The sequence below is a fragment of the Sarcophilus harrisii genome, chromosome 2, assembly GCF_902635505.1.
Source record: "Sarcophilus harrisii chromosome 2, mSarHar1.11, whole genome shotgun sequence".
NCBI classification, from domain to species: Eukaryota; Metazoa; Chordata; class Mammalia; order Dasyuromorphia; family Dasyuridae; genus Sarcophilus; species Sarcophilus harrisii.
The window spans coordinates 8,076,998-8,221,176 of record NC_045427.1 but is presented as its reverse complement, the minus strand read 5'-3'; the positions used below and the strand labels follow the sequence as shown (position 1 = coordinate 8,221,176).

At 44.0% G+C, this 144,179-nt stretch overlaps 1 protein-coding gene and 1 long non-coding RNA gene across 2 annotated transcripts; both read left to right on the top strand.

Moving 5' to 3' along the window:
* The first annotated feature begins 82,286 nt into the window (after positions 1-82,286).
* LOC116421223 lies at positions 82,287-92,552 on the top strand. Its single transcript, XR_004231518.1, has 3 exons — positions 82,287-82,375; positions 86,954-87,105; positions 91,858-92,552. It is a non-coding gene; the product is annotated as an uncharacterized LOC116421223 (long non-coding RNA).
* A 2,826-nt stretch (positions 92,553-95,378) lies between these two features.
* On the top strand, positions 95,379-134,183 carry TRIB2 (tribbles pseudokinase 2). The gene is made up of 3 exons (XM_031949618.1): positions 95,379-95,963; positions 104,503-104,795; positions 131,507-134,183. The coding sequence occupies exons 1-3, from the start codon at positions 95,694-95,696 to the stop codon at positions 131,973-131,975; spliced, it is 1,032 nt and encodes a 343-aa protein (XP_031805478.1). The 5' UTR covers positions 95,379-95,693; the 3' UTR covers positions 131,976-134,183.
* The last annotated feature ends 9,996 nt before the right edge of the window (positions 134,184-144,179 follow it).

The following is a 144,179-nucleotide window of genomic DNA, read 5'->3' as shown; positions in this document are numbered from 1 at the left end:
TCAGAACACAGGAGTCACAACTGATAGGAGATAGATGTCTCTCTCTCTCTCTCACTCTCTCTCTCTCTCTCTCTCTCTCTCTCTCTCTCTCCCTCCCTCCCTCCCTCCCCTGAGCACACTAACTTTGGAGCAGAGAGCTGGGTTCAAATCCTAGCACTGTCACAAGTTGCCAAAGAACAGACATTTGCTAAGCCCCTACACCAGAGGCAACAGCACAGTGAGCCCCACTCCCAAGTACCTGCCATCTAACAGGAGAGGCGGACCCTCACTTTCCCATCCTCCAGGTGGGAGCCTCCTGTTTGGCCTTCCTGGGGCCAGCCCCGCTCCTTCCAAACAGCTGCCAAACTGATATCCCTACCGGTGCCTCTGTTCCCCCTTTGCTCAGGAAGCTTCACGGGCTCTCCATTGCACCTGACACACAAACTGCTTTGTTTACCACTTAATATTCTGCACAAAATGGCTCCAATCTATCTTGCCAGACATTTCTGAGCCCATCCCTTCATAGAATTTGCATCTGCACCACTTAGTGTTGACTTTATCTATAATACTTCATCTCCTGCCCTTTTCTGTGCACAGGCAGGGACACAACTGCCAGGTACTTGTCTCTCATCTCTGCCTGTTTGCCTCAGTTTCCTCCTTTGTAAAATGAGTTGGAGAAGAAAATGGCAAAGCACTCTTTGTCTTTGCCAAGAAAACTCCAAATGGGATCCTGAAGAATTGGACTAAAAAATGAGTCAACAACAGCAACAACCAATTAAATTGAAAACTTGCTCTCCTCCAAGACGATATTAGGAAAGAAGAATAACTAAGATTTACGTAGCATTTTTAAGGCTTGCAAAGTGCACATGGATATTTTGTTATTTGATCCTCTGAGATGAAGGTGCTCCAAAATGCCAAGTTCAAGTGATTTATTCAGGGTCATACAGCTAGGAAGGATCTGCGACTGAATTTGATCTCAGGTCTTTTGGATGCCAGATCCAGCACCCATCCCCTGCACCACCAGCTATTTTCTCCTTAGACCAAATGGAAACGATCCCAAGGATTTCAAGAGACATTTCCTTGATGTCAGAATCCCACTTGTGGTGTGGGTCATATAGCCGTCCTCCCTCCCAGAAACCCCAAACTGAAAATGGTCTCAGCCTCCTTCCTTCTGAATATTGGCAGGAATGCTCTGAAGGAATCATTATTACTCAGACTGAGCACATTTGACATAATTATACCTTATAAATACCTCCATTATAATGACATCCTTTCATGGATTGTTACTAATTGTTGTACTTGACATGACAAATTTAATATGTTGCTTGATGTAATTACCCTAAATACTTCCAAGATGCTCACTCAATTTGGGAATAACAATTAGTATCATTAAGGAAAAAGAAGAAGAAGAAAAGGAGGAGGAAGAAGAGGATGATGAGGTGGAGGAGGAAGAGGAGAAGGAGAAGAAGAAGAAGAAAAGGAGGAAGAGGAAGAGGAGGAGGAAGAGAAAGAGAAGAAGAAGAAAAGGAGGAGAAAGAAGAGGAAGATGAGGTTGAGGAGGAGGAAGAGGAGAAGAACAAAAACAAGAAAAAGAACAAGAAGAAAGTAAGCAAGGAAGAGGAAGAAGAGGAAGAGGAGGAGGAGGAGGAAGGGGAGAAGTTTCATTTACATTTCTTCCTTGTTGGCCTCATAATCTGAAATCTTTTAGAGGCTTTATAGTGAAATGAATTTCCTGTCTTGGCAGCAAGTGACATGGTAGAAAGAGCATCACAAGTTGAGTCTGGGGACTTAGATCTCATTTGCATCTTCCATTTTTCTTATTGAGGTAAATAATGTAACTTCTCTGACCTCCCTTGTTCTCACTGGGATAGTAATACCAGTCCTCCCTAACCTAACCACTTTGGTCTTGAGGAGCAAATGAGAGAAGACTTTAGAAAGCTCTTGGTTAGGGCATCAGTGACTGCACACCTCTGTACCAATGGTTTCTAGCTGTGTGACCCTGAAGTCACACTTTCTCTGCCTTTAGTTTCTTAGTGTGAAAATGTGAATGGCGGTTCTTGCACTCTAATGCTCACGTGGGTCTGATGAAGAAAAGGCTTTATGAGTCTCAAATGTCTACACTATCTCAAGATCTGTGATTTTAGCAATAAGAACATTCATTATACCCACATCCTCTGGCACCTGATCTTGGATGATCAAAGAAGAAATTAAGAGCAGCTAAAGTGTGGAACAGCCAAAGTGCCTGGTACATAGGAGGTGCCAAATACATGCCTATTCTTTTCAATTTTCTTTAGGGCTACCCATATATCATGCAGGAGAATATGCAATTCTGGGTGAAAGGTGCTTAGACACTGCTTGTGGTGACCACTTGTTCCATCTACTACTTAGAAGCCACTCCAACTCCTTGAGACTGAGGGGTGGTGGAAAATGACTCACTGAGTGGAACAGTTAGTGAGAACCCAGGCTCTCCTCCATGCTATGGGGAAGCACCAAAGAATACATCTGGGGAGGTAAACCTTTATAAAGTAATCAGTTATTTAAAAAAAACCTTCAAAATAGAAATTAGAAAAGATTTATCTTTACTTTGCAAGTAGGGAACCTGAAGCCCAGGAAAGTGATTTGCTAATGGTTACAATGGTGGAAATTTTAAGAGAGAACAATTCAAATACAAATGTCTAGTGACTCCCCGTAGTCTTCTTCCTAATGTACCAAGACACCTCTCTCTGGAGCTGTTTCCTCATCTATAAACAAGAGGGTTGAACCAATGATCTCTAAGATCTCTGACTGAAGTTTTAAATCAGGGAGCTAGATGCATAAGCTTTGTATCTATAATTGTTTTTAGAAAAAGTAATAATAATAATACATTTATTTTACCAGTTTTGATTTTTTTAAAAAACGTTGATGTCTTAAAATCACCTCTCTGTGGTATATAAAGTGAGAAGACCTGGAAAGTCCTTGCTTCCCCCACTTTCTCTTCCCTGACACTCAGGTGCCATTGCAGTGAAGCTCTTCTCCAACCCACTCTTCAGCTCCTGAAATGTCACATCAAGAAAAAGAAAAAAGGAAAAAGGTTGGGGTGGGGAGAGGAGATTGACTCAGCATTCACATCTTGACAGGGGAGAGGGGGTTCCTGTTTGTAAAATACAGAGATAAAGTTACTTTCTCTCCGAGGAAGATGCTTAGCAGACACTTAATCAGGGAAGAATGACTGTCAAAAGCTTTCATTTTTCAAAGTTAGAGATGGAGACGATGGGAGAATATTGTTATGGAGATGAGGAGGATGGCAGCTCCAGCAGCATTTTCCTGGGTGTTAATGGCTGCCCAGCTGAGGAATCGCACTGGGACATCAGAACATATCAGTTGGAAGGCTGCTACAAGAACCTCTGGTCCTGCTGGTGCCTGTGTAGGCATTCTTTGCACAGCACTTCATATGATCACATGCATCCAGAAGCAGACTCAGCACACGCCCATGGTTTGCATGGTGGTTTTTTCCTTACTTCCTCCCTTCCCTCCCTCTTTCCTTCCTTCCTCCCTTCCTTCCTTCCTTTCCTTCCTTCTTTCCTTCCTTCCTTCCTTTTCTTCCTTCCTTCCTTTCTTTCCTTCCTTCCTTTCCTTCCTTCCTTTTCTTCCCTCTTTCCTTCCTTCCTCCTTCCCTCCCTCCCTCCCTCCCTCTTTCCTTCCTTCCTCCCTTCCTTCCTTCCTTTCCTTCCTTCTTTCCTTCCTTCCTTCCTTTTCTTCCTTCCTTCCTTTCTTTCCTTCCTTCCTTTCCTTCCTTCCTTTTCTTCCCTCTTTCCTTCCTTCCTCCTTCCTCCCTCCCTCCCTCCCTCCCTCTTTTCTCCTTCCTCCCTCCCTTCCTTTCCTTCCTTCTTTCCTTCCTTCCTTCCTTTTCTTCCTTCCTTCCTTTCTTTCCTTCCTTCCTTTCCTTCCTTCCTTTTCTTCCCTCCCTTCCTTCCTTCCTTCCTTCATTCATTCATTCCATTTCTTCCCTCTTTCCTTCCTCCCTCCCTCCTTCCCTCCCTCCCTTCCTTCCTTCCTTTCCTTCCTTCCTTTTCTTCCCTCTTTCCTTCCTTCCTCCTTCCCTCCCTCCCTCTTTCCTTCCTTCCTCCCTTCCTTCCTTCCTTTCCTTCCTTCTTTCCTTCCTTCCTTCCTTTTCTTCCTTCCTTCCTTTCTTTCCTTCCTTCCTTTCCTTCCTTCCTTTTCTTCCCTCTTTCCTTCCTTCCTCCTTCCCTCCCTCCCTCTTTTCTCCTTCCTCCCTCCCTTCCTTTCCTTCCTTCTTTCCTTCCTTCCTTCCTTTTCTTCCTTCCTTCCTTCCTTTCCTTCCTTCCTTTCCTTCCTTCCTTCCTTTCTTCCTTCCTTCCTTCCTTCCCTTCCTTCCTTTCCTTCCTTCCTTTTCTTCCCTCTTTCCTTCCTTCCTCCTTCCCTCCCTCCCTCTTTTCTGCCTTCCTCCCTCCCTTCCTTTCCTTCCTTCTTTCCTTCCTTCCTTCCTTTTCTTCCTTCCTTCCTTCCTTTCCTTCCTTCTTTCCTTCCTTCCTTCCTTTTCTTCCTCCCTCCCTTCCTTTCCTTCCTTCTTTCCTTCCTTCCTTCCTTTTCTTCCTTCCTTCCTTCCTTTCCTTCCTTCTTTCCTTCCTTCCTTCCTTTTCTTCCTTCCTTCCTTCCTTCCCTTCCTTCCTTTCCTTCCTTCCTTTTCTTCCCTCTTTCCTTCCTTCCTCCTTCCCTCCCTCCCTCCCTCCCTCTTTTCTGCCTTCCTCCCTCCCTTCCTTTCCTTCCTTCTTTCCTTCCTTCCTTCCTTTTTTTCCTTCCTTCCTTTCTTTCCTTCCTTCCTCCTTCCCTCCCTCCCTCCCTCTTTTCTCCCTTCCTCCCTCCCTTCCTTCCTTCCTTCCTCCTTCCTTTCCTTCCTTCTTCCTCCTCCTCCTTCCTTCGGGCTCCCGAATCCCCGGCTAACAGCACAGCTGCTTTATTGATAGTGTCTTCAAGAGCCTGCCTTCACATCTGGACTGTGATGAAAGCCTCGGAGGAGATCTTTAGAACAGGATGATACTTGAAAAAAACCCTTTCAGAGAAATGAAGACAAAAATAGTGTAATAAATGCTGAAGGGAAAGAGCCGGGTTAATAACCTGTCCTGATTAGGTTTCAAAGGTTCCCCATGGAATTTAAGGGGTGGGTTGAACCCCAGCTCGCCACCTACTAGCTGTAACATCATCCGTTCTCCTGATCTGGGCCTTGGTTTCCTGGACAGTAAAGGTGAGAATGGAATAGCCTGACTCCTCAGCTGTGGACGGCCTAGATCAGTGAACCTTTCCCGGCTATTGGGAGAATTGCATAAAATAATATTGGTAAAAACAACAGTTCTCACCATGGTGCTTGGCCCAGAGTAGGCACCAAATGCATACCTAATCTCTTCCATTTTCTTCAGGGCAACCTCTATATTACACAGGAAAAAATGCTGTCCGGGGTGAAGTGTTCTCAGACACTGCCTGTAGTGACCACTTGCCCCATCCACCCCAGCTCCTTGAGACAGAGGGGTGGTGGAAAGTGACTCACTGAACTCACTTCTCCATTTATTGATTGGATATTTATATAAGATGGATTTTTTTCCCTGAGGCAATTGGGGGTAAGTGACTTGCCCAGGGACACATAGCTAGGAAGTGTTAAGTGTCTGAAGCCAGATTTGAACTCAGGTCTTCCTGACTTCAGCTGCCCTTATAAGATGGATCTTTATAGAGAGAAAGTAGCTTGCCCATGACTGTGTAGCTCACAAACAATGGAGCTTGGATCTGAACCCAGATTTTCCCGACTGCATCCATTCAATGCCCTTTCCAATGGACCTGGCTGCCTCTTTGGGTAAACTTTTTATCATGTTCTTATCAGAGCTCACAAGCTGGTCTCACTAGCTAAGGAGATGAATAGGGAAACACAGGCCGAGCAAAGGGTTGAGTCCCCACTGGGTACTGTCCATTGCATCACCATTAAGATCATGATCTTCACGGCATCTGTCTCTTGTTCTTGTCCCACTGAGAGGAAGCTCCTACACCTCCCATGTGTCACGCAGGAGGCTCTGACACTGCTGAAGAGTTCCCAAGGTAATCACGCATCTGGTTACCATAGAAAACATGGAAAACTATGGGAACAAAGGTTTGGAGGTGGGAACAGGGGATCGGGAGTTAACAAAAATAGACATTTGGGCAGCACTTGACACTAAAATAATTATTAAAGATCAAATTTCTATAGTACTTTAAGGTTGGTAAAGTGCTTGATATTTTTCTTATTTGATACTCCAACAACTCTGTGGAGTAGGTGCTATTATTTTCCCTATTTTACAGGTGAGGAAACTGAGATTGAAGAAAGCTAATCAAGAAGTGTAGAGGCACACATCTAATAAGGTCTAAGGAAAGGTCCATATTCACATCTCCGAGTCTAACACTAGCCACCGTATCACTTTGCTGCCTCCTTCATCTCATTCAGCCTTTCCTGGAAGCCTGTACCATAGGTTCCTCAAGTCGCACATCATCTTATTTAATCTTCATTATTACCTATGATATAAATGCATTCCCATTCCACAAGTGAATAAACCGAGACTCAGAGAGGCGAGGTGTCTTGTCAGCATCATTTGGTTAATTGAGACATGATTCAAATCTATATTTTTCCTTTCCACTGACCCATAATGCTTCAGTTTAGTGAAACTGGATAAAATTTAATTGACAGATTGGGATGGGATGCAGTGGGATGGAACAGTATAGAACAGGATGAGAGAGTCTGGGATGAGACATGATGGAATGAGATAGAATTGGGGACAAGATGGAGTGGGATGGGATTAGATGAGTTAGAATGGAGCAGAGTAGGACTGGATGTGATGGCGTAGTAAATTACAGAATATAATTTAATAGGATGGGATTACCTTCAATGGGGAGAATAAAATGAGTTAGAGCACATATAGATGGAATGATGTGGAAGATGGAATAACGTAGGAAGGGATGGGATAGGATGATGTAAGAGGGAATAAGATAATATAGAATTTTATAAATTTATAATTTTATAGTTTAAGACAGGGCAGAAGACTATAGGGAAAGAGAAGAAAAACCTAGTAGGGTGTGATAAGACAGGACAAGATGAGACAAAACAAGGCAGGATGGGATAGGCCGGTATGATGGGATACGGGACTGGATGGGCTAAGACAAGGTAGGGTGGGATGGAACATGAATTGGAATGGACCGTGAAAGGCAACTTCAACTTAACCATATATTATGTGCGAGCAACTTGGAATTTCCCCCCATTCTACATTCCTATAGCTGCAAATTGTAAACAGCGCTCTTAAGTTTTATGTAAATATAAAACTAAATTAACTCCCCTCTTCAAACCTCAGAAGCCAACTTCCATCCTTCTGTGTATTTTTCTGACTTGAATTACAAACCAGAGTGTATAATGGAAACCAGGATGGTCCATTAGCTCAATGTACCAGTGATTATAGCCACAACCTCCAGCCCAGAGTGGTGGGAAATGCTGTCCTTTTTTAGACTTAAAGGATTTTTCCTTATTAGGAAATTAGAGTCTGTTCAAAAATGGCACAATGGAAACGTCTGTAAGGGGGGAACGGCAGCTGGAAGGAATCAGGAGGTACATTTGTTTAAGACCCACAACTGATAGCTTGACGATGAAGCTGCATAATATACATGTATATTCCTGAAAGTATGAACTACCCCTGGTCCTAAATAGTCACTTGCTACTCGTGGTCCTGCTGAGTTTGAAAGCGCTGCATCCACTCAAGTCAAGCTAAGGTGTTACCCATGGAGATTAGCAGATCATAAAACACACACTAAATATCCAGGTTGGCAGAAAGATTGGCAAATTTTCCTAGACACAACCTGGCCATATATGCCTTGAGTAATACCTGCATTTTATAAATGATTCCAATTCTGCTTTCTCTCCAGTTTCACGGCATAGAATAAGTTCTTCCCACAACAGTCCAAGACAGAAAATTACAGATAAAAGGACCATGACACTGCAAATCTAGAGAGGAGAAAGGGTACATAAGGTCATGTGGTTCAGCCACCCCATTTTTCAGATGAAGAAACTGAGGCCCAGGGAAGTTAAGTGAGTTAAATAAAGTTATACAAATTAAAGAAAGTGTTAAAAAAAGAAAATGATCTTAGTAGGGTCCGGGTCTAGAGTTGCCTCTGTAGTGCAAGTTTTATGATATCTATTTTATAAATGAAAAAAACTAATATGGAGAGAGGCTTGAACTCACTTTTTTCTCCTCAAATTACCATGATCACATATTATATCTTGCCAGCAGAATGGCAGATCTTTCAGAATATATCTATTAGACTGTTTTTGTCCTATATCTTGCACCGAACATCAGTGATTCACGCATAAAAAGCATTTAATAAGTGCTCGTTTGATTAGGTTGATTTTAATTGGATTGTCCAAGGTCACCCAGTTAGTAAATTGAAAATTATCATTCAAAGCCAGGTCTCCAGGTTCCATACCCAGAAAGCATTTCTCTGTTTCCTCCCCCAGTGACCATTGTTCCAGTATACCTTGAATGAGTGCATGAATAAATAGATTTTAAAAGCCCAGTAATTATTTAGCATATGAATGAAAACATTCAATAATTGTTGTAGGAGTGAGTCAATGAATGACCACATCTAATGTGTTTGTTATATGAATGAATAAATGTCAATAAAAATAGTCAATAAATATAGAATGGATGAATGAAGAAACGTTTGAATGAAAATATTCTAATTGTCACATATATGAATGAATGAAAGCATCTATTATTTGCTGTATGAATGAGTAAAAAAATAAATGAAAGCATTCAATAATTATATGAATTAGTAAATGAATGAATACCATCATTCTAATAATTGCCATATGAATGGAAAAAAGTCCAATAATCATTTGTTGTATGAATGAATGAATGAATAATCACTGGACAGGAACTCAAGAAAAAAGTTCTAGTCCCTTGAATTCGTCTCACTCCTTAGGTGGTATTAAGCCTCTCAATTTTCTTGAATCTTAGTTTCCTGACCTATAAAATGAAAAAGTTGAATTAGTGGTTTGTCTAAGGATCCTCTTAGATTAAAAATAATAACAATAATTCTGATTCTAAATTAGGGATTTAGGTTATAAAGTAACTATATGAGTTATTTCTCTATGAAATCCTTACACACCACATTTTTCTTTGTAATACAAGAAGGCAAAAGGGTTTTTGTTTTGTTTTTGTCTTGCAAATGATATACAAGAAGGAATATTGAAAAAATATCACATTACAATGAGGATGGCTGCTTGGAATGTGCCTAGAGACCAGAAACCTCCTCCTTCCTTTGTCTGTAAATTGAAACATGGAGAATCAGCGGGAATAATACAGGATGATGGAACAAGGACCCAAATGTCCTCATATCTAACCTAGGGTCTTACGATTTCCATTGATTTTTTTTCTTAATATTACCAACCAATCAGTGTTTGATCTTTGCACATTGCAAAAATCACAGAATTTCAGAGGCAGAAGGAAACTCAGGAGGCATCTAGTCAAACTAGATGTAAACACAAATCCTTTCTATAATGTTCTCTGAGTGGTCATTGCAGCTGTGGTGACATGGGAAAAAAGCCAGATTTGGAGTCATAAAGTCTTAATTTTGATCCAGTCCCACAATTTGGGCAAGACACTTTATGAGCCGTAGTTTTCTTTTCTCTAAAAAGGAGGCAAGAAGAAGTATGACATCATGATCAGAGAGTTAGTCTCAGACTATGGGAGGAGGGGGGGGAGGAGGGGGAAGATGAAATGGAGGAGGAGGAGGAGGAGGAGGAGGAGGAGGAGGAGAAAAGAACAAGAGCAAGAATAACAACAAGAAGAAAAGAAAAAAAGAAGAGAAAGAACAAAAAGAACAAAAGCAAGAAGAAAAACAGCAAGAAGAAGAAAAAGGAAAAAAGAAGGAAGAGGAGGAAGAAAAGAAGAAAAAGGAGGAAGAAAAGGAGGATGAGGAGAAAGAAGAGGAGGAGGAAGAGGAGGAAGAGGAAGAGGAGGAGGAGGAGAAGAAGAAAAGAAGAACAAAAGTAAGAACAAGAACAATAGCAAGAAGACGAAGAAAATAAAAGAAGGAAAGAACAAGAAGAACCAAAAGAGTGGCAAGAAGAAGAAGGGAAAGCAGAAAAAGAAAAGGAGAAGAAGAAGAAGAAGGAAGGTGAGAAGAAGAAAAAAGGAAAGAAAAAGGAGAAAAAAGAAAGGAAAAGAAGAAGAAAAAAAGGAAAGAAGAAGAAGGAAAAGGAAGAGAAGGAGGAAGAGGAGGAAGAGGAAAAGAAGGAGGAGGAGGAGGGAGAGGAGAAGGAGACCATTGCAACAATTCAAAGTAGAGTCTGGAAGTAGTGAGTTCCCTGTCAATGGAAGTCTTGAGTAGAGGCTGTGTGGCCATATATTGGACAGGTTGTAACTGGAGCTTCCCACTTAAGAAAATGACTTAAACAAGAGTTCTCTTCAGTTCTTGTAGCTGCAAGATTCTGTGACTCTGCAAAGGTCAGGCGAAGACGTGACACTAGGGAAGATTGTCCTTTCACCTACAAATGGAAGCTTAATTATCTCCATGAGCATTCCGGAAGAAAAAGAGAGCTCCCAGAGGGGGAGAGGTAGCACCCGCTCCCGGCTCCCATTTCTTTACCTCCTTCCCCATGATAGAGTGCTTTCTCAAAGCAACTCTGTGAAGCAGCTCACACCATATCATTACCTCTATTTTTTTTTTTTTTTTTTTTTGAGAACGGGAGACTCAAGAGACACTCTTAAACAAGGACTCCCCACTCGGATGTGTCAGAATAATCCCTGAAGCCTGGTTCTCTCAAACCCAATCTCAAGGCTGCTTTAGCAAGGACCATGAAAAATGGGTACACTCCAGAGTAGGCCCTGTCTGTCACATCTTCAGACACAAGATTCATTTAAATACTCGAATTACTTTTGTAGAAATCACAGATATTTCTCTGCAATCCTGAGATGGCTCTCGTATTTATAACGAGCATCAGAACCACAGATTTTTACCCAAAACATAAGGGAGGATTTCCTGAAGATTAAGGCTAACAAAAAATACAGCCACAAAAAGCTTAGGATATAGAATGTCACAACTGATAGAGAACTTGGAACACAGATTGCCAGAGATTAAAGAAGCTTGAGGACATAGAATGTTGGAGAAGGAAAGATTCTCTGTAAAAAATGGCTCTTTTCTCCATCAATGGTGTTTCCTCAGTCACAATGGGGCTGTTCTCCTGCACCCCACTTCCATTAGTCACTAGCTGCCAAATGACATTTTATGTTGAAATATTTGTTTCAGAAAATATAATCAAATCTATAAATTTACTCTCCTAACACATAGGAGACCTAATCCTAATCCCTTTTCCTCATCTCCCAGAACTTCAGTTCTCAAGAAGGGCATAGGGGTGAGGTGTAGAGTTTAGCTCAATTTCTCCAGTACACCCCAGTTTCAAATCCATATTTTCCTGGGGCTCCAGGCTTTTAGGACTCCTTGGGCAGGGCAACTGTCTACACTATCCTGTCTGCTGTCCTGACTCCAAAGTCATTGTGGCTCAAACTCCAGATCTTTGAGGATCTCCCCATAATCCTCTAGGAGGGCATCTGAAACTGAAGCGGGGCAAAGAGCACAAACAGAACAAACAGCCAGACCCATTTCTCTGTACCAAGACAAAAAAGAGAGCAGAAGAAAGGGAGTTTCCTCTCCCTGGTTCAGTACATGGGATATGTGCTGTGGATGAACTGTGATCTTCACCCTTTGGATGCAGAATATAAAAGTGCATGAAAAAAAAGTAGCAGGAAGAAAGACGTGTACCTGGAATAAACAAACAAATGAATGAATGAATGAAACAATAAATAAACAGATTTTATTGCATTTTTCGATTGTAACTTACTCTCTGGGACTCCATTTGGAAGTTTCTCAGCAAAGATCTTGGACTGGTTTGCCATTTCTTTCTCCAGCTCATTTTACAGATAAGGAAACTGAGGTAAACAAGGTTAAGTAACTTGTCACACTGGGTGAGATATCTGAGGTTTGATTTGAACTCAGGAAGATGAGGTTTCCTGACTCCAGTCCCAGCTCTCTGTGTACTGCACCACCCAGCTGCCAGAAAAAGAGTGGATAAATGACTGAAAAAAAAATCCACTTTTTATTTTTGTAAAATATATAAATGAGGCGATAGATAAACAAGTTAATTAACAGGTAGGTAGAAAGACAGACAGGCAGATAGATAGATGAATAAATACATGCATACATACATAAATAGAAATGTCTTCGCCTCATCAGTTTTAAAGACGCAGCCAGCCAATCAAAGGAGGCTACACTCACCCGAGTGGGAGGGGAAGCAGACCTTGAACATTCTCCAAAAGCCCCTTAAGGACACCTTTATATTAGACAAATTGGGCGTGGCCACACCAAACTGGGTTAAAATATAAAACACCTCAGGAACTTACCTTCTAAGGGTGGGAGGAGGGATAGTGGGTACACGGAGAAGTGAACCCAAAGTCATGCATTGCTTACAAAACACAGTGGAGATCTGCAGTCCAGAAAGATCACTCTAAAAGGCTTTGTTAGTTCTGAGACTGGGAAAATCCAAAGCTTAGAAGGGAAGGCTTGTCCAACTCCCACCCGGCCTTTTACAGTTGAGGGAAGATGTGAATGGAACATTGGAAGTGAGTCTTAGGTTGGAAGGCTCCATTTTGTCCTCTTCCCGTTGGGCAGCACTTTGCCAAAGTTGAAGATGCATGTGGAAGAAGGGGTCAGGAGAATCACAGGTGGAAGGAGCAGCTGCCACTCCATCCCCTCTAAATTGGCCTTTCCTCTCCTGGGTAGGTACTTGCACACACTAATTTATATACCTGCTGTCTATCTCACTGGGGTGTAAGCTCCTTGAGGACAGATCCCAGCTTTGTCTTCTTTTGGATCCTCAGAGTCCATCAGAGTGCTCTTGGCACATGGTTACCACTTAATAAATACCTGCTGCTTTGGTTGATTGATTGACAAACCATGGGACAAGTTTGGGAGACATCAAGGAATGGTCTGGAATAATAATAAAAAAAATAATAAATAACAATAAAAAATAAAAATAAATAATAGCATCTATATTATGCTTTAAGGTTTAACTGTATTACATATGGTAACTCATTTGAAACCTGGGACTTAAGAAAGGACATTTTCAACATTATTAAGTGCTTATTACCTATCATGAACTGTGTTATGTGCCTAGGGTTGGAATTGAATTGCTTAAGACCTTGAACTCTAGGGCTTGGAGTTTGGAAGTCATTTAATAGCTGATAGAGATTTTTAGACTAGCCACTGACCTCTCCAAACCTGTTTCCTGCTTGATGAAATACAAATATTACCAGCAGTGGCCAGCCAGAGTTGCCAAGAGAAATGTGCTTGATAAACAGTAACATGCTAGGGGATTGTGATCTATTCATCCCCCAAGTTTCTCAATCGGTGGCAGGGGCATCATTTGAATCCATCCCTTGGGGCTTCAGATTGGAGAGCTCAGTCCACTCGCCAGTGATCTTCAGCACCTCTGTCAACTCCAAGAAACAGCATTTGAGCTTTGCTAAGAGCCCAGACAGGCAGACAGGCTGCTTCTTCCCCTGTAAATCCCTTTGTTGGGAAATGAGAAATGAGCCTCTTTTCAGGCAGCTTCATTAGTCCGATGGAGCCTCCACCTTCCTGTAGCACAGTCTGCACTCCCAGGGCATTGCTGGTCCTGCCCATCATGGCTACCTGCTGACTGTGGTTACCCATAGCAACAGAGCCGGGCTTTGGGTGGGTAGGGATGTTTGGTCTGTGTTCATGTTTTCATGTATTTTTGTTTTTGTTTTAAGGGGTGTGTGTGTGTGTGTGTTGCTTGTAAGTGTAGTTTAAAGTGTATTTTTGAGGGGTGGGGCAGTAAACAGACTGTTTAAACTATGATCACAATTTATAGTTGTTTAGGCAAAGAAAAAAAAAAAAAAAGCAAATCCTTCCATATCATTGGCAAAAATAATTGTGGATGTTATTCCAGCAGCACCTAAAGGTTTGGTGCCAGAAGGGAATTGAGGGATTCTCTTATCCAACCACTGCAAGCAGGAAGGAGACCACTGCATTCTCAATAGAGAGCAGTCCATTTCAAATCAGAATCCACAAAGCCTCAGGGGACAGGATCCCTCCCTGAACCAAAGATTTCCTCCACAGCTCCAATCCTACCTCTTATCTAAATCCTCCAAGGATGAGCTACTAAGTAGCTGTTCAGGAATTCCATCCCACAGTTGGAAAATTTAGATTCCTGGGAAGGTTTTCCTTAAAGGAAGCAGAAATCGACCTCTGAATATTCCAAAAAGTTAACCTCTTTGTCTACCCTAGGGCCTGTACATGGCAGGTTCTTGATAAATGTTCTTGTTCTGCTGAATGCTCCCTGCTCTGGGCTCAGTGCCCTAAGGAACACCCACACAGAAGGGCTTGGGAGCACAGATTGGAGCAAGAAACGTTCTCTGTTGTCTGTGCCCGTAGAAGAATGGCTCACTAATGGCCTAATGAGTCTTGGCGTCCATGAGTCCAGGCCCTTTAGTTACAAATCTAGGAATCGGAATTACAGCAAGTGATTTTGCAGGAGCACCTGATTAGGTATCTGGAAACTAGGGCTCAGGATTCTACTTTTAGCTTTATCATTAATTAGCTCCATAATTAACTTAATTTCATGAGCTTTGGGTTGCTCTTCTTTCATACGAAGGGATGAGATTGAGGAAAAAGTCTTGGAAGGAGGGAAACCTGGATTCGAATCCTACCCTGATATTTGCTTTCAGTGTAAATCTAGAAAAATGACAATCTTTTTTAGCCTCGGTTTCCTCATCTGTAAATTAGCTAGATGGCTTCCTAGGTCCCTCCTGGATCTAAATATATCGTCCTATCATCTATAAGTGAGACTAAATGACTACTTGTTGGGTATATATTAACCTAAGTTTTACTTGCAGGAATGGGTTAGACAAGTTGGACATGGGGATGCCTTCTCAGGTGGGGATTTCAGGCTCCTGAAGCTTGAGATGCTGGAGATCAATTCATTTGAAGTAGGAACAAACAAAAACTTTTGGAATTTCACAGAATCAGAGACAACGTTCAAGGTGGAAGGGACCCCAGATGATGGGCCAATGATGGGACACCTCCAGTGACAGAGAACCTGTCCTCCCCTACTTCTCAAGGTAGGGTCTTCTACTGCGGTGGCTGCAAGGGGAAGGTCCTCTGAGGATATCTAGACCAAGCCCTTTCTTTTTCAAAGAAAGAGAGAGAAAAAGACAGATTCTGAGAGAGAAAGAGGGAGGGAAGGAGGAAGAGACATAGAGGAAGAGAAAAAAAAAAGAAAAAGAGCCAGAAAAGAGAAAGAGAAATAAAGAAGAAAAAGAAGAAGATGAAGCAGAAGAAACAGAAGAAGCAGAAAAAGAAAAAGAAGCAGAAGCAGAAGAAACAGAAGAAAGAGGAGGAGGAGGAGGAGGAAGTGAGAGGAGAAGCAAGAAAAGGCTAGGGAGGAGGTGGCAATTGTTTTCCCATTGCACTATGTCACCGAAGTGCTACAAGAATCCCTTCAGATGACCAATGGGAGACATTTCATAAAATGCCAGGTGCTCTGTGAATGTCATTATCATCTTGGCTTTCCTCGAGCTGACCTGGGATTTCATCCCAGAGAGGAAAGTCCTTCGCCTAAGACTTACTGAGCACTTGATCATTTTGAGCCTTACTGGGATTGGAAATAGTAAAACACCTATGGAGGGTCCCTTAGCAGCACAAGAGGTTGGGGGCCTTGACCCCTGGTCTTCCTGACTCTCTCCTTTTGGCCATTATTTTTCTCTGGCCTGTAATTCCTCCTTGGCAGTCCCTCCAGAGCCATCTTGCAGGCACAGCCTGGAGCTCCTTGAGGGGGAGTCCCGGAGTGATGAAAGATTCCCAAGCCTCAGTTATTACTCACTGTGGCTCCTGCTGCCGTCGGCTTCCTTTTCCATGAGCCCATCCACGGCATGGCAGACTCAACGGCTCACTGTTTTATTAGAACCGTTTCCAAATACCTCCATAAATCTTGACAGGGCTCCCTTCTGCAAGTCCGGCGGCGACGGCAGAGAGATGCAGCTGTTTAGTCATGAAATTCCATGTTTTTTAAATAAGGTGAGCCGTGTTGGGAGAGTCATGCATAATTCAAAGGCACAGACTGTACTGTTTCTGAAAACTTTTGAATAAAGAATTTGATTAATAGTCTGATCACATTGTGCCCATATTTAGACCCCTGCATGCATACGGATTCCCTGCAGTCTCTTGCTTTTCGGTTTTTGGGGGGCTCTTGAGGCTGGTGGGCTTCAAGAAACCACCAAGCACGAAAGGGTCTGCAGGGCCAGCTTTCTGGAGCAGCGGGCACACGGCTGGGTTCCCCCTCGCCCGGGCATCTCAAAGTTAAATATTTCCCATGAAGCCTGAATTTGTGCTGATAGTTGGGACTATTGTCTTCCTTTCCTCTTGAGATTAAGAATACATTCTGCTGCTATCTGTAACAACAACAATAACAAAATCGAATCTGACAGGGAAGGTGGAAAAAAATAGAGGCTTTGTGAGCACTGGAAAAGATTCTGAAAATACAGAACACGAGAGATCGGAGCTTAAAACAGAGAACAGAGAACGTCTGAAGAACCTGAGAACAGAGAACAGAGAACGTCAGGCTTCATAATTTAGCACTGTTGGATTGTTGGGCATGGGGTAACACTGAACTGTGTTATGAGCCTGTATTTATCCATTTTATATTCACAAGATATATAAGTGCCTATGTATATGGATGGATGGATGGATGGATGGATGGCTGCATGTACACACACACATTCTTGTTTTCTCTCCCATTTGAATTAAAATCTCTGTTCCAATATTTTCATTCTTTGTATATTCTCTCCAGGGCCTGGCAGAGAGTTTCACACAGAATAGGAGGCTAATAAATATTACTGCTTGTGTAGTTCAGTGGAAAGGGTCTTGAGTTAGGAGGCAGAGGACTCCTGAGTCCCAGTTCTGATACTTCCCAGATGAGAGAATTTGGGTAAATCATCATTTTGGGGGTCTTCATTTTTTATCAGCAAAATAATAGGATTAATAATAACTTCAACTATAATAATACTTCAACTATATGCCAGAAATACAATTTACAAATAAATAATAATATTTTTTGTTTTAATAATAAACATTCTGTCTCTCTCTTTCTCAGAGAACAATAATAATAATAATTGAGCAGGAAACATTCTCTGTTGTCTGGGCCCTATAGAAGAATGGATCACTAAGGGCCTAATGAGTCTTGGAGTCCATAATACACAATTTACAAATATCATCTCATTTGATCACTTGAAGTAGGAGCCATTATTATCCACATTTTACAGATTAAAAAAAAAAAAAACTGATACAGGCCGGTGTTTCATGAAGTCCACATAGCTAGAGCTACATTTGAATTCAAGTCTCCCTGGCTCCAGACTCAGAGCTTTATTTACTATGACATCCCAAGTTCTTCCCAATTCTGTGAATTTAGAAAATACTGCGTAGAAAGTTCCTTAGAAGTCAAAGGATCAGAGTTGGAAATGACTTTCAGTATGATCAGTCCACAAGAGGAAAACCTTAGTTCTAGCTCAGGCTCCGTGTCCTGTTAGTCTCTTAGCCCCAGCTTCATCTTGGTACTGTGTGGCCTATTAGAAATGCAACCTAATCCTTACATTTACTTGAAAAAAAAATTAAATGAAAGGGTTCGCATGTTTTCTGCCTGTGAAATGGCGCTAGAAATATAGCCCTTTCATGAAGACGGGTCCAAGTGACAATTACATAAGATGGAGTTATCCAATTTCAGGCAGGATAGTCTCGGAATTATAATATCCTTTATCTACCTAGAGTGCTGTGGAGGAGAGACAGAAACAGAGACAGAAAGACAGAGAGAACAGAGACAGAGAGATACATATACACAGAAAAACAGAGAGACAGATAAGCAAACAATCAGAGAGATAGCCAGATGGCCAGAGATAGAAAGAGAAAACAGAGACATTCAGGGAGAGACAATCAGGCAGTCAGATAGGTAGACAAATGGACAGAAAAACAAGCACAGAAATAAATACAGGCATACCTCAGAAAAATTGTAGGTTCAGTTTCAGAGCACCACAATAAAGCAAAGATTGCAATAAAATGAGTCACGTGATTTCGCCCCCAATGCATACAAAGTTACGCTTATGTTATACTGTAGTCTCCTAAGTGTACAATAGTAAATATGTATCTAGATTTAAAAATACCTTATTGCTAAAACAAAAACAAAGTTAACCATCCCCTGAGCTTCAGCAAGTTGTCTTGGTCTCTTGCTGAATGAGGGTCTTGCCTGGATGCTGAGACTGCTGACTGATGGAGGTGGTGCTTGCTAAAGGCTGGGGTGACTGTGGTAGTTTCTTAAAATAAGACAACGAATTTTGCCGCCTGGATTGACTCTTTCACTTGAACATTTGAAGGCCGTTGTAGGGTTATCCGTTGTTCTCATTTCTACACTGTAGTGTCTCAGAGAACAGGAAGGTCAGGGGAGAGGGAGAGGGACGGGGATTGGGGGCAGAGGGGGCCGTCGGAACACACGCAGCCGTTATCAATTAAGTTTGCCATCTTCTATGGGTGGGGCTGGTGGGGCCCCAAAGCAGTCATAATAACCACATCAAAGATCACTGACCACAGATCACCGGGACAGATAGAATGATGAAAAAGCTGGAAAGAGTGCGGGAATGACCAAAATGGGAACACAGGCTGTGGGAAAAGTGGTGCCAGTGGGCTGGCCCGACTCAGGCTCGCCACAAACCTTCGCTTTGCAAACACACACACGCACACACACGCACACGCACACAAAATTTGCTAAACATGATCAGATGAGGCGTGCCTGCAGACACAGACAGAGATAGAGACAGAGACAAGAAGCTGGAGAGAACTGTAGCAACAGAAAATGGTAGAGACAGACACATACAGAGAGACAGAGAGAGAGAGAGAGAGAGAGAGAGAGAGAGAGAGAGAGAATGGTAGAGAGAGAGGAAGGAAAGGAGAGAGGGAGAGAGGAAAGAAAGAGACAGAGACTGAGAGACAGAGAGATGCGCAGAGATTAAGAGACAAAAGGGAGAGATAAAGAAAAAGGAAGAAAGCATTTGGGGAAGCTGGAAACTCTCCTAGGAACACATAAAGGGGTCCGAAGCTGAGTCCTCCTCGCCACGTGGTGGTCCCTCCGGCATCCAGTCCTGCGGCTTTTCTTCCAGTTCTCTTGCTCTGCGCCAGTGAGACCAGCATCCTCCTGGGCGCGTCTGTAGAGGTCATGAGGAGCCCGAGGCTCTTGGGGCAGTGTGGCTCGGAGGCGGGCCGGGAGCTCAGGGCCCCCAGGACCCCGGCCGGGCCTCCCGGCCTCCCCCAGAGTCACGGCCTCGAAAGCACCCTGAGCTCACGTGGGCACGAGGAGAGGGCCTGGGCGCAGCTGGTGCCGTTATTGGCCCAGGCTCGGGGAGCCGAGGAGCCGGGTGGCCCGGTCGGGGACCAGCCTTCGAGGGGCTTGGAGCCTTCGGTCTGTCCTTCCTTCCCCCGCGGGAGGCCGGCGCTTGCCAAGTTCCCCACATCCCTCCTGGGGCGCAGCCAGAAGGGACCTTGGGAGCGGAATGCCGGAGGTGGGAGGGCTGCTTAGGAACGGGAATGTCCGCGCCCCGCGGCCTCGGCGGCCCCGCGGCCCCCTCCTTTTGAAGGGGAAGAAAGAGACGTGGAAAGGTCAGATGTGCCCCTCCCCCCGCCCCTCCCCCAAGCTCTCGCTCGGCCAGGAAATCCCTCCAATGTGCAGAATAAGGGGGCTCCTCGCAGCCTCTTCCCCGGCGGGGAGTCCTGGGAGCTGCTCCCGCTTAACGCTCTGGGACCCTCGGACCGGACGCCCCGTTTGAGAATAACTGGGATTTCATCATTTCTCATTTTAAAGCCCCCCCCCCAAAAAAAAAAAAAAAAAAAAACTGTGGGAAGATTCGAATGAGATCATGGAGGGCCGTTCGCCAAAGGTCGTTTCACTATTAGCTCTGGGGAGGCCGAGAAAGCCGGGCCCAGAGAGCCCCCGGAGGCCGCCGCCCGGGACCGGCCAAACCCATCCCGCATTGTGGGAGCCCGCGGGCCGCCGGCGCGGGGTCCGCGGCGCGAATTCCTCTCCCGGCCTCCTCCCCGCCCCCACCGAGGACCCAGAAAGAGAGGAATGCCGGGGGTGGCACGTGATGCAAGCGCAGATGGGCCCCGGGGGCTCGGGGGAGGGGACCGCGCGGCCCCGATGGGGAGGGCTGCCCTGGGTCCTGGGAGCAGCGGCTCCGGCCCAGAACGGGGGACTAACAACAACCAAGCCTCCCGTCAGAGGAGGACTGTCCCTGTCTCTGTCTCTGTCTCTGTCTCTCTGTGTCTGTCTGTCTGTCTGTCTCTCCCTGTCTCTCTGAGTTTGTCTCTGTCTCAGTCACTGTCTCTCTCTGTGCCTTTCTGTCTCTGTGTCTGTCTCTCTCTCTCTGTCTCTGTTTCTCTCCTCCCTCTCTCTCTCCCCCTCTCCCTTTCCTCTTCCTTCTCCCTCTTCCTCTCTTCTTTTTTCCCTCCCTCTCTCCCTGTCTCTGTCTCTGTCTCTGTGTTTCTCTGTGTGTGTGTCTATCTCTGTTTCTATGCATGTCTTTCTGTGTCTCTGTCTCTGTCACTGTCTCTGTGTGTGACTTTCTGTCTCTCTGTGTCTGTCTCTGTCGCTCACTGTCTCTGTCTCTATTTCTCTCCTCCCTCTCTCTCTCCCCCTCTCCCTTTCCTCTTCCTTCTCCCTCTTCCTCTCTTCTTTTCTCCCTGCTGTCTCTGTCTCCGTCTCTGTGTCTCTGTGTTTCTCTCTGTGTGTCTATCTCTGTTTTTGTGTGTGTCTTTCTGTGTCTCTCTCTCTTGCTGTTTCTCTCTCTCACTATCTGTGTGTATATGTCTCTGTCTCTGCTTCTCTTCTCTTATTCCGTCTCTCCCCCTTCCAATTACATGTAAAGATACTTTTCAGCATTCATTATTTGTAAAGCTTTGAACTCCATTCCCCTCCCCCATCCTTCCCTCCCACCTTCCTTCCCCAAGATAACAAGCAATCTGACACAGGTGATACATGTGCAATCATGTATTTCCACATTAGTCATGTTGTGAAAGGAGAAACAGAACAAAAGGGAAAAGCCACAAAAAGCAAAAAAACAAACAAACAAAGAGAAGTGAACATCATTTGTTTGGGTCTTCATTCATTCTCCATAGTTTTCTCTCTCTCTGGGTGTGGATGCCATTTTCCATCACTAATCTTTTGGAACTCTCTGGGATCCCTGCATTGCTGAAAAGAGCAAAGTCTGTCACAGTTGAGCATCATGTGGTGCTGCTGGGATTGTGCACCTTTTCCTGGTTCTGCTCATTTTAATTTGCATCAGTTCATGGAAGTCTTTCCAGGTGTTTTTGAAAGCATTTCTTATCGCACAAGAATATTCCATTCCGTTCATCTACCCTATCTTGTTCAGCCATTCTCCAAGTGATGAGCATCCCCTTGATATCCAGTTCTTTGTTACCACAGCAAGAGCTGCTATAAAGGTTTTTTGAACATGTGGGTCTTTGCCTTTAGGATGCAGACCTCATATTGGAATTGCTGGATTGAGGGATTTGCACAGTTTAATTATCCTTTGGACATAAGAACTTTGATCTCTTGATACCTCCCTTCACACTCCTCATCCTTCAAGCCCATGTTGTTCTTTAGGAAAAAAAAGTGTAGTTTGAGGGATAGAATTTTGGTGCAGGAGTCAAAAGGATGGAGGAGGAGTTCGGACATTTAACCTCCTTGTCTCAGTTTCCTCATCTGCAGAATGAAGGAGGTAATGGATGGTCTTTAAAGTGTCACCAAACTCCAACTTATGGTCATGTATTATGTCCTTCCGGAGCCATCTTTCCTCTAGTTAGCCACCTTCAAGAAGTAGGGTGTTAAAAGATTCTGGAAACCCAACCCTATATTGGCTTCTTTTGGACCTAGAACTAAAAGATTCTCCTTCTACTGTCCCTACCCTTGCCTCCCCTCTGCAGCAGTGGCCACTGTCCATCACCTTCTCATGGGTCGGCCCTCTAGATTTTTGTAGTTCTTCTACTTCTCTGTGCCCTCTCACAGATCTTCCTTCATGCTTTTGGGTGTTCCCTAAGGCTTTGTCCTTGGCCTGTTTCTCTCCAACTATATATTACCTTGATTGATGATCTAATCCAGGGGTCCTCAAACTTTTTAAATAGGGGGTCAGTTCACTGTCCCTCAGACTGTTGGAGGGCCAGACTATAGTAAAAACAAAAACTTTGTTTTGTGGGCCTTTAAATAAACTTCATAGCCCTGGGTGAGGGGGACAAACATCCTCAGTTGCCACATCTGGCCCGTGGGCCATAGTTTGAGGACCCCTGAATCTGTTCCCTAGGATTCAGTTGCCTTCTCTATGAAGATATCCAGATCTCTTTACGCAACTCTAACCTCTCTCTTGAGCTATGGTCCCAGTGTCTTTTTGGTTACTCTGAACCATATGAACCACAGACATCTCATATGCAACATGTCCAAAATAGGATTCATTCTTAGTTTCTCCTATACTTTCCCCTCTTCCCAATTTTTTTTTATTTTTCCAAACACACCACCACTTTCCCATCATTCAGCCTGCAGCCTTCATGTTATCCTCAACTCACTCACCCTACATCTCCAATCTGTTACTGATACTTGTTATCTCCCCTTCCAGGACCTCTCCTCTTTTCTCCTGGAGAATTGCAATCATCTTCCATTGATTTCTTAACTCTGATTCATTGTCCACTATGCAGCCTAAGAAATTTTCCTAAAATGAAGGAGTGACCATGTTATCCAGCCACTGACTAAATGAACTCCCGTGTTTCTCTCATCTGTAGAATCAAATGTAGGATCCTTTGGTTGCCATTTAAATGTCTCCCAAAGTGGTCTCCTCTTCCTTTTGCAGTCTTTCATTTTCCTAGTACCTTACCTAAGTCACTGTCCAAAGATACTGATTTGTTCCTCATATGCAACACTCAGTCTTCTGTGCTTTTTTCCATTAACCTCTGCTTTTTAGTGTCATGGCTTTCATCAGTACTCAGGTTAAATCACACCTACTTTTTTTTTCCTGGTCTCTTCCCATTCTCATTGGTGGTAGTAGTAGTAGTAGTAGTAGTAGTAGTAGTAGTAGTAGTAGTAGTAATAGTAGTAGTAGTAGTAGTAGTAGTAGTAGTAGTAGTAGTAGTAGTGTTATAGGAGTAGTTATAATAGTAGTTATATGGTAGTAGTAGTATTAGCAGTAGCAGCTGCTATAACAGTAGTAGGAGTAGTAATAACAGTAGCAGGAGTAGCAGCAATAGTGTTGGTGGTACTAGTGGTGGTTGTAGTAATAGTAGTAATAGCAGTAGTGGTGCTGTTAATAGTGGTAATAGAAGTAATACCATTTATATAAGTTAAATATTTGCAAAACACATTATAAACATTTTCTCATTGCAGTTTCACAACAACTGAGGAAGGCGATATTAATATCCCTGTTTCACATTTTAAGAAGTTCAGGCAGACAGAGGGTAGATGACTTGCCCAACTGTCGGTGTAAGAGTCTGGATTGGTCTTCCCAATTCCAGACCCTCTGATAGATTGACTGTGTCACCTAGTTAACTCAGGGTTTAATGCCTTCTCATTGAGATGACCTTCTGTCTACACTGTTTATATCTTTCCTGTGCCTGGTTACTTTCACACAGTTTTTCCAATGAAATTTGGAACTCCTTAAGGATAGGCATGTTTTTGCCTTTGAATCACTTGCACTTAGCATAATGTCTGGCACATAGTAAATACCCCACGAATGCTTACTGACCAACTGATTGACTGATTAGCTCCTTGCCCTTTAGAAATAGCTCTTATTTGGGTTAGAAGATTTTTCCCTCTGGTAGATAAAAGAATTGTTGATTAGATGGAAGTCCCCAAGAGTTAGTGCTGTTCATAAGAGGAAAAGCTACCTTGGGCTCCTGTCACCCTGTCCCCACCATGGAGAGCTTTGATTATGTGTCAGATGTGATATAGAAGTCATTCTCATTCAGTTATGGGCTTATACGGGGGTCTCCGAGGTCCCTTACAACATCGAGATTTCTAATCCGAATCTGGGGGTCAATAGACCTATATGGAGACAAAGGTGATCATCCTCTGTGCCTTCCACTACTACAAAAACACAGACTTTGTCGGTGTATAAAGTTAAGACACAAGTGTGGGAGGACTATCAGACCAACCATCTGGAGTTAGCTTCTTTCAAAGGCAGTATTGGCAACATGGCTGAAAGTCATGTCTGGAAGACGGTATTAGGATGCACTGATGCTGGGGAGCTCGGAGGTGCACCATGTTGTTTAAGAGCAACTGACTATTTTGCATCATAAGGGCTCAATCTACCAACTGCAGATTGGAACACCTAGACAGTCGTGTGTTATAATGTCTCTTTGGACGTCGTGGTCTCCCAATTAGAGCTCGGTATTTTGTGGAAGCGTACAGACGCCAATCAGAAGTCAGTGTGTATCCTTTTCCTGTCTTTTAGCAATCCCTTCCGAGGGAACAGGGCATATGCTTCTTGCAACCCAATTAATACAGGACCATTTGCTTACTCCTCAATTTTCAAGACTGATAACTAAGTATTTGGAGGGTAAGGACTCCTTCACAAAAACCCTGAATATAAATGGGCATCCAAATGTAGGATGAAAAATTATTTCTGACACTAAACATCCTCCACACTTTAAAATGAATGACATATCATTACCGGCAAATAGAAGCTGGGGATGTTCATTAAATCTAGATAAGAATCTCCATGTTCAATCAGACAGTTATTAATTATATAAACTTAATTACTTATTTTTCCCACTTAATTCTCCGATGTTTATTCATGTTATCTGGTACTTGTCTTTTTCATCACAGAATTTTCTGCCTCTCAAACTCCCCAATGCCCGAAAAAGGTTTCCTATCCAGTGACCCAATTATCTTCAGATGCAAATTGTAACTGGGACACAAACACTGATTCTTGGATATTGAGTTCAGCCTTGCGTCTCCTGGGGCTGCAGAAGGGAACAAAGAGCGAAGGAATCCAGTACAGGTCTTCTCCAGATTGAACCTAAAATAGTTAAGATCTGTTGATTGAATCTGATTGAATTCGCTCCAGTAAGCATTGATCAAGCCTGTATATCGTATTCTGTACCAGGTCCTTGAGTTACAAAGTATGATTGAAGGTGGTAGTTGTGCATTCTATGGGGAAAGACGATGGGAACATGGAATAATAAATACAAAACTAACAATATAACAACAATAATAATAAGAGCTAAAATGGATGTAGCGTTTTCAGGTTACAATTTATATCTCCCTTTATATCTTCTCAACAGATGGATACAGAGTAGATGAAAAAAATAACCTGGGAGATTTGGGCTGAGCATTTGGGGGAGACCAGAAAGACTGCCTTCAGGAAGGACCACTTGAGTTGTGCCTGGAAAGAAGTCAGACCAAAAGGTAGAGGTGAGGAAAGAGAGCGCTTTGAGCATGAACATGGCAAGTAGAGAGCTGTACACGAGGAGAGCCCAGTGGGCAGAACTGCAAGGTTGTTAGGATGATGTGTAATAAGGCTGGGGGAAAAGGAGGTCATTTGGTAAAGAGCTTTAAGAGCCAAATACGGGAATGGACATTCGATCCTGCAGGTCTTATGGGAATTATGGCTGTTTATGGTGGGAGATGAGACTTGAACTTAGGTCGAGCCCTGAATGAGTCTGGGGACTCCAAGAGATGGGAATAAAACAAGTGAGTATTCAGTCAATGCAAAGACCTTGAGGTAGAAAAGGGAAGGTTATATGGGAATGGCAATAACCCACTTTTGACTATAATAGAAAGGGAGTCAGAGGGAATATCAGGCTATCAACCTGGAACTTTAAATGCCAAGTAGACAGGTCTGTGTTATCCTAGAAGGAAATGGAAATCACGGATGTTCCTTAACAAGGGCAGACTTGCACTTCGGAAAATCACTTTGGCAGCTGTGCAGAGGATAGATTGGAGAAGAGAGACTGAACCAGGGACACCAATTAAATATTCCACAGTGATATTTGTGGAAATATGTATAGAAGAATTGCACATGTTTAACATAGATTGGATTATTTGTGGTCTGGGGAGGGAGCAGGGGAAAGGCAGGGGGAAATTTACAATACAGGATTTTGTAAGGGTGAATGTTGAAAATCATCCATGTAGATATTTTGAAAATAAAAAGCTTTAATTAAAAAAAAAGAAATCTATTATAATAGTCCAAGTGAGTGGTCCTGAGGGCCTGAATCAGGGCCTAAGGTGGTGCCTTCCTGAATTAAGAGAAAGACGGATCTGGCATATGTTGTAGAAGTGCAATACCCAAGACTGGGCATGGAGACTCTGCCTGGGAAAAAGAGGAAATTCATGTACCTGAAGTGACATTCGAGAACCACCAAAATCACACATTGTATTTCTAATTTATCTCATGGTATTTTCCTCATGGCCTCCAGCCCAAGGAAAAGCCTCTTGACCCATGAGCTTGTCATATTTCTTATCCTGCTTCCTATGCTTGGACCCAAAGTGATTATCCTGAAGTATAGATTTGTCCTGTGTCCACCTTCCTAACACACACACACACACACACACACACACGCACACACGCACACACACATGCACACACCACTCAATAAACTCCAGGGACTTCCTTTTATCATTAGGATCCAGTATACAAAATCCTGTTTGATTTTGGAAGTGCTTCACAATCTGGCCTCCTCCTGCCTTTCCCAGACTTCTCCCATCTTGCTCCCCACTAAACTCTATGATCCAATGTCACTGGCCACCTTGCACTTCTTAAAACGGGACACATCTCCATGTCTGTGCCTTGGGGCTGGTTGCTCCTCACATCTCCATCTCTGTGCCTTTGTCCCTCACATCTCCATCTCTGTGCCTTGGGGCTGGTTGCTCCTCACATCTCCATCTCTGTGCCTTGGGGCTGGTTGCTCCTCACATCTCCATCTCTGTGCCTTTGTCCCTCAGATCTCCATTTCTGTATCTTGGAGCTGGCTGCCCCTCATCCTCAGAAGGTTCCCCTCTTGGTCTCTGCCCCACTAATTTCTGGCTTCCTTGTAGACTCACCTCAAAGGCCACTTTCTCCTGCTGATCTGTCCCAATAGGAAATATTCCAGTTGTGAGTGAATAGGGACCTTTTGGGTTTCCCCATCTAACCTCTCCTATGTATTTTGGGTAACCTATTCCCGTATCTGCTGTTTTCCCTGTCAATGTCAGAACTGTCTTTGCATTTTCTTTTGCTGCCCAATGGTTAGCTCTGGTCCTGTCACATAATGTTTACTAAATGCAAGTTGATCATTTGCTTAAGTGGCCCTTATGCAAGACTGTCTTGCAGAGTGTTTCATTAATTTTACCTCATGCTTAGGGCCTTGAGCCAGATAGAGAGCCCCCCAATCAGAGGGCTTTCAGCAAAAGCTAAATGACCATGGGAGGGTTTCGTTCTGCAGGTAGAGTTAAGTCATAGCATCCCAGATCCAGAACTAAACAGAACCCAGAGCCCATCTAATCTAAGCCCTTCTTTTTGTAGATGAGAAAACAGGCCCAGCATGTTTAGTTTCTCAGCCAAGGTCAAACAGGGAAGAGTTGGCAGAACGTGGATCCCCAAAATACAGGATAAGTTGTTTTCCTAAAATGTTCTTTCCTATAAAAAGAGGAGGCTGTTTTCAGGCTGATATGCTTGTCATGGGGCCAATCACCTCTCTTTGGCTGCCTTCTTCCCGAGAAATCAGGAGATTCCCAAGTTATCCCTCTGTTCAATAATCGTGATCATTCTTCTCCTTTGACATATCATGTGTTCATCTGTTCAAGCCAACTTGTGGAATATGGCATTTCCCCCTTTTTGGAGAATAACTATGATTCACTAGAACAATGGTACGACGCTATAGGATGGGGGAAAGAGGTCTGGATTTAGGATCACATTGGGGTCAAGTTCCATCCACACTTGCTAGCTTTTTAACGACAGGAGAATCCTCATCCCTCCCTCAGCCTTGGTTTTCTCATCTGTAAAAACAGGGTCATAAAACATTACCCTACCTACCTCTCCAGGATGTCTGGAAAAAGCACTTTGTATACACTTAAGACCTGGGTTTGGGGGGGAGGGGAAGGCAGAGAAGGAAAGAACTAAAAACAAAATCATGCTACACCCTGAACGTCCCAGGAAAGACTGATCTTGTCCTTCGCAGTGTTGGGAAATGCTAGATTTGGAGTCAAAATTTAATTCAACTCAACAATCCTTTATTAACCCGCAACTCTGCAATTCTACCTGCCCTCCAGGACTTTTTGTTCTGATTGGAAGATATTCTATGTATGCAGAGAAGTAAACACCAAGTATAGACCCAGTAATTTCATCGAATCGAGTGGGAAGAAATCTTAGAGACTAAGTCCAGCCTTCTTATTTTATATGTGACATCTGGGGATGTCGGTGCCATCACAGAAGAAGGGGGATTGACCTTCTTCCAGCCCACTGCCCTTTCTCCATTCCCTTGTTCTCTTCAGAGTTAAGCAGCCACCTTCTGTTACAAGAATTAACTTGTTTTATAGTCTAGGGGGCCATGTAATGACTCCCCCAGGTCCTGGTGCTCTACTCCTCATTAAATGGAAAATTAGCACTGCAATCACAGTTGCTCCAAGTGCCACAAATGACAACAGCAGTCACAAAAATGTTTAACATTTAGGAAGAAATTTGCCTCGTTTAATTTATGTCTGTGTTTATCTCTAACTAAACCTGGATCTTTTCATTGTTGAGGCTATATCCAAAATACCAGAATTGTTTGGATAAGGAAACAAGCAAAATATGGAACAGTGTCCCTTGGTGGATAAATACCAGGAAAGGTCAATTGAAGAAAAAAGCTAATTTTTGCCTAGAACATCACTCGGTTTCTGAAGAGATGTTAGCCTAGATCTTTGGTCAGCTCTGATGTGCCTATAGGGACGATAGCCCACAATCATTTCTGTCTTCACTTTTATAGCTTTTTCTTTTCTGCCTTTTTTTTTCTTTTTGCTTTTTTCTCTTATTGTCCCTATGACAATAATTCTTCCCTGATCAGCTTTTGTAGGTCCCACCTTTTCTTCCGAGTCTGTTTGTCAATCTATTTCTACTTGTCTTCCTCTGTCTCCTGTGTTCATCTCTATCTTTGCCCCTGGTCTCCATTTTTATCTCTCAATCTGTCTCTGTCTTTGTCTCTCTGTGTTGGTTTGTGTCTCTATGCATCTGTCTCTGTCTCTCTGACTTTGTCTCTCAGTCTCTCTGTATCTCTGTGTCTGTCTGACTCTCTCTTTTTCTCCCATAATATTCCATTTCCAGAAGAATATTTAAAACTTGGTGTACTAGAAGAACTCCATTCCCCAATCCCAAACTCTAGATCTTCCCAAGCTGTGAAGACTCTCTGGGTCCTTAGTCTCCCCCTTCTCAAGACAACCTTTCCAAGACTTGTCAGGATGATCAGCACTTGCTGATGACAAAACTGGGGACCAGATCACACAACTATTATGTATGTGAGTTGGAATTAGAACTCAGTTTTTCCCGAACCCCGATTCCAGCTGTCTGGCTACTGCATAGTGCTGACTTCCATCATCTGACTCACTTTGGAGCCAGTTTTTGTCAGATCCTAGCTTCTCTTGAAATTCCGCCAGGGTTATAAAGCACTCTGTGGTTCCACTAAGAGAAGACTGCTCATTTCATAGACCACTGGCATGGAGCTGCCTTGATTTCCCCCCACATGCACACGTCTTTCCCACAAAGCTAAGAAAACAAAGTGAGACATCTCTTCTTTCAACACTTTGGAGACCCATTCTTCAGACAACCAGTGCATTTAACGCTGCCGATGACTTCATGGGCACTCTTTCTGGAATGACAAAAAATTCTATTGGCCCAGAATTTTACTTCTAAATACTAGAGGAAGCAAATTTTTTTCTATTCTTCAGAAAATGAGTTCCTATTCACTGTTCTGTCATTTTTTTCAAACCAACGTTTTTCTGATATCTCCATGTCCAGTAGTCATGGAACCCATGTTTTAGCAGAATGGCAGAACTTCAGAAATCTCAACGAGGAGGCTATGTATTCATTTCATCCAACTCACACATGAAAAAAAAAAAACTTCTACAATATTCCCATGCACTGGTTATCTCACCCCCCTTTTCTTCAAATATCTCTCAGAAATATTATTTGACAAAAGACAATGGAAATATTCATAGTGGAGAAAAATATATCGGACTTGGCTTATAAAAGAAAATGTTGCAAATTAATAAATAAAGGAAAGAAAGAAAGAAAATTTCTAATCCTTGCCTCCACAAAAAGAGCCACCATAAATATTTTTGTACATGTTGTGCCTTGTACAGCTTATTACCCAACAATGACTTGCATGGAAGAATCAGTAGGGAATACGTCCTTGAGGATGTCTGTGTCTGGAAAGGCGAATGGTTTGGTCATGGGGCAAAAATGAGGGATAACAGATGGATAGTCTGAGCTTTGAATTGGTATCTAGGAAACATCAAGAAAACCAGCAAAAAGCTTCCAGGACATGAAATGAAGGCTTCATGGAGATGCTATGAAAAGACATAAGATGAGTGGGCAGGGATGGACCGTCAAAAGTCACAAGCATGGACCCATGAAGGTAAGGGAAATGTTCATTTGATTCTAATTGTACAATAGCTATAGTGAGAAGCAAGATGTTGCGATAGCTGAAGATCTGAGGAAATGTGAATTCTAAATCTGCTTGGGACATGTGATAACTGAGTGACCTTGAAGAAGTCGGTTTTCCTGTCCAGTCCTCAGTTTACACAGTGATAAAATCAGGAGGTTATGCTCAGTGACCTGCAGATCCTCTCTGTCTTGTTCTAAATCTATGGTTCCAGAATCTAAATATTGATTAAGTGGAAGATGATTATTATCATGACAATAACAACAGATGTCTGCTATCTTTTCCTTCATCTTACAGTCTTAGAGAATTATCTCTGAGCCAGCTATGTGGGATAGTGGATAAAGTGCTGAGCCTGGAGTCTTCCTGACTTTCTGAGTTCTAGTCTAACTTCAGATATTTGCTGGGCAAACTTGGGCAAGTCACTTGCCTCTATCTACCTCTCCTCATCTGTAAAATGGGAAGAGGTACAAGAACTACCTCCCAGAGCTGTTATGAGGATCAAATGATAAATAATTATAAAAGACTTAGCATAGATCCTGGCCCGTCCCATGTGCTAAATAATTGCTTGCTGCCTTGCCTTCCATCACATTTAGTTGCTTGCAATCAATCCTGAGAGAACCAGTGATTTGCACAGGACATAGAGAAAGTATATGATGTTATTGTGACTCATGCTTAGACCAATTTTCCAATTTTCAATTCACTTTATACCTCTCATCCATGCACTCATGTATGTGTATGAACATACACACAAACACATATAAATGCTGTGTGAATTTAAGAAAATCATTTAACTTTTCAATGCTCTAGGTAACTTTCTACAATGTTCAAAGCAGACGTAATACAATACAACCATAATAATCTAATATTTGATAAATGCAGAGGTCCAAGTTTTGGGGACAAAAACTCACTACTGACAAAAAACTTCCCGGAAAATTGGAAAGTAATTTGGCAGAAATTAGGAATAGACCAACATCTCACATTGTAGACCAATTTAATGTCAAAATAGGTCCATGATTTAGACATAAAAGGAGATATAATAAGGACATTAGGGTAATGTAAATCATTTTACCTGTCAGATCTATGGATAAGGAAATTATTTATGACAAAAAAGACATTATGAGATATAAATGGATCACTTTGATTACATTAAATTAAAAAGGTTTTACACAAATAAAATCAATGCATCCAAGATTAAAAGGAAAGCAACAAGCTGAGAAAAACGTTTAAAGCAAGTTTCTCTGCTAAAGGCCTCATTTCTCAAAAATATAGAGAACTGAGTAAAATTTATAAGGACATCAGTCTTTTTCCAATTGATAAATGCTCAAAGAATATAAACAGGTAGTTTTCAGAAGAAATCAAAGCTATCTTATATTCCTATGAGGGGAAAATGCTCTAAATTACAACTGATTAGATAAATACAAATAAAACGACTCTAATTTACAACTTAACATATCTCGGGTTAACTAATATGGCAGAAAAGGAAAATGATCACTATTGAGGGGATGGGGAAAAGGTGGAATACTAGTGCCCTCCCTCTTGGTGGAGTTATGGACTGATCCAACCATTCTGGAGAGCAATTTATAGCCCAGAAGGCTATACAACTGTGCCTACTGTGTGATCCAACAGAACCAGGATTAGACCTTTATCCCGGAAGGAAAGAAAAGAGAAAGAAAAAAGAAAAGACCCTATATGTACAAAAATATTTATAGCAGGTCTTTTTGTGAAACCAAAGAAATGGAAATTGAGGGGACATCCCTCAATTAATTGGGAAATGACTGAACACATTATGGTATTTGTGTTATAAGAAATGACAAAAGAGGATGGTTTCATAAAAACCTGGAAATGCTTATATGAACCAAGGCAAATTGAAGTGAGCAGAATTAGGAGAACATTGTACACAATAACAGCAATATTGTATGAAGAATTACTCTAAATGACTAAGCAATAATCCAAGACAATTCCAAAAGACTCATAATGAAAAATGCAATTTACTTCCAGAGAAGAATCCTGAATGAACATCAGAGTATACTCTTTATTTACTCTTTTTTCCTCATTAGGTGTATTTTCTTTTACAACATGGCTAATTTGAAAATATATTTTGCATGATTGCACATGTATAATCAATACCAAATTGTTTGCTGTCTCGAAGGTGGGGAAGAGAATTTAGAAGTCAATTTTTAAATTTTTGTCAAAAATTATTTTTAATGTTTAGTTGGGATATATACATATATATGTACATATAGGGTCTTTTCTTTTCTTTTTTCTTTCTCTTTTCTTTCCTTCCAGAGTAAAGGTCTAATCCTGGTTTTGCTGGATCAAACAGTAGAGTGGTGGGGGGGGGGGGAAGAAAAGGTGTCAATCTGCATTGACTTAGAGAGTTTCCTCACTCAGAAGTTCTCTGTATCCATGAAATCCCACTGTCTACTGATAGTGACAAATAACAGATACGTGACTCAAAGATAGATTATAGGTGAGCCGTGAACTTTAACAATAATGATCATTATACATCAGTTTCCTTTTAACTCAAATGTCTCCCTCAGAAAGAATTATATGGAACAAAGCAAGTGAAAAGTCTCAGATATTGGTATAGAAATACATATTATTGGCACAGGAAGGAGATATAGATATAAATATAGAACTAAGTTTGCTGTTGGCTTTGGTTTTGCCATTAGTCATTTCTGGATACCACCCTCATTCCCCAACGTAAATTGTGCATGAAAAACTGAAGAAAAAAAAGGAAGAGGTAAACAAAATTAATCAGTACAGGAGTGATGCATGCCAAAGCATGTAGCATTCTGCATCTACAATTCCACATCTTTCCAAGAACAGGAGAGATTTCTTTATCTCCTTTTCCTCATCTCCTGTCACAGCAAGAACACTGAGTTTTGTTTTCTTGCTCCTTTTATTCACGTTATTATCACCATTGTTTTGCTGGTCCTGCTTACTTCACTGGGCACCAGTCCCACATCTATCTGAATTCTTCATATGTATAATTTCTTATAGTGCAATAATACCATTTCATTATGTTTAGTTCAGTCATTACCCCTTGTTCAGCTATTCTTCCTTCAGTGAGCACCCACTTTCTTCCCAGCTCGTCACTAACAAAAATAAAGCTGCTGTGAGTATTTTGTCATCATCGGGACCTTTCTTTCCATCTTTGATTTTCTTCACGCAGATGACCAGAAGTCAGATCACTGGGTAAAGGGAGTGAATAAAGGGAACGAATGCTCTAGTGTCTTTGCTCAAGGGATTCCAGGATGTTCCTCAGAATGTTTGGACCCATTCACAAATATACCAACAGTGTCTGATACTGCCAAAGCAGGAATATCTGAAAGCACTCTCTTCTCTTTTCATTCTCTGGCTACCATTCAGCATAAACCAAGTTACTCCTGGGGTCTCTCCGAGGTTGGTTTCCCATTGGCTACTTACCTTTCACACACTTAGTTGTGACTTGCCGGAAATAGACAGAAGAGTGCTCCCTGGCTGAATCATTTACTATACATTAAACATGGCCCCAGGCCATCTAACTCCCAGGTGCCACAGAGGTAGCCGTGTGGTGCCCGCTGTGATCACGTAAAGGAAACTCTGACAGTTTACATTATGAAATTGTGCATTAACTGCTGAATGGCAGGCTCAGTGAGGGGAAGTGTGTCGATGCAATGGGCCAGAGACGTGGGTTTCTGCTGCTTCCATTGGATGCTGCACAGGGAGGGGCCGTTAAAACCTGTTAGGGAATGGAAATTAAGTTCTTTTATTTTTTTTTTTTTCTTCAAGGGATCACCTGACCTACTTCAGCACATTCACAGATAAAATGTTAACCAAGGAGATCCAAATTTTTGTTTCCTTTTGATTTAGTTGAACAAAGCAGCGGCTTAATACAATGTAATGGGATGCACATCTGGCCTGGATTTAAGACATCTGGATCTGAGATCTACCTGCTAGCTGGGTGACCTTAGGCAAGTAGTTTTCCTGCCCTGGGCCTCAATTTTCCTATCTGTTTAAAAGAAAAAAGTTGAATTAAATAGAGCATCTAGGATCCCTCATTGTTCAATGAGTCTATAAACTAAAAGTAGAAACACTGGGAAATCACTCAGTAGTTGAGGATCTCCAGAATCTAATCCCTGCCTTTGATAGAGATGCAGAGGATATGTCTTGTTTTGAGAAGCAGCAAGATGTAAATGATAGCTCATTTCAGACACTAACTATAGGACAGTGGTCGGGTCACTTAAGTCCCCTGTACCTCTTCCTTCTCTGAATTAGGAGGAAATGGGAGTCGATGCTTCATCTTTTTCCATAACTAGGACTGTGACACTATGACCCGTTTAATTTAGCTTTGGTCTCGGAGGTTTGACTTTCATACCCTGTTAAGGTGTGTGCTGTCTCGGTCACTTTCTCCCAATCCCTCCACCTTCCTAAGAAGAAAGATTTCTCTTTCTCGCCTTTGACTCCTCTGCCCATTTCCTGTGCCCATCTTTCTGCCTAATGGCTCCTCAGTCATGTTTTCATGGACCCGTGACCTCCTTAACGTGATTATTTCCTCCAACAGTCCAAATCACAACTCATCTGGGGCAGCTGAACTCAGCCAGCTCTGATTAACCCTTCTGTAAATCCTCCAGAGGGCATCCAGCCAATTTTCCTGGAACCATCCCTTTGGTCCCTTGATTTTGAGTGGATACCAATAGAACCAACGGCTAACTTTTGTTCTCCCTATGTGACTGGGTGATAATATATGCATTAGAGTGATGACATACATTAGGATGTAAACACCTTGTGAGTTAAGGTTATCCTATGTCCAATAAGTTTACATCAAATTAAAATACTTTAGTGGAATGTTTTATCTCTTATTTGCCAACATTATTATTAGTGCCCCAAGTTCTGTGTTCAAGAAGTCAGGCTGCAATTAAACCCATGTCAGTATAAGCTTTTGTTAATAACTGAAGAAACTAATTATCTAATAGCTTTTGTACACTACAGGATATTTTCTTGCATAATCTATATTTTTTGAATAAGAAGTAAGATAGGAAATATACCTTGACCACAAAGAAATAAAATCCAACTTTAGAAAAATACAGGAAAAGTTTCAATTTAAAAATATATTCCTTTGGTTAAAAGTCATCTCCTTCATAACAATTCATTTATGGTCCAGTTATCACAGCATGCTCCACTAATCCAATTTAATCTTCTAATAAATAATATGCCAAACTTGTAGAATAAAATGTTTGTCTGGTATTTTATGGGGGGAAGAGAGGAGGTGTCACTGGTTTTATAGAAATAAAATATTTTGATTTTTCTAAAATAAAAAAAAGAGTTAGGGTTATTTCAATTTTGTCTTTGTGTCCTCCACTGCTCATAAATGTATTTAGTTGATATTGCTTTAAATACGGTCTATACGAAGTGAACTACTCTACTCTTATATAAAGTCTATATAAAGTGAACTCCTGTATAATTCTATTTCTATATAAAGTCTATATTAAGTGAACTACTCTACTCTTATATAAGGTCTATATTAAGTGGACTCCTCTATAATTCTCTATTATATAAAGTCTATATTAAGTGAACTTCTATATAACTCTACTTCCATATAAGGTCTATACTAAGTGGACTCCTCTATAATTCTACTCCTATATAAAATCTATACGAAGTGAACTCTTCTACTTCTATAGAAGGTCTATATTAAGTGAACTCCTATATAACTCTACTCCTATATAAAGTCTATAATAAGTGAATTACTCTCCTCCTATATAAGGCCTTTTATTAAGTACACTCCTATAGAACTCTACTCCTATATAAGATCTATACTAAGTAACCTAGTCCGCTCCTACTTCCAGGAGCACTGTAAGTGACTTGTGATTTTGTCAGTGTGGGCACAGCTAACAGAGAGCAGCTCCCAGACCTTCCACGACTTCTCGTCCTACATGAGGTTGCTCAGGAAAACTTCTCAGGCAGATGCCATTGCACCTTTCCCAGACTGAACGTGCGTCGTATCCTCTCTGGGCATTTATCTGATACTTGGGTTAGGGATAGAAATGCTCAGGTCTTATTGGCATTCGATCTTTTGTCTAGAAACAACATTTCTCACACACACACACACACACACACACACACACACACACAAACACACAATTGCTCAGCTCTAACATAAATCATAAATCCCTACAAATTAAAAAACAAAAAACCTCCTAACAAGGCTTAGTATGCATGAGTTCTAAGGAGCATTACTTGGGGGAGTGGAACTAAGTAGAAACCTATAGACATTAAGACAGTTAGGTAGCTCGGCATACAGAGTTCAGAATCAGGAAGATCTGAGTTCAAATCCTCCCTCAGATACTAACTAGCTATGTGACTTAGCCTCAGTTTCTCCCTCTGTAACAAGCACATCTACTTCACAGGGATAGTGAAAGGCTCAAATGAGATCAACATATGTGAAGGACTTAAAGGGGAAGCTTAAAGGTCTATATAAATTCTAAAAAGTGCTAATTCTTATTAAGGTCAAAGGTAGTATTAGGAGATCTAGATTCAAATCCAGATGCTCTGGTTCAAACCCAGCCCTTGCTTCACTGCACTCTAATGTATTTCAACTGAGAAAGGAACAACTATTTGAGGGGGCAGAGCTGAGAGCTGATTTCTGACACAATAAAGGCATTTCCCAAGAAGACCCTGACCCTGAAATGCTTTCAGACCAGCCTCGCCACCCTTGGCTTTGAGCCTAGTCTGGGGGATCCTGTCTGTTCCTTCCTTAGCTTATCTCGCTGGCCCCTGAAGCAAGGGTGCAGCTGGTGGGAGATACCCCAGTACCTCCAGACCTTCTGGGACTCAGTGATGAAAGTTGGGCTTTATTTCTTCCTCTCTGTCACTTGGGGTTTATTTCTCCTTCTCCTTCTTTCCTGGCCTCGTACAGATGCTGTTTCACTTTTTCCATTGCTGACCACCTCAGGGAGTCTCAGACGCAGGACCTCAGTCCCAGAAGACTTTGTCAGGGCCACAGAGCCAACCTGCCACAGAGAAGTCAGCCAGAAATCAATATTTGCCTACTATGTACTGTGTTAGTCCTGGGGACACAGGGAAACCAATGAAGTAACTCCTACCCTCAGGGAGCTTCCCTTTATCATGGGAGATTTTTATATTTATATAAGTATAAGGATTTATAAGTATATTTATTTATAAGTAACTATCATGTATATACATGAATCCATAGTAGGTGTATTCCACATGTAGGAACACATATACATATATATCTATGTCAATATGTGTGTATAGAGACAGACAGACAGACAGAGAGACAGAGAAACAGAAAAAGACAGAGAGAGAGAGAGAGAGAGAGAGAGAGAGAGAGAGAGAGACAAAGACACAGAGAGACAGAGAGATAGACAGAGAGACAGAGAGAGAGAGACACAGAGAGAGAGGCTCAAAAAACTATTTTAAACGCATAGGAAATTCCCAAGTGAGTAAACCTCCCTGTACTAACATAGGTTAACATTTCCTCTGTAATCTATCATGGTTCCTTGTTCCCTCCCCCCTAAACATTGCTTTGCAAATCTTAAAGCAAGATATAAATCTTGGCTATTCTGTGTGTGTGTGTATGTGTACAAATCAATATGCATGAAATGTTTGGAAGAGAGAAACATGAACAATGAGGGGGGCAGGAAAGGCCTTGTGCAGAAATAGCTCCATCTGAACCTTGAGGAAAACCAGATTTTAAGACAGCCACAGGGTGGGGGGGGGGGATTAGTGGTTAGTATTGCCAGGGACTAGTCTGTACCAAGACAAAGATCTGGGAGACGTGGGGTTCTCTTTGAGGAATATCGAGACGGCCAATTTGACTAGAGCGTGAGTGCCCAATGGGACTAGAAGCTAGAAAGGTAAAATCCCCAGCTTGCCCCATGGGAGAGATGGTGATCCAGCCTCCCTGCTCTATTCCCCACTGAGAATTCAGAGGCCTGTTTTCGATGTACTATCTGGGAATCAAGACCCTGTCAGCCAACCCTAGGGGGTGGTTTCTTTCTCGTTGCTAAGGCCGCATAGAAACTTTGACTCAAATCACCATCCCTTTGCTATTGGACTGGCTTCCCACGGCTGATCTTTGAAGATTAGTGGTTAGTATTGCCATGGAAAGGATGATCTTTGGAACTAGATCACAGAGCTGAACTTGTAACCACACTAAATCTCAGATCTAAATCATTTCCCCAGCCCTCACACCCTTCTGACATGGATACCTCTATTAGAATAATACAATTTTTAGTGCTTCTGATAGCTCTTGATTCACTCACTCCATCATACACTACTTTAGAAAGCTCAGAGAGGCAGAGACACAGAGACAGAGACAGAGCTAGAGACAGAGAGACAGAGATAGAGACAGACAGAGAGAGGTACAGTGGTTCCCAGTTGCCCTGACAACAAAATTCCTTTTTCCCAGTTTAGTGATCTAAGTCTTCCTGCCTTTTCAAGCTCATTCTCCAGTGCCCCATTAATACACCATCCATTGCGGTGCCATTGGACAACTTGAAGTTTTTCATACACAACATTCCATCTCCGAGCCTTGTTCTGGCTACTCCCTACCTTTCAAATAATGGATTCGCTTCTGATCTCCTCTAGGAATTCTTGTTGCTTTTTAAGCTTAGCCTTAGCTGGATGAGATTCTGAAATTTCACCTTGTGTTATATTGAAATTGAAGGTAAATCGGGGACCAAGAAAGGATCATAGGTTGAGAATTGGAAGGGATTTTTTCTATGAGGAAAAAATAAATAAAAAACTTATTCACAAAATCTCAGGGTTAGAAAGAACCTTAGAGGCCATGGAGTCCAAGTTGTGCCCCACCCAAGATCCCCATGTAAACTACCCCTATTCCATTAGTGAACAGCTCTACTTAAGAACCTTTTCCTCACATCAAGATGAAACCAGTTGTTTTGCTTTGTTTGGTGTATGTCTCCTTATTGCTCCAAGTTCTGTCTTCTGGGGCCATTCAGAAGGAGATCAATCCCTCCTCAATAGGAGAGCTCTTCCTTTGCCATCCTGATTGCCTTTTTATGGATTCTCTTAGTTTTATCAAGATCCTTCCTAAACAAGGTGGTCATAGCTGAACATGATACCTGGGGCAGAGTTCAAGGACCATTCCTTCCTTATTCCCAGAATCTTTGTCTCTTTACACTAACCTAAATCTGAGCCAATTTTTGGTTGCTATTTCACAAATAATTTGAACTGATCTCCCAGCCTACAAAAGCTTCCAGAGCTTTTTCATGTGCGTTCCTAGTTGGTCATGATTCCTATATCAATCTATCAAGGATGCGTACAGGGAAATACAAGATAATATTAGATGAGAATAGAAGAGAGCCCCTGCTTGATTGGGGATGAACAATACTGGGTAAAAAGCTAGCCTTCATCTGAGTCTTTAAGGAAATTTGGGGATTTGTTATGATTTGTAATAGGGAGGAAAAACTGTCCAGGACAACCTGTGTTATGGCAGAGAAATGGAGATTCCTGTGTAATAAGCATCATGGAATATAGAATGACCAGACCAAAGAATGCATGGAGTGGAACATGTTTAAGAAGGCTCAGTTGTGAAGAGTTTTAAATGCCAAATAGTGGACTTTATGTCTGAACTTGTTTCTACTAAGAAGTCATGGGAGTTTTGTGAGTGGAGATACGGTGGTCATCCCTACACTTTAAAAAAATCACCCAATGTTGAAAAATTACCCATGCATATGTTTTGTAAATAAAAAACTTTAATAGAAAGAAAGAGAGAAGGAGAGAAAGCAAGAAAGAAGGAAAGAAAGAAAGAAGGAAAAGAAAGGAAGAAAGAAAGAAAAGAAAGGAAGGAAGAAAGAAAGGAAGGAAGAAAGAAAGAAAGAAAGAAAGAAAGAAAGAAAGGAAGGAAGCAAAGAAGGAAGGAAGGAAGAAAGGAAGGAAGGAAGAAAGAAAGAAAGAAAGAAAGAAAAAGAAAAAAGAAAGAAAGAAAGAAAGAAAGGAAGGAAGGAAGGAAGGAAGGAAGAGAAAGAAAGAAAGAAAGAAAGAAAGAAAGAAAGAAAGAAAGAAAGAAAGAAAGAAAGGAAGGAAGGAAGGAAGGAAGGAAGGAAGGAAGGAAGAAAAAAAGAAAGAAAGAAAGAAAGAAAGAAAGAAAGAAAGAAAGAAAGAAAGAAAGAAAGAAAGAGAAAGGAAGAAAAGAAAGAAAGAAAAGAAAAGAAAGAAAGAGTAGTTTAGCTGAGAAGAGGAGGTGACAGAGGGAATGACTGCTACTGGGAAAGATAGTATCTGGGACATGTTTTTAAGAATGAGGGATATTCTGTAGGCAACAGACAAAAAAAAAAAGTAGATTGGGAAGGAGATCAGAGAGAAAGAAGGACTGATAGTGGAGGTAATTGGATGCAAATGATAGAAGGCTTAGGGTTTGCTGGCCTTGGCAATAAGGAAAGTCTCCTGTTTATCAGAGCCTAAAAGGAAGAGATAGCATGTGAGAAGAATGTGAGAGGAAAGGGGGGTGGAAGAATTACTCATTATGAATGACCTCAATTTTATTCACTGAAGCATGAGGCAAAATCCTCAGCTGAGAGATGAGGTGGGAGAGGGAGGAGCTGGTGAGGGACCCTTGAGGAGTAGAGAGAATTTTTGAAATAGCTGTTGCAATGAGTAAGATGGAATATCTATTAAAATGGAATAAGAGTGTTGCTTTGCTGAGTCAGGACAGCTAATATTAGAAAACAGACAATTCTAGTGAAGCCCTTTGATACCATCTCATGATTTCCCCTCACTATATTGCATGTGAGAAGGAACAAGAGAGGCAGATAGTGGGGGCAATCTACGGATGATTGGAGTGGACCCCACCAGGAGATAGACCAAGGGATGGAGAGGATAGCATGGGGCTAACTAACTAAGGGGTTTGGAAAAGGGAGAAGAGTGTAGCTATGCAGGATGGGGAAATGATGAGGGGTGCAGGGATTGGAATTGCTTTGTGCAAAGTAAGACATTGGAAGCAGTGGGGAAATATTCATAGTAACATGGATTTCAGAATTTTTGGACACGGAAAGGGAACATTTAAGGGGGATGGCAAGATCAAGGGTACTATTATCCCTGTTTGTATGAAAAAGGGTGTGTGATCAAAGCTGAATAGATTGGGGAAGTAGAAAGTTAAGAGTTTTTGAGGGAGCTATTGTGATTGTTGAAGCCCCCTGGGACAGTGGTGAAAAAGTCAAGAGGGACAACTCAATGAAAAATAGAGAAGACCATTGTTCTATTGCATTTTTAGCTGTTTTAAACAATATATTCCAATTACACATTCATCTTGTTCCCTGGAAATACTCTGGAGTTTTGATATCCTGCTCTAGGTAGAGCTTGAGAAGAGGATGAACTAGGGATTGAAGTTATTGAAAAGTAAAGCAGATTGACCTGAGGGTCGGCATAAAGCAGCCACCAGGACCCAGACGGGCCTATCTCCATAACTTTGCTCAACTAGTCGAAGCACTTAAAATTTTCTTCGCATCTCCATCATTAACATTTTGCCTATTCCTCAGCAGCCACTCCAAAGCTACCGGAAACGCTTTCTTCCATTTGTAGGAATTAACACCATCATCCAGGAGTGCTGGCAGCAGAGCTCATGGTATCTCCTTAGTATCCCAACCTTGGACAGGAGGATCCCAATTCTAATTGATTCCCTAAGTGTTCAGGTTCAAAAGGAAAGGCTGTTTAATAATTCAGATTTCCCTCAAAGTGCATTTATTTTTCTGATGCACTTTTAGCTGAGTGTGTATTTGTAGAGCAGAAGTTGGCAATCCTACATTTTAATATTTGATTTTTGTACAATGAGTCTGGGAAACACATCATCCTCTGACTCTCTCCATTTTAAGTGCCCAGATGATTGGGGGATTGGGGAATAGAGGAGCAATGAGGCAATGGAGTGATTTTTTTTTTCATTTATTAAGGGAAAGGGATTGTAATTATTAAAAAAAAAAACACTGAAATAAGACCCGTTGCATATCATCTTATAGTTATTATCCCTGATGGAGTGTGACTTTATGGGTACAAGTTTGCATGTGTGTGTGTGTGTATGAAGAGAGCAGCAGAGACCAAAAGGCAGCTTGGGAATTTGAATGGAGAGGGAATAGTGGTAAAGGAAAGAGAAGATGGAAGTAGAAGCTGAGAGGAGGAGAGCACTGCCATTTCCTACAATTGCACCCTTATCTAAGTCACTTCCCCTCTCAAATCTAGTCTCAGTTTCCTCACCTGTAAAGAATGATAGACAAGCCATAATGGTGCCATGAGTCAACCTTTCTTGTAGCTCTGACAATGTATGGGACAGGATTAGGAACAGCAGAAGCGCTTGGTAGAACATGATGAATTCGATTCAAAGCCAAAGAGGCAAGGGTCCCTGGAACTAGGAAAACTCATAAAACTAAAACAGGAAACATAAGAGCTTGGATGGCCCTTTAAACCTGGAATGGCAGAGCTGAAAGGCAGAATGGAGTCTAGAACATAAGATGTTGGACTCAGGTCAGAACTCAGGGAACCTTTAAACAAAAAACTTAGAATAGCAGCACCACAGAGCATAGAATGCCAATCTAGAGAGGAACTGGAGACATGATTTAGTCCAAGCCCATTTTACATGAAGAAAGTCCTATCTAGTGTCAGGGAATCTCTTCTTTCCCCCATACCCTCAAGAAAAGGTTGAGATCCTTGAAAGAAAATCCTGTGCAAGTAAGTGTATGGACATATATATATGTATATGTATATATATATATATATATATATATATATATGTGTGTGTGTGTGTGTGTGTGTGTGTATGTTTATCTACAGCACCTAGCATGATCCCAAGAACATATCGGGTGCTGAGCAATTTTATCTAATGATCTTGAACAAAGCCAGTTAGCTCCAGAACACTGTCCATCTCCCAAGCCTCTTGACTCCAGGGTCCTGGTTTTTTAAACACTTGACTGAACTAATTTACTGAAATGATATGTAAGCAGTGAAGCTATGACTATCCATCCCCTAAATCTTTCTTTCTTTCTTTCTTTCTTTCTTTCTTTCTTTCTTTCTTTCTTTCTTTCTTCCTGCCTTCCCTCCTTCTTGTCTTTCTTTGTTTATTTGTTCTCTTCAGTCTTCCAAAAATACATTAATTCACAAATTCATTTATTCAAAAACTTATCCATTCACTGAACATATCTCATTCATTTGTTCATTCAATTGGTATTGTTAAGTATTTATCACTATACCTCTTCTTAGCAGTTTCTAGCTCTAGAATTCTTCAGAGGTTAAAAAGAGATTCCCTCAGAACAATCTGAAGAAAGGACAATGGAAACGATATTCTCTCCTCATTCAGGAAGCTGAGGTAGAGAAACAGAAGAAAATCATTCAAATCACAAAGCTGGAAGAACTTGAACCCAGATTCCTGACTTCAAATCCCATTCTTTTTGCTGCTGTCTCAAGTAACCATCAATTGCACAAAAGGCACTGTGCTGGTGCTATCAGAAAGAGAAAGCTGGACACTATATGGGCCATGGTTATTTCGGCTCTACAGTCTACAAAAGATCTCCACAAAAATGGAATGTGGAATGAAAAGTTCAATAAAGTCAATAAATATTTATTAGAAATCTACTGTGCTAAGAGCTAGCCCAAGAGAGAAATCCCAAATCCTCTCCCTATGGGAGAGGTCACACCCCCTGGGGGAAAGACTCCAGAGAGGGAAAGATGATTGTCCTGAGAGTCTCTGTAATATAGGTAAGAGGGACTCAAAGTGAGATGACATCAGAGAAAGCTGCATTTCAGTGGAGAGAGCAGGAAGACTTCAGAGTGTAAGCACCTTGAGAGTAAGGGCCATTTCATGTTTTCATCTAGATTTGTTTATTAAATCCTGGTTAAATAATTGGTTGATCTGGAGTGGAAAGAAGATGAGTAATAAGTGCTGTTTGCCAAATATCACTTTCTACTTAGAAAATGTGCTATCAATCTAGTAAATAAACTTCTAAGGCAGATATTACCATTTCACCTAGACCCAGAGCTGGTCCGGGGACTTGCCTGAGGTCACACCCTTTAGGAAGTAGCATTCAAACTAAGATTTTCTGACTCCAGCTCTATATCTTCCAATAAGGAGTTAATAGAGCCAGAATTCAGGAGAGTGGGGATGTGGAGAACATTTCCAGAATATGGACCGGTTTGGGGCAAGATGCTGAAGCAGTTCTTGGGCATTCTTTCTAACTGGGAATACACAAAGACCTTTTACATGGGACTCACTTTAGCACAGATTTAGAGGGACCTCAAAGGCCATCTTCAATAATCCAACTCCATTTTACAGATGAAGAAATGGAAGCATACAGGGTCAAGTCATTTAACCATAGTCACATAGTTCAGAGGTATCCAAGGCCAGATTTAGATTCAGAAAGATGGGTCTTCTTAGATCCATGAGTCTGGAAACATGAGAGCCTTCGAAGTACTCAAAATCATCTTCTTTGGGACAAAGCCAGAGTACTGCCTTCTTGGTCTGAGCCCTGCAAATCCCTGACTTGGATTGGGGCCTAAGCAACACAACCATGATTGGAGCTCCAGTAGACTGGATTCAGCTACCATCAGTCACTAGCTGGATAGATCAATAGCTTCACAACTTTAGCTTTGATCTGCTTATCTTCTGCAGGCTTCAGCTTGGGATGAAGTCTAGGTTAAGAGCTCTATAGCTGAGGATTATTTCACCACTCACCCTTCCCTCAGGTTTCTCAGCAAAAGACCACACTGCCCTGGATCTTTATGCCAAGTTCTAGGTTCCATCCTCCATCACTACTGATCTGTGATCCAACAGTGAGCAGAGAGTAACAAAGCTGCCATCTGGAACCTTTCCCTGGTCCCTGAACCCGGTCAACATCCTCTTTAATGGTAGGGGGCAAATAATCTTGCCCTAATGATGGCCCCAGGTGGATTCTCATTCAAGCTTCACAATGTAAACTTCCAAATAGCTGCTCCTGACTAGACCTGGTCCCAAGGAATGAAGATCTGTCTCCCTATGTTAACTTGAAATTATATTCCCCAACTATATTCCAGAATCCCTTTGGAATTTTCCAGTCAGTGTTCAGACTCATTTTCTAAATCTCTGTGGAGGAAATGTAGAGAAAGTCTTGGCTATATTTCTTGCTATTTCTATAGTTTATCTGATCTCCTTAATTATTATTTCTTACAAAATAATCTACAGGAAAGAATTATTAAGTTCTGAAAGACTAATACAGTGCTGGGTCTGTACAATATAGAAATGATTTTGAGGAAAAAGGAAGAGAGAAATAGAAAGAAAGAAAGGAAGGAAGGAAGGAAAGAAAGAGAAAGGAAGAAGGAAAGAAAGAAAGGAAGAAAGAAATAAGGAAAGAAAAGAAAGAATGAAAAGAAAAAAAAGAAAAGATGAAAGAAAGAAATAAAGAAGGAAGAAAAGAAGGAAAGAAAGAGGGGATGAACTAGATGAACCCAAGATTCTCCATAGCAGTCCCAAAGACTCAATATTTCCTTCATGAACCTCTGCAAAGGCAGAATGGCCTCCCTTGGACCAGTGGATCAGGAGCCCATTTAGCTGTGAGTATTAAGGACAGAATCATGCTTCTGACAGATGAGTCTCTAGCCTTGCAGAGGAACATGTAATGGGGCTACCACCTGTGCACATAGCCAAAACATCAAAAGAGAGGCCTCTTCCTGAAAGCAGAGAGAAAAGCTATTTCCTCCTAATTCCCTTCCTGCCCATCCCTCTCAGGAAGCTCTCAAGTCTTTGGCTTCCAGTTCCAAACTCATTTGTACAGCTTATGGGGAAGCCATCTGGATGTGCTGAAGGGGAAAGGTGAGCTTCAAAGGGGAGGCTGGCTGCAAAACAGTCCTTGAGGAGCACCCAGGATTCCTAATTGCTTCCGTGTGTGGCAATCCAAGCCCATCTAGGTTTCCTCGTCCTATGTGGCTCCTGCCTTGTCCTTCCATCCATGCTCCACGGCGCACATGCCCGACACATGAGAGGCTCCCTCTGTTTGCTTGTTTTTAATACCCCATAGACACCAGAGCATCCCTGAGATTACTCATCTTGCCTCTTGTCCTCCCCTGCCCATACATTTCCCTGTATCACATGCTGGGTGTTCCTGGCTGGTGATACGCTATATCCAGATGTCACGAGAGCATTTCGCTTTTGCCATCAGGTGCAATCATAATTCTGCTGAAGCCACAGTGTTCCATAATATGAAGCCCCCAAGTGTAAGCGCTCTCCCCCTTCATGATTACTGAGTCCTCATTGCTCCATGGCTCTGTCGTTTTTCTCAGAAACTTCCTGAAGACAAGGGACGACTGCATTTTTTTCCCCCTCTTTTTAAGCCCTAGGAAGAGAATGGAATCAGTGCACAATGCCGGGATTGTGTTTCTGAATTGCTCTGTGCTCTGGCCAAGTAGCTTTCTGAGATCATTGCGAGCCCTGTGTAGCTTCACAAGTGGAATGTCCCTGCTCATTTCCTCGGCCCATTTAGTTCTTGGACCAACTCACCATCCAGCCTGACAGAAATACAAACTAGCTTCCAGTCCGCTAGGACTGGCCACAATATGTCAAGCAGAATAGAAGTGGGAGGTTCTCCCTCAACATGAAAAGTCTCCTTTGCTTGCACTTCAAAGCCCTCTTGTAGCATGACTGACTCTAGAGTCTTTCTTTGCATTTTCCATTTTTTACCCTCCTGTTCCCAGGGGTCCAACCACATTGCAATGTTTACCATTTTTCCCCCTGGGGATTCCATCTCTCACCTATGTCACCTCACACAAGTTGGATTCCATGTCTGAAATGCTGCCACATCTCATCATTTACTCAGAGAATCAAAAGCACAGCTCAGAATGCTCTTCAGGACCCATTTCCATTCGGCGATCTCTACTCTCCCTCATCATCACCATTGCAGTCATTGGTTTTAATTTAATTTTTACAGAGGCTTATTATCAGTGGACTCATTGTATCTTCACATTGAAGGCAGGGAAAGTTTGCTTTTTTGTCTTGTATTCTCAGAGCACTCAAAAAGGGCTTGGTGAATTTGTCAGAACTGATCCATGACCTTGGCTTCACAGTCACTTCCTTTCTCTGTTCCTCAGTTTCCTTTTCTAAAAACCAAGGAAATCAGGGTAGGTGAAATAGAAGTTTCCTTCCAGCTCAGAGTCTAAACTTAATATGAAAATTGGAAGGCCCAAGCAGTGTCAGGAGTTAGGGTACAAGTGTATGCACACATGCATGGAGGTGTATGGGGGGTGTGCAAACCCTCACTCACACATACACTCTGGGTTCACTGTCCACTGGGGTGACCATCCTTTCCCTTCTGGAAGATTGACATTGCCCTTGGGAAAGGGAGTAGCCATGGAGCTAAAGAAGCAAGGAGAGTGAGCTAAGCTTCACAAAAGAGATAAGAATGGAAAACAAGTAGGGAAAGAAAGGTAGGACCAGCCGGCAGCCAGAGGAGCAAGGAGGTTGAGCCACATCCACCGAAATCTCACCAAGCTGGCGTAGAGCTTGAGAGCTGGAAACAGTCAATAAACTCCCAAGTTATATGTTGGTGGCTAAGGCACCAAGAAAATGGGAGATCCTTGGGGGCAGATTTCTGAATCTACAGTGTGCGATACCTAGGAGCCAGTCTTAGATTTAAGGGGATTTCCATTAGTCACTAATTCTTTTTCCATTAGAACATGGGCTTAAAGGCAGTGACTATGTTGGTGTGTGTTTACACACTCACTACTTAGAATGGCTACATGGCACTTAGTAAGACTCCAATAAATGTTGTAATCCAAACTTTATGTTGTTCTGGATCAGGGGAGGAAAAGGTTGAGCAGGAAGGCTTGGAACCGGCCTGGGTGGGGCCCAGTTTGCCAGATGGAGATGGTTTGTGATTGCTGAATGTGCTTGGGAGCACAATTTGGTTCAGATATAGTCTATGAAAGGCAAGAATTAAAGCTGGAAAGCTCAGTGGGAGTCAGCTTGTAGAAGGAGTAAATAACCTGGGTAAACACTGGGAATCACCCAGCACTTTCAAATGGTGCAAGATGAGCTTTGAGAAGATTCCCCACATAAATGTGGGGCTGCACTCTGGGAGAAGGGACACCCATCGGGAGGCTTCATAGGTCTGCGTGAGGGGCGATTTAGGCTTGCACTGAGGTGGTTCCCAGATGCTCATATGCTCAGCATTCCCCCCTCTCCAGGGTTCACTCTCCCAGACTGCTGTTGTGAAAATCAAAGGCCCTCATGTAATGGAGAGTGCCTTGGGAACTGTGCAAATGGGAGGTTTCTCTCTTCTTCCTTCAAAGGCACATGACCTTCTACAAACCTGCACTCCCTCAGCCTCCTGGCTTCCTTCAGGACTCAGTTCAAATCCCAACCCAGGGGAAGACCTTCCATTAGAGCTTGTACACATGTAGGTTTCTCCCATATTAGAATGGAGGAGGAGGGATTATGTTTTTACCTTTTCTTTTGCCCTCCAGTAAGTTTACATAGTTCCTGGCAAATGTGTTTAACAAATGTCTATTGACTGATTTCCTTCCACAAACACAGATTAAAATCATTCTTTATTTGAATAGAAAGATTCCATGTTCCTGAGCTCTGAAGGTATTTTATACAATCATACTCTTTTGTCACTCCACTCTTCCCTCCACTTTACAACCCACAACCCAGTTCTCCATTCTAGAATCTCCCTACCCCACCTTCCTTTCTCAGCCTATCAGTTACACCTTTCTTCTTTCTCTATTTTGATCCCCAAGTCTCTCATTGTCTCTTGAATCTTTTTCTTTATCCTCATCCTATCCAATTTTGCCCTGCAGAGGCTCAATCTTGGATTATCTCCCCCTGCCTTTGGCCTAACCATCCACCGACTTCATTTCTATTCACATGGGTTGAATAAACAGAAAATAAATCACAAAACTATGTTGACTGGATCCATGACAAATTTATGTTATATGACCTCAACTGGGCTCTTTCTGCAGCAAGGCAAAATCCTTTTCCACTTCCCTAATCAATTCCCTCTCCTAGCACAGCAATTTTACCAAAGCTTTTCATCTCTCCTTAAATTCTCATGAATCTCTTTTCCTTTCAGTTATGCTTTATATTTCACTGGGGGAAAATGAGGTCATTTGCTCAGAGTTCCCTCCTCTTCTCACATAACTCAGATACCTTCTCCCTCATTCTTGTCCCACATAATGAAATAGCTTTTCTTTTAGCTAAAGCAAGCCCCTCTATTTGCATAAACGATGCCATTCTATCCCATCTTCTCTAGCAGATTTCTCTATCATAACATTCTCATTTAATTTTCATTCTTCCCTTGCCTACTGATCGTTTCCCCATTACCTAAACATACTCACGTCTGCCCCTTGCGCCCTTAATCCACTGGTCTCTGCTGTTGGCTCTATATCTCCTGCCCTTCAGTATAAATTCCTCAGGAAGGCTATTTCCAACTGGTGGCTATACTTCCCATCATCTCTTGCTCTTCTCAACTCTACATCCTGGCTTCCAACCTCATCATTCTGCCCAAACCACTCTCCAAAATTACCAATGATGTCTGAATTGCCAAAACCATTGGCCTTTTCTCAATCTGCCTTCTTGACCTCTCTGAATTTTTGGACCCTGTTAAAGCTCTCTCTCCTTGTTTGTTTTCTTTGGTTTTCCTGACGCCCCTCTTCCCTAAGTTTTGTTTTACCTATCTTGACCTCTCCATTTCAATATTCTTTGCTAGCTCTTCATCTGAGTCATGTCTCCCAATAAAGAGTCCCCGAGAGCTCCATTCTGTATGTATTTGATTGTAGAAATTCTGGTTTTTTTGGCCAGAGTCTATCTGCCAAACATGATGATATGAATCTGACCCAAAGGCCCAGATTTCTTCATCTCTCTTTCCTTTCCTATATTCTCAACCCTTTCCAAGATAGCACCTATTCAGTTCTGTACATCCCACACAGTTCTCCCAATCATCTTCCCACTGATGCTGTCCCCTCCAGCATCCTGAAGAAGGAATTTGAGCCTTAAGGTATATTATAATTAGTATGTTATTTTCATTAAAAAGAACATAAAATTCAGAGAGAAAAAATATTTTATATGATTTTACCCAGAAAAAAGAAAATGCCACATTCAATGCATGATAGGAATTATAGTAATAAAAAATTAGGTTTTCATAAACATAAAAAGCACATATAAATAGAATCCCAAGAAGATGAGTATTCAAGATTAATAAATCATCATCCACCTTGCAGAGATATTTGGCAAGTATCTGTATATGGTAGGTAAAATATAGAGAAATACATGTATCTGATGAAATATTTTAATTAATAATTTATGTTATCACTCAATGCTCATATATTCCAATGGACACATGATCTATCAATGTAGGTATTCTTATATTTGAGGCAGATAGAGTGATACCAGCCCACCCTTAATGACTCTTGACTAGGAGGTCCACCCATTGCATATGGTTGCTTTCCTCAGTTTTCCTTGACATTACCATGATACCCAATATCTCTTTCTCTTATTCTTCCCTCCTGCCACAAAATTAATCATCTTTTTTTTTCCTACCCCTGCATTTCTTAAATAACATTCTTTGTTCTGCTTTTCCTTCATAATTTCTTGATTACAATGTGTTTCAGCCCCCAAACAATTTTCACTTGCCCTTTGGGTGATTTCAATTTCTATTCTTCATCAGAGACTGCAGTGCTCCATGACTTATAAACAAACAATAGCATTAATGCATATTAAAAGATATGCATGTGTTTCATAGACAAAGTCATGATAATTAAAAAGAACTTTGCAGTTTGTTGGGAGTCAATCAGACTGTTTTTTTTTTTTTTTTACTGTTGCCATTGTGTCTAAACCAGTGTCTAGATGTGGTGGCCACTCAGGAAATCATAGGGTCAAAGAATCCACTCTGTAAAGCATCTTGAAGGATGTACAATCAAACTCTATTATTCTATAGATAAGAAAGCTGGGAAATAATTATGTGAATTGTGTGCCTCGAGTTGCATCAATAATAAATAGAATAGGCAGGATATGAAGCCATACTCCTGAATTCAAACTTTTAGTACCTTGATTGCTTTCTTTGTTTAATGACTGGTTAATTATAGGGATGATATGATTGATTTCTCCTTTTATTGAACATTAGACTATTAAGTTCAACTTTTTAGGTTTTGTTTGTGTGTGTGTATATGTGTTTGTGTGTATGTGTGTGTGTGTATAATTGCTCTTAAAATTTTCATCTTCCTTTTTCTTTGATTTTTCATAACCATAGAATGATCCTGTGCTACTCTGAGTCTGCTAGGACTGTGAAGATCCTTTTTTTCTGCTTCTCATAAAATGTAGTCTTTGTTGTTGTATCCTTGAAATTTGACAACAACATTTCAAGGTAATTTAAATCGAGGATTTTTATCCTATTTGTGTTCTGTGGATTTCTAAACTGAATGCTAACATCTGTTTCCAATTCCTCTAGCCAGTTTTTCTGTATAATGGTTTGGTTCATGGTATTCAGATTTAATTTTTCATTTATTCATAAAAATTTGCATAAGTGATTAGAGAGTTGATTGGTAAGAGTTCAATGCTTTTGGTGCTCTTGGAGTTGCCTTTCCCAATGGGATATAAAAAGAATACACATGTAGGGTCCTGACTGATGAAAGTCAAACTATTGCGGTGAAAGCCATGCAATTGGGGTAAAAAACATTGTGAGGGGCAAAAACTATTACAAGCACACAGTTTCTAGCAAATAACTTTGTGTGTTCCTGGGAACTTGTTCAAACTGACCAGCATATGGCCTTATGGGGTCCCTGTTGGATTGAAAATCATAACAAAACTATTAGAACCACATGCAAGCTACAGCAAGACATAACAAGATGACAAGGACACCATGGCCAGAACATAATTTTATTGTGTACACTCCACTGTGTCTAGGCACTCACCCAAGGGTGCTGGTGTGACTCACTTGAGCTCTGGAACACAGGCCCAAAATTAGAACTGTTTGCTAAGCATAATGCAAATTCCTAATGACATATATAATGATTCTTTGCAACTTCTCCTCCTTTTGTTTGATTTCTATAATTACCTTGGGACTTTTGCGGGGATCTTTATAGGAATCTACTGAATATCTGGTTGCTGCCCCAGATTGCATGATAGGGATTTTAGATACAATGAATTGTCTGGCAGCTGTTCCCAGACAGCCACCATGTAAGTAATCCATTCTGATTATTAAACTACTCATATATAATCATAATAGAGCTCCCTACCTCTTTCCATTAGCTTGTTCCTCAGATGGAGATGAGGGAGGAGGCTCAGCATTTCCTTAGTTAGGGAATTCCAGGTCCTACAACATATATATGTATATGTGTGTATATATATATATATATATATATATGTGTGTGTATATACACACATATATGTATGTATGTATATACACATATATGTATGCATGTATATATACATATATGTATGTATGTATGTGTGTATATATATATATATTTTATATATGTAGGTATGTTCCAAACCTACTTCCTATACAATGCTATTTATGGGCATGAGTAATGGAGAGGCTCGTATTTATGGTGTCCAGGTCCTTCATTAGAAAACTCATTGGCAAGAGGAGACAATACAGAATCTCATGAAGATTTGACAAAACATGTGGCTCATCCCTTACCTTTGAGGATTGGGAAATTCCTAGGATAAAGAACTAGCATTTCTTTCCATCACAGTGGGTCACCATCCCAGAAGCTGCTGCCATCCTCAGGAGTTCTTTTTTTGCCTCTGTCCGAAGATGCTTCCTCTATCATTCTATACTCCAGTTATAAGTAATTATCACTTCCAATTACTGGTATGACTTCAACTGGCTCTGATGACCTGCCTGGGCACTTGACTCTCAGAAACTTAAGGATTTGAGAGAATCATGAAATAGGCCATTCATGAATTCATAAATTATCCTCACACAAAGGTCTAGATGTGAAAGTTGCCAGAGAGATTGAAGGTTCAGATACTAAATAAATCAATTAGCTTTGTCTGATAACGCAGTCACATGACCCAGTGTATAATAAGCTGGACTTGAAGTTAGAAGAGTCTGTGTTCAAATCCTGCCTTAGATAATTATCAGTTGTCTCCCCTGGGCAAGTCACATTTCCTCTCACTGCTTGCCTTTCCTCCTCGAATGTCAGATGGGGATAATAATAGCACCTATGTCACAAGCTCTTTGTGAAAATCAAATGAGCTAGCATAGCATATGGAAAGGATTTTGCCAGCCTCAATGATGCAACTCCAACTCTGATTCCATCCCAGACTCTAACTGATTTGATCATGATAGCTGTCATTATTAATAAGGTCAAATAACATTTTCCTCACATTTTAATATCTTCTCCTTCAGATACATTCAGAATGGATCCTTCAGCTCCTTCAACACTGAGCCACTTCTTACACAAGCTTCCCCAGTATACTTTTGATCTAGTCCAGCTGCTTTCCTATGGGTTTTCTTTGGTGCAATTTCTGCTTTTTCAATAAAGTTCTGCTGTTTGAGTCCAAATCTGATAGCTCTGTTGTCCTTGGCGGAGAAGAAAGTTTCTTATAAAGTCTTTCTACAATCTCCTTTCTGTTGTTTTTTCTTTTGCTTCTGGGATAAAAAAAAAATTAAATGTTCTTTATAGTCAGGTTCCCATTTACCTTTCCAGACCCATTATGCATCATTTGACACTTCTGCTTCTGCCTTACTGATTTACACATGACAGCCTATCTCCACTCCCTTGTCTACATAAGCTTTCCCCCATTCCTGAAATTCACTTCTTCCCTGGAGCCGGACACCTGTTTTCCTTATTGAAATTGCCTTGCTTTCGCTTTTTACATATTTTGTAATTATTTAATTTAATATATATTGCTTTCTCCAAAAGTATGCAAGTCTTTGAAGGATATTTTGTCTTTTCCTTCATTTTCATATCCCTTTCTTTCTCATCCTATTTACCTTTCTATGCCCAGTTCTAGCATAGCATCAGCAACAAAGGGAAGACTGCTTAATGAGTGCCTGTTAACTTATTGTGTGATTGTCCTTCGACTGTCTCCTTAAGTGACCTTGAGATACATGTAATTCATTTAAATAAATGAATTTAAAATATTTAATGAAAAAATAAAAAATAATTCATTTAAATTAATGGAACAAACATTAAGCTATCTTTCAACAATTTTTCACTTCCAAGATTTCACTCAATATTATGTGCTGACTTTGCTCATTCTCTTGACCATATGTCTCTGAAAGATTTTACAAATGACAGAATAACTAAAAACAATTTTACAATCAGCCCTCATAGCTCTCTGATGGATAAATATATATTTGCTAACTAAGGTGATTTTAGGCTCCTTATTATACCAATTAATTTATGGCCTTTAAAATTCTATATAATTGTTTTTTTTTTACCATCAGTAATTATTTTTATCATATCCATTCTTCAAACCATTTCACATTTTTCAGCATTAAAAATTTCTTTAAAGTTGAGTTAGAGTTGTTTCAATTGCATGCCACCCCCCTTCATGACTATGAATTCTCCTAGAGTTGTAGTAATTCTTAATTTTGCTCTAATAAGTCAGTGGTTAATGGTCTTATTGTACTCACTTGACCCAAGAGTGACTCCTGGACTAAAATTAGTTTCCTTCTGTTAAAATATAATCAATTTAGTTTCTTAAAATGTTATTCTGTGATTGTCAAATTTGGTATTTTTTTCTCTTCACAGAACATATATGTAAACAGGTAAAAAATGTAAACAGCTGTAAAGCTTCTGTACAAGCCTTTTCACCTTCTCATTCTACATTTACAAGTAGTATTTTTCCAATCTATTATTTTCTGTCTTCATTTCTTTCCTCCATTGAAATCATCAAGTATTAAAGTATTAAGTATGTTGACTTAATTTGTAAAGTCGTATCAATACTTCATAATATTTTTTTACAAGTTCATCATCTTGCAAAAGACAATGTCAACAATGAAATAAATTTTAGATTGATCCTTTTATTCCCAAGTAAGTAGGGATACTGAGGTATCAAATGACTATGTGTTTCATAAAAAACAACATTTCCTATTGCCTTTGGAATCAAAGCAGAACCAGTTGTGTCAGGCATTTCTTTGCCTCTACAAGGAGAAACTACAAGCAGTTCTTCCAATTAGCTGCAATTTCTTCTAATGTCCTTGGTTTTTTGGATTTTTTTTTGAGGGGAGAAATGTTATGTTTTTGTTGTTTTATAGTGAAAATGTTAAAATTAGTATGAATGTATTCCTCTCTCCCATCGTCCACTCACTACTCATTGGAGAAAGATCTCACATCCAGAATGCCAGCAGCTAAATTCATGTTTATTAATCATCCTCAAGCTGTGGATCTCTTGCCTCAAGCCCCACCCTCATCCCTTCTCTCCCCTGGGTGCTCAAAGCCCATATGACATCCTGCCATGCTTTCAAAATATTAAAAAGATTTAATATCATCTGACAGTAAAAACCAACCAAATCGTAACGCTGTGGCTCATCTCTGCCTGGTTCTATATTCTCAGCATGAGTTTTGAACTTTTAAACTCTTTTGAAACAGAAACTGATTATTAAACTTGGCTTTTTCCAGTCCAGAGATTTTATCTGCATATTCTCGGTCATGTCTGACAAATTATATATGTCTTCTAAAACACTAATAAGTCCCCACTACTCCCCGCCGGGCCAGCCCTTCTGGTCCACTGAATCGCTCCATGGCCCCCTGGATCTCTGCCTCTAGAAACCTTGTCTCCACGTGGACCAGTCTGGGCTTCCTGACCATGTCCCTTCACTCTGGCCTTCCTTCTTCACTCTGAGATTCTGGAGCATCTCACCAGCACTCTGTGCCTCCTTCTTGCAGCCTTCTCTTCTGGATGGAGAGTCCCCACTTTGTCCCCCCTCCCTTTACGAGATATCCTGGCCATGCTCCTACCATTCAAAGCACTGCTCATTCTCCAGACTTCTCCATTACCCTAACACTGCCTTTTTCTGCCTGTGTGATTGCTTACTTTCATCTGTATCTGATACATAGGAAAACCTTCTCTCTGCCCCTTTTCATTTTATTGATGTGTTTTGTTTATATATTACATACATTTACCAATTATTCCCACTTCATAGAACCCTTATAATAAAGCAAACAATTAAGAAACCCCAAAATGAAAATGATCCCATCAGAAAATGCATACATTTCACATTTGTAATAGCCCCCACCCCTTTATTTTAGTTTTTTTTTTAATCAGAGCTTTTTATTTTCAACATTCACCCTTACAAAACCTTGTGTTTTAACTTTTTCCTTCCCTTCCTCCCATCCCTTCCCCCAGCAGGCAAGTGATCCAATATGTGTTAAACATGTGCAATTCCTCTATACATATTTCTACAAATATGATGCTGCACAAGAAAAATCAGATTAAAAAACCCTATTTTTCTCCTGCTCACCCTCCACCTTATTAAAAAAAAAACAAGAAAAATTCATATAACAAAAATTCATAGTCAAGCAAATTAAACCTCCTCAATGGCAAAACACACAAATGAATGTATATAAGTGGGTGGGTAGCTAGAGAGGCAGATAGATTTCATTCTGTACCCTAGAAAATAAATAAAACTTAATAAATATTCTATGTTTCCTGATTTATATTTCCTGATGCTCATTTTTACATTTAGGAACAAATCTCTGGTCTTGTGGGCTCTTTTTTGGAGAGCCTAACAGGCCATGACAATCAAATGAAGAAGAAGCACTTTTAAGAAACACTGCTATATAACCAACACTGTGCTAGGCTCTGGAAATATAAAGACAAAAGAAATAATAAATCAGTCCCAACCTTCACAAAGCATACATTTTTTAAAGTTGGGAAACAATTTGGTGCATAAATAAGTATTTACAAGATTTTCATACAATAAACTCAAGGTAACTTGATAGAGGGATGGGTTCGATAACTATTCAGGGTGGGATCAAGAAAACCTTAACACATTTTAGCAGGAGTTTAAAGGAAATAATAGGTCCTAAAAGGAGAGGAGATGGCAGCGATTTCAGGCTTGGAGGACTGTCCATGCAAAGGCACAGAGATGAGAGATGGAAAGGTGGATGTGAAGACCAGTGAGAAGAACAGTGTGGCTGGACCTTAGAGAATAGAGTGTACTCCAGAACTGGGCCTATGATTTCTGATACATCCCATCTCAGACATCTCATTAGATCTTTCAGTTGGTATTTTTTGAGTACCAGATGATAATTCAGTTGATATTTATCAAGTATTACACTGCTATTTGGACTTCCTTCCAAAGTCCACCTATCCAATTTTCAATGAATCATAAACTCATAAATCTAAGTTAGAAGAAATAACAGAAGTCCCCTACTTCAACTTTGAGTCCCAAGGAGAAATGATGTACTAACTGATGTGTGAAATGTGTATTTGGAGGACCGATTTTTGAATTATTTCTATCCCTTTGACCAAACTTTCTCCATTCTTAAAGCTCAGTTTAAATATTACCTTCCTAGGAAAGTTTCATACATGTCTTATCAGAAGTGTTTTTTTCTCTCCTTTACCCTTTCTAGTTAATAACAGCTCAGTGTATAAATCTACATTGTTTTAAGGTGGCAAACACTGAATAACATTTTAAAAATAAAATCAGTTCTGTTTTAATGAATAACAAGTAGTAAGTTACCAATAGGGGAATGATTTCTAAATTCTCTCTCATAACAGCAACTTGGTAGAACAAAATTCAAAGTCAATGTCAAATGAAAAGAAAAATTAAAGTTGAGAAAAAGATGATACATGAAATAACAAATCTAACCAGATCTATTAAAAAAAGAAAGCTACTTTGGTAGCTTTGGTCCTTAAAAATGAGAAATAGAAAATGCTACTGACAGAGACTGTCACCACATTGAATAAAAGTTTCATGGAGACAAAACAGTCATCACAATGAAAGAGCCAAAAAAGCACAGGAACTACCTAATCTAGCAAACTGAATCCACCTGCCAAACAGAAAGATTGGCAACCAAGACCAAGAATAGCTGAATATATAAATTCGATGTTGGAAACCACATCTACACATAATATTCTAGTTGTAGCTGGTTAGAGAAGAGTATGGACAGATCTTTGCATCCTTATTTTTGGAAGGTATATCTCTCTGAATGCAGCCCATTAGCTTTTTAGCTGTCCCATCATACTATAGAAACATAGTGAGTTTATAATTCACTATTCAATCTTGAGCTTTCAACCAAACTGGTATCTATGCAGTCTCCCCCATATTTTACTTGCAGCATTGATTTCTTAAACCCAAGTATGTAACTTTACATTTAGCTTTCAATGTAAGTTTTGTTAAGGCAAGGACGCTATCATTTCTGAAAGTGTATCTCCAATGACAAGTACAGTGCCTGACACAAAGGAGTTCAAAAAATGTTTGCTGATCAATGTCCCCTTTTGTCATCATCTTATTAAATTTTGCCTAATGTTTGAGCCTTTCGAGATCACTTTACATCTTCTATATTACCTATCCCTCTCAGCTTTGTGTAACTTTAGATTGGATGAGTATGTTTTCTGAGACTTTAATCTAAACCATTGAGAAAAATTTTTAAAGATTGTGAGATCAAATATAGAACACTGGATGTTTCCCTAGAGCTCTTTGGCCAAATTGACATAAAACCATTATTGAACCATTAGCTCAGAATATGATTTTCTAGCAAACATCTCTCTATATTTTTCTACAGGAATATCATAAGATATTCCAGCAAATGGATACCCACACCCTGTCCTCTCTCCACCATCCATAATGGACATGGTCTAGAATTTGAGGATTAAAAGTAACATCAGTGGCCCTTCTAATCTGGCTTGACATATCTGACAAGTGACAATCCCACCTCTGTTGGAAGATATCCCAACACCTTCCAATTAAGCCTTTTCTTCTTTTGGACAGCTCTGACATAAAAGATTTCTCCTAAATGTGTTTCTTTGCTATGGCTTTCTCTTGCTTCAGGGCATCCCACGGAGAACCAAACAGAATAAATCTAATCCCTCTTCTGTTTGTTAGTCCTTTGAATAGTTGAAGACTGGTGTGTGTGTGTGTGTGTGTGTGTGTGTGTGTGTTCCAAATCTTTGCACCTCCCAATATGACAGGGACACAAGGTTCCTCACCATGCTGGTCATTTCCTTCTGAATACTTTCTAACTTCTCAGTATTTTTAAGTGCTAGAACCCAAGACCGAATACAACATTTCAGATGAGGTCTGGCTACGGCAGAGGACAATTAACCGTGTTTTGCTAAAATCTAGGAAAAGTATACAAACAACATTCTTCTGATCCACCACTTTAGAAACTCTGTCCAAAAAGGAAATTGGGTTACTCTGGCAGGGCCTGTGCTTGATGAAGAAATGCTCATTCTTTAGGGGCATCACTTTCTTTTCCAGATAGAGGCTAAATGTCTCTTCAGTAATCCAGCCTTTGGCTTTGCCAGCAATGACTCAGGTGAATAGGTCTGTAGTTTGAGGTTACGTGTCTTTGGAAAATTTGGATCACGTTTCTATCTCTAACCCTATGGTGCCTCTTCCTTCAATCCTCCACAGTCTTTCAGATATCACTGATGATGCTTCAGAAATCGCATCACATTCAGCACCCCACACACTGGGTGGTAGGCCACGTGGTTTTGTGGTTGTTCAGTCATTTCAATTATGGCCAAGTCTTTGTCTTTTTCCAGCTTCTTTTCCAGATCAGGAAATTGAGGCAGACAGAGTTAAGTGATTTAAGTCACACCGGGGAGTGTCTGATGATGGATTTAATTTAAACTCAGGTCTTCTGACTCCGGGCTTGGCACTCTGTGCATAGGAGGGGGCTGAATGGACTTAACATCCATGCATTCTTTTAGTATTTACATAATGAATAAGTGACAAGGACCAAGATTTAAATGGAGATGTCCAGGATGGAAGAGAGTCCATGTTGGGGAAGGCATGAAAGGACAGTAGCTTAGTTTATTTAAAAAAAAAAATCTTGTCTGTTTGAAAACGTTTGGGGAAAGGGCCCGAAATCCAGGTCCTCTGAAAATTGGCTGATGGAGCCATGGATGCTTAGCCCGAAGAAGTAAGGACTCATGGAGGATAAGTTGGCTTTTTTCAAACATTCAAAGTGCTGTCATGTGAAAAAGAAGTGAGGTTCTAGCGTAGAGACCGGACACCTGGGTATAAAAGGGAAAAAGGGCAAATTTAATCTTGATATTTCAATTGTTAAAGTTTTCCCAAAGGGTGATGGGCTAGCTTGAAAGGTCATGGGCTTCTCTTCTTTGGAAGTATCAAGCAGAAAGGCTAAATGACCACCTGTTGGGTGCATTCTAGTGGGGAATAGTTTGGACTAGATGGCCCGAGGCTGATTCCATGATTCAGTGATTCTGACCCAGCTGCAGCTTCCTGCCTTTGCGATCTTGGGTCCGCTGGGCTCATTTTCTGCCTATGACTGAAAATGACTGAAAATCCTGACTTTTCCTCCTAGGCTATGCTGCCCATTTCATGTCCTCAATAACCACATGAGGAGCTCCTTCGGGGCCTGTCTCACATTTTTCAGAAGGGGAAGTCATCACGAAAATGGGGATTGGAAATTGCAGCTCACATTAAATAGGATACTTTTCTATTAGGCAGTGAGAAGGGCTCGGTTCTGGCGAGAGGCCCTCATGTGGTCACAAACCACGGGGCCAAGTGTCCGCCTTCGTTGCTACTAAGGAAACGGGCACCGGAAAGTGGGCAGCATCTGTCAGCATGTCACAAACGTGGCTCCCGGTGATGCTGTAGGGTTACCTGGGGTCTCTGATAACGGAGCCTCCCCGTCGGAGGTATTGTTATAAATGGGAGTGCCGTGAGCCAAATGACCACAGAACTCCCTGGGAATGCAGAGAGTGCCCCCGGCGAACAGACCTCAGAGAAGTCAATGTTTCCCCCGTTAATGATGGAGCCAGGCAGGGAGCATCAAACAAGCTACATATCATTTCCTCCTCAATATGAATCATATATGATAAAAGCCTAGGAGGTTTTCCTGTGGTGGCTCTGCATTACTCACTCCTATCTTTATTTAGGATTTGGCCATTAAGAATGTAGAGCTGGCGCGCTTGAAAACAAAAACGACCAGAGCGAAGAAAGAGATGAATCATGGCGGTAAACACCGGGTCAGAAGCGTCGCTCTGGGCTCTGATGTCAGTGCCCTACTTAGGCTGGGGTGAGGGGCGTACAGTATTGGGAACCAGGCTGGAGTCAGAGGGCCTGGGCCGGGGCCAAAGTTCCACAGCTTTGGAGCCTTGCTGAAACAAGTCTTAGCCCTTCTCTGACTCCTAAGTCTGCCATTTGGAAAATGACAAAGTTGGACTAGATGTCCCTTGATGTTGGTTAGGGGACAGTGCCAAGAGTATTGTCCTGCTTGCTCTGATCTGGTGATGGCTGAAGTCCCTCCCAGCTCGGACATCTTGTTCTAGGTTCTAAAGCCTCTAGAAATCAATCTAACATTCTCTGTTCTATGTTTTAAAGCATGTCAGATCTGTCATTCTCTGTTCTAAGGTCTCTCTCTCAGCTCTGACACTGTTCTATGTTCCAGTATTGACATTTCTGTTCTAAGGACCCACCCAGCTCTGACATTCTATGTTCTGTGTTCTAGGGCTCCTCCCAGGTCTGACATTTCCTATTTTAAAGGCATTCCCAGCTCTGATATTCCCAGTTCTAAGGGCCTTCCCAGTTCTATTATTCCCTTTTCTAAGGATATTCCCAGTTCTGATATTCCCTATTTTAAGGGCCTTCTCAGTTCTGCCATTTCCAGTTCTAAGGGTCTTCCCAGGTCTATCATTCCCTGTTCTAAGGATATTCCCAGTTCTGATATTCCCTATTTTAAGGATATTCTCAGTTCTGACATTCCCTGTTCTAAGGATATTTTCAGTTCTGATATTCCCTATTTTAAGGGCCTTCTCAGTTCTGCCATTCCCAGTACTAAGGATCTTCCCAGTTCTATTATTTATTCCCTGTTCTAAAGCTCTTCCTCGTTCTATCATTTCCAGTTCTAAGGGCATTCCCAGTTCTGACATTTCCAGTTCTAAGGGCCTTCTCAGGTCTATCATTCCCAGTTCTAAGAGTATTCCCAATTCTGATATTCTCTGTTTTAAGGGCCTTCTCAGTTCTGATATTCCCTGTTCTAAGGGCATTCTCATTTCTGATATTCCCAATTCTAAGGGCCTCCCTTGCTCTGATATTCCTATTCTATGTTCTAAGGCCTTTCTCAGGTTCTAGCTTTCTCTGTTATAAGATCTTTCCAGATCTGATATTCTATGCTTTGGTTCTAGAATTCCTACCTTGGAGAGGCCTGGATTAGAATAAACCGACATCTTTCCCATCTCTTCCAAAATTCTCTGATTCCACATGAAACAAATTAGTCCAACTCCCTCATCTTATAAGCATCAGGATAATGATTGTGGCAATTTTTCTCATGAATATTCATGCAACTATTGGAACTGATGGTACCTGAATAGAGCTGTCTGCTTTTCCCTGAAGTGAGTCTTAATGCACCATTTCAAAGCCTTTTCCAAGCCACTATTCATCAGATGACCAAAAAGTCCCCCAAAGGTAGTGAAGGCAGAACCGAATCTCCATTTTATGTATGAGAAAATGGAGCCTGGGAGTGGCGGCAGCAAAGCTTTATTCCATATATTTTAGCAGAAGACAGAGCCGGGTCCTTTTTCTTCTACTGATTATAACCACAAATCACAGTGACTGGGAGGCGTTGGTTGATTGGTGTTGGTACAGAAATTACATTTTGGATTAAAAACCTTCAATGATACCATCAAAAATACTTTTTTTTTTTAAGTTCTCTGCAGTGGAGCTCCCATTTTTCTTTCCTGTCCCAGCTCTAGGCTACCCAGAAGCTGCTACCCCTGAGGATACCCTCCCCCACCCTTCATTTCCTCCCTCCCTCCCTCCTCTGCTTCAGCCACTCAAACATCTGGGCTGTTTTGACAGCTCACAGGGTTGAGAAAGATAGAAATCATCAGTTCTGCTCCTCCCAGGTCTCTCTCTGTGTCAGCTTCCTGATCTCCCACCCTGTGAGCCAGCCTACTGATATAATTCACGGACCCCTGGGCCTGGTTACCCACACTGCCTCCCCACCCTCAGGACTTCCATTGTCCTTCAGCCTCCTGACAGCGGAACCCTCTGCTTTGTGTTTGTCCTCCCCGACTAGAGGAGAGCCTTTTGAGGGTCAGGGGGCTGAATAAGGTTTGATGAATGGAACTGACCATTGACCGATTCCCACTGACCATCTCTACCCATTCTGGGCATGACCCAGGTTGAGAGAGATAGGAAGGTCCTTGTATTCATAATGGCTACAGTCTAGTAGAGGATAAAGCAAAAACATGGACCATTGTATTCTCGGACCAAGACTTCTCTGAATGATGTGAATAATTGATGATAATATAAAAACTCCATGCTTCAGCAGGCTTTAATAATGGGGCTGTGATTGACCAATGAGGCATCCTGGCTTGTCAGATGACAACCAAGATGAGAACTCAGATGATCAAGTTTCTGTTCACTTCATCTACTTTTCTGTTTCTCTTGTACACAAAGTGTGAAGCAACGGACTTCTTTTTTAACTCTTTTTTAAACTCTTATTTAACATTTTCTTTCCCAATTACACGTAAAAACAATCTGAAAGTTCTTTTTGTTTTTCAAATTTTGAGTTACAAATTCTCCTTCTCTTTCCCTTCCCCCCATTGACAAGACAAGTTGTATACATGTGTAGTCATGCAAAACACGTTAAGGAACTGAAATCTTCCCTAGGAATGGGATCTTCAAAGTGGAAACAGAGAGAATGAATGAGTGAGCTTTTATTAAAAATTTATTATGGGTCCAAAACTGTGCAGAGACAGAGACACAGAGAATGGCAGAGACAGAGAGACAAATGGGTACAGAGACACAGAGAAAGAGATATAGAGAGAGAGTCAGAGACATAGAGACACAGAGAAAGGCAGGTACAGAGACAGAGAGACAGATATATATAAAGAGAGACAGAGACACAGAGAGAGGCAGAGACAGAGAGACAGACAGGCACAGAGACACAGACAGAGATATAGAGAGACAGAGGCAGACACAGAGACACAGAGAAAGACAGAGATACAGAGACAGACAGACACAGAGATAGAGAGACATATATATAAAGAGAGAGAGAAAGAGAGAGACAGAGACACAGAGAATGACAGAGACAGAGAGACAGATGGGCACAGAGACATATATATATATATATATATATATATATATATATATATAAAGAGACAGAAACATAGAGACACAGGGAGAGACAGAGATACAGAGATAGAGAGAGACAGAGAGACAGGCACAGAGACACAGACAAATTTATAAAGAGAGACAGAGATAGAGAGAATTTGCTTTCAAGGAGCTTAGGATGTAATTGCAGATTGATAATTTTGGGACAAATGTCAAGGTGTTACCCTTAATTGGTTGGCAGTGCCAGAGGTCTGGAGGGTGCAGGTGGGAGGCCAGGGGTGCCCCCATCTTACTGCAGACTGCTGGTGATTATCTCCACTTTCACCTGCATACAGCTTCTCTCTATGGTTGTTTGCATGGTGACTGGATGATCCTTGAGAGCAACATCAATCTTTTACCGTTCCTTGTATCTCCAACACTATAGGCCCTGACATAATACCCACCTAATAAAAGTTTATTAATTGACTGACTCTTGGTGACTCCCATACATCCCCGGGTATGAGCGGCCATGCTGCTTTTCCCTACCGAAGGCCCATCTGGGTGACCTTGAAGACAGGAAGGCTGCAGGGCCCCCCCTCCCTGACTGGTCCCAATGTCTGGGCTAGAGACCCGTTCCAGCGCCAGTGGGAAGAGGAGGGGGTGCAAAGGGGAGGGCCTCCTCTCTACTTGTTCTTGCCTGGAAGGTCCTAAACTGGCTGCTGGGGCTCAGAAAGGATGATCAGGTGACACGTTCAGTTAGTTGTCTCCCCACCATCTCCTCCTGTTTCTAATCTGCCTCTGCAGTCCAGCTCGTTCTTCTGCCCCTGGGCACGTCAGCAGAAGGAGCTCCTGACCACAAGCCAAGGCCATCATGCCCCTGTGATTAGGCCAGTGCAAAGGGGGCAGAGCTCGGGATTGAGATCTGCTGAGAGCTGAGGCAGAGGGTCTAGACTGCAGGGATCCTCAAACTACGGCCCGTGGGCCAGATGCGGCAGCTGAGGACGTTTATCCCCCTCACCCAGGGCTATGAAGTTTCTTTATTTAAAGGCCCACAAAACAAAGTTTTTTCTACTCCGCCCCTCCAACAGTCTGAGGGACAGTGAACTGGCCCCCTATTTAAAAAGTTTGAGGACCCCTGGTAGAGCTTCAGCATCAGTGGTGGCCATCGTCCTGGTCTGAAGCTCCAAAGACCAAGACGAATGGGAAGCCCGGCTCCCTGGCCAGCACATGACCTGCATAAGGGAATAAAGAGCCAAAGCGGGGCAGGGACCCAGGGTTAGCTGTTTGTCTCCCTCAACCTGCTCCCTCAGATTTCTGCTCTTTTGAAGTAGGACCTGTTTGCATTTCCCACCCCCAAGGAAGCTGAGCTGCTGCTGTGGTTAGGGGTGGGGATTGGCAAGTTTCCTTCTGAATGGCCTGCCCCACCGGAATGTGGCTGCACGCAAACAGGTCTGCCAGCAGAGACCACGTCCTTTTGGGTCACACGCTGGACAATCCCTCCTGGGGACCCCCAAGGCCACAAGGCCAATCCCTGAATCTTATTCATTTCAGTGTTTCTCTTTCTCTCACGTCCAGGTCCTCCTCTTCTCTCAGGGCCTCTCCTCCGGACCATTGCTAGGACCTCCAAATGGATCTCTTTGCCTGGAGTCTCTCCCCCTTTCCCCCCAGCCCCGTCCAGTCCAGCATTCTCTGAGCTGCCAAAGTGATTTGCCTAACGCTTAGCTCTGCCAGCTTCTCCCACTGCTCAATAAAGAGCCCTTCAGTCTCCGTGCTCCTAAAAGTTCTTCCTCCCTTGGGAACGTGGTCCCTCCCTTCCTATCCAGACTCCTGAGATACTGCTCTTGTTCATGCTCTCCGGGATCCATCCACCCTGGCTCACTTCTTGGGCCACACCCATGGTGCACTCTCCCATTGCCTGGCTTTTCCATTGCTTGCCTCCCTTTCCCAGAATGCCTTCCTCCCACACCTCCTGGCTCCCCTGCAGACTTCTCCCAGGTGTTGCCTCAGGAGACTCTCCTGTCTCCCCGACCCAGATATCAGTGACTTCCTCTCTATGATAGGTTTGATTTATCAGTCCGACGTAGCTACAGAACGTCCCAGAAGTCTTTGGGCTGTTAGTAAGCTTAGGTTGGGGGACCATGGGAACAAGCTACTTTTAAAATAGCTGAAGTGTGAGCTCTTTATGGGCAGGGATTGTGTATCCCCTGTGAGTAATATAGAAAATTACTAGAGTCAGGGCCTAATAAGTACCTGGGTGTCCAGTGGACAGGATGCAGTCCCTGCAGAGTGAGTGACCCCTTAATTTTGTCTCTGAGGCAAGTCGAGGTCACCTTCTCAGTCTTCCATCCATAAAATGAGAGAGGTCCCTCCCCATGCAAGAGCAATGACCTCTAGGTTCCTCATCTATAAAATGGGATAAATGATAGCCCCTACCTCTCAGCATTGCAGTGAGAGACCTGTAAAATGCTTTATCCAGAGCCTGGTACACGGCAGATACTGGGCCACTGACCAAGGGCGTGCCCCTGGCGTTGCGCCCTCCTTTGCACTGATGTGTGGAAGCCATCATCTGAGTCAGTGACCTGGGCAGCAGATGAGGGGTTCCATTTCCCTGCCTCTTGTGTCCCTAGGGGAATAATTAGAATAAACATGCTGATTCTGGGTCTAGGACTCTCTCTGCCCTCCTAAGACCATCGCTATAGAATTGGGAGACTTTGACCCTTTCATTTAATGGGTGAAGGCAATCAAGGCTCAAGGAAATAAATTGACTTCATGGTATACTGGGAGACTGGCCTTTACCTTTCTTTGTATCTCCATTGCTTAGCACGGTGCCTGGTATACCCTAGGTGCTTAATAAATGCTTGCCCCAAGGCAGGCTGCTCCTCTGACTCAGAACCGGTGTTGTCCCCAGTGTACCACGCTGCCTCCCATGGGGCCATCTTGGGGCAGAGATAGGACACAGTCTTCAGAGAAGGCCTTTTTTGTCTGTGCATTTTGAAGAACGGGCTCGATTATTCAGCAATCATGACTGTTCCATTCAGAGAGAACTTACAGCTTACAAAAGTCCAAACACAGCTTACAAAAGTCCAAACAAGCACTTGAGTGAGGGGCCTTAGCATCCCTCGGGCCCTTTGGCTTCCACTTATTTCTCTCCTTCTATGGGAGGCCTTTCCTGAATCTACCTAATTGTTCAAATTTTCCCCACTCAAAATGACATATTTACTTGGTGTATATTCAGGGCATCCCAGAAGTCTAAGTGCACCAAGATTTGGGGACACCTCTATTTCATCTTTACTTATCTGAGCATGTCTCCCTCCATATCCCATAATGTGGTTCGGGGGCATCCCGTTTGTCTTTATCACCCCTGGACTTACCCAAAGCAGTGCCTGAAACCCACTTAATAACCGCTTGTTAAATTGAACTGGATTCTTCCCATTTTACAGATGCAAAAACAAAGGCACAGAGCAGTGACTAATCAGGGACAGCCCCAAGATAAGATCTTATCTCCTCTGACCCTGTCTAGTGGTTTGCTCTTTCTTTTCCTTTTTTCCATTCTACCCCATTGGCTTGATGGAAAGAAATGCAAAAGCTCTGAGTGGATAAGCTGTGGGGAGGGAGGGGGGAAGGAAGGCCAGTGTTGGAAGGAGCATGTGAGAGCTGGGGCTGGGGCATTAATTCTTCTCCAAGAGGGCGTCTCCTCCCTTATCTAGGAGGAAAAAGAATAAAATGGGGAGAGGAGCTTCTCACTGTTGGAGTTCAACTCTAAAAAACCCCAAGACCCTCCTTTCTGAAGCTAGGAATGGGTGGTGAGGGGGAGTGTAGCTGTGTGTCCCCTCTACCCCCTTCCCATGCACACTAATATGACTGATAATAACACCAGAACCTCCATTTTTTATTTTATTTTTTTATTTTAATTGGACAGGAAGGAAAATAGTTGATATCCTGCCCAGCTTACCATCTTGGAGCTGATCCTTGGGTTAACCGTCCATCGGGGACTCCACTGCCAATGGGAGTGAGCGCTACACGGCGATGATAGCGGCTCCTATGTCATAGGGTCAGACAGGGCCAAAGTGAGGGAATACAGAGACAGGTGAGTTATCACCAGGCAACGTGGAGACACAGGCCATTGCCGATGAGGGCCCCAGGCAACGGGGTTCCATGGCAGAGGTAACTCATACTGGGCCATAATGGATTCTTTGAATTAATCAATAGGATGGAGAGGAGATGTTCCAGTGTAGAAGAAGGCTCAAATGTAGCCGAGTTATCCATTAATGATAGATATTATTATATTATAATAATTAAATAATGTAGCCATTAAAGGGCATATTCTGGGGATAATGAGTCATCCGGTTTGACTAACAGGACTACAAAGTGGGGAGACGGGACTGGCAAAGTCCATTGGAGTCAAATTGTTCGTGAATGTCGATTAAAAATTTCCAACAATATTTTGGGGACTGGGGGGGGTTGGATGTATGCACCAAGAAGGTGACTCAGCTGTTTGCGAAGGAGAAGGTGGGGGATTGGAATCAAGGTCAGGGACACTAGGTGAGATGGTAGCATGGAATAAATGTTGGGGAGAAAGGTCCCATGCAAGATATGCAGCCAAAATATAAGCAATGGGCTTTTTTGCCTAGAATTGCAAAGGGAGGTAAGTTCATTAGAAGCAGATGTTTTCAGTTTCATTTGTTTTTCCCAGTGCTAGGACAATGTGTAGGTACTTAATAAATGTTTATTGGTTAATCGATCCTTTGGGCATGTGGGACAAAGGGCAGGCAAGGGCAAGGTTTTTTTTTTTTTTTCTGTTGTTTTTGTGGGGGTTTTGTGTGTTTTTGTCTTTGTTTTTGAAACCCCATCTGGGATTTTCTTGGGCTAGACACTGGAGGGGTTTGTCAATTCCTTCTCCAGCTCATTTTCCAGATGAGAAACTGAGGCAAACAAGGTTAAGCCTTGCCCTTTTTATAAGCTCATTTTATAAACAAGAATCTGAGGCAATAGGTTAAATGATATGCCCAGGGTCACATAGCTAGTAAGTATCTGAGGTTGAATTTGAACTCGGGTCTTCCTAATGCTAGGCCTGGTACTCTATGCCCTATGGTGCCATCTAGCTGCCCTCCAAGAGTAAGTTTGCCATAAAACTATAGAGTGACTGAAGACTGACCTCATAGAATTTCCATCTAAAAGGAAACTTAGAGACGATACAAACCAGCCTCAACAATAGTAACCATAACGGCAAGAGTTGGAATACTGAGCCAATTCTACAAGTAGTATTTAAGTTTCATATGTTAAGAGCTAGAAGAGGCTTCTAGGTCAGTAGTCCAATAGACCCATTTTATGGTTGGAGGAACTGAGGACCAGAAAGCCTCAGGAATTGTCCAATATTTGACAGGTAGTGGGTGGTTGGGTGAGGATTCAAATCCAGCCTGTCTACATCTTTCTACAGAAACATGCTTCTTCTCCTCCTACATACAGAGCCCCAGGATGCTTTTCTTTGGAGAGAGATATCCAAATTTTAATAAACTTGGGGCCTTGTCCTTATGAAACGTCTCTTGATGGGGATAAGATATATAATCAGATTACTATAATGCTAAAGACCATAGCATAATTACATTGCAGATTGGATCTGTGAGAAAGGAACATTCGTTGCTGCTTGAGGAGGTGGAGGATTAAGGAAAGCTCCCTGGAGGAGCGGCCTTCAAGCCAGAGATTAGAAAAAGCCCAATTTCTCATCTGAAAATCTCAATGTGGAGATTTAAGCTAATGTTACTGGCACAGGGCCTTCCTGGCAGCAAGAATTTATTCAGTGATGGTGGATGACCGATATCTCAGTCAATCTATGAGCATTTATTAAATATCTACTATATTTCATGCAATGTTAAGCTTCTTTGGATTCAAAGACAAAAATGAGCCAGTCTCCATTCTACATCCTCCACACTTATATTCTCTCCCAATGTATGTATAGGTGCCTAATGAATGCTTGTTGATGCTTGTGCATTTATATATATACATATATATATATGTATATATAATTATTACATATAATATATATATGTTAATATATAATATATATTGCAAAAAGAAAACCATTTTAAGAGTCAATCAATTCACATTTATTGAATGTTTATTGTGTGCCAAGGACTATTATACTAAATACTTGGAATAAAAAACAAATAGAAAGTCCCTGTCCTCAAGGAGCTTATATTATAATGGAACAAAATAAGCCATAAAAGAAAATTGAGGAATGGAGGAATAAAAGGGGAGATATAAAAGTCTCCATCATGAAGATGGTAAGCTCTGGGAGTAACTGGAGAAAAAAGAGACATGAGTGACTGGGATATCTGGGAGAAAAAAGAGACATCACTGGCTGGGGTATCTGGGAGAAAAAAGAGACATGAGTGGCTGGGATATCTGGGAGAAAAAAGAGACATCACTGGCTGGGGTATCTGGGAAAAAAAAGAGACATGAGTGGCTGGGGTATCTGGGAGAAAAAAGAGACATGAGTGGCTGGGATATCTGGGAGAAAAAAGAGACATCACTGGCTGGGGTATCTGGGAGAAAAAAGAGACATGAGTGGCTGGGGTATCTGGGAGAAAAAAGAGACATCACTGGCTGGGGTATCTGGGAGAAAAAAGAGACATGAGTGGCTAGGGCGTCTCCTTAGAGGAAGGTTCTAGAGACAGCAGGGGCTCAGCAGAGAGACCTCAGAGGCAGAGGTTCTTTGCAGTGTGCAGACTCCGGGTCTGGATGGAGACTTGAGGATTCAAACCTAAGAGGAGTAGGCAGTGCAGCCTGGGAGGAAGGAGGGGGTGGGCTAGCAGCTGGGAGAACAGAAAAGGCATCGTGTGGGTGGCCCTGCTTGAGTTGAGTTGGAAAGGAGCTCAGAATGCTTGAGGTGCAGGTGAAGAAGGAGGAGCAATCCAAGTTTTGGGGGCAGCTGGGTGGAGACCGAGAGTTAAGCAAGAGGAAGGGGCATGAGGTCAGCTTGGCTGGAATATAGAGTATGTGAGGGGAGCAACGTGGAGTGACTTGGCCATTACTACATCATCCAAGATTGGATGTGAACGGAACCAGAAAGGTCCTGATGTCCACGTGCCCCAATGCCTTCCCCTAGACTCCAATAAGATGAACATCCAGCCTCTCCCTCTCCACGGTGTAAATTTATTCAATCCAGTGTCACCAGAACTAAAGCTTGTAAAGTACAGGTCAGATTAGCACTTGTAAGGTGGCTATGGAGAGAGTGCCTGCTAAGGGACAATTTGAGATCTATCCCAGTGCGGAGATTCCATGACAATGATGGATGATGATGAAGATCAAGATGGCCGTGAATACATCGCTGATGATGGCACTAGAGAAATACCCACGCTGCCTAGGGGCATCCTGGGGGGGATTTATAGCTCCATATGGGTTCTCTTTCGAGTCCCATAGGTTCTGTCTCTTCTCATGTCCCATTCCTCACCATGGCATTATCTTTCCCAGTCAGAAATGGGGATTCCATCAACTTGAGCACAGCTCCCCAAGCCAAGAAGATGAATGAACTGAGTCACCCAGACTGTACTTCATTTAATTCTAAAGTAAGTGAATTCCTCTTAGTCATGGGCTCCAGTCATGGAGACTTTTCCAGCTGGAGCCTCAGTTGCCCACGCTCATTTCCTTTCGAGATGAAATCTGTGTCCGGATACTTAGCCCTGCCCACTCGACCGCCGCCGCCGAGTTTTCCCCTTAGCGTCGGCCATGGCGCGCAAGGACGGGCCAGGTTCCCGCGGCCTCCGGCTGCCCCCTTTCCTTTGCCCAGGACCCGGCGACTTTGTCTCATGCGACGGTGATCCGGCCATGTCCCCCACAAAACACTCAAGATGGAAACATCTTCCTCCGATGCAATATTTTCCCCCAAATTGCCGTGTCAGCTCTGTGATGCCATATGGCGACTCCCCCCATTGAGTAATATTTAGCAGTTTGATGAACAAGGACTGAATCATATCTTAACCATCTTGGCCAAATATTTTTTTTTAAATAGCAATGGCATTAGTAATATACATAGAGATAGATATAGATATATGTTTTTTACACTCCTACTTCCTGTTCCACCCACTGGAAATTAAGATCGAAACCTCAGGCAGCCTGTTGAAATTGCCTCAGTCCAAGAGAGCAGCTCAGTCTCATTAGGGAAATTCAATATTGTATTGTAAGTCGGATACAGAATGTCTGTTTTTATTTCTCATGAGCAGCTGTACCATATTGAGCAATCGTCCCTGGGAGGAACTCAGCAGGGGGAAAACTGTTCAAGTGTTTTATTCATAAGCAGGGCTCGGCCTTTACCTGGGGTTGTCAAAAACCTGGGAGAGTTCCAAAGCCCAGAGAACAAAGGCTGTGTTTTCCGAGAGTCAGAGGCCAGAGAGTTCCAGACTCTGAGCCAGGACCCTGGCTCGGAGGCCGATCCCTACCCGGGATCGCTCAGCCAATAGTGGCGGAGCGTCAGAGTTTTTCCATCATCTCCCGAGTCAGACGCGTTGCCATTTGATTAACCTCAGTGACGATTTATTAAGCACCTACTATGTGCAAAGCTGGAAGCTACAGGCAGACACTGGAGAGAGAGAATCAGTCTTTGTTAAGTCCTGCTTCTGACGTTGCCTTGATCTTTTAGAGTCCTTGATCATTCTCAGAAAGGGAAAGTTATAAGTGAGCTGCCCATCTGTATGATACATAATCACGGGAGCAATGAGAGCAAAAATATTAATGTCCAAGACCTTGGATATAGAAACAAAGATAAATGTTTTTAATTGGATAATTATCCGTAAAATAATCCAATTATCCTCAAGGAGAGAAGTGAAGAAAAAGGCTTCCTTGCCTTGGCACCAGTGGCTAACGTTGAAAGAAATCTCAGTGCCCCCAATTTATAACTGCATTCACTATCTCCTTATTGTGCCATCTCTTAAAACACATACACACTCTCACACACATACACACTCACACACACAATCACACACACACTCATACATACCCCCTCACATACACAATCACACACACTCACACTCACACTCACACACACATTCACACACACAGTCACACTCACACACACTCACAATCACACACACTCACACTCACAATCACACACACACTCACAATCACACACACAATCACACACACATCACACACACTCACAATCACACACACACAATCACACACACACTCACACTCAGTCACACTCAATCAACACACATTCACACAATCACACTCACACTCACAATCACACACATACTCACAATCACACACACACAGAATCACACACACAATCACACACACTCACAATCACACACACTCACTTTCACACATAAACACACTCACACACACACTCACACTCAGCACTTCAAACAAATAATTCTGCTTGCTTCTAATCCAGGATTTGAGAATTAGTAACTCTATTTACCAGGTACTAAAGACATCATGGAAAGAGAATGTATTTATAAGAGAATGTCAAAAATAAAAATAAAAAGGATAATCTTTGGTTAAATGAGGTCTAGTTACATGGGGCAGTAGGACAAAGTATTATGCCTAGAGTCAAGAAGGATGGAGTTCAAATCTAGTTTCACTTAGTTTTATGATCTTAGCCCAGTCACTTAACTTCTGTCTGCCTCAGTTTACTTACCTCACAGGATTATAGAGAGCACTAAATGAGATAATGTTTAAAAGTGCCATGCAGAAGACACTTAATAAATACTTACCCCTTTACCTTTCTCTTTCATAAAGTTTTGTTAGGAACTTTTAAACCCCAAAATAAGATGATCAAACCATAGTTTCCCTCTTCCTGCCCATTGACCCAGGATTGAATTCTTCTAAGAGTTGTTATTGGGTTCAGCAGATCAACAGATGATGGAGCTAAATAAATCTTTCCTAGAAGCCAGGGAAGCTAGGGACAGGTAGGTGGTTTAGTGGAGTACTGGGCCTGGAGTAAGGAAGACTCATATTTCAGATATTTAACTAGATAAGTGACCCTGAGTATGTCACTTCACCCCATTTGCCTCATTTTCCCCATCTGTACAATGAGATGAAGTATCTTTGTCCAAAACATAAGTGAAAATGACTGAACAAACAAAGACTTATAAATTGTATTAAGTCATTAACAAGCTTTTGTTAGATACTTACTTTATGCCAGACTCTTTATAGAAGTACTGGGTATAGAAAGAAAGGCTCAAGGTACTCCGTTCCCTCAAGGATCTCCCTTTCAAAAAGGAAAGATAATAAACAGACTACTGGCTAGCCAGGGGTTGCAAGTATGTGATAGGCCTACTTTGGTTAGATTAAGAAGGTCAAGTGCTTTGCAAATCTTAAAGCACTAAGTACATTTCAGCTATCTTCATCATTCATCTTATTTTTCTCCTCTTTTTTTCCCCAATGAAATTGAACTGGAAGAGCAGTGCTGAGGCAACTCACTATCTAGCCATTATTCATTTAAATTTAATGTTCTGAAAATGATTCCACAGATGTGTGCACAAAATTACTGCTTTGCAGGATTTATTTAAAGTTTGAAGCCTTAAGCTCATCTTCTATGGGCTCATTAATACATTTTCAAGACAACCCAATTGCAGACAGGACAGACAGGAGACTATGTATCCAATTCTATCCCATCTGATTTTGATTTCTTTTGCTAGGTCTCTATATTCTAAAAGATAATTTTAATTCTATGTAGTTTGGACAGTTTTAAGTATTTTTGGTGGTCTCATCTGTTGGAACTGTTGATCTGAAATTTTAATGGATCCATGGCATATCCGAGAGATTGTGGACAGCACTTTTGTCTGTGATAATGATCTGGCTCTAGTAACAGTTCATGGAATTCTCAAGGATATTTTGAGTCCTCTGTTTGTAATACAGGATTTTTCATTTGTTAGTTTATAGAAGATAATATTTTCTAATGTAAAATACCAGCTATCAAGTTGTCACAGTAGATATTCAGTAAGCATTAATTTTTTTTAATTCCTCCATGATATGTTGTATAGTTTCTATTTTTATTTTCATAGTCTACATGGATCATATGCCTGGCTTCCTTATGGATAACACGGCTAGGAAATTAACCAGAGGCAAATTTAAGCTTGATTGTAAGTAAAACTTCCAAAAAAAATCAAAGCTGCCCAACAATAGCATGGCCAGCTTTGAGTGGAGTAGATTCCCCTTCATAAAAAGTCTTCGATATTCTTTGTCTCAGGTAGAAGGTAGATCAGAAGACTTCCAACATCCCTTCCAAGTCTGAAATTCTAGTAGTCTAGGATAGTTTGGTGAGGCATGTGTGAAAATATCAGCTGCCGTCAAAACATGCCAGGACCAAAAATTGGGCAGAAGGGTTTTAGGGCCGAGAGCGATCCAGGGGCAAAGGAGATATTTTAGGCAGAAATAAGAATCAAACTGCATCTGAGATGGTGCTGATGAGAGTAGGGGCTGGAGGTCAAGCTCACAGAGGAGAAATAACAAGTTGCTGAAGAAGGCAAATGAAAATCTCAATTCGTGATATTCAATTCTTTTTTATCTTTGTGTTTATGGGTTTTTCCTGAAGTTTATTCTTCCAAAGAGCTTTGACCATGACTCATATGATAAGAGAGGAGCAATACCCTCATAGTATACTAGAACCCAAGGAGAAAATATAGTATCCTGCTTGTATAGCATGGAAGTTCCTCCAGGGCAGGGGTCATGGTTTAGAGCAGTGGAACTCTCTCAGGATTCTACTTAAGACAAGAATTCAGTAAATACTTGGTAACAGGTTTGTTACTCTTCTTGGATGTTATTTTTTTTCCCTATCCAATTTCCATTTCCCCTAATTTGTTTTCCCATTCTGAGCCTTCATTTTTCACCTATAGAGTGATTGGATTGGAATAAATATTATCTAAGGTTCCTCCAGCTCAGACAGCTCCATTCTCTGTTCTGAGGTCCTTGTAACAATGGCTGTGTTCTCAGGTCCCTTCTGCAGGTGACATTATGCATTTCCTGTTCTAAAGTCCATTCTAACTCTGATATTCTGTTTTCAAAAGTTCCTTCCAGCTCAGACATTCTGTTTCATGTTTTAAGGTATCTCCCAGCTCTCAAATGTTGTATTTTATGCTCTATTATTATGTTTTATGCTTACTGTGCTCACCCGGATCCAATATGTCCTGATCCTTTGAATGTGTGTGGCAAAGACATCCATAGCTTTAAAATGAATTTTCAGCCATGGCTCATCATCTCCGACGATACTGAAGAAACTTTTCTTTGCACCAAGTTTTCTGGTAGCTAATTTCTGGGATCTAGGAATAGGCTGTATCTGCTTAGTTCCCTTTATGACTTGAAGCTCCTTATTCAAGGTAGCAGGGGACCATCATTGCAAAACCAAGAATGGTTTATTGTGGAGACAGAAGGAAAATCGAATTATCCAGCCTCTGTAAGCACAATAGAAGCATTGCAGTTGGGAAATGGCATCCTCAGAAGTCAGAGGTTCATTAATGAGATGGTCACAGAGCATAAGGAAATGTTTGAACAAAACAGGCTTTTTTTCTCCACTCCAGTTACCCTGGTTTGGGGCCCACTGAGCACAAATTCAGTGGGTCAGTCAAAAAAAGCATTTATGAAGCCTTCAGTACCAAGTACTGTGCTAAGGATGAAGGATACAAAAAAGGAAAACCAGTCCCTGACCTCAAAGGGTTTATGTTCTAAATGGGAGAAGCACCATGCAAATAACTTGGCTCATACATCTAAGAGTAGATGGAAGGTAATCTGAGAACCCTGGGGGAGGGAAGAAAATCTCTTGCAGAGGGTGGGATTTATGAGGAATCTTAAAAGAAACTAGGGATTGTGAGGAACAAACAGGAGGGGGGGCAGAAAATTTCAGGTAAAAGGGGAAGTAAATGTAAAGGCAGGAGGCACTGTGCCATGTCCTGTTCAGGTAATAAAAAGCAGAGCTGGGCATGGAGATGTGAAGGAGAATGATGTATTAAGACACTGGAAAGATGGAGAAGAAGCAAGTTGTAGTCACCTTTAAAGGTCAAACAAAAGGGACCATATTTGACCCTTGAGGTAATAGGGAGCCAGTGTTGCTGAGTGCAAGTGAAGGAAGGATTTGGTTAGACTTAATTCACTGTGGAAGTGGAATGGATTCAAACCAGCAGGGCCAAGGCACAGAGAACTGGTTAGGAGGTGATTGCAGTAGCCTGAAGGAAAGATGATGAGTAGTGGCTGCATGGGTGGTGAGAAGTAGATAGGAGTGAGAGATGCTAGAAATGACAGGGCTTGAAACGTGGGGTAAGTGAATGAGAACATTGTGTGAGGCTGGTGGGAGGGGCTGCCAAAGCCCTGTCCTTGCCCTAGATCCCCAAAACCACACGAACACATTACTTTGGAGCCTCAGAATTATGTTGCCCACTTTGTAGGTGCAGAGATTGAGGTCTGCTGTCTTATCAAGTGATTCATTCTTCCTGAAGCCCGTAGACCTGAGAGCTGCTGTATCCTCTGTGACAGTCACTTACTCATTGGATCTATCAATCAATCTCTGTGAATGTGATCACAGAACCCACGAGTGCCAGAGGCAAGGTTTGAACCAAGGCATATCGGGATCAGTTAAAATAGCTAAGGATCCCTAACCTGAAAAAGAAACAACTTAGAGGGGACAGGAGAGCCCCGTGACAGAATTTGATGGGCTGTCACGGGGAAGAAAAAGTTTTGCCAGAGGATTCTGGAAAGATGGCGGAATAGGTCAGAAAATTTTCAGCTCTCCAAATTTCTTCCACAAAAAGGATAGAATATCTCCTCAGAGAGAGCAAAAAATAACAATAAGCAGAAGTCAGAGTAAAGCAGTTGTTCTCCTAAGAGAATTTGAGAAGACCCCAAAGACCTGACTCACAGGAACTGAGGTTCTGCCCCCCAGATTGTCTGCTGAATCAACAAGCAACAAGTCATGGGGGCAGCTGGGGTTGGGAGGTGGTCTCAGTCTCAGAAGTTTTCAGACATATGTGGGGGTCTCATTGGTTGAGTAGGAGAAGACTAAAAGTCTTCCACTGGCAAGGGATGCCAAGCACAGACACTGCCTCTGTGGGGGAGAAGGAGCTAACACACATTTGCTGAATGGAGCCTTTGGCTGTGGGCACCTGCAGAAAAACTGTCCCATGTTTCCATTCCAGGGCAGAGAGGACAGCTGTAGTTTGCAGCCATTGGAGGATTTGCAAAACAGTATGGCTGGGGACCCTAGCTATGGGTTAGGAGTGAAGAAAAGAGCCCAGCTTTGAGCATAGGAACCTCAGAAAATAAAAATAAGAAGGACCTGAAGCTTGGGGCATCATTCCTCATGCCTTATGAGTAGAACTTGATAATGCTAATAATTGCTAAGTAAAACAAAATAAAAAAAAATAAAATGAGCAAGCAAAGGAGGAAGATCTCAACCAAAATAGCTGCTTTGGGGACAAAGAAGATCTTGGTTCACATTCAGAGGAAGATAATGGAGCTAAAAAAGTCACTCTGTTTTCAGTGACAAATATTTCAAAAAGCAGGAGTTGAAATCACAATCAATAAAGTTAAGTATAATCCTGAATGAAAGAAAAATGGATATTTAATGAACTAAGAGACTTCCAGGTATTTGTAACAAAAATTTGTGACAGAACTTAAGGGAAAAATTGACATATAAGATCCAGGAGAAATGTTTGGTAACCATTAAAGAGCAATTATGTTTATTTCTTATATATGAAAATATTATCAATTCTTTTATTGTCATCATTATTTACTTATAAGTCTTGGGTTGAGCTGAGTAAGAGTATTTTTCTTAAAAAAGTAAAACTGTATAGAGAGAGATAAAAAAGGAATTTCTCACTAAATGGGACATAAAAGGGAAAAAAATATTCAGCAGAAGCTAGTGTGGGGAGAGTGAATAGTGCTAGAACCTTCCTCTCAGCAGGAATGGGTTGAAGAAGGAACATATACATCTAGAAGAGTATCAAACTCTTCTAAATTTAAGGGGGAAAATAAAAGGGGAAAGGGATAGGGTGGGAGGAGAGGATAAGGGAGGAATTCTTAAAGAGGTAGATAGGTTTAGGAAAAGGAGGGCAAGGTAACAGGTAAAAGTAAAGCAGAGAGGGGAGGAGGCACGGAAACAGGGTGAGAAAGATAGTAAGAAAAAATACAAAGGAGGAAAATGCACAAATAATATTAATTTAGAATGTGAATGGGATGAATTTACCCATAAAATGGAATTTAATATCAGATTATAATTTGAATTCAACAAAATGTTGCTTCTAGGAAATTCTATGAAAATGAAAGATACATACAAAGATCAAAAAATCAGGAGTAGGATTTATTATATAAAAAGCTGGGGTAGCAATCATGATCTCACACAAAATTAAAGCTAAAATAGATTTAATCAAAAGAAAAAATAGGGAAACTACACTACGTGTCAGTGATTTTGTTCAGTAGAGTGTTAGATCACTTAAAATAACTAGACTACCTAAAATACCTGAGAGTATACATGCCAAAACAGAAACAGGGACTATAGGAACATAAACATAAAACACTTTTTATACAAATAAAGTCAGACCTAAAAAGTTGAAGTAATATTTATTGTTCATGGAGAATAAAGTCAATATAATAAAAAAGTGACAATTTAAACTAACCTATTTATTCAATATCAGCTCAAATACATTACTAAAAAAATTCTATTACTGGGTTAGAAAAAAATAATAACAAAGTTTACTTGGAAGAACAAAAGGTTAAGAACTTCAAAGAAACTGGGGGGAGGATGGAAAGGAAGCAAATTCAGCAGTTTCAGATCTTAAATGATATATAAGGGAGGGACTGGTTAAAGTAGAAAAGAGAACATTTCAACGACTTTAAATTAAATTTTTCTTGTTTAAATAAGACCTTTGCAATCGAGAATAGGAAAAAATGCAGAAAATTTTGGGAAAAACTTTCATCAATAATATCTCAAATAGGAAATGATAGGTTGGAATATTACTGTGGTCTAGGAAATAGTGAGTTGTTTGGTTCAGAAAAAGAGGGAAGGACTTGAACTTTAGAAGAAAGATGCTATCCATCTGCAGAGAAATAGATGACAAGAGGAAATAAGCATAGTATGTAGTTTTCCATATATGTTTAGGTATGTTTATGTTTATAGATATCTATGTACATCTATCTATGTGTGTATATTCCATGTTTAATTGTAGCCTTCTTTAGAGTAAGGAGAGGAAAGGGGAAAGTAAGATAAAAGTACACAGCAAAGAATAAAAGAAAACCTCTTGGGAAGCACAGAAGATGGACAGCTTTGAAAGCCATGGGTGGTATTTATTATATAGGCTTTCCTTCATGTTTCAGATGAGGTAAATGGGGTCCAGGAGGATGAATTGACTTGGCCAAGATCACACGGCCAGGAAGTGATGGAGAAGGGACTAGAACCCAAGTCCCCCCCCTTCTTGTCCTCTTGGCATTAGGCAGTGGGCAAATGGTGAACACTATTTTTTTTTCTTTTTCTTAAGCATGCCACAGACCAATTATCACAAGCACCCTCTGGTCCTTGGAGAAGTAACATTCCCAGAAGAATGTTAATAATCAAGATTAAACTTAAAAGTATGAGAGTTTTTAATGGAGGGCTGATTGTTAAATATTTTTAGAATGCCCCATTCATATTCACAAACTGTCAGATCTAGAAATTTGAAAATAGAGAAGACAAAATGTTGAGGCTCCAAAGGTCTTAGAACATTAAAAAATCAGAGCTGGAAGGGGCCGTAGAACGTACAACATTGAGAACTGAGGGGATCTCTTCCCTTTTATTTAATAGGCCCAGAGAGGAACCAGTGATGTACTAGGAAGGTTTGTGGGCAGTGGGTTTTGTATCAGAAGCCCTGACCCCAACACCGATAAGCTTGGAAAAAAAAGGATTCTCCTAAATTTTGGTCATATTGGGCAGCTAGGTGGAGCAGTGAATAGAGTGTCAGACCTGGAACCTGGGAAGAAATCCCACAATTTATTACTAGCTTGTAACACTGGGCCACTCACTCGGTATTTTATTTGCCTCAGTTTCCTCACCTGTAAAATGGAGAATAAAATATTTTCTACTTCTTAGGATTGTTGGTAGGAATCAAATGACTAATTGTAAAGCACCTAGTGTGTAGTAAGTAAGCACTATTTAAATGTTAGCTTTTATGATTAGTGCTCTCCTTAGCAGAAACAGTCACATATATTAAGTCACTTTGGCTTTGTCACAATGAGATGGGCTATTTTGAGGACAGGTTATTATTCTGGGTTCTGTTCTTTGAGCCCAATGGTATATCCCCTGGATCCTAGGGACTATTTTCAAGTCCAGAGTCACTACTGCAATCTATCCCCCCACCAATAATCCCTTCCACTGACCAAATGACTTAATAATGACAGTATTAGTCACTCAAGCTGAGGTCATTCCTGGAATCTTGCCCTTTCTCCCTGTGAAGAATCCTTTCAAGCAGTTAAACTTCTTCAAGAAATGATGAAGATCAAAGGTAACGTGTCTCAGAACCAAAATTTGAGTTTCATGGGGGGTTATTTTAATCATAGGGTGAAAGAGGGTCCCTTCTTTATAGTCTTTGAGCTTCTGTCTCCTCCAGGATTTCCTCTAGACATAGTAGAATTAGACTTATGTCTATTTAAAAAAAAAAAAGTAAAATATAGGCAGTTAGGTGGTGCACTGCATAGAGCACCTATCCTGGAGTCAGGAGGACCTGAGTTCAAATCCAAGTGGACAAGTCCAATAGCTCCAATTATTGGGGTGGGAGTGGGAAGGAGAAAAAGAAAGAAAAGTTAAAATGACATGTTCCTTTGCAGATGCTCAAGCTAACAAATCACTGAACTTTATTCACCCTGACAGGGAATGTAAAATGACCTGTTCCTGAGTCCGTAGTCATGACAGATCTCCCTGGGATTACTAATGACTCAAAGAACGGGATCTCTAATGAGATGTAGCTCCCCTAGGCTTCTATACAGACTTATATAGTTATTATATGGCTGACGGTTTTCTATTAGGAGAAAGGACTTGGGGACAATAGGAAGGTGAACTTTCCCCAGACCTGCACCGTCCGTATCGCTCATATTAAGAGTGAAAGGCAAGGTTCGGGATTGTTGCTCCCCATCATGGCTCGGTCTCCCGCTTTCCCTCCCTTTAGGTTGTTCTGGATCCAAGAGCTCCTTTGTTGGACCCAGGAGGGTTAGAGTTGGTCCAGGCATTTCTAAGTTTCTCTGCTACTGTTACCCCAGTGTTGCTGGCTTCCACTCCTGTGTTTCTTGACTTGGTCCAGAAAATTCTCACACAGTTGTTTGCACATTTTCTCCCCAATTAAACTGTGAACTCCTTGAAAGAGCAGAGGCTGCCTTTTAACTTCCTTTTTTGTATTTCTAGTGCTCAGTACAGTGCCTGGTACTTAGAAAGTGCTTAATAAATGCATTGACTGTGACCATCTCTCAATTCTAGAATCTCATGTTATGGTATCCTGGGTGAATCTCACGGCTGTGATAGGAGACAAGGTTCGAGTCCCTTTGTGCAGCTCTTCCCTAAATGTCTTCCTCTTCATTGCAATAATTCTTCTGTCCCTTTTTTTTTTCTTTTTGCTGAGGCAATTGGGGTTACATGACTTGCCTAGGGTCACACAGCTAGGAGGGGTTAAGTGTCTGAGATCAGATTTGAACTCAGGTCCTCCTGATCCCAGGGGCTGGTTCTCTGTCCACTGCGCCACCTAGCTGCCCCTTCTGTCCCTTTTCAAGGCCAAGTATAAGGCTATAACCTGGGTGTTAGTACCAGTGGTGAATCAATTTACCGTGCTTGATGAATGAACCTGTAGAGATGTGCAGGTACCAACCAGTAAGGGTCTCAGAGCTAGGATTCAAGAGCTGAAAAGGGTAATTCTTTCAGAGAATAGTCTCTGGTTGAGGCAGTCATATGTGGGCAGCACCCAGGGCCAGTCCATAACTTGTCAAAGAAACAGCTTTGTCCAGGATGTTTTAAGAATGCTCAAGAAACAGACCAGGGCTTCAAAAGGCAGTCAGAGTGTTCATGGAACCTCAGCCTGAATAAGGAGAGCAGGAGCAGGCAGGCAGGGTACTCTAGGTAGCTCAGACTACACCTGGACCATTCATTCAGATATAAGGATGGATGGTCTGACTGCAAAGATAACTGATTCGTAAATGACTCCCACGTTAATAATCAGCATTTCTTCACTGAGGGATGGTCAATATTCCATATGTGTGTGTGTGAGCGTGAGAGAGTGTGTGTGTGTGATATCACCGGATCTAAAGCCCCCTAACTTTTCTTGAAGGAAATAGTCGTGATCCCCAGATCCAAGGGTTGTGAGATTTCTATATGATCTTGGTCTCTTCTGTTGCCTTATCTTTCTCTGTATTTTCCCATATATCTTCCCCCATATTCCTGACTCTTTTTGAAGCAGCTGAGAACCAAAGTCCAGGGTGCCTTAGCTTAGGGGCCTGTGCTAAGTAGGGGGTAGAAAGTCTGCATCAGCTGGGGGTACACGAGCTGCCTTTATCTTCCTGGAGATCTCCACATGCACTCATCCAGCATGCTCAAGCGCATCTGATGATGAGGGGGATGACTCATATTGAAACATCAGCCTCAGCTTTGCAAAACACTTCTCCATAGATTACCTCATTCTATCCAGAATGGGGGAGCGCCTGAAGGACTAGACCTGGAGGCAGGAAAACTCTGGGCTAAATCAGGGCTCAGTCAGAAAGTCCCATCCCCCTGTATGCATCCACGTGTATGACGATGGCTGTGGGCTCTGGACTTGTGATCTTCACAAGAATAGGTGCAACTATTGCTCATATTCCTATAAGGAAACTGGTCAGAGGTTTTGAGATGTACCCAGATTTGCAAGGATCTGAGATGATTCGAACTCAGGGCTTTCTAATTTTAAGTCCAGTTCTCTTCCTTCTATGCTAATTGTTGCCTTCAGCCTCCAGTAAATAGCTAAATTCCAAAAAAATTACCTACTGTGTGCCAGATTCTATGTTGTGCCAGGTTGTCTGTGTGGTAGGAAGTGTAGATTCTACATGTACACTAGTGACTATAGTCCAATTAATCTGTAAATACACTTTACTCGATACCTACTATAGGAAAGGTGATGGGATTCTTTCTACAGAAAAACAAAAACACATGAAACAATCCTCTTCATAAGGACCTTAATATTTTAATGGGGGAACAAGGATATAGATATTGATAGAAGCACAAATAAAGATTTTGATATAGATATCGCTATAAGCATAGACAAGAATAAACATGATCTAGGAGGATATATGTGAGATAAACATATATGATGGTATATAATATAAATATATTGATATAGACAATAGATAAGATATAAATATGATATAAACATAGATATAGATGTTGATGTAGATATAAATATGACATAAACATAGATATTGATATAGGCAGATAGGATTTAAACATAACAAAGACTTAGATATAGACATATTTATATAGATATAGGGATAGAAATTGATATAAACTAAGTATTGATAATGATATAGAAATAGATTTAGATATTGATATAGGCATAGACAGGATACAAATATAAACATAGAACTAGATATATGCATAGATATTGATACAGACACAAATATTGAGGGAGAAATAGTTTTAGATATTGATAAATAGACAAAATATAAATATAATATAAACATAGATAAGATAAAACTATGATATAAACATAGATATTGATATAGAAGTAGATACAGATGTTGACATAGGCATTAAAAGGATTTAAATAGAATACAGACATATATTGATATAGATATAAGCATTGATATCGATATAGGCATAGACAGGATAGAAATACAAACATAAAAATAGATATAAGCATAGATATTGATAGAGACATAAATATTGATAGAGAATTAGTTTCAGATATTGATAGAGAAATAGACAAAATATAAATATAATATAAACATAGATAAGATAAAACTATGATATAAACATAGATATTGAAATAGAAATAGATACAGATATTGATATAGGCATAGACAGGATTTAAATGATATAGCTATAGGGATAGATGTTGATATAGATATAAGTATTGATATTGATATAGACATAGACAAGATAGAAATATAAACAGATATAGATATTGCTATAGAAATAGAGCTAGATGTTGATATAGATGTAGATAAGAAATAGATATTGCTGTAGATATAGACACAGATATTGTTATAGAAACAGATATAGATGTTGATATAGACATAGGATATAAATGTAATATAGACATAGACATATACTGAGGTAGATTACACAGACACTGGTGCAGACATATTAATATAGAACTAGATTGAGATATTGATATAGAAATACACAAACTATAAATATAATATAAACATAGTCTTAGGCGTAGGCATAGATATTGATATAGATGTAGCTATTGAAAAGCAAATCCTTTGTATGACTTTTACAATCCTGCACTATCTACCTGTTAAGCCTAATTATCTTTGCCTCCAAGGCAAGGATTCCATGATCCAGCCAGCATTGTCTTCTTGCAGTTTTTTCTTACAAGGGCTCACCTATCTCTCCCATCTCTGTTCTTTTGCACTGACAGTCTTCAGGCTCTACACTTAACACCCTCCTCATCTCTTCCTCTTAGACTCCAGTTTCCCTTCCAAGCTCAGCCCAAGTACCAGCAGCTATCACTGGAGGTCTCCCTGTAACCCTGCAGCCCACTACCTTTGCCACCTGAATTACTTATATTCACATGCATTAGGGTAGCTAGGTGGAGCAGTGGGTCTGCATCTCTCCCTGGGTTCTGCCATAAAATAGGGGCCAGAAAGGGCTAGTGACATCCCTGACTTTGAATCTCTATACTTGGCCCACTGTCCTCCAAGCCTCTTAGCTTGGGGGTGGGGAGAAAGGTGGGAAAATTCCAGAGATAAGATATGCACATTTATTACAAAACTTTTGTTTCTCTCCCCTCCCCAGACTCATTAGGAGAGGAGAGATGGGAAGGAGAAAACAATCAATCCTTGATAATTGAAAATATACATAAATACATATACATACATTTATTTAATTACATTTTTTTTTTCAGAAAAGAACAATGTCACCTCCAAATCAGAATGAAACGCTAGTTCAGGAGATTGGAGAGAAACCAGTGGAAGTGGGAAATGCTACGTGGATGAAAGCCCAGATTCCCTAACAGGCTAAAGCAAAGCTACCTGCTACCTACAGACATGGGAAAAGGTGGGGTGCCATTGTGAGTGGGGGGTATGGTTATAAGATTTAGTTTTATATTAGACACAATGGGCAGAGTCTCTCTGTAGAACCACATGGTATAGATCTGTGAGGATCCAGCATCAGCAGACTTGGATATGACCAATTCTTCTACTGCTTAATACCTGGGTAACCACAAGTAAGTTCCTTCTCCTCTCTTATTCACTTGGTTCACCAGTGAAATGAGGCAGTTAGAGCTGTCCCAGCTTTAAAATCCTGTGAAATTCTATAAAATCCCAAACTCTCAAAGCTGGATGATACTGTGATGGTCATCTGGTCCAATCTGCTGGATGATGCAGAGAATAGAGTACAGGGCTTGCAGCCAGTAAGACATGAGTTCATATCTGGCTGGAGGCACTTATTAGTTCTGTCTTACAAGCTGTATGACTCCCTGGGTGTAATGTCCGGGCTAGCTTTCTGCAGATCCTTTGGACGGGCCGTGGACTCAGCAGGATAGACACCATGACAATGGTCAGGAATAGGGTCTAGATTCTTTATTCTGGCCCAGTCTGCATCTTAGTGTAGGAGGCAGGAGAGCCACCAGGAGAATGGTCAAAGATAGAATGTTTCTCTTTCAGTCCTTTTTAGCCCTTATATATCTTATTGTAATTATATCATTACAGCATACTGAGTATGTCAACTAGAGAACCATTACATCACCATACTAAGGACTATGTATATATGTGAACTAGAGAACCATCATCTCATCAATTCCACTGAGTTAACACCTTGTTTCAAGTATACTTCTCCAGAGTTGGGCTCTCTACACCTGGGCAAGCCGCCTAGTCACTGTTTGCCTCATTTTCCTCATCTGTAAAATGGGGATGAGAAAAGCACCTTCCTCCCAAGGTTGTTGTGAGGGCCAGATGAGATAATAAGCATAGTGCCTGATAATAAGAGGTGCTTAATAAATGCTTCCTTCCTTCCCTCCTTCTCTTCCTTCTTTCCTTCCATTCTGCCTTCCTTTCTTCCCTCCCTTCTTTCTTTCCTTCCTCCTTCCCCTTCCTTCTTTCCTTTCATCCTTCCCTTCCTCCCTCCTTCATTTTCTTCTTTCTCCCTCTCTTCCCTCCTTCCCCCTCTTCTCTCCCAAAGCAGAAATGCCTTAAAGCATTGTCATATGAACACATATTTTCTGCTTGTCAACCTCCAATTCTGTCTCTTATTTATAATATATAACATATACTCATATGTACACATGTATATAAATGCACACACACAAATTTCTAAGGTTTTACACATTATTCATATTATATTTATTATATGTAAGGTCTAATATATATTTTAAAGGTTTTATGTGTGCTTGCAAGACACAAATATACCTTTATCTATATGCACATGTGTTTATATCTATATATGTATATGGACATGTGTTTTTAATCTATATATGTATGTTTCCCAGGCATCACTTCAAGATTATCCATGTGCTGCTGAGTCCTCAGTGATTAGTTAGGAATTAGGATCATGGCCACTCTCAAGGATTCTCATATTTGAAAGTCTCTTCTAGACTCGGGTCAAAGGCTCTAACCTGAAAAGACTTGCAGAGGTCCTCCTTTCAATGTCCTTCTGGGTGATAGAAGAAGTTAGGTCTCCTGAGGTAGAAGCAGCCAAAGCAGGATCCCTCCCCACTCTCACTGCAACCTTTCCTTCCCTCTCAAATCCTCTAAATCCATCACTTGCTCCATGTTGCACAAAGGCTGATACGCATCTCCGGCTCTCTGTGGGGGCCCTTGGTATGGTTTCTCTCCTACTTCCTGACTTTCCTCTTTCAATAAACCAGCAGTTTAGTTCAGGGGAGGGAGATGATGAGCAAAGGAGAAAATGGGCATGGGAATTCATAAAAATAATTGTAATTTCTACTTTATACTTTCCATATGCCTTACTCTGCTTGCTTCCTCCCAAACCAAAGCTAGTTGGAGGAATTGTGTAAGCTCTGAGGCCCTGAAATAATCAAAGGACACAGAAATATGTCAGTGCCTGGTTCTTTGGTGCCAAGGGAAATGCAGAGTGCATGATGGGTGTGGGTGAGGGTCACTCCACACTGCCAGTCTAGCAGGAGAAGTGGCATGAGATGGTACAAAGAACAAAGAGTCATCGGACTCAGAAAAAAAATCCATGATACTGGGGGAAAGTGAGGGGGATTCTGTATGAAGAGGGAAGGATAAGTCAGATGCTCTGTGAAAATGCACCCAGGTGTGATGACATGGAGTCCCTAGGAAGGAGTCCCAGGAAGATGTGGCTAAGAGGCACAGATGGGGGGCAGAGAGAGTGGGGAGGGTGGAAGGGGTGCAATGGAGATTGAGGGCTTGGGGGAGGAGTAAACCACCCATACAGCTGGGGGAAGAACCTGCTTGGAGATCACAGGTGCTGCTGAGTGCTGAAGTGCACTGGGGCTCTGGGATGGGAGGACTTTGGATGTTCAGCAGGGGCCTGGCTGACATCCCCATGTTCCCAATTTGGGCTTCAGCAATGATTGCCATCCAGTTTGGCCTTTAAATGAATTCAGGATTAGATAATCTCAAGTATCCTTATTTCTTTTTTACAAATGAGGAAATTCACCAAGGATTCTCAAGATCCACTCTAAGAGAAACGAGGTCCACCACGGGCAGGGTCATCCCTCAAAGTCCATTCTAAGAGGAAGGAGTTCCATCAAGGGAAAGATCTTTCCTCAGGGTTCACTCTAAGAGGAAAGAGGCCCATCAATAGAAGGGACCTCCCTCAAGGTCCACTCTAAGTCAGAATAAAGAACAAGAAGCCCTGGGTGTTGATTTCTAACCAGTGTTGGAATCTCTTCCTCCAGTGGTCTTTCCAGACCCTGGAGTCATTGTCTGAATCGGTTTTTTCTTTAAAAACAGCAACATTTTATAATTCTGAGAGACTTTGGGATTCCTAGCCTGCGAGAGTTCTCATAGTTGCCGAGGACCTTCTGGGAGAGAGGTGATGGACTCCAGGTGCAGATTGAGATACATATTTTTAGACACGGTCACTGAAGAGAGTTGTTTTGTTTGATTATGTCTGCTTGTCATAAGAGTCTTATTTTTCTTTTCTTTAAAATATAAGTGAAGTGGGTAAGAGGGGAAACATTGATTTTTATTCTTTAAAAACAAATTACTTTAAAAATATTTTATCGATGCTATGTTTCACACAATTGCCTCTTTCCAATGACCCCAACACCTCTTAGCACCCTCCTGAATTACAGCAAAGCAATATAAACATACATATCGACCTACAGCATTCCACACCTGGAACCCAGCACCTCTAGTCAGAAGAATGGTTTTCATCATTGGTCTTTGGAATTACTGTAATCTGAACTCTGCAGCTTCTGAGCGATGTTTTGCTTTGCATTCTGGTCACTGAGCAAGTGCTTCTCATTGCATCATGTCCTGTTGGCTTTCCCAAGTTCCTATTGATTCCTTTTTCTCCATTACGTGGCACCTCTTCATAATATTCTCATATCTTGGAGAAGAGAAGGCTGCCTAGAGTGGGGGAAGAGGAGAGGGAGGAGATCAGTGTTTAAATATCAGACTATCAGGGGGAGCAGAGCCCAGTCTTTTTCTGTTTGGCCCCAGAGGCAGAACCAGGAGCCATGGAGGGAAGTGTGAGGAACCTAGTTAGGTCTAATGTGAGAAAACAAATGTCTTAATAAGAGCTTCCCCCAAGTGGCAGGAGCTACTTCTAGAAATAATGGTTCCTTCTTTTAAAATTTCTGAGGTATAGTATAGTGGGAATCCCTTTCATGTATGGGTTGGACTCAATTATAGGATCAAGGACTTAGAGGAGTGGGAGCTTCCTTAACTCTTTCTTTTTATCTTTCTCTGTATCCCAGCTGTCTCTTTGTCTTTTATTTGGCGCACAGGAGCAAGGGTCCCATTGTAAGAGAAAATCATTTGATGTTGACAGTTTTCTTATGGATAATAAAACCATTCTCTCACCTTCAAGGTTCCCAAAGCCTCCTCCCCTCATAGTTCCTTGGAGTTGATCATACAAGTATGATTTGCCCCATTCTGCACAAGGTTCCAGAAGAAAGATGACTTCTAGGGTCAATAAGTTACTCAACAAACATTTATGGAGAGCTCCTTGTGTTCTAGGCTCTGGGCTTGCTGAGTGCTAGTGAAAATAATAAAAATAATAACAAAAAAGCAAAAACAAGGATTCCTTCTCTCAAGGTCACGCAGTTAGGAATTGTATCTCTGGAGCTGAATCACTGTCCTAACCCCAGTTCTTGCAGCTCTATAGGCCACTTGACAATCCATGACAGTTTCTTAAGGCAGCACAGCTCAATGTGAGCTAGAGGGTCTCATCATAGTTTAGGGAATGTTGGGCTTTTGAACTTATTCTACAGTCACTTCTGGCCATAAAAGGAGCTTTGTCATCCTTTTGAGTATTACAGAGCCCTCTTTCTAGGAGAAAGTGAGCCAATGTGAGGGGAAGGGAGAGAGAAAGGAAGAAAGGAAGGAAGGAAAGGAGGGAAGAAAGGAGGGAGGAAGGAGGAAGGACAAAGAAAGGGAAAGAAGGAGGGAAGGAGAGAAGAAAGGGAGGAAAGGAAGAAAAGAAGGAAAGAGGGAAGGAAGAAAGAAAAGAAGGAAGAAAGGAAGGGAAGGAAAGAGGGAAAAGGAAGGAAAGAAGGGAAGGAAGAGAGTAAAGGAGAGCTGGGTTTGAATTTAGGCTCTAAGGCTACCAGGGTACTTTTGGGCAAGTCACATCCCCTTGATTGTTCCAAAACAGAGTAGATGGACTCCAGGGCCCTTCCTGTTCCAGATCTCTGATCCTGTAAACTGATCAGCTTGTGAGAAGGGTTACTTTGACAACGTCCCTGAGTCTCTGTTTCACCACCTGAAGATGGGAATGATCTTACTTTGTGAAAAATACAAGGCTGAAAGACATGTGAGTTATCTGGTTGTCACTAGGTTGCCCGGTGGAAACAGCCTGGAAATGGAAGAAGGCTGTAAGGATGATTTTTCCTTGTGTGACCTTGGCTAAATGATTCTGGCCCCAAGGCAGTAGTAGGTGATACAATGGAATCAGTGCTGGTCTTGAAGTCTTAAAGACATAAATTCAAATGTACCTTCAGCTGCTTATTAGTGTGACCATGAGGAAGTCAGTGAACCTGCCTGCCTCAGTTTCTCCATTTGTAAAAAGAGGGTGATAATAACTCCTGCCTTTTAGGGCTGGATCAGAGGTTCCAATTTGCAAAGCACCATCTGGAGTACTTCGGGTCTGGCTGCCCACTGTTCCAGGCAGCATTTTAGCATGCCTAGTGGCCACTTAATATAGCACGGATGCAAGCGTGGCTGGATTTCCCTTGCCTAACATCTGGCTGGAGCTGAGCAGAATCAGAATACCACCTGCCTATTCATGACTTTAATTCTGCAACGGCCACAAAGCGTTCAGTGCACGTAGTGGAGGCCTCTGGGATAGGGACAGGGTGGTCATTTGGGGTTCCTGCTTATCCGCCTGTTTAAAGATGTTACTAATGGACTGAGTCAGAATATCCTCCTACATACTTTAATCTGCAAGGCAAAGCTGTTGTGTGTGGTGTGTGTGTGTGTGTGTGAGTGTGTGAGTGAGTGTGTGTCATGTGAGTGTGTATGTGAGGTGTTTGTGTGTGCATGTGGTGAGTGTATGTGAGTGTGTGTGGAGTGTGTATGGAGTGTCATGTGAGTGAGAGATGGCTGTGTGTGAGTGTGTTTGCGTGTGTGTGTATGTGAGTGCGTGTGTGTGTGAGTGTGTATGTAAGTGTATGTGAGTGTGTGTGTGAATGAGTGTGTGAGTGTGAGTGTGTGTATGTGAGTGTGTGTATGTGAGTGTGCGTGTGTGTGCGTGTGAGTGTGTTTGTGGGTGAGTGTGTGTGAGTGTGTATGTGAGTGTGTGAGTGAGTGTGTGTAAGTGTATGTGAGTGTGTGTGTGAGTGTGTGAGTGTGTGTGTGTTTAATCCAAGCTCCCTAGAAAATATGATTGATTCTTCGGAGGGGAAGAAAATGACAAAGGAAAAGGGCCCACACAGTGTTGGGGGGCGAGGGGGGCGCGCGAGCCGCAACGCGCTGGGATCACAGTCCCTGGCTCTCTCCCCCTCCTTCCTCAAGTTCAGCCCCAGCCAGTCCCCCCCTCTCACCGGTCACCGCCGTGGGCAGATGCGGGGGGACCCGGGGAGGGGGAGAGAACGCGCGCCTGCCCGGGGGGTGCAGCCAGGTGAGTCTAAGACCCTGAAAGTGCAATCGGAGTCAGGAAAGGCGGGGGAGGGGGCAGCGGTGACGGGAAAGGGGGTCCGCGAGCTGCCGTTGTTCCGGCCCCGGCTGCAGTGGCGGCCGCCCGCCTCCCAGACCGGGGGCCGGGCACGTGTGCCCAGCCGCGGCCCCGGCGGCCCCTCTCCGCCCGGCACAAAGCCGGCCGCGGAAGGATACCTCCACGCGCTGACCCTACGCAGCCCGCTCGGGGCCCCCAGCCCGGGCCCTCGCAGGCGGTGGCGACCCGACCTACGCAGCCCGCTCGGGGCCCCCAGCCCGGGCCCTCGCAGGCGGTGGCGACCCGAGCGCGGAGAGGCATCCGCCCCCCCCCCCCACCTTGGGAGTGATTGACGGGCGGGTGGCTCAATGAACGGCGTGCGGCAGGGGGCGGGGCGGGAGCGGGGCCAGCCCCTTTATGCCTGGGAAGCCCCGCGGAGCGGCTGGGGCGGGGGGCGGGCCGCGCTGGTGACATTGACTAGGGAGCCCCCGGTGGGAGGCCGAGCCAGACAGCCGGGTGCGCGCGCACAGCAGGGCTCCCTCCGGCGCGCGCACCAAGCCCCCCGCCACACACACACACACACACACACCACACACACACACACACACACACACACACACACACACACACACACACACACTCTCAGACTAGGGATCCTGAGCCACGTAAGTAGCGATAGATACGGCCCGTGGCGGACGCAGGCTCCTTGAGCGGGGGCTCGGGCCCGGCCACTGTGGGTGCCCCCGGTTTTTCCGCCTTCCAGCAGCCCCCCCGCAGAGTCCCCGCCGGGCCTCTCGCCTGCTTCTTTTCAAACTGTCAGGACCCCCCCCCGCTGCCCCCCTTCACTGCCCCCCAGAATTTCCGCCTCGGGCTCTGGGGAGAGGGAAGCAGAGCCCGGACCGGCACCGCGGGGGGCGGCGAGCCCCGCTTCGGGACTGGCCGAGGACGGACAGAGAGCTCGCCGGCCAGAGCGGGACGAGACCTGCCCGGGAGCAGCGGCCAGCGGGGCCTGGGCTGAGAAGCGGGGGCCGGCCGTGGGGCAGCCTCCGGTCCCGACCCTTCCAGCCCACGCTAGGGGTGCGTGCGGGCCCCGGGCTGAGAGTCCCGGAGGGGCCTCTGGGAGGTTGCACCCGCCTCTTCCCGACTCGCTCCGGAGAGTTGAGGACAGCAGCAGAGGCGGCAGCTGCAGGAGCCAGAACGGGAAAAGCATGAGCCTCCTCTGACCCCGAGCTCTCCTGCTCCAGCGAGGACGCCCCGGGCTGCGCGCCCCAGAGCGGGTCGGCTCGCCAGGCTCGCCTCCGGGCGCCGCTTCGGAAGCGGCTTTTGTTGGCTGCGCCGCGCGCCCGCCCGCCGGTCTGCCTGTCCGTCTGTCCGCCCCCTCCCCCTCCCCCTCCCCCCCGCCGTGTGTCCGTCCGCCCGTCTGTCCGCCCGCCCCAAGTTCAATGCTCCCTCGATAGTTGGTGAAGCTTTTGAGAAGAGCCTTCGCTCGCTGGGAAAAGGTGAAGACGCCATCTACAGTTAAAACGTAGACAACTCTCCTCGCCTCCCCACGCCCCCCACCAAAAAAAAAAAAAAAAAAAAAAAAAAAAAGAGGAGGAGGGGGACCTCCGGCTCCTGTGTGCTGTGCCTGGAGTTGCAGAGCTCCGCAGGCTGCAGCTTTTTTGCTTCCACGTTGGGGCTTGGACTTTTCTTCCTTCCTGCCTTTTGCGAAATCCGTTCCTCGGGCAGCCCGGACCCTGGGCCCGCCGAGCGCACGCCCTCGGACCCCGCCGCCCCGGTGCGATCCCGCCCTCCGGCTCCTGCCGCAGCTCGCGCTGCCTGAGCTCGCCCCGGAAAGCTCCGGCGAGCTCCCCAGAGGCGGCCGAGCGTCGCAGTTCGCCGCGTCCTGAAGCCGGCTACTTTGTTTCCCTCGCCCCGTACGTTCGGAAGCGTTCAAACCCGAGCAAACCAAACGGCGTTCGAACGGCGGTTTCAGTTCATCGCCCGCAGCTGCGGCGGCGGCGGCGGCGGCGGCGGCGGCGGCGGCGTTCCGAGCTGGGAACAAAAGGGGCCGCTCGCCGACCCGCCCGCCTGCGGAGAAAGTGCTCTCGGGACCGGCTCTCCCGGCGGCGGCGGCGGAGGTGCCCACCCCAGCCGCCCCTTTCTCTGCCCCTCGGATCTCCCAACTCTTCCTGCACACCAGCCCCCTCCCCTTCCCTCTCGTCTCCTCTCCTCTGCTCTCGCTCCCCCCCCCTCCACCCCTTTTTAATCTCTAACACAAAGGCGCCTGCAGCCGGACTCGCCAGCGTTGGTAACCCGTCCCCACCGGGTTTTGTTGTTTGCGTGTGATCGCCACCCTCATGAACATACAAAGATCCACCCCGATCACAATCTCACGCTATGGGAGACCGCGGACCAAAACCCAGGATTTCGAAGAGCTGTCGTCCCTGAGGTCCACCGAGCCCAGCCAGAGCTTCAGCCCCAATCTCGGTTCCCCAAGCCCGCCGGAGGCTCCGAACTTGTCGCATTGCGTTTCCTGCATCGGGAAATATTTATTGCTGGAACCTCTGGAGGGAGACCACGTTTTTCGGGCTGTGCATCTGCACAGCGGGGAAGAGCTCGTGTGCAAGGTAAAAGTCCCCCCTCGGCCCCCCCAGACACCCTCTTGCTCCCGTGCCAGTTTCGCGGTTCTAGAGGAAGGAGAGCCGCACGCTCCCCGTCCCCAAACTCGCCGGCTGGGAGGAAATTCCCCGGTGCCTATTTTCATTTTAGGATCGGATTATTATTTGAACGGAGGACGAGCTCAGAACTTTCCCGGCCACTTCAGACAATAGGGCAGGCTCTGTACCGGGGGCGTTCCAGGGAGAGACGTTCTGAGAACCAGGGAGCCCTGGGTAGAAAGCGAGTCTGGGGGGGGGGGGGGAACCATATGTCCACATTCTGGCAGGCTTTTAGTGCAAAAGTGCGAGCGGCCGTCTGCTGCAGGACGGATCCCGGGACGACCTCGCACCCCCTCTTCGGGCTCTCGAATCCCCGCACCCCTCTCCCAGCCCCCACAGATGGAGGGAATCCCCTGCTCGTTTTAAGACAATGCTTGTAGAATCCCACTGAGTCAGTGCTGGAAGGGTCCTGGGCCGCTACTGCTCATTTCGCAGATGGGGAAACTGTGGCACAGAACTGCAGAAGGTTTTCGCCAGAGGGTCTGGCTTGGTGCTTCCCTCCCTAGCAGTACGGGGTGGGGGGGGGGGGGGGGAGGGAAGCTTTGTTTGGAAGCAGGCTTGGAAAAGGAACCTGGAGGTCTGGCAGTCGGGTCGTCCGGGGCCCTCCCTCTTTCCCTCCTTGGCCCCTTTGTACAATGGGAGAGGGAGAAAATCCCAGGCGCACCTCGGTTTGGGAAGAGGCTGCGGCTGCCACCTGCACACTGTCTCCCGCCCTCCCTTTCTTCCCCTCTCAGCCCCCCCCCCCCTTCCCTCCCCTGCCTTTACCAGTTCTGCCAATTCTCCCAGGCTCCCTTTAAGGTTTAAAGGGAAGTTAGTGCAAAGCATGGGCACAGCTGGGGGAAGAATGAACAGGTCTGGCTTGGAGCTTGGTGGAGGGGGGAGGCATCTGGGCTTTGGGGGGTTGACCCTAATAAGGCCTGAGTGTGTGTGTGTGTGTGTGTGTTGAGTGTGTGTGTGTGCTGTGTGTGTGTGTGTGGATGTGTGTGTCCAGTAGTCCTGGAAAATCCAAAATCTGCAGAATAGGCTCAGCCTGGATTAACCTGCTCCCGGCAGTCGGCCAGCATCAGCATTTCATCCTCGTCCAGCCTTGGATTTTTTTTATTATTATTATTTTTAATAAGTGCTGGGTTTGGAACTAGAAGGCGGGCTGGGCATTTCACGCTGGAAAGCCAGGGGAGACAGGCGATCCCTCCCCCATCCAGTGCTTACGGTAGCCTTTGGCAGCTCACAAAGGAGCTTTGGGGAGAATGGTTCCAGGAGGTACAAAGACTATTAGTACGTCATGTTTTTGACAGATGGGGAAACTGAGGTGCAAGGGCACAGGCCTTGGAAGGGGTAGAACCTGTTGGAACCCGACTCCCAAGTCACTGGCCATAGCGCTCCTGCTTTCTGGAAGGGTATTTGATTCCTGGGGATGTGGGGATTGGCGGCCCCTCCCTCCCCCCAGCTGGATGTGGAATGTTGAGGCAGGTTTTATTGCAGAGTTAGGATTTCCAGGCCTCCTCCCACCATCTTTGAGGCTCTAACCTCAGGGAAAAGATGGGGAATTTTGTGCTATCTGGCTTAGGAGTGAGCCAGAGCCTTGACCCACCCCTTCTTCCCCCTTAGGGCCATTGCTTTAGAGCTGCGAGCTTAGAGGTCACAGAATCCTTTCTAGGGCTTAAAGGCTGTCAGGACCAAGCTCAGAGAGAGCTCTCCTGGGAGTTGAGCCCCTGAGGCAGGTCCAGAAGTCCTGGCCCGGCGGGCGAGCAGCCCCTCAGAGATGCTCGGATCCCATGATGCTGGAGTTTCCAGCAGGCGGCCAGTCCCTGCCTCCTTCGGCTCCATTTCCAAAGGCCCTTGTTCCTTTTTCTCCCAGAATTAGGATGGCTTTGCCGAGTGCCGGCCTCCCAGGGAAAGTTCTGTGTGAGAGTCCTTTGTTTCAAACCAGAGCTGACCACGTTGCTGCCTCAAAGCTGGAAGGAGCCTTCATGATTCGCTAGCTCCCCCTTAAGTCCCCTCAACCCCCCGCCTTTCTTTTAACAAATAAGGAAACTGAGGCCAGAGCCAGGGAAGTAGCTGCTTGCCTAAGGTAACGGGAATAAATCCTGCCAGAAGCTGGCAGTTGGGTCCCTGGGCCGGCCGGGCTCTGTCCACAGGAGCAGCCTTTTCTGCTCATCCTCCGAATCCAGTCATTCACCGCCGACTGTGTAAACCTGTGCCCTGCCATTGGCCTGGGTTCTAACAATACGCTCTGTCTGTGACTTGCTCAGCCTCCAGCACCCCCTCACCCATTCGCGGGCTCTTTCGCGCCCCCGTGAGGACAGGCCTGGTATTACGGTCTGAGCCAAGGCTGGCTGGCACGTTTTCACCTTCTCCTACCTGCTTCCAGACAATGCTCCTTAGGCCCACGCAGGCTAAAGGCGGATGCCAGGCTGCTCCAGCCCGGGCTTTGAGAAGGATGCCAAGAGGAAAGCGGGAAGTGGCTGGGAAAAGCAGCCCGGGGAGCCCGGGCTCCTTCAGGTCGGGCTGCTTTCTACCTGCCTCTCCTGCCTGGAGAACAAAAGCTGCTCCCACACAGGTCCGCTGATAGTCACAAAGGATGGGCAGAGCGCCGATGATAACGGAGGTGGTGGCGGGGAGCGAGTCAATCACAACCCTCCTAAGAGGCAGGATCTGAAAGAGGAAGGAAGGCAATCAGCGTTTATTCAGTGCCTGCTGTGTGCCAAGCACTTTGCGAATATTAGCTCATCTGATCTGCCCGGGACCCTCAGGAAGCAGGGGCTATTTCTATCCCCATTTTGCATTCGAGGAAACTGAGGCAAACAGTTTAAGTGGCTCTCCCGGGGTCACACAGCTAGTGAAAGTCTCAGGGCACATTTTAATTTTGTTCTTCCCGACTCCAAAGCCAATCCTCTATCTAGTGCTCTACCTAGTTACCTGGATTTGGGGTCAGAGAAGCTGGGCTGGATATTGGGCTTTGTAACTTGCTCCCTGTGTAACATTTGTTGGATCGCTAAACCACTCTGGGCCTCAGTTCTCATTTATAAGACAAGGAGTTAGTCTAGATCTTATCTTTGGTCTCTTCTGGTTGCAGATCTTTGATCTTTTAAGACCTCACCATCATAGAAAGTCATTTTGAGACCCCAAATGCAGATTCTTTTAAGGGATTTTTCTGATCTGTCATTTATCAGACAAATAGACTCATTCTAAACACTAGATATAATTAAGGTGCTGGAAGAATAGTCAGTGTCTTTGTTTGGCAGGAGGTTTGGTTTTTTTCTCTTTTCTTTTTGATATGGAACGCTGGGATTGCATTGAAGGACACACATTGTAGAAGTTGCCTTCCCTGTTACAGACAGATCCTTAGTAGCCTGTCTTAGGAACAGTTCTCGAACCCCAAACTTTCTGACTCTAAGTCCCGGCCTCTGACCCTTATGGTATAATGTCTCTCTGGAAAGAGATGATTATTTCACCATTTATTAGGTATGGAGAGTGGAAAGAGGTCTGGATTTAGAACCCAGAGAAAGAAGGTCTGGTTTGTACTTTGGGGGAACCAGGATAGCACCTCCTTTACTACATTCTAGGCACTTGGGGGTGATGCAAAGGTAAGAAACAAACCAGCCCCTGACCACAGGGAACTTACCTTGTGTTAAGTGAGAACAATAGCTCTCAGAAAGTTAAATCTAAACCTGATTTAAAAAATACAGAACTGTCTGGTGGGAGAGCCTTAGCAACTGGTACGATAAGGTTTCCCTTCCTGTAGGAGGTGGCGGCTCAGCTGAGCCTTTAAGTATAAGCCAGGGATTCCAAGAGGCAGAGGTTAAAAAAATAAAAATAAAAATTCGGTCAGTCACATGGCCTGGAATGCTTTGAGTACGGGGAAGAGACTTGAGATGACTTCTTAGGATCCTTCCTCGGCTACATCCGTGACCCTGTGACTTCCCTCCTCCCTGGGACCTTAGGTTCTGTCTCTACAAAATGAATGGGTGGATTCCCACCCACTCATTTTGAGTGAAATGGCCTGGCTGATCCCTCTGGGGCTCCAGCATTTAGGGAGATGTCATCCATCACTCTCTACAATGAAGGTCCCCAAATGAAGAAACCAGACTTACTGAGTGCTGGGCCGGGTTTCCTCCTTGGGGGAATAAAGGAGGATTGATTGGCAATGCAAACTCATAAATGGAGTTATTTCCTCTAATAAAAATTTGGCTCTTTTGCTTTTTATGAGACGGAAGGAGCTGCTCTGCTTTTTGAGACGGTCTGCCATTTTGGACCGTGACCCTTCCCTCCTCCTCCCTCCTCCTCCTCCCTTTCCTGCCGGACTAGCCCATGCTTCCATCTTTGATTTTAGGAAATCTATCTCCTGCCAGGAGGGATTCCTTCCCTAAGGAGGAAAAACAATAGGCTGCATCGGCCTTGTCAAATGAAAGGAAACAGCAAAGTACGGTGGAAGGAACAGTTGGGAGACAGGGCTGAGGGCTGCCTGCCAAGGTCACTCTCCCTCCATGCTCCAGTTGCTTTTTGACCTCATCCAATTCCACAAACATTGATCAAGCATTTACTCTCATAACAAGAGCTGACGCTTAATCTCATACATTTACAGACGACTTCACTTATTAATTATCTCTTGAGGTGGAGGCTGTTATTATCATCCCGATTTTACAAATGAAGCAATTGAGGCTCTGTAAGGCCCGAGCCAGGGAAGATCTGAGAAGGGGCTAGGGGGAGTCAAACCCAGATTTTTTTCTGGCTCTCTGCTAGGTTCAGAGGATTCAAAATCCTATAAGTAGTTTCCTTATTTGATTTTTGATTTTCACCTTGATAAAATGAGGGTTTTTTTCATTAGAACTGGAAGAGACCCTAAGAACCATGGAGTCTATCTCCTTTAGGCTACACGTGAGATAACAGGCTCACAGGGGGTTAAGTGACTTCCTCACTCACCCCCTAAGGAGCAGAGTCTGAATTGGAGCCCCCATTCTGCCACTCTGTGGACAGCCAGCTTTTCTCTTTTCCTTGGCTGTTTGATGACTGGGTGGTTCAGATCCTGGAAAGCCCCAATGCCTGTGTTCTAAGGCTCCTTCAGTTCTAGCTTTAAGTGGTCAGTACAATGGAGAGAACCCTGCATTTTCAGTCAAAGAGCCTGGTTTCTAATACTCCATCTGCTACTTACCTGGGTCACAGTGGCACTTTATGAGCCTCAGTTTCCTCATCTGTCAAATAAAGAAGAATTAAATTGTGATCTTTGTGATCATTTTGATGCTAAATCTATGATCCTAAATTCTTTTCATCCAACCCTTTCATCTGAGCTCTAGAGAAGGAAACTGGAGAGAATAATAACCGGCCTTAGATCATGTGGTTATTAAGGGTAGTCTTGTGCTGCTCAAATTTAGTGCATTTTCTACTACTCCATTTCATATTCCAAGGCTCCACATTAGCTCTCTACTTCTAGAGAGACATCTCTGAAAATCACTTTAATTTAAAAAAATTAAAAAGCAACCTTCCTCTAAGAACTAGATAGTAAATTGTAGTCAAATGCATTTAGAGATGTCAAACAGGAAAATGCCGGCCCCACATTTGCTATTCTCTAACACGCCCTCTGTTGCTGGCTGGTTACGTCTGCGGCGGCAGAGCCGGGAGTCCTCCCCGAGAAATCTGTGAGGCTTCCCCCAGTTTCTGCTGCCCCTTTCTGGGTGTTCCCATTGACTCAGGCATTTCCTAACCTTAATTGCCCCGGCCTCTGAGGGCAGAGCTCTGAGGTCAGCACTTGACAGTCTCCCTGTGTGATTTGTGGTTGTGGGAGAGATGTCGATGTGCTGTTCATTCTTAAATTCTCAGTGGCAGCCGTGGTGGCTGGGTGGCTTTCAGGAGAGAGATTTATTAGAGCTCGTTCCCCCGCAGTCAGAACGTGCCTTATCCCCTATCCACTAGCAGGGCTCAGAGCCTCAGTTTGACCTTGGATCTAATCATGATTTTTCTATTTTATTACCTGTTAGACCATGAAAATCACCTCTCAGGGAGCCTCAGTTTCCTCATCTGAAAAATGAGTAGATTAGTTGGACTTAGTGGTCCCTTCCAGCTATAAATTTATGTTCTTATAACCCAGGATGAAATCCTGGCTCGGATCTTTACTTCCTGTATTCCCTCATGCATGGCCCACTTAGTTTCCCCATATTGAAAATGAGGATTTAGGACCAGATTCTGCCTTTCCCATTTCTTCTAGCTCTGAATCTAGGCTTAAGATCCACACTCTTAGGAAATAACCTTAAAATGCTCTGGGATTCTCCCTTAGTCTTAAGCAGGAACTCAGAGCCGATGACTGTGCTTGGTAGCTAATAGACTTGCCGAGCCCGGAATGGATGTTAATTGATAATATGAAGTGCATTGTTTAGAGAAGGAGCCAGGCTGCTTTCTAAGTAACGGTTCCGCCCACACTTTGTGTCTGCCTCTCTCTCCTTCACAAGCTCTCGCATGAATGACATCGCTAACCTTCATTCCTGGCCATGTTTTTCAGTCCCATGGTGAATCCAAGGACTTGGAGACAATAGACTGGATTTCCACCACGTTTCCGAGCCTGGGTCCCCGTTGACGGGGTTTCGATTCCTGGTGCTTTGGGAGCTTTGGATCAGCTCACAAACACTTGGGGTTTACCAGCCAGTTAGAACTGGAGACATAGGAAATCACGCTACTGGGGTTTTATTAAGGCGATTGGGCCTGAAATTCTCTGCTCTCCTGTCTCTCTACTTTTTGAGATCCTACCCATTTTTCAGCACCCAGCTTCAAGGATACCTCCTCACGAAGCCTTTTGCCACCCCCCGCTCCCTAAAAATAAACGACATTGATTTCTCGGGCCTCGGAACTCTTATAGCTCTTTGTATGTCTCAGACATATTCTCCTGTGGATTCTAGTTATTTGTTTCTACTTAGGTTTTCCTCTCCTGCTAGACTGAAACAACCCCTGGGCTTTACCCATTTCCCGAACTCCTCCATATCTAGCTCAGGGCATCGGATGAGGGAGCCGCCGTCTAGCCGTTTTAAGGAAATGAATTGGCTAGAAAATGTAATCGGGTCTAAGAGATGCAAGATCACAGTTGTAGTCCTGGTCCTCATGCTTAACTCAGAGTGAACTTGGCCCAGTTATTTCTCTTCTTCTCTGGGTTCTGGTTTCATCCTTTATGAAATAAGGGGGTCAGACTACATCTGTGGTGTGCCATCCAATGCCAATATCCTCCATATCTGTGATGTGCCATCCAGTGCCAACCTCTTCCATATCTGTGATGTGCCATCCAGTGCCAACATCCTCCATATCTGTGATATGCCATCCAGTGCCAACATCCTCCATATCTGTGATGTGCCATTCAATGCCAACATCCTCCATATCAGTGATGTGCCATTCAATGCCAACATCCTCCATATCTGTGATATGCCATCCAGTGCCAACATCCTCCATATCTGTGATGTACCATCCAATGCCAACATTCTCTATTTGGTTTAGTGTTTGTTTGCCAAGATTGTTCCTAGTTAGAACATTTTTATTTTGAGGTCCTTCCCCATTCTTATGTTGTGAGTCCAAAGGTTCCTCTTAGCTCTAACATTCTGTTTTATGTTGTCAGGTCTCTCCTCAGCTTTGATATTCCATACTGTAAGGTTCTTTCCTCTGTTCTCCTTACAAGTTTTCCCATTTCAGCTCAGATATTCTATAGTATATTCCCTCTTCTCCCTTCTTCATCTTTCATTCCCTTTTCCGTCCCTCCTTCCCTCCTGTTTCTCTCTCTCTCTCTCTCTCTCTCTCTCTCTCCCCCTCCCTCCTTCCCTCCCTCCCTCATTTTCTTTCCTTTCTTCCTTTTTCTCCCTTTCTCCCTCCCTCTTTCTCATTTGAAAAATTACATCTTATTTTTAAACAAAATTTATCCATTAATGTTGAGGGTTAAATTAGAATTTAAGGGGAAAAAAGGAGAAAAGGAAAACAGTCTATGATATACATTTTATACAGAAGAGAGAAGAGCGTACATACCCATCCATAGCCACACAAGATGAAGGAAAGATAATCTGAGGAGCAGGTTCAGGGCTCTTTGCTAGTCTTTGTGTGGGCCTTCAATAGGTACAGTTACCCTTTCTACCTTGTAGAGTTAGGGGCACAGCACCCCTGCCACCCGAGAAATCCACATAAGATTCTTTGGCTCTGTCTGACTTTTTTCTTTTTATTTTATGGGTTTTTTTTTACAGTAGTTTGTTATCAAATTTGGGTTGAGTATTTGGTCATAGACTCTGTGATATGTGATGGCTTTCATATGTCTATGGTATATTCTCCAAAGATCCTTCCGGCCTGTCAAGTTCTATTCTACATTTTAAGGGCCCTCTCTCAGGTCGGATATTTTGTGTGGTGCCATCTGATCTGACACCTTTTCTCTTGGCTGTATTTACTCCAAGCCAGGCCCTGACCCTCTGCTCTCCTGCTTCTCCTCTCCTAGGTGTTTGATGTAAGCTGCTATCAGGAGTCTCTGGCTCCCTGCTTCTGCCTACCTGCTCACAACAATATCAACCAAATCACCGAAATCCTTCTTGGGGAGACCAAGGCGTATGTTTTCTTTGAACGGAGCTATGGGGACATGCATTCCTTCGTGCGAACCTGCAAGAAGCTAAAGGAGGAGGAAGCGGCCAAACTGTTCTACCAGATTGCATCTGCCGTAGCTCACTGTCATGATGGGGGACTGGTCCTTCGGGACCTCAAGCTCCGAAAATTCATCTTCAAGGACGAGGAAAGGTAAGACTCTCTCTGCTCCCTCATTCCTCACCATCATGTCCCAGTGGGAAAGCGCTTCTTTAAAGGAGGTGTCATGGAGATGTATGTCTTCAGGGTGTATTCCCTGAGAGGCAGCTAGAGAGTATAGTGGAGAGAGGACTGGTCTTCCTACACTTGGATTTAAATCTTACCTCGGACCATTAGCAGCTAGATGAAGTTTCCTTCCTTCTCTTTAAAAGAAAGGGGTTCAGCTCAATGACTTCTCAGGTTCCTGCCAACTCTAAATCTAGGTATCCATGAAGACAGGGTGATCATAATTTTTAAAAAATGGCTCTGGGAGACCATCAGTATAACACTGCCAGGATTTCAACAAAAACCTAAAAGTAAAGCATGTACATCCTTTGTCTATCTCTTTGTAATTGGATAATAGCAATCGAAGTAGGGATAGGGGCCAGATGTGCGATTCCATGGGTACGGGGAGTATATCTACTGTGAACCTTCAAAAGGAGGTGAATGCATTGAGACTGAAAGTAGGCCTGCTTTGCCCACAGCTAATGAATAACGGAGTATGGATTTGAAAGCAGGTCCTGGGAGATAAAATCCTAGGCTTTTGCTATTCTTCCGATTTTCTCTCTTCAGATTCAAATCTTCTTGTTCTCTCTTTTTAGTTAGAACATCTGGTCATCTCCAGTTCTGTCCCTAAATATTTACGGGACCTTGACAAAAGCTTTCTTTTCTTTGTATCTCACTTTCCTTACTGATGAAACAAGGAGGTTGGACTTAGATGTCTTGGAGGCTGCTATTCAGTTCTCAAATAAAATGACATGTGACTGGCCTGGAGCTCAGCAGGGCTCACACTTCATCCCTATTTCTTTTCTCAATTAAATAAAAAAAATAGTTTAATTGGTTGAAAAATCATAGAATTAACAGAAGATATGATATAGTTCAGAGTAGCAAGGAATAAGTACTTTAGAGATGATGCAATCCAAGTGTTCTTCACCTTGTTGGTTTCCTGGATCCCTTCTCAGAATAATAATTTAAAATACACACAACAAAATACAGAATTTGACAAAATAAGCCAACTATATTGTAATAACTATAAAATTATTAAAAAAAAGTTTGTGGCCCCAAATTTAAAAATCCTTGATTTAATTCAATATCCTCATTTTGAAGAGAGGGAACCTGCATCCTAAAGATAGGAGGTAGTTTTCTTAAGAGCCTACGTGCTCTAACCCTTGGTGCTGGGGATTTTAATCCCAAAATCTAGCTCCAACAAAGCAACCAATCAAGAATTATTTGTTAAGTCAGGCACACTACCTTTAGGATGGAAGACTGAATCCTCTCTCTGACTTCCTCTGTGAAGGAGAAGTCTGAAATTCTGTGTTCTTTGTTCTGAGGTCTTGGGATCTTTCTGCCTCTTTATACAGCAACACACCTGGGTTTGGGTCCTACTTCCGTGACCTTTGACAAATCACATGGTGCTGTAGTTGTCAGGCCTTCGGATCCCTCCTAAGTCATGGCACCCATTGATGTGGGTTTGAGTGTCTGGATATGTTGGGGGATGTACCTGCCTGCCTGAAATAGGGGTATGGCTTTGGAAGGAGATCGGAGAGATGTCGGAGAGGGGCAGGCCGTGGTTGTGTTCATGAACTCACTAGTGTTTTTGGAATTTCTGGAGGTCTAAGTAAGCTTCTCCCTTCATTTTTCCAATGGGAATGAAGTAAGATTTTATCCCTGGGAGCCACTGAGGGTTGGGGAACTGTAGACATGAGGTGATGAGAGATTCTCTGCAGCCTCAGCACAAGTGAATGGTGAAGCAGTGTCTGAAGTCTAGGCTTTGGATCAATTCCATATTTTTAGGGGAGAAATAAAGAATGGGTTTCATGCTCTACCTTTTTGGTGCCTACAGCCAGGCAGGTACCAAGAGTTCTGGAGTGATGGGTAGGGTTGTTCAGTAGTAGGGGCCATGGTGAGGAGACTTCAAAGAGGCATTATGAGACAGTTATTTGGGGAAATGTGAGATTGTGAGATTCACATTTGTGAAAATGTGAGAAGTTACCAGGACTTGACTGTTGTACAGAGCACCTGATCTGGAAAACTACTTGACTTCTTGGGCTACCAGCAGAGGTATGTGATCTGAAGGTGGAGCCAAGGGATAATTCTAGGAATTTGGTTGCATTGTTCAGGAAGGAGCTGAGATGGCGTGCCGTCTAGTTAAGGTGTGCTAGGCTTAGTGGGTCTACAAAGACCCAAGATAAGAAAAAACCTGAAAGTTTTATCCCTCATAGGGACCCTGGGCTATATCTCTGCACCGTCTCACCCAATAGAGGAGAAAGCAGACCCTTCAGAGAGGTCCTGGGTGGGGAGGAGGAGATGGGGCCTTCAAGGTCAGCTGGCCCATCTTCTCCAGGGGAAGAACCAGCAAAGATGAAAGCCCTTGGTCGCGCGGCTCTCGGTGCTTGAGTAGGATGCCGTCTCAGATCTTGCTGCACGTGCCCTTTCTGTGATGGGCTCCGAGCTGGGCCCTCGCCTTTCACTGGTGCCAGAAACTGAGCCTGAGGAGATCTGCTGGATGGGGAGTAGCTGGCTTATGTCCTGACGGGGAAGACAATGTAAACACAGGAAGGAGTGACAAAGATAAACATACTCACTTATGCATGCAGTCTGGATCTTTCTCTCACTCTCCTCCTCTTCCACCCACCCCCAACACCCTGCCTGGCCCTCCGGGAATCCTTGTACTAGGGTGTCCCTGGGGTGGCAGCTTCTCCTGATTCATCCCTCCTCCAGAAAGAGGTACACACTGTTCATTGTCCCAGAATTGTAGAGCGCAGCGTTACCCTGGAAAACACCCTCTGGCCAAAGCAGATCCCACTTGGGAGGGAGCTTCAGAGCATAGAACGTCAGAGCCGGGGTGGGGAGGGCCCTTGGAGTATAAAATCAGCAGAGCTGGGCAGAAACCTGGAACGTGGGATGTCAGGCCTTAGGAATCCCAGAAAGCTTTAGAGGGGACCCAGGTTCGTATATGGAGTCAGTAGCAGTACCCCATTGCAGACCCCTGAGGAGGTAGTTCTCCTTTATGTCTGGGTCATGCAGAGGCTGCCTGTGATTGGGGTTTTGGTTGAGAGGCCCAGCCCTTGTGCTCCTCAGCTGGAGCGGGGGGAGACCAACCAGAGGCTGGGGATCAGCCAAATGGCCCCTCAGATTGTTTTTTTTTTATCTCTGCTCTCCCCCGTGCTCCCCCCTAAACTTGGGCATTGGGAGGCAATTGAGTTGGCGGTCGCTAGTGACTTGAGAAGACATCACTTAACTGAAGAACACTGTATATTTTCCCCTCGTGGTGTGGCCCTGGACCCCAACAAAACTCAATTACTATTTCATGTCATTGCATCGGCCGATGCGGGTCAAACATCTGGCCGGCCTCCTTCTGACGGCCAAGTGCAGGCCAGTGTGTTCTGCTGAAAGGAGGAAAGGGCTTGGAGTCGGCAATCTGGGTACTGGATGGGACCCTGCTTTAATTAGAAAGCTATAGAGACAGAGAGGGGAGGGAGGAGGAAGGGAGAGGGAGCAGCTAGGGGGTCCAGTCAATAGAGGGTCAGGCCTAGAGTCAGAAAAACCCAAGTTCAAATTCAGCCTCAGGTACTTACTAGCTGTGTGACCCTGGGCCAGCCAATGAATCTCTATATGCGTCAGTTTTCTCAACTATAAAATGAAGATAACAGAAGTACCTGTCTGCCAGAGTTGTGGCAAGGGTCAAATGATACAATGATTGTAAAGAGGGTATAAATGTTAGTTATTATTATTATTATTAATCTAGATGATAGGTAAGTGGGGATAGAGATAGGCAGACAGGATAGGTAGGTAGATAGATAGATAGATAGAAAGATAGATGGATAGGTAGGTAGACAGACAGCAGATAGATAGATAGAAGGATAGAAGGATAGCTGGATAGGTAAGCAGATAGATAGATAGATAGATAGAGACATAGATAGATAGATAGATAGATAGGTAGACAGACAGACAGATAGATAGGTAGATGGATAGAAGGATAGATGGATAGGTAGGTAGACAGATAGATAGATAGATAGATAGATAGATGGATAGGTAGGTAGACAGACAGACAGATAGATAGATAGATAGATAGAAGGATAGAAGGATAGATGGATAGGTAAGCAGATAGATAGATAGATAGAGACATAGATGGATGGATAGATGGATAGTAGACAGACAGACAGAAAGAAAGGTAGATGGATAGAAGGATAGATGGATAGGTAGGTAGGGAGATGGATGGATGGATAAGTGAGTAGATAGAATGATAGATGGATAGGTAGGTAGATGGATGGATAGAATAAGTACGTAGATAGAAAGAATAGGTAGGGAAGATAGGGAGTAAGGGAGGTAGGTAGAAAAAGAGAGAGAGAGATAAGAGAAAGAGACGATAGATTACATAGATTTTAAAAAGAGAGATGAAAACTAGCTAGCTAGGTTTATGGATAGATGGAAGGATGGATTGATGAATGAATGGATAGATAAAGCTATAATTTTTTTTGAGTACTTATTCTGGGCCAGGCTTTGTGCTGTGTATTGGAGATAAAAACACAAGCAAAAGAAAATCTAGTTTTTGCCCTCCAGTATTCTAATGGGGAAGACAATACAAGAACAGAATATGAGAAGGTCAGAGGAACAAATGTGGAGAAGTCCAGATGATGATGAGGGGAGCCCAGAGAGAAAATTAGTTCGGACACTTCTTCATTGAAGGCTCCAGAGGGAAAGAAGGTGGAGGCCTCTTCCAGCAGAAACAAGCTGCTGGTTCCCCTGTGAGTCAGACCCTCTACTAGTCTGAAGGAGCTGTGGAGGCTGAGTTTGGAGAAGAAAAGGCTCAGGGGAAAACATTGTTTTCTTAAAGTATCTGAATGGATATCATACAGAGTAGAGATGGAAAGGGATCATGCACTTGATGAGCTCCTACTATGTGACAGTCACTATACTAAGTACTTTATAAATATCTAATGCTCCTCATAATGACCCTGGGAGATTGATTCTGGTTTTTATCCCTATTTTTCAGATGAGGAAACTGAGGTAGAAAAAAATAAAGTGACTTGTCCAGGGTCACATAGCTAGGAATATCTAAGTCCAGATTTGAATTCAGTGTGGATTCCAAAGTTAGTGCTCTACTACTAGGTTATCTAACTACCTGGAGAGGGACTAGACTTGTTCTGTCCCTGCGGGATAGATCCAGGAGCAAAGAGGCTGAGTTAGGCTTGTTATGGGCCGAGAGTGGGAAGGAGGAAACCCGCTGACAGTGAGACTTCCTCGGCAGTGGAAGCAGCTTCCCTGGGAGGCCGGAGGTTCCCTTTGCCGAGACGCCTTCGAGCGGGGGCCGGATGACCACTCAGCGGGGATCCCCTTGGCAGAAGACTTGATGGCCGTGAAAGCTGCTTCCAGCTTTCAAATTCTGTGATTCTGGGCCTACTGGGAAAGCTACTGGGAAAATAATATCTGACAATGACAAAATGCTTTAAAGTCCAAAGCTCTTTGCAGGTATTATCTTGTTTCAGCCTCACATCAAGACGGGAATGGCTCACACTGGACAGTTTTGTTACCATCTCCTTTGTACAGATGAGAGAACTAGGCCTTAACCTTGCCTGGTCACACAGCTAGTTTGTTTGGGAGGTGGGATTTTGAACTCAGGTCTCTTCTGGCTTCTGGTCTAGTATTTTTTCCCTATTCAGTACTGAAATCCTAATCTTGATTTCTTCTCCAGGCAAGTGGTAGCAGTGGATAGAGCAGCAGGTCTGGGATCAGGAAGATCTGAATTCAAATCCAGCCTTAGACACTTTTTACTGTGTGATTCTGAACTGGTTACTTAACCTTGTTTGCCTCAGTTTCCTCATCTGTAAAATGGAATTAGCTAATAATATCACTTCGATTGTAGTGAAGCTCAAAAGAGCTGGTAATTACAAAGAGCTTAGCATCATAGTAGGTGCATAGAAATGTGAGCTATTATTATTTATTGATATTTTTCCCAAGAGCCTGCTGGTGCTCTCCGAGTGGGGGCTTATAAGTGTTTGTTGAAATGAGTGTAATGGGAAATATTCCCTTCCTGGGGGCAGCTGCTTCATCAGTCCAGTGCAAATGACATCTCAATTCCTCCCTTCTTCCCTCCAGTGTGCATTCTAGCATAAGAGATGAGGCAGGGCATAAGAGATGAAATACGGCTCTTAACAGGTGTGTCAAACAGTCAGGGAGCTGCTTCATGACTGGGTTTTGGATGAATGCATGGATAGATGAATAATTCACTTATTGGTTGCTTAGTGTCATAATGTTGGAAGCAGACTGATACATCGACCAGGCCGGGACCCTCCATCCATGTGTCAGGCCATTGTCACATCAGGCCTTTCTCCGGTGTCTAGGCCGGGACCTTCCATCCATGTGTGAGGCCATTGTCACATCAGGCCTTTCTCCGGTATCTAGGCCGGGACCCTCCATCCATGTGTCAGGCCGTTGTTACATCAGGCCTTTCTCTGGTGTCTAGGCCGAGACCCCCCCATCCATGTGTCAGGCCGTTGTCACATCAGGCCTTTGTCCGGTGACTAGGCCAAGACCCCCCCATCCATGTGTCAGGCCGTTGTCACATCAGGCCTTTGTCCGGTGTCTAGGCCGGGACCCTCCATGCATGTGTCAGGCTGTTGTCACATCAGGCCTTTGTCCGGTGTCTAGGCCGGGACCCTCCATGCATGTGTGAGGCCATTGTCACAATAGGCCTTTGTCCAGTGTCTGGCCGGGAGCCTCCATCCATGTGTGAACCCCTCATACTACTGCTGAAAAACTTCCTTCCACACTCTCGTTGCAATAGCTCTAAGAACTAAGAAAGCCCTCCTTCATATGATAGCCACCCATCGTTTTTTTTGGAAAATTCTTTATCTCTAAGAAGGTTGGGTTTTTTGTTTCCCTCTTATGTTGCTCTCATACCTGTCTCCATGTAAAGTCTCTGCACCCCAGGGTTAGTAGGGACCTCTAATCCTATCTCTCCCAACCTCAACCCCCTCTTCCATCGGAGTGGTCAGTCAGACTGAAGATGAGAAACAGCCTTTTGATGGAGGACATCTCTGATCCCTGGAAATTGTTTTTATGTGTTCTCATCGAATTTGCATCTTTATAATTCCCCCCTTCCCCCTGCCATTGCCCCTGGTTCTCTCTTCTGGTACCAAACAGAACAAGGGTGATTCCTTTTGGTCTCGTCTTGCCCTCTGATTCTAATCTCCCTCCTTTAAAGAACATCTTTGATTTCTTAGACAATGATCATGTTCCTCGCAAAGGGGAGCACTCCCATTACAGTGGGAGGAGTGCTGGATTTGGAGTCAGATCCTCATTCTGTACCTTGCTATGTATGTGAATTTAGGCAAGTTTTCTGATTTGTTAGATGAGGAAGGTGGTCTCTTTTTATCTCTAAGTCCTCCATTCCCATGATCCCCATTAACCATCCCCAGCTCCTTCCCCCATTCTGTCCATGGCATGCTATTGGATCCCTTCTCCATTTGGATCTTGCTTTTCTGAATGAAAGCTTCAGTGTTGGGGGGGTCTTATTTAAGGGGGACACTTCAATTCCTTTCCAGAAAACTGAAATCATGTTAGTAAAATAGAATGCTAGCATTGGAGTCGAGGACATGGGTTCAAATTCTAAGTCTTTTACCTGTGGGACTTGAGCAGTTTCTCTCTCACTCTCTGTGGGTCTCAGTTTCCTTTTTTGAAAATGAGAAGTCGGACTGTATGATCATTCTGGAACCTCCTCATTTTAATATGATCTTGGGTCCTTTCTGCCATCCCTATCCTAAGATACTTTCTAGGTCTCCTATGCTGTGTTCCAAGATCTGTTCCAGCATCGATTTCTGTGTTCCAGAAGGTCCCATCTGGCTCTGTCCTTCTACGTTGTGTATTATCCCTCTCATTGACCTGAAAAGTCCTTCAAGGCCGGGGCTCTGTTTTGCCATTTTCCGGTCTCTCCGGCGCTCGGCGTAGCCGTGTCTGTCACAACGTATGTGCTTGCTAAATACTCCTCATCTCTTCCCCTTCTGACATTCTGCCTTCTTAGGTTCTCTCAGCTCAGATGTTCCGGGTTTCAAGGTCCCATCTGGCCCCAGATCTTAGATCGTCCGAACTTGGATCCTCCGTTCTGAACATCTGAAAATTTACATTCAGAGGAGTCTCTCTCGATGTTGTTTTGTCTAATACCTGCCTAGGGAGAATCTGCGAGTGACATCTGTTCCTAGTGACCCTAATACTCAGCACTATATATAGAGCCCGCAGTGGCTAAAGCTGTCTTTGCATCCAGGCTAATGTGGAAAACAGGAGATGATGGGGAAGACGGGCCGGTGAAAAATCCAGGGCCCGGCCTGTCTCGCCGGGCTCTCGGCCTGTGCCCAAACCCCTATTTTCCATAAGAAGCTGTCAGGGTCCTTCTCAGGGATGGTGACAACAGTTGCTTTGGGAGGGGGGGTGCAATGTATCAGAAAGCAGGTGTCTCAGTAGCTACCAACTGTCATGCAGTTGGGCCAGCCTGGACAAGAGCCTCTGGCACGGGCAGTTGGCACTTGGCGTTAATGTTGGGAAAGCCCACACCGGAGAACCCCCTAGAACTGGCTTTTGGGCCACCCTCACGTTCTCTTTTAGCATCTGTTTACTTTCCTCTGGTCCCTAGAAGACCAGTTACAAGACTCACTGGTATTTTGAGAGAATGACTGCTCTTAGGTGGGACCTGACTTCCCGTCCTGACATTGCCAGTGCAGCTGTCACGTTGCCTCTTGGGAGGATAGTTTCCTGATCTGTAAAATGGGAATGATAATATCTCTACTCTAAGGCAAGCAACTTGTTACCTTAATGAACATTAGGACTTCAATAACCCAAATATTGTTTAAGATCTCCCATGCTGAAGGATCTGTGAACAATTTAGCACCTAATCTGCCGCGCACTGTGTGACTGCCAAGCACTAAAACTCCAGGGCTGATCATCTGCTATGTAGTATATGGACCACCCTCTGTCACTAGCTTGCTGAATGACCTTAGATAAGTCACAGACTCTCTGGAACTCCATTTCCTCATCTGTAAAATCCAGGTCAGGTCAATTCAAATGATGACTTTACACAGAGAGGAAATGCAGATATGGCAAGATGCTACCTACCCCCCTGGAGATAATATTCCAATCCACCGTAGAATCAATTATCGAATATCAGTCTGGGAATAGTAAATATTAATATGTGGGGGAAGAATTGGAAGAAAAGTCTTTCCTGATTGGACCAGAATCTCATAGGAATAGGAATCTAAGGTTGGAAGGTGCCTGCCTCAGTATCCCCCCAAATCCATCCCTCCAACTTGTCAGATGAGAGAACTGAGACTCTGGTCACAGAGGCAGGATTTATGCCCATGTGCTCTTACCACCTTCTCCCCCTGCTCTCCCTCGCCCCTTAGAACCATCCATCTTCAACAGGAAAAAGGCCATCCCTTTATTTCCCAGATGAGGGAGGTCAAGTTCATTATTCAGAATCACATACACAGTCAGTGGCAATAGGAATAGGAATCTAAGGTTGGAAGGTGCCTGCCTCAGTATCCCCCCAAATCCATCCCTCCAACTTGTCAGATGAGAGAACTGAGACTCTGGTCACAGAGGCAGGATTTATGCCCATGTGCTCTTACCACCTTCTCCCCCTGCTCTCCCTCGCCCCTTAGAACCATCCATCTTCAACAGGAAAAAGGCCATCCCTTTATTTCCCAGATGAGGGAGGTCAAGTTCATTATTCAGAATCACATACACAGTCAGTGGCAAAGCCAGGAGAAGCTGGCTGATAGGTGGTCATCAGGGTCTACTGAAGAAGGAACTCTCTCCCTCCGGAGGAAGCTTCTTACACTTTCAGACAACTTTGATCTTGGTCTGAGCACAACGATTCCCGATCTACCAAGTGCTCATTCTAGCAGCCTCCCTGGGAAGAGGAAGCTAGAGGTCAGTCCGCCGTGAACTCCCGGGGATAGTGCCATGTTTGTTCTTTTTCTAGGTATCCCCCGATCATCCCTTGCGCAACACGTATCAGGATGTTGCCAGGAATATAAGTCAAGTTCATTGACTTCTAGTTTGTAGACTCGTTTCTTCCTCTTAGTTTTCTTCTTAAAAATAAATATCCCCATTTTTGTTCTTTAACCCCTTTCCCATTGTCTTCATTTTTTCAAAAACTAAAGGGCACAGTGCTATCCTAAGCAAAGATAAATGCATCAGGGATAGGACAGTCACAGTGTGTTGTGGGACCTGAGGGGGAATCACGATTAACAGAGGGAGTGCAGAGCACTTGTCAAGGAAGATATTGGAATATTGGAATTGGGCCAAGATGATTTGACAGGAGCTCAAGAGTCCAAGATGGGGGAAGGGAGGTCCAAGGGGACCCAAGGTAGGAAATGGTAGGCACTCACGGGAGGTGCCCAAGGATTTGTTTTGATCAAAAAAGACAATAGTGTGAAATAAGGTTGAGACAAGAGAGTCTCATGCTCTACCTTGGGGGATCAGGATTGTATTTGAGGGACAGTGAAGAGGCTCTGAAGGAAGGAATTCGAGCAAGGATACATTGGGAAGTTTTGTCTGCTAGTCCTGGGAAAGAGAGAGAAGAACAGAGAGAGAGGAGGGCCAGTAAGACCCGGAGGAGGCTGCAGAGTGGAGCAGACAAGGGGTGCTAGGCTTGGCAGAAGAGTTCAAATGCTAATTCAGGTGCATGAGCAAGTCACTGAGTCTCAGTTTCCTCCTTATCAAATCAGCCCAATAATGCTTATAACATCCTCAGCTCATAGTATTACATGGATCAAATGCTTGAATGCATTGGGCTACTCATCATCAGAGTTGAAATGGGTATAAAGTGAGTGGTTCGGACTGTGCTCAAGCACCCAAAAGCCTTTTAAGTCCTGACATTTCTGAGTCTGAGATAGGAAAGAAACACTGTTGTGTGGTCTGTATATCATCAGGTCACTGATCAGATTCAGGTTCCCTGAAATCCTGGTCTTGGCTGTTGTTACAAAAGAGGTGCTACGTGGATCAATCAATCAGTCACCAGCATTTATTAGGCACCCACTGTGTCAGACACAGATATTTGCTGTGATATAGATGATATATATTCTCAATGAGAATATGTCTCATTTTATATAAGAATATGAGAATTATAAGAATTATTTTATAGAAGAATATATATATCACTTATTTTATATAATCCTCTTTTACCAGAGGATGAATGCCCTGAGACATTAGGAAGGAGTGAGATTACCTCTGTTACTGATGCTTCTCTCAGTTCCCAGAGTCACAGAAGCTCACCCTGGGAAGGAGCTGCCCAACTTCACACCCAAAATAAGAATCTCCCTCTCCAATATTCCTCTTAGGGATTATTCAGCTCATACTTGAACCCCTTGAGAGATGATAAACTTTCTACCTACCCAGGCAGCCCATTCAATGGTGAGAGTTTTTTTTTTTTTTTTTTTTTTAATAATTTTTTTTCATTGAACAAAAATTTGCCTCTTTGGCACATCCATTTTTCTTAGCTCTGCTCTGTTGGATCAAACAGAACAAGGCAAATCCTTCTTTTTCACGATAGTTCTAATGTTTCTGAAAGACAAAGATCTCACTTCCCCAGCACCCCCTCCTCTAGTTTTCTGTTCTCTAAGCTAAATAAGCATCTCCACTTCCGTGTAAAATCTCTCCACAATAGTTGCCTGGTGGGAGTGCTTAGTATAAATTTATCCTGCCACTCTCTCTGGAGGACAGTCCCTCACTCAGGGATTGTTTGTAACATCTGCAGGGTTAGAAACAAACAGGTTGCCAGTTAAATTCTTGGTTTTCTTCAAAGATCACCTCAGCCACTATCTTCTGCTTGAGACCTTTCTTCATCCCTCAGTTGCTAGTCTTCTACCTGCTCTCTCCCCCACTCCAGGGTGGAAGAGATACATTTTATTTACTTTGTATAGATTTACATGTATACATATTGTCTTTTTCTCTAAACTGCTTGAGGGCTGGGACTAATTCATATTTGTTATTGTAACCTTGATGCCTAAAAAAGTATCTGATAAAAAGCAGGTGCTTAAGCAGGGCTTTACAATTAACTAATTCATTGAGGGAAGAATTTCTGAGAGGCAACATGGTGACAAAAGCCAGGATAACTATATAACAGTCTAGGAGACAGGAGACCTGCATGGACCATTTTTTCAGCTGTGGGACCTTAGCCATATCACTAGACTCAGTTTCCTCTCCTGTTAGGTGAGGCTGTTACAACTCCCACTATCTTTTTCTCAGGTCATTGAAAGAAGAGTACTTTGTAAACCACAAGGGCACCTTGGAGGTATGACCAGTAGGACGGAGAGGAAAAAATGTTGAGTTTAGAATTAGCAGGATGGGCCTTCAAATCCTGCCTCTGATACAGGGCAAGTCACTAAACTACTGTCAGATTCAGTCCCCTCCCTTTCCATGGAGATAATAGATCTTCCAGGCTTGTTTAGAAAATCATATAAGGTAATTTTGTAAAATGCCTTGGATACCTTAAATTACTATACAAATGAATGTGAAATATTTGTTATTAAAAATTGATGGCTGCCCAGTGATGGAACAAACTGTTTCAAAGATAGTGAGTCCCCCATCACTGCAGCTATGCAAGCAGAATCTTGGTGAGTACTTGGCAGAGCTCTTGTGGACAGGATTCCAGTTTCACATAGTAGGGCCTATTGGGTATTATTATTTTTATTATTATTAGGCTCTGAGATTCTGCCAAACACTGATCCCAGGGCTCCCTCACTGGACTGTCACTAAAGAGCGCTTGACTCTGATCCTTCAGCTAGCCTGGTAACTCTCTGGCCTCTGGGGAAAGGGACTACTCTGTGAAGCTTTGGTCAGGGGAGGCTCTTCCTCCCCGTTCAGAAGTTGTGGACTGCTCCCTCTGGACTCTTTGTGGGGAGGTCAGTCATTGGTGCAAGACTGTCCCTAGCTCTTTAACTCTCCAAAGGGAATCAGCTGGGAAGGGGAGGAACAGGAGAGAGAAGGCCATGTCCTAAGGCTGCAGCCAGGTGGAAAACAAAGCTTCCCAGAGATCTGGTCCCTGGCCTCCATCCTTACCTGTGGGAAACCCGCTTCAGTCTAAAAGGCTCATCTTACCCATTCGCCTCCACACCCTGGAGAGGGAGGCAGAGAATGTCAGGGGGACAGGAGGCAGTCCAGGAACATTTAATCTTCTCCTGTGTATCAGGCAGAGGCTGAGTTTGGGGGGACCCAAAGAAGGGGAAAAATAAAAGGAGCAGTCCCTGTTACCCCCATTTGTGGATGAGGAAAGGTCAAGGAAAGACTCTTAGGACCACAGACCTCAAACTTGAGTGGTCTTCTGACAGCATCTCATCCAACCAACCCATTTTACAGGGAAGATGAGTGACTTGTTCACAATCACCAAGTTTGTGAGCTTCAAGGGGGACTTTGAACCCAGGTGTCCTGATACCAGAAGCAGGACTGTTTCTATAGCCCATGGAAGATGACATCCAAAGTCACTGAGTCACCTTGAATCCAGGCCCTCTAACTCCCAGCCTATGCTTCTCCCTCCTCAATATTAGTCCCCAGCATTACCCAGCCAGTTGTTATCACCAGTGGTTTTATAGGTGTTTAAAATTTGCAAAACACCTCACGTGTGGCCTCTCACTTTATCCCTGTGGCATCCCCCTGTGGCAGGTCCCGAATCCATATTATCCGTATTTTCCACATGAGCTAGAGGCAGGAACATGGAAGAGTGGGCCAGGTTTAGAATCAGGAAGATCTGAGTTCAAATGCAGCCTCAGCTCTCCAAGTGCAGGAAAGGAGGAGAAAGTGCCGTTCTTTAGTTCTAGAGGCTTCCTCTCCCAGGGTGGCCCCAGGATGGGAGCCCCTCAGCACCCGGGCTCATCCTGAAGGGCCTTCTTTGCCCTGCTCCCTCCTAACCCCTGAAGCATGGCTGCGTGCCGGGTGTTCAGCAGCCCCAGTGTTCCCGGTTTCAGGAACCTGTCAGACCCAGAGGATTCATGTCCAGTTGTGGCCCAGGGAGTATCTGAGATTGCTTTCCAGTCTGACTCTGAGACTTCCCTTCCCTTAGCTCACAGCAAGTAGGGGAAGAAGCCGACCCATGAATTATGACCGATTACGTCATGTCCAGATCTGGAAAATCCTTGAATTGAAATCTGCAAGTTTGTTGTTCTTCTTGTTGTTTTATGATGAATTGATAGAGATTTTGAACTTCTGGCCTGACCCTTCTACATTATAGACTTGCCCAAGGAAGTTGAGGGACTTGCCCAAGATCACACAGATCAAATATATCTGAGGCTGGATTTGAATTCAAATCCCATTCCTCTGATTCCAGAGCTGTCACTCTGCTTCCCTACTCAAATACATTAAGGAGAACATATCTCCTGTGTTCACGTCTTCTCTAAGTCACTGGGTTCTCTCTACTCGATGCCTTTCTTCACAGGATTCTTTTTTCTTCCCTAGATTTTAACTTTTCCGCAACTGCCTCCTGGCTCTCAGATCCTCACCAAGGGCCCTTTTACTTCTAGACTGTACCTCTCTCCCAGGGTTCCAGACGTGCTAGTTCAGCAACTTTCTGCCCTGGATTGAGCATCACTGGAACACTGTCTAGTTCTGACTCTAATCTAATTCTCTTTGACTCTATTTCCCCATCTGTAAAGTGGAGTAATAATCACATCTCTGCGCTCCATTCCAGCTCGGGGATGCTAGTGTCCTCTGAGTCTCTCCGCTGTATCCCAAGAACCCGGGTAGTCAGAGGTCACCTTCCCTTCGGCCTGTAAATGGAGCCTCGCTGGGATCACACGGGTGATGGAGAGTGAGAACAGACACTTGCTTTTTCTCTTCAGACAGATTTTATCAAATAATGGAATCCTTGTCGTTCTTGTAATAGACCTTGGCCCCTCTCTGACAGAGCAGGGGATTACCCATGTGCCCAGGGGGAAGCAGCCAGAATTTCAACAGCATTTGTCCACCCTTTGGCCTGTCAGAATGGGGGCCCCGCACGGGCCCTCTGTGACCATTGGGTTTCTGCCCGTTCCCAGTGTCCATATTTGGCCAGGCCCACACCTTAAAGGGCAGATCTTTGAGCCCATCCTGATCTGCTCTCTGTCACCCAGTTTCTGGCAGCTGGGCCATCTCTCCACAAGCCGGCAGCAGCCTCCTCCCCGCTGGCACCCTCGGCCTTCTCAGACTCACAAAACTCAGCAGGTAGAGGCTCACAGCCAGTCAGACCCAACCAAAGGAACCCCCGCTGTAAAATAAATATAAAGGGCCCCCCTTCCTCAGGAGGAGTTATTTCTTTTCTGCTTGGAGACCTCGAGTGAGGGGAGCCCATCACCTCTTGGGGCAGCTCAGAATTGTGGGAAAGTTTGTTTCTGAACATCAGTTTAAATCGTTCTCTGAAACTTGTACCCATTCTTCTAGTTTTGTCCTTTGGGACCCAGCGAAGTAAATCTAATCCTTCTACCATGTGCCATCCCTTAAAATAATGGAAGACGGGACAGCTAGGTGGTGCAGTGGATAGAGCACCAGCCCTGAAGGCAGGAGGACCTGAGTTTGGTCTCCTGTATGACCCTGGGCAAGTCACTTGATCCCAGTTGCCTCAGCAAAAAAAAGCAAATAAATAATGGAAGATGGCTACCATGTCATCCTGACACTTCTCCATCTAACTCCCACCCCGTTCTTTCGAAATTCTCCTTCTGTGCTCCTGAGAAAGCCATTCCTCTGGGTGCTGACTGCTCCCTCTCTCCTCCATTGCTTCAGGGGATGAAGAAGGAGATGGGCCTTCTCCTGGTCAAGGCCAAGTGGCCTTGGGTCTGCCATGGGTCTTCCCATGGGTCTGCCAGGCCCACCTTCTCTGTTAGCTCGGAGCCGACCTTTGGGCTTCCTGCTTTTAGCTATTTCCTTGGCAGCCTCTCAGTAGGCCCCTTGTGATAGCGACTCTCTCCTCCCTTGGCTTTGCTGACAGAGCCCCTTCCCAGGTGCATTAGCGACCGTGTCTCCCTGCGCATCACTCAGCACCCTTCCATGGTGGCCGTTGCCCAAGGTTTTCGCTTCCTGTGTGTTCTCCAGACTTGGCGGGCCATCCAGGGGGATGTCAGCTCTCTGAAGGCCCGTCTTGGCTCCTCGCATCCCCAGGGCTCAGAGCAGAGCTTGGCGCGTAATAACTAATAAACACTCATTCATTCACTCCTTTATTCATCCCCCGTTGGACCTGGAGAATGAGACTGCTTATGGCGATCTGTCTTGGATTGGTCAGAAAGTTTCCCCTCCCACGACTCAATTTCCTTATCTGTCAAATAGGGTCAGTTGGGACTCTACAACTTGGTAGAGACTCCCAGCTCAAAATCCATGTTCCTCTAATGATCCCATAGCACTTTTAATCAGTTAAGACCTCAGTTTAGGGCTGGAAAAGAACTTGGAACTCATCTTCCAGCCCCTTAATCTTATACAGAAGACAATTGAGACCCAGAGAGGGAAACTGAACCTTTTGGAGGTCACACAAATAATCACAACAAAGCCTTGGCTTGAAACCAGTTCCCCTGGCCGCCAGTTCCAAAATCCTCCCAGGTTATTTTCTTGAGAGGAAAATGGCCATTTAATAGATGAGAACACTGAGGCAGCTTGGTGGTTTGTCCTGGATTACAAGAAGTATTTGAGTCCCCTGCCCCTGCATCCTGAGCCCTTCCCACCCCACAGGAGCATTTCTCAGATCTGGGGACTCACCCACTCCGCTTCCTTCAGGGCAAAGGAAGCCTGAAGGGCTCTGACTAATTTTGAATGAAATTCTGAATCACCTGTGCTGCTTCTCCCGGAAAAGAGCTATTTTCAGGCACAGGATCCAGGGAAGGGATGGAGGGAAGGAAGGAGGGAGGGAGGGCAACAAGGAGGGAGGAAGGGTGAGAGGGAGGGAAGCCTTAACCAATCCTTTACACCTTTTAGGCTTTAATGATTTATGGGAAAGTGACATGCGCTCGGAGTGTTGGCAGTGTTGGTGGCAGGGTGTAATTTCCCTTGTGAAAGGCTTTTGTAATCACAATTAAAGAGGGGAAATCTTATTCCAGGCTGGGGCTTGGAGAGTGCTGTAAACAATCCAAGGCGCACAGGCTGCCGGGGGAGGCAGAAGTGAAAGCCCATTTCCCCAAGGGCACGTGGCTACCCTCTGGTAGAGCTTGAACTCCAACCGTCCACTCCTTTGGGAGTCATTTATTAAGCACCTACTATGTGTCAGGCATGGGATTGCTATTTCTTGGACCGGACCTGAGATCTCCTTGGTATCTCTCTTCCAAAAAGGAAATTCTTTCAATCAATGCAGAGTGACACCTCCCCTGCACCTAATAGGAAGTAATGTTTGTACAGCCATAGCACATAGTGGGTACTTTATATACATGGGTCCTTCCCCTGCACCTAATAGGAAGTAATATTTGTACAGTCTTAGCACACAATGGTTACTTTATATGCACGGGTCCTTCCCCTGCACCTAATAGGAAGGAATATTTGTACAGCCTTAGCACATAGTAGGTACTTTATATGCACGGTTCCTTCCCCTACACCTAACAGGAAGTAATATTTGTACAGCCTTAGCACATAATAGGTACTTTATATGCACAGGTCCTTTCCCTGCACCTGATAGGAAGTAATATTTGTACAACCTTACCACATAGTGGGCACTTTATATACATGGGCCCTTCCCCTTCTCCCAGATGTGCTTAGAGACTTGTTGGAAACAAGGAGAAGTCCCAAAGAGCAGATTTAGAGGTTGAAGGAACTGCTTTTCTTACTTCCTCATTTATAGATGAGATGGAAGACCTGTCCAAGGTGAAATTTGAACCCAAGACTCCTGCCTCACAGGCTAACTCTCTGCCTACCCAGATGGGTAGGCCTCTCTGGGCCATGCTGGGGCTAGAGAGACAAACTGGGAAACAGCCTCTGGCCTTGTGGGGTTTACGTTCTCCTGAGGGGAACAAATGTAAGAGAGGCTGAGCATGGGTTCGAGTGTTGCCTTGTGACAATTGCCCTGACAATTCTGCCAGTGAAGTCACAGGTCTGGGTGAAACACACAGTCATTTGAGGCAGGCGCTTCTAGAGACCAGTGGAGCAGATCCTCTGACCCACCCTCACTTGTCATCTTGCTCCCTTAGAATCCAGGGCCGAGCTAAATGCCCACTGGGACAGTGGCATTTACAAGCAGGCTCCTGCCTTCATGGGCCCATTCCACAGCGAGGCAAGTGGGGAAGTAGGGAAGAGCAGAGAGTTTGTAGCCTCAAGGACTTTGCCATTTTTGTAACTGCATGATCCTGGATCCTTCATGCCTCAGTTTTCTCTTCTGTAAAATGGGAGTGGTCCATGACATTTGCCTTTTCCCAGGGCAATGCTTTGAGCACTGAGAAGGGCTGAACACATCTGATGTGCTCTTGGGCCCTTCTGTCCCATGTCCTTGGGGCGAAGGAGTAGCAGTGATTTGGAGACCTGGAGTCTATTAAGCCCTGGAATTAAGGGGCAGTCCTAACTGCCCTGAAAATAGTCCTCAGATAACTCTCTCCCCCCTCCTCTCCCCCCCCCAATCCACTCTGCTTTGTGGAGCCCTCACAGAGTGATCCAAGATCTGCTCAGATCAGCATCCCCTTGGGGAGAGATTGGGGGAGAGCCCTTGGAGTCTCGCCTGCACTAATGTAGACTCACAAGCTTGAGCGACTGTAAAGGGCTGTGTTTCTTGTGTAGACCAGATCTCCCAGTGGGGAGCCTGTGGTCTGACTATTTTACACACACACACACATACACACACTCACTCACACACACACTCACACACATTCACACACACACATACACACATACACACTCACAATCAATAGCTGATTTGTGTGGGCCCACGCACACTTCTGAAGCTCTCATTAGGTGCCGGCTGGCCAGGTGGTTAGCTAAACAGGGAGGACACAAAGCAAGGCAGTATCAGCCCCCGCCCTCAGGAAGCTTCCCTGCTGATTTGTGTCGCTGCTGCTCTTGCCGGGAGCGCCTGTGGAATGAATTCTCCCCCAGCCAGGTGTTTGCTCCCTCTGTGCCCCCTGCCGATCCCCACACACTTGAAGAGGCCTCCTTGCTTCCTTCTGTTGTCGCCATTTTTCAGGGCCCAGCCTCGGCCTGCTCCTTTCCCTGCCTGTTCTAACCCACAAGCTCTCAGGACAAGAAAGCATAATGAAAACTTCAGCATGCAAAGCCTGGGTGTCTGCGGAGCCCCCAGACTCTGGCTTATGGGAGCCTCCTCCCAGCCCCAGGAGCCTGGTGCCTTAGGGGCTGTGCTCCTGGCTCTACACTCAAATGTAAGAGGTCCGATTTTAGCCCACATCTGCAGACTCCAAAGCTAGTGCTCTCTTGGGAAGGAAGGAAGGAAGGAAGGAAGGAAGGAAGGAAGGAAGGAAGGAAGGAAGGAGGTAAAAAGGAGGGAAGAGAGGAAGGAGAGATAGAAAGAAAGCAGGAGGTAAAGGAGAGAAAATAGGAAGGGAGGAAGGCAGGCAGAGAGGAGAGGATTTACATTTAAATCCCAGCTGTGCAGTTATTAATAACTGTGTGCTGTTGATAGCCTGCTCTGTGTACCCTTGAGCAATCCACTTAACCCTGGCTTCTCCCTCGATTAAGAGACGGGCTTGACTTCTATAACTTCCTGGGCCCTGCCTGATCTAAAGGAGAACCCCCTCCCCCACCCCACACACTCCCAGCAGACACTGACAAGAATTCTGGAGCCAGAAGAGCTCTGTGGCCCGAAAGCCTGGGAGGGCAGGGCTGGGAGGGCCCCCTGACTGAGAGGCCACAGGAGCCTGCTCCCAGGGTTCTGGGGAGCCTGGTGCCCTCCCCATTCCCTCCCAGAGCATCTCTAGGAGGACGTGGAGAAGAACCTTGGGAGTCCCTCTGGCCCCATACCCACCAGGGGGCCAGGAATGGTGGAGGGACCTGTGAAGGGGCTTTCGGGGTCCCCGTGAGAGCCCGTTCAGCCTGGGTGCTCTGCCTCGCTGAATGGCATATTGATCAGCCCTCAGAGCGGCTTTGTTTTCCTTGGGCTTCCCTGTCTGTTTCCATGGAGATGGCCACGCATTTCCGGCGGAGGGCCCGGGCCACCCCGTGACTGTGCCTCTGTGCTCTCATTCAGCACCATGGGAAGGCATTCATGGGCAGAGCTGAAACCCCCCTCCTCCTCCTTCCAGAGCCGAGTGTGCTGGGGGGTGCGGGGCGTGTGTGCTGTGGGTGATGTGTGTGTGAGTGAGTGGGACTTCTGTGTGTGCTACGTGTGAAAGAGCGGGCTTGGGGTGGGTGTGGTGGTGGCTCTGGGTGTGTGGGATGTGTGTAATGTGTGTGTGGTCTCTCAGTGGTGTGCACGTGTGTGTACATGTGAGGGTAAGTCTTGGGGGGGGGGGGGCAAGCTCATCCCTCCCCTTCCTCACATCAGAAAAATGGAAGCTTTTGTGCTTTTTAATCAGTGGCCAGACAAATGGCTCTCCCCGCTGCCCTCTTCTCGTTCCCGTTTTGTGACCTGGAAGAGCAGCAGAGGCCTGGTGCTAAGTCGGGAGCGGGGATCCTTCGGCAAAACCGGGAAGGGGGCTTGGCCCGGGGCTGGCAACCGGACTCAGAACTTGCGTGATCCGGTAACGTCGGAGTTGGCCAGCCCCGCAACGGGCAGAATCTTACCCTGAAGACTAGGCTTGAAGGTGTTTGTTGTTGGGAACCAGAGTATGTTCCCTTTACCTTAGAACACAGAACAGAAAACTCAGCTGGGGAATAGAGAACGTTGTCAGGGATGACTTCAGAATATGGAACTTTAAAACAAGGCATAGAATGTCAGAGCTGCAGAGGTCTAGAACGTAGACTGTCCAGCTGGGGGAGACTTTAGAAGATACAATCTTAAGAGTATAGAAAATAAAATGTAATAGCTGCGTTCCTGCTTAGCTTAGGCCACAGAACCCAAGACCTAGAACATAAAATGTTAGAGGTAGGCTGGGCCATAGGACAGAAAATGTAGAATGTCAGGGCAGGAAGGGACGTTGGAACATGGACTGTCAGAGCCTGTCATCCACCCGGTGCCCTTCCCTTGCTTCCCCCTCCATCTGTTTTAGAGATGAGGGGTCAGAGGGCAAAGGCCTCGCTTGGCTTAAATGGCAAACGAGACCTCCCCTTGGGTCTCTTGCTATCTAGGTAGAGGTCATTTCTTCTATGCGGTTGAACTTTCTCATTTCTCCTGTTCCTGATGGATTGATGTAAACAAGAACAGGATGTTTGCTAAGCAGAGAAGGGGCAGAATAAATGACCTCTAAGTGTGAGAAGCGAGCCTGCCTCCTCCTCCGTCCCCAGTCCTCTCCCTCTCCCTCATTCCGGCTTGTTCCTTGCATTTTGAGAAATAGCAGGCGCAGGAGGGGAGGTCGGCCTCCCGCCTGGCAGCGGCTGTCCTGAGGGCACTCATATGAGCCGGGCACGTTCCCGTGAGACGGCTGGTAGTGGGCTCCTGGCCGTGGTGGGCCCCTGGCTATAGAGGCCCCTGGCCGTGGAGGGCTTGCCATCTCCATGCTCTGGGAGCCCATTGTTTCTCTCTCATACTTAGGAAGCCAAGGGAGGGATGTGCCCCTGGGACAGCCAGTGTGCTGGGAGGCCAGGGACAGGGAGCGGCCAGTTTCAGGGAGTGTTTCCAATAATCACAAATGGGCTATTTCCATGTATTAATCGGCGCAAGGGAGGAGGTTATCCCTTTAGAGCTGGGAGGGGCTTGGATTGTCCCGCCACAGATGGGCAGAAGCTTAGGATTTAAGAAAAGGAAGAAATCTCCAGAGCAGAACCCCTACCAGAGCCTTCTCCAGTGGCGGCCCCTTTGAGATGGGACAGCACCACTTCTCCCCCGAATTTGTCCTGACAAATCAGGCCCTTCCCATTCCTCCGCTTCTGCCCTCCGTGTCCAAGCACAATGCGGCCGTCTCTCTCCCACATGGCAGCACTGGGAGTCCTTGGGTCACCACATGCTCCCTAAAGCGACATCGCCAAAGGAGCGCTGGGTCCTTGTATGACAGGCCCTCAAGTTTGGACTCAGTCAGCCAATGAGCATTGCTTGGACCGATTGCGTTGAAATACAACCTTTCTTTCCAGGTCTTTTTGTAATGTTTTCATTTGTCTTCACAAGGACTTGACTAGGAATCCAAATCTGTCCCCATTTGCAAAGGCTTCCTTTCTCACTGAGCCTGCCACGGGGAGTGTGGAGCAGGGGAAATTCAGATCCTAAGTGCTTGTGTCACCTTGTGTCACTCTCCCCGACAAGCCTCAGTTTCCTTATCTGTACAAAAAGGGAGTTTGATGACCTGACTTTGAAAACCTGTCCCCACTCTACATCTAGGATCCTGGAAAGCTTCTGAGTTGGGATTCTTACCTGGTTTTTTCCCGACCAGAAATCCTGCATGGCCTCAGTGGCTCTGCCTGCCTGGGTTCTAACCCTGGCTTTGCCATTATCGCCAGGTCCCTGACCCTCCTGTCTGGCCACACTTTCTTCATCTAAAAAGTGGAGACAGTAGGCGGCATGAGGTCCGAGCCAGGAAGACCGAGATCAAAAGATCAAATCCAGCTTCAGACACTTCCTAGCTGTATGATCCTGGGCAAGTCACATCTCTGTTTACCTTAGTTTCCTTATCTGTAAAATCAATACTAGCTCCTACTCCAGACTTGTTGGGAGGATCAAATGAAGTAACAGTTGTAGAGCTCTTAACACAATGCCTGGCTCATAGTAAGTGTTATGTAATGGTCAGCTGCTGTGGTTATTATCCTTATTATTTCTCCATTCTGGTGGTTGGTTTAAGGGTGAGGGATGCACCCGAGAGCAGAGCAGCTATGGACAGTCTAGGAAGGATTTAGGTTTATTTAATCTGTCTGATTCTGCTTTAACACATCTGGCCTGCTCCTATTTTTATGACATATTTAGCCAGGGAGTGGGCGTGGGATATGGATATTTAGAGTAGTCTATAGCTTCTCTGTGCCCAGTAGTTAGATTTGATAGACAGATATATAGCTAGACAGGCAAATGGATATTAGATACTTTTATATATTATTTATTTAATATTTTATTAATTTTTATTATATTAATAATATTATTTAATTTTAATTAAATTATTAATTTATTGACATTGAAATTAAATAATAAATTAAATATATTAATTAATTTTATTAATATTTAATATTTATATTTATATTTTTTATATATAATAAATGCATTATACACACATGTAAAACATTATCCACATGTATGTGTGTATGCGTAGTGAATTCCAAAAAAAGCCTACAGAAGCATCAAGTTGAGTTCCTCCTTTTTCAGGAGAAAAGAATAAGACACGAGAATGGAAAGGATTTATCCACAGTCCCAGAGCCTCATTGGGTCAGAGGTAGCTCTGGGAGCCAAGTCTCCCAACTGCCAGTTTTTTTAGTTTTCTGCACCAATAAGGAATGGAGAGCCTGATTTTATGTTCACGTGAAATCTACACGTAATCACTGCTCATTTTAAGATCCATCTATTAACATGCGTCTATTAAGAACAGCTGTATAGAAATTTTCTGGATGCTAGGGATTCCCTTTCAAAGGGAAGTAAAAATGAGTTCCTACTTTAGGGAGGGAACGTGTGTGTATGTATGTGTGTATGACTGTATAGACGTGTAATGCAATTTCATATATGAGATATAAGTCTAGGTAAATACACATATATACTATATTATATATTAATATATATATGATACTCACAGCATCTATATTTAAGCCTATATATATTAGGGAAGCAAGATGTATGCATGCACATGTATATTATGAATGTGTATACAGATGTGTGTATGCAAATATAATTTTATATTATATATAAATATATAACATATAATCTGTATATATAAATATGTATATATATTTATATAAATATAATCTGTATTATATTTAAGCATTATGTACTTATTTGTCAGACTTACTGATTTGTCAGACTTGGCTTGGCAACCAAAGTTTCCTCATCTGTAAAAGGAGCGGGTTGGCCTGGTTGGTCTCCGAGATCCCTTGAAGGTAGATCTGGGATCTCATGTCTTCTTCCTGTCAATATCAATGTTTTGTTCAGCTGTGATTCCTGTAGCTTTGTATTGTGATTGCTATTTGTGGCTCTTTGGGGACTTCCCCTGAAGTCCTCGTCTGTAGCCTCTTTGGCCTGGCAATGCCTTTAGCTGAATTGTTCTCTCCAAAGTGACAGTGATCTCTGAAATTGTTAGCTCTTTAAAAGTAGGGACTGTCATTTTTCCTCAGTTCTTAGCACCGTGTCTAAGTTTGTTGACTGACTATACTGGGGAATATGAACTCCAGGGAATCCTATTAAATCACCGAGGCTTCCTTCAATGTCCTGGTGATGGATGGTGACTCTGCTGTCTGAGAACTAGCTAAGTTCAGCCTCTCCCTGAAGCATGTCCTGTAGCTGCTGGGAATTAGTGGACCAGAACAGCTCCACACAGCTATATGTGGTTCTAGTGATACCAAGATGAAAAATAATGACAGTTCTTGCTCTCATGGAACTTAAAATACATTGAGTTCTAAAAGTTTCCAGCCACCTTTTTGGCAAGCATACAGAAGAGCTCATGGGATCTTGAAGGACTTGCTAGTGCACGTATTCACATTTTTGTGTATTTTTATGAAAGCATCAGCGATGTCTGATCCAGTTGTCAAGGTTTATATTGCCAGGGGATCATGTAGAACCACTAACTCTTGTTAGCATTTAAGCCATTTTCTGGGTACTTGTGGGGAGGCAGAAGGTTGTACACTTACTCATGTATATATTTCTTCAATAGAAGAGTGTCTTAAGTTAAGTTTTGTGAACTTACTAAGTGGATGGATGGATGGATGGTTGGTTGGTTGGATGAATTATGGATGATGGATAAATGGATGGATGGATAGATGAATCACTTGACAGATAATGGATAAAGGGTAAATGGATGGGTGGATAGGTAGATGGATGGATGATAGATGATGGATGGATAGAGGGATGGTTGAATTGATGGATTATGGATGACAGATAAATGGATGGATGGATGGATAGATGATAGGTAAATAGATGGGTGGATAGATGGAAGGATAAATGGATAGAGGGATGAATGGACAGATAGAAAGATAGACTATTTCAATATAGTTAGTTTGTAATGCTATATATATTTTTAGGCCTTTAAATACATTATTATTAAAAAAAACAAACAAAAAAAAAGGTCCATAGGCTTAGTAGGATATTAAAGGGATAGGTCTATACTATGACACAAAAAAGGTGAAGGACTCCTGTTCTATGGTATCGTTCCATCAAGAGGAATAGGAAGTAGATGAACTTTGAATTTAGGAAAAGCAGGTCTAGAGTGGAAAAAGTACTAGATTAGGAGTCAAGGTTTAGAGTCCAGCTTGTCCTTAGTTGTGTGAACTTGTACAAGTCACTGCTGTTCTTTCTGTGCCTCAGTTTCTTCAGCTGTAAGATGGAATATTGGGAATTCATATTGTTAAATCTTTGACTAGACACATAGCACAACTCAGAGAGAAAGAGACAGATACAGAATATGAGAATTTTATAACTTTTTATTTTCACTTGGGAAAACAAGATAGTATTTACTAAATGAGATTTATAGAAGGCGCAACTTGCACATTTCATCGTCAGCTTTGTTTAAAACAAACACATTTGAGTACTCAGTACTGAAGGGTGAAGAATCATGTATTAGGGGGATGGAGGAGAGGATTGTTGATTTGTTTTCTTGAACATCCCCAAAACCATTAAACTAATTCAGGAAGGGAATGAACAAGACATTTTTCCCAGTGAAAGAATTGGAAGGAATCGTTCAACTCCGCAGTGTAGAGAGTTTAAACCCCGGCTCTTGCTACTTATTATCTTTGTAACACCAGTCACTTTCCCCCTTCGAACCTCAGTTTGCTCATCTGTAAAATGATAAAGCTGATGAGATGATCCATAGGATAATCTTCCGTGTCTCCACAACCACTGACTTAGACCCCTCTCACCATAATGCTTGATATTCTTTGTTGCTAAGACCCATTCTGGTTCTGCTTATCTATGTTCGAAGGGACCTTCTTTTCTGACATTCTCTTGTCTTACTTTCTAATTCTTTCCCATCTCTAATACTCTATATCCCGGGTTCTAGCTTCATTCTGGTTCTGACATCATATGTTCTAAGTCTCTCTCTCTTTCTCTCTCTCTCTCTCTCTCTCTCTCTCTCTTTTTTGTTCTAAGGACATCTTTTGGCTCTAATGGTCCTTGTCAAAAGTTTGCTTGGGGCATTTTTTTCTAAGTTTTCTGTTCCATTTTTCTTTCTTTCCTGACATGCTCAAGTCCTAGATTTTACGGTTCCCTCCAACTCTACTTTTCTCTGTTTTGACATTGCCTGTTCTTGGATTCTCGATGAGCTGACTCTTTAGTTTGGATTTAGTTTGGATAATAGTTATATTAGATAGATAGATAGATAGATAGAGAATAGAATCACTATTTATTAAGGAAGAAGTCAAGATTATAATATATTCATTCCAGTCCATCAGTTACGGGTTCCCGGGGGATGACCCATTTCGAGCTATGATTCATCTCCACTCCGATCTCTTCATTCTGTTGCTCTCTCCTGGAGGCTGGTGCTCACCTCTCTGCCTCTTTTCCTTCCCTCTCTCCGCAGGACTAGAGTAAAGCTCGAGAGCCTGGAAGACGCATACATCTTGCGAGGTGGTGACGATTCCTTGTCTGACAAGCACGGCTGCCCGGCCTACGTGAGCCCGGAGATCCTGAACACGAACGGCAGCTACTCCGGCAAGGCCGCGGACGTTTGGAGCCTGGGTGTCATGCTCTACACCATGCTGGTCGGACGCTACCCTTTCCATGACATTGAGCCCAGCTCCCTCTTCAGCAAGATCCGGCGGGGCCAGTTCAACATTCCAGAGACTCTGTCCCCCAAGGCGAAATGCCTTATCCGTAGCATCCTGCGGCGGGAGCCCTCCGAGCGGCTGACCTCACAGGAGATTCTGGACCATCCTTGGTTTTCAACAGATTTTAACGTCTCAAATGCGGGATATGGTGCTAAGGAAGTATCTGACCAGCTGGTGCCGGATGTGAACATGGAGGAAGATTTGGACCCTTTTTTTAATTGAGCACACTTAAAGACTCAGTGTTTAGAAGGTACGCGAGTCACATGAAGGATCCCTTCTTGACTGAGTTCTACCACCCACCCACATCGGCCTAGCTTGGTAGTAAACGAGGGACACACTCACGAGCTGCTGGGTCCGAGGAAGGAAGCTCTGCCGTCCGAGAGCTGCCCCACTCCGCCACGTGGAGCGCGGGGGGATAACCGAGGCTGGGGTGGGGTGGGCCGGGGCAGAACTCTGCTAGCGGGGTAGATCGATGGGAGCAAAGGCAGGAGGGAGACTCCCCTCGACGTACCTTGGCTCCAAGGAGATGGCGCACGGTGACTCTCAGTTCCGGGGCAGCTCTCGACCGCTCCCGTTGGTGTTTTGTTTTGCAGATCTCGGTGGGACGGGAACTTGCTTTTCTCCTTTTTTGCCTCAGACACACATCTTGGCATCGCACTGTTAGTATTTAATTCCTCGTCATCTATTCAGGGAGGGGACAATTGGCTGACAATTTTTACTTTTCAAGAATACCGACCAACCTGGCGATAACTAAAACGGGACTCGCTCCAACACAGAACAGAAACTGGTGCAAAAACGGTCTGGCGTGTGAAAAGCGGGTGTTAAAATTGAACACGGGAGGAACTCGGCTCATGGGGGATTGATTTCTCCTGAGGCGACTGGTTCACCTTCACATCAGGAGCAGATGCTCGGGCGCCTCGTGTCCCTCCTGGGGAAGGCTCTCTCCTTCGGCAAACCCTTCTGTTTTGTGTTGAATGAACGGGAAATCGCAGGAAACTCTTTGGACTCTGCAGTTCCAGGAGTGTTACCGCTAGAAGAGCTGATTGTTGTTTTTTAATAGAAAAAGAGAGGGATGTTGAGAAAGGAGGCTGGAGAGGGTATTGAGGAAATAGTTGGGAACATGAGCTTCCCTGTTTTTCTGAGCTTATTATTAGCAAAGGGGCCAGAGAGAATGGGAAGCTGTGAAGTCCCTGTGGGACTGGCCCAGCTTTGCCTCTTCTCCTGGCCCCAGTCTCCTGCTCCGTAAAACAAGAGGGTGGTTGCTAAAGTCCCTTCTGACTCTTACCATCCTGAGTTTCAGGGTCCCTCCCACATCTCCCATTGGACTCTTCTGTGATTCTCAGCATCGGGTTTTGATACGTCGGCATCGCGACTGGTTGACCCCAGGGTAAAAGCCGGGGTGCATCCCTGGCGTCTTGGGGAGAGGAGCCCAGTCCTGGCTGAGCTCGTGGGCTCCCTCACTGGAACAGGGTGTTAATTAGCCCGCGGCTTCTGATTCAGAAGAGCAGCCCGTCATCCTCACGCTCAACAGAGGAAAGATGCACCTTCCTTTTGTATCGTATTGTCCGAATCACTCTATTTATTAAGGAAAAAGTCACAATTGGGATAGATTAATGCCAGTATGTCAATTACGGGTTCACCGGGATGACATGTTACATGCTGTAGCTCCCAATTATCCTTTTTTTCTTTGTTCCTTCCTGCGTTCAGCTACTCGTCCCCGAAACGGCGGTTTCTTTGGCTTCCCCAGGTAGCGAGCTCTCTCTGATTTAGCCTGCCAGCTCCCCGCCTTTCTCTCGCTGTATGATAAGGAACTCCCTCGGCCTCCGTCTTTGTGTTTCCAGTCCGTACCTCATTGTTGGGACTTGACTGCCTGTGTGTGTGCTTTGTGAAATGGTCACATTTTCTGGGTAGGTAACACGTGGACTCTCTAGGATGTAAATGTTACTTGAATTTGTGTTTCGTCAGAGTTTGTGGCATGTACGTGCAGATGCTTGGATGCTGCCGACCTGCCCGGCAGGATATACCGCGGTCACACTCGCGAGACAACGGTTCCCAGGAGACAGAGCTGCCGCCCACCTGCCCTCGGATTCATTTTGGTCACTGAGACTCTCTAAAGGAGGATTGTTTTATTTTATTTTATTTTATTTTATTTTGTACACTCTGAAGATGGTGCTGTGTCAAGAAGGACCTTTTTTTTTCCCCCTGTTTGTTTGTCTGTCTGGTTTCTCCCTCCCCCACCCCCACCCTGCCTCATTTGTTTTTTTTTTAAGTCCCCTGTAGGAAGAAAGATCGATGATGTGCATGGCGGGGCTCTCCACCCTCTGGTGCTTTGTCACGGATTTCGATTTCATGTTTTTGTCCTAATCTCTTCAATAAATAAAATTGTGCATATTTAACTAAAAGCATGGACTGGGCTGACCGACTCCATTCTCTCTGTGTCTGTCTCATGGGCTCACGCGCCTGACCAGCTCCTCGAGAGCTTCGGGGGTGGGTAAAGGCTGGTTTTTCTCGCTCTTCAATGCCTCCCAATACAATGCACTTAAGAAACACTACTTTAAAATGCCAGATTTGGGGCAGCTAGGTGGTGCAGTGGATAGAGCACCAGCCCTGAAATCAGGAGGACCTGAGTTCGAATCTGGTCTCAGACACTTAACACTTCCTGGGCAAATCACTGAACCCAATTGCCTCAGGAAAAAAAAAAAAAGCCAAATTCATAGAATTTCAGAGCTCAAGGGAACCACAAAAGGCATCTAATCAATCCTGATTTAAATGAGCAAGACCTCTCTTTCCTCCCCCACAAATGATCAAGCTGTCTTGGCTTGGAAGCCTCCAGTGATGGGGGAATCTCCCTGCCTCCCAAAGCAGCCCTTGCCACTTCAAAGCCCAACAGCAAGTCTGCATCAGCCCTTTCGCAGCTTCTGCCCATTCCTCCACATCATGCCCTGGAGGCCAAACAGAACAGATGAACTTGGGCCTGTGGAAATAGCAGAATGTTGAGAACTTGCTTTTAGCTCCAAGGCTCAACCCTTCAGTTGATGGCTTTCCCTCCAGCCTTCTCTTCCCTGGCCAGAACACCCCCAGTTCCTTGGATGTAGTATTAAGAGGTATCTATGGAGGAACATATTCTTTCCTGATAATAGCAGTCCACATCACTCTAGTTTAGGACAGTCAGCCCCATGCTTTCCTCACTATAGATCTTGGGGGTAGAGATACAGGGATTATTCCTGTGCCCTGAAAATTAGGAAATCAAGGCTCACAAAGCTCACAAAGGTGACTAGAGATGGTGGAAATGACACAGCTAAGAACTGGTAGACATGGGCCCTGTAGTCCAGGGATTCTTGAACCTGTTCCCCTGGGACCCTGAGAAATTTCACATGAGCCCAGGAACGTCGGCATAGGAAATAAACATTTAAATCAAACATTTACTGATAATAAATCAGAATTTCACTCCCTCCACCTTCAGCTACATAATCCCTTATGGGGTCACAACCCATTCTAGCCCATTTAATCACAGCTCACGTTCTATAAAGACTGGAACCCCAAGCCCACCCAAGGGGGATGAGCAGAATGGGGACTTGAGACCCACATCTTCTAACTTCTAACTGGGTCTTCCTTCAAGCGAAAATAGTCCCTCCTTTAAAGTCTTAGGATTGGCACCAACATCAGTTTACTAGCTTACTATGCAGAAAACCTTCCAATAGAAATCCTGATACAGGGAGCCGCTAGTGACATTGCAGTGGTTCCTTGGAATCATGAGTCTCTCTGAAGGAGGCTGCCCGGAAGAGGTGATGTTTAGGGGGAGCTTTAAAGGATGGGAAGATTTCAACAGATTGAAGGGTAGTACTTGAATGCAAATATGGAGAGAAAAAAGGCAAGGGGGAGAGGTTGGGGGATGCATTCGGAAGATGAGGAGGAAGTCAGAAGGAAGTCCTTGCACTCATTGGAATAGTTCTCCTTGGGAGGGGAACAGTGGGACCAAGTCTCATTGTGAGGGGTGTGTGTGTGTGAGTGTGTGTGTGTGTCTTCCACTTTCCTGTACTATAAGACACCTGGTTCTGTCCTGGGGAGTCAAACAGAACAAGCCCAGTCCCTTCCCCTGCAGCCGTCGGTTATTTATGGCCCCTTGGAATCTTGCCAGTCTGTCAGTCTATCCATTACCATTAAATAAGTGCTTCCTTTGTGCTGGAACTGTGCTAAGTGCAAGACAAGGGCCCAAAGGAAGGGGACAAAATCACCTTTGCTTTCAAGAACCCCCTTTCTAAAGGGAAGAGATTCTGGTAAAGAGCAGGGACTCAGGAGATGCATACAAAGTCATTTGTTTCAGAGCAGAAGCTCTGAAGAGCATTTGGTTCTCCTGGGTAATGTCTCTGAGTCCTTCAAACTAGTCTCAGACTTCATGGATCAGAACTTTCATCTTCTTGCTTGTCCACCTTGGACACCCTTCAACTCCCAAACCAGGGCTTCTAGAACAGAGCACAATCCTCCATCAGGACAGAGGCAAGGAGACCATCACTTTCCTGCATTTGGAAGTTGAACCTCCCTTCTGCCCAAGTTCTTGTCAATTCCCTTGGCGGCTGCCTGATGGTCTGGGCTCTACATGGGTGGGGATGGGAGCCTGGCTCTTTGCGTTGAAGCAATAAAGAGAATAATAAGTTCATTGACCAGCAAAGAGGCAGCACTGGGTGCGAGTTAAAGGGCCATGCTCTGAAGGATTTTCCGCCAGAAATTATCTGAAGCTTTTGTTTTGTCAAGGGGGAGAGGGAGAGCAGCATGGGATGGTACAAAAGAACACTGGGATCCATGCAGATCGCAGCTCTGCCATGTGCCTTTTGTGTGATCTTGGCCAATTGTTCTACACTGTGAGGCTAGAAGGCTTGACCCAAGCTGACTTACCTCTCAGCCCCTTTCAGCTCTCATTGTGTGCTCCTGTGATCCCATAAGCTCCAGGGAGCATGCAAACAGCAGGGATCTGTCAGGCTCAAGGTGGAATCTGCCCCTTCCAGGACTCTTTTCTGAGGGCCCGAGCTCAGCCTGAGCCAGGCAGCCAGACTCCCTCTTCCTGACAGCTGGGATCACTCAGAGGGAGAGCAAATTTCAAACAACCGGACTCACCGATGCTCCGTTTCAGGAATAAGTGGGAGGCAGGGAGTGCAGCAAGAATTCTCTCTCTCCTTGTTTTGAACCCAGCTGATTTATGAGAGATGAAGGGAGCAAGTGGGGGCCATCTCCAGGCCAGTTTTCCTTCCGGGGCCCCAAATGGCATCTCCTTGGCTTTTGAAAAGCCAGCCCAGAGCTTGATCCTTGGGGGAGCCCGGCCTCACAGAACCGGTTCCACGTCTCACTCAGCCTTGGGGAGCAATGCGAGTGGATGAGGGTGGATGGGAAATGCCCAGCCTTTGGATTCCCCAGGGAAAGCTTTCAGTGGAGACATGAGGTGAGAGACCCAGGAGCTGGCTCTTGGTGGAAACAGGGAGCCTGGAACCCGAGTCCCAGAGGAGACGGCTCAGGCTGGGGTCAGGAGCCCCTCAGCCCCCACCGCCACCAAGGAAGAGACTTATTAGCTAGTCTGAGCTCTAAGGCTGGACTCTCAGCCCACCCTGGCGCTGTGCTCCAGCTGCCATAGCTCAGAAGGCGATGGAGGAGTTCTGCTCCCGAGTCAGAAAGAAGTCCCTGGATTTCTCTGGGCTGGTCTCCCCATCCGTGCAGGAAGGCTGCTGAACAAAAAGACCTCCAAGGTTCTTTCCAGCTGAAAAATTATTCCTTCCCTCCCTTCCTTCCTTTCTTTCCCTCCTTTCTGCCCCTCCTTTCCTTTTTTGTTCCTTTCCTCCTTCCCTCCCTCTCTGCTTTTCTCTCTTCCTTTTTCCCTTCTTTCTTCCCTTTCTTTCTTCCTTCTCTCTTCCCTTTCTTTCTCCCCTACTTCTCCCATTTTTCCTCCCTCTCTCCCTCTTCCCCTTTGATAAATCTCTGTGTGGACTTCAAAGCCCTTGAAGAGAAGCTCTCGTTGATCCTAGAGGCTCCAGAGCAAGTGTGGGTTGGAGAACTGGGGAGCCCTAAGCTTTCACTGGTGTAGAGGATTCCCATTGTGAAGACTCTTCTCACTGATGCAACTTGGCATCTTTCCTAGAACTGAGATTTGGGAGAGTTTGCCAGCTGCAAGGAGAAGTCAAATGGCACCCAGTCGTGCGGTTGTTTGTATGAGCTGAGATCCTCCTGACTCCAAGGTGAACCCAATTCTCTATACCACACTGCATTTATAAAAGCTATTGGCCAGATTTAGTCACAGTTACTAACTGGGTAATTTGGTTAAGCCAGTTTCCCTCTGTCTGCCTCAGTCTCCTCATCTGCAAAATGGGGAACAAAATAATACCCACCTCCTTATCCAGGATCATTGTGGAGATCCAATGAAAGATTTGCAAAACCCTGAGCATAGTGCCTGACATGCAGTGGCAACAACAGCTTCTTTTCTTTCCCTCCCCACCCCCTGCCATGATCCCAAGGATCAAAGAGAAACTCCTAGGTTTGTGTTTAGTGTATTCCCAACTTCAGTCTTTCCTTTCTTGCTGACTCTCTTACACATTACTCTCCGTATACAAACACACTCACACACACATATATACACATACACTTTCAAGATACCACATATGCTCACACTCACACATACCACATACACACACACTATATATATGTACACACATATCACATATACACACATCACATACACACATATCACACTCACCACTTACCATATATACACATTCACACATACCAAACACACACACACACACACACACACACACACACACACTTTGTAACACAGACATACTAGGCTGTTTGCTGCTCCTTACAAACATCGCCTCATCTCCTGTCTTTATGTTCCAGTACTGGAACACCCTCCCTCCTAGAATCTATGGCTGCCATCGATGCTTGGCTCAACCCCCACCTTCCACCCGTGGCCTTCTTCTCTCCTCCCAGGTTCTGGGACCTTCCACCTTAGGTTCTCTTCTGCTCATGTTGGAAGGTGGCCCAGTCGTAGATCCCTTTTTCTGTGTGTTTTGGGCCCTCGGCTCCAAAGCAGCTCCTTGAAAGGAGGTCAGGTTTAATTTTTTGTGTTTAAATGTCCAGCCTCCATTTATTGTGATAAACACAATAAATACTTGCTGATGGACTGATCACAAAAGGAGCTTTCATGGCCATATGGAAAGAAGGAGAGATGATGATGAACTGACCAAGGCCTTCACTGACCAAACCAAACCAAACCAAACAAATAAAAGGCTCTAGACCCTGGATCTGGTGGGAGGGGATTCTGGGGAAGATGAATGAGGAGCTGTGGATGAAAAGTGCCTCTAGTGAGAAGTCATAGGCCCCCATCATAGTCACAGAAAGAACAGCTACTTTATTCATTAAGAATTGAGAAACTTCAGCCTGTCCCCTTCAGGCCACAGACTCCTCCTGAGATCCATTTGGATTCCAGCTCTGTTGGCCCTTACAGTGGCTCTCTCCTGTGGTCTGATGGCCTTCACAGTCATGATGAGCATGGCTCTCTACCTTGTAACAATCATGGGCTCTTCTGTGGGGCTCAAGAGGTTACAAAAGCTTTCCTTGCATCTTGAGAAAGGAAACATGAGTCTTACTAGCGCCATTTTTCAGACACTGACTAGCTGGATGAGTCTGGGTAAGTCACTTAAAATCTCTTAGCCTCACTTTTCCCATCAATAAAATGGGGGTCATGGCAATAGCACTTAACTTCAAAGGATTGTTGTGAGGATCATTTTTTTGGCAAAATTTGAGGTGCCATGTAATGTGAACCACAGTTATTATATATTGTGCTGTAGTGTATTATTTACATAATAAATCTCCTATATTACATATGCTATGTCATGTTAGATATTGTGTCACATCAACCATATTATATTGTATTACATCATTATGACATGATATAGCACACATATTATGTCCCACCATGTCATTTATCATATTACGCCTTATATAAACCCAGGGGCTGAACTGAGAGGATACTATTGTTCTCATCCCCCTTTGTGGGTGTCCTGAGGAACACTCAGCTGGCCTGTTGGCCATGTAGAACTTTCTCCTCCAGCTGGAAGGAGCACAGTATTCAAGACTGGAGAGGATGTTCTCTGTCTCACAGTGAAAGATAATGTTGTCATGAAAAGAGCGCTGACCTGGGAGGTCTTGTTTGAAGTCCATCTCTGCCCCAAGCCAGGTCTAGGTAGTTCTAGGCAAATCACTTCTCTTGGGGTCATTTACTAAATAGATCCTCCCAGATCTCAGTTCTTTGTTCTAAGGCCCCTCCCCGTCTGACATTCTATACTCTATGTTGTAAGGCCCCTTCTCGGACTGAAATTCTGTGTTCTATGTTCTGAGGCCCTTCCCAAATCTGACAATTTGTGTTCTGGCCAACTTGGATATTCTGTGTTTTGTTTTTGAAGGTCCCTTGATGCTCCACTGCACTCTATTCTATATTCTAAGATTGCCCCCCACCACCACCAGGTCTGACATCCTGTTCTGGGTTCTAAGTTCCCTCCCAGGCTTGCCATTCAATGTTCTAGGTTCTAAGCCCCCTCCCAGAGCTGACATTCTATTCTGAGGTCTAAGATCCCCCAGATCTGACATTCCATTTTATGTTCTCAGTTCCCTCCCAGGCTTGCCATTCAATGTTCTAGGCTCTAAGGTTCCCCCAGAATTGATACTCTGTTCTACGTTCTAAGTTCCCTCCTAGGCTTGCCATTCAGTGTTGTAAGTACTAAAACCCTCCAAGTCTGACATTCGGTTCTAGGTTGTAAGTTCCCTCCCAGGCTGGCCATTTAGTGTCCTAGATTCTAGCACCCTCCCAGGTCTGACATTCAGTGTTCTAGGTTACAAGGCTCCTCTCAGCTCCAACAATTGATGATCCCATTGGTGCCCTTGCACTCTGGGTTGCTTTGCTTTTGGCTCCCACTTGAATTTATTGGGCGGTCGTCTTCCAGACCTCAGCAGTCTCTGTTTTGAGCTGGGCACAGGACAGCCATTGCCTTTTGTCCCTCTCAGGCCAGTACGGTGAGGGCTTTAAATGCTATTTTACGTCATTCAGGCCTTTGTGCCTAAGAACTCTGGCCAGCTCTTCTGTGACTGGTGAGAGTGATGGGGGAGGCCATTAGCGCCTTCTGCCTTTTCACTTTGCTTTGTCACAAAGTCTTTTGTTCCTAGGAGGACTGAGGAACATGAGGGCTGGGGGGAGCCTGGAGGCTGCCGTGGAGAGAGCACAGAGGCTTGGCCGGAGTCATGATTTTATTACTCCCTATTAAACCTCTGGCCAGCTCCTCATTTCAGGACCCATAGACCCCAGTGATAAAGCCGCATCTACACCATCCAGCAGCTCCATCCCACTCCCAGCAGGGCACTGAACTAGGGCTTCCTGGCTTCCTCATCTCTTACATGAGAATCAGGGGCAGGAGCTCTCAATCCAATGTGTTCTCCCCCTGCTGCTCCTCAGGCCCAACTCAGTGACCCACCAAGCTGGTCCCAGACACCCTTGCCAGTGAGCTAACTCAGGGGGCCCTCTGCCTCCACGTAGTGAACAGGATACAAGGACACTCTTCCCTGAATGGTTCCCCCATTGAGGTTGTATTCACATGGAAGGTCTGAGCCTGAAGCCATGATCACATTGGTAACACAGAACTTGCTTCTCTAGGTGAGCTGAGGAATCTCCCTCTCCTCATACAGAAGGGAATCCTTTCTGATAGTCTGAGCCTGAAGCCATGATCACATTGGTAACACAGAACTTGCTTCTCTAGGTGAGCTGAGGAATCTCCCTCTCCTCATACAGAAGGGAATCCTTTCTGATAGTCTGAGATGTCTGCCAGAGCCTTGAGTGCTCATAAAGCCTATCAGGGTGAGATTTGAACCCAGGTCCTTCCACATCTGAGGTTTTCTCTGCTCCATTTCTACTGATGTCTCTCCTTACTTCCCAGGGACTCTGGATCAAAATAGCAAATCCTGGGGTTTCTTCATCCCTCCCAGTTGCTAGTATTCTCCAGGCTCTCTCCCCCACCCTAGGGTGGAAGAGATACATTTTATTTACTTTGTATAGATTTACTTTATCTCTAAACTCCTTGAGGGCTGGGACTAATTTATATTTGTTATTGTATCCTTGGTGCCTAAAAAAAGTATCTGCTAAAAAGCAGGTGCCTAAGAAGGACTCTCCAATTAACTAAATGATTGAGGGAAGAATTTCTGAGAGGTAAGATGGTGACAAAAGACAGGATAACTATGTAACAGTCTAGGAGACAGGAGACCTGCATGGACCATTTTCTCCAACTGTGGGATCTTAACTGTGGCACTAGACCTCAGTTTCCTCCCATTAGGTGGGGCTGTTAGAACTCCCACTATCTTTTTCTCAGAATCATTGAAAGAAGAGTACTTTATAGACCATAAGGCATCTTGGAGGTGTGACCAGTAGGCCATAGAGGAAAAATGTTGAGTTTAGAATTAGCAGGATGGGCCTTCAAATCCTGCCTCTGATACAGGGCAAGTCACTAAACTGCTCTCAGATTCAGTCCCCTCCCTTTCCATGGAGATAATAGATCTTCCAGGCTTGTTTAGAAAAGCATATAAGATAATTGTGTAAAATGCCTTGGCTATTTTAAATTACTATATGGATGAATGTGAAATATTTGTTTTTAACAGCTGCCCAATGACAGAACAAACTGTTTCAAAGGTAGTGAGTCCCTCATCACTGTAGATATGCAAGCAGAATCTTGGCAGAGCAGTTGGTAACTCTCTGGACTGGGGGGAAAGGGACTAGTCTGTGAAGCTTTGGTCAGGGGAGGCTCCTCCTCCTCGTTTAGAAGTTGTGAGATGCTCCCTCTGGATTTTGTGTGGGGAGGTCAGTCATTGGTGCAGACTGTCCCTAGCTCTTTAACTTTCCAAAGGGAATCAGCTGGAAAGGGGAGGAACAGGAGAGAGGAGGCCGTGTCCTAAGGCTGCAGCCAGGTGGAAGACGAAGCTTCCCAGAGGTCCCTGGCTGCCATCCTTACCTGTGGGAAACCTGTTCCAGTCTAAAAGCCTCATCTTAACCGGTCGCCTCCATGCCCTGGTGAGGGAGGCAGAGAGTGTCAGGCAGGCAGGAGGCAGTCCGGGAACATTTAATCTTCTCCTGTTTATCAGGCAGAGGCTGAGTTGGGGGAAGGGACTCAAAGAGGAGAAAAAAATAAAAGGAACAGTCCCTGTTATCCCCATTTAAGGGTAAGAAAAGGTCAAGGGAAGACTCTTGGTATCACAGCAAACCAGGAAGCAGTTTGGGTTTAGGCTGGCAGTTTGTCTCCCTCCAGGACTTTGTCAGCCCTTTGGTGACCTGGCCCATCCATGAGCATCGAGGCTTCCCCAGAAACTGTCCCCTGCGGAGTTACGGGATAATTAGCTGTCCCAATATCTTTCTTCCACCAAAGTCTGAGAATTGGCCCTCAGTGTGGTGTCTGTGCACTCTGCTTTGTAACTCTGTGTGTATCTGAGTGTGTTTATATTTCTCTGTGCATGTGTGTGTTTGAGTGTGTGTATATTTGAGTATATATGTGTGTATTTGAATGTGTGTGTATTTGAGTATGTGTGTGTTTGAGTATGTATATGTGCATGTCTGAGTGTGTGTGTTTGAGTGTGTGTATGTTTGTCTGAGTTTCTGTATGTCTGAGTGTGTTTGAGTGCGTATATGTGCATGTCTGAGTGTGTGTGTGTGTGTGTGTGTGTGTGTGTGTGTGTGTGCCTGCCTGAGTGGTTGCTAGAGAGACCCAGCTTCTTCTTCTCCCAGAGGGGAGAGGTCCAAAGGCCATCTTCAGGTCTCTGCCTGTGTCTGTGGGTGCCAGGACAGAAGTGGGCTGTAGTACCAGGGGTCTCTTGATTTCCCACTGAATGGAACCTTACATGCAGTCCGGTCCAACCCTCTCTTTTTTGACAGAGAAGGAACCTGAGGGTCACAGTGGTTAAGGAGCTCTCCCCAGTTTACACAGGTAGCACGCTGGCACAGCAGGTATCTGGCCCCGGTCACCACATTTCTGAGTCGGCCCGATTCCCTCCCCTGAGAGCAGATCCTGTCTCTCTTCCCTGGGTCTTGTTATGAGAACAGGCTCCAAGCCAGTCTGGGAATCTCCTGTCAGCTGGCACGGTTCTTGGACCTTCCCTCAGTCAATTCAATCAACATTTATTAAGTGCCTACTGTGTGCCAGGCAGGTACTGTGAAGTCAAAGACAGATAGGAAATAGCTGCTGCCCTCGAGCCACTCCTGTTCTATCGGAGAACTCAGAGAGTCGACCCCTGCCTGGCCACATGCTGGGCTTTGCCAGTACCATTCTGGCCATGAGAAGGCACATGGCAGCACAGGGCCGGCCTCCCAACTTGGGACCGAACTCATGCAGGATGAAGATTCGGCCCTAGGGA

Coding starts and splice junctions, on each gene's coding strand:
- TRIB2 (XM_031949618.1), top strand. CDS start 95,694: ATGAACATACAAAGATCCACCCCGATCACAATCTCACGCTATGGGAGA. Junction 95,964..104,502: donor GGGAAGAGCTCGTGTGCAAG/GTAAAAGTCCCC, acceptor CTCCTCTCCTAG/GTGTTTGATGTAAGCTGCTA. Junction 104,796..131,506: donor ATCTTCAAGGACGAGGAAAG/GTAAGACTCTCT, acceptor CTCTCTCCGCAG/GACTAGAGTAAAGCTCGAGA.